The 144,179-nt window shown below is 42.3% G+C and overlaps 1 protein-coding gene across 4 annotated transcripts; it reads right to left on the bottom strand.

The window, feature by feature from the left end:
- Positions 1-42,079: 42,079 nt before the first annotated feature.
- Positions 42,080-135,903, bottom strand: large2 (LARGE xylosyl- and glucuronyltransferase 2). 4 transcript variants are annotated; one of them, XM_047363001.1, is made up of 16 exons: positions 134,874-135,903; positions 96,851-96,955; positions 62,637-62,834; positions 57,177-57,466; positions 55,611-55,693; positions 54,591-54,714; positions 52,620-52,791; positions 50,594-50,698; positions 50,368-50,480; positions 49,948-50,073; positions 49,035-49,190; positions 48,771-48,934; positions 46,819-47,097; positions 45,922-46,068; positions 45,644-45,839; positions 42,080-45,006 (listed from the first exon to the last, which is right to left on the bottom strand). In XM_047363001.1, the coding sequence occupies exons 3-16, from the start codon at positions 62,734-62,736 to the stop codon at positions 44,809-44,811; spliced, it is 2,253 nt and encodes a 750-aa protein (XP_047218957.1). In that variant the 5' UTR covers positions 62,737-62,834; positions 96,851-96,955; positions 134,874-135,903; the 3' UTR covers positions 42,080-44,808. The 4 variants fall into 4 exon arrangements, with proteins under 4 accessions (XP_047218957.1, XP_047218954.1, XP_047218955.1 ...); XM_047362998.1 differs by lacking the exons at positions 42,080-45,006; positions 134,874-135,903 and adding an exon at positions 119,071-119,166 and having other exon boundaries at positions 45,046-45,839; XM_047362999.1 differs by lacking the exons at positions 42,080-45,006; positions 96,851-96,955; positions 134,874-135,903 and adding an exon at positions 74,497-74,637 and having other exon boundaries at positions 45,046-45,839.
- Between the last annotated feature and the right edge of the window lie 8,276 nt (positions 135,904-144,179).

Raw genomic sequence — 144,179 nt, 5'->3', positions numbered from 1 at the left:
ATGTGTTGGTTGTGTCCCTGCTCCAACACAAAGGATTCAAATGTTTGCAGGCAGACAAACATCTAAATCACGCAGAACAACTGTGTCAGTTTTGTGACATTTCCATATCACTGTACACAGCTAATGTTTAGGTGACACATCAAGTATTCGTTATCGGAGGAAGGACTGCTCTACATCACTGAGCAATTTCAACAAATGTTTTGTTTAAGCAGTAAAAGATGTGAAGTCTTGCCTTCAATAGGGTTAGGGGATCTGGACTATGACTAGGCCATTTTAACCCATAAATAGGCTATCCTCTTACACACTGCTGTGTTTTGTAGCTTCTAACAGGTTTTCTTCCAGAATGAGAAAAAACTTTATTGCCAAGTAATGTTTCACAGGTACGAGCAATCTGCTTTGGTGGTGAGGTTCTACACATAGACAAACATACAGCTGACACAAATACATTTGGAAATATGTTAAAACAAAAGCAAGTTGTGTATGAATGTTATGAGAGAAATAGAGCACCGTGGCAAATATTAAAAATATAAAATAACAGCAATATAGAATGAAATGAAATAGTATTTACATGTGCTGAGATATTGGTACTATTTGCAAGGGGAACGTGTCAGTGGGGGACCAGGCCTTGTTAATGAGGCTAGCTGCAGACGGGAAGAAGCTGTTTTTGTGGCGAGAGGTTCTGGTCCTGATGGGCCGCAGCCTCCTGCCAGAGAGGAGAGTCTGAAACTGTTTGTGTCCAGGATGGGAGGGGTCAGCTCTAATCTTTCCTGCTCACCTCTGAGTCCTGGAGGCATTCAGCTCCTGAAGTGAAGGACGATTGCGGCCAATCACCCTCCCTGCAGAGCGAATGATACGCTGCAGCCTGCCTTGGTCCCTGATGGTAGCAGCAGTGTACCAGATGGTGATGGAGGAGGTGACCATGGACTCAATGATGGCGGAGTAGAAGTGCACCATCATTGTCTTTGGCAGGCTAAACCAGCTGCCGCAGGAAGTACATTCTCTGCGGAGCCTTCTTGGTGAAGGAGGAGATGTTCAGCTCCTGTATGTACCTCCCTCCATCTTCCTGAGCATTGTCATGTTTAAATTTAGCTTTGTCACATGATCTAGCCTGGCTGTGTGCCGGGAAGAGTGGGTGCTGCTGAGTCGCTTACAGGAAGCAGAAAATGTTTCTCCTGTATGGCCACAGTTGTCAAAGATGGTGGAGAAGCTTGATGTTTAAGAGCTGATGGCACTGGACGAGAGTTAAAGCTGACAGCGGACGTCATAAATGCCAGACAAAGTTTGAATGAAAAGAAGGGAAATGTTTTTTAATTATATGCTTATTTTCAAATGAAAAAGCTTCAGTTGACTACATTACAGGTTCCTTCCCATGTTGAGGAGTAGTTATATAGGCATCTGTGTCACTCTTTTATAGGCAACTGTTCAAATTCAGTTTTACTTTCATAGAAGTAAAATAATAAATAATTTATTCATTCCAAGATGAACAGTTAACTTGTTGAGTCCCATTGTTAGTGGAAGGTTTAGAAAAGCCTTACAGATGCACAGTGGATTTATTAAAAGGGTGCATACTTTAATACTTACATTCTTCATCACCATCCTGCTGTTGTACTGGGATGCCCATGGATCCAGCTGGTGAATTATCCAGAATAATAGTGGATGCACTGGAATCTCCACTTCTGTCACCTGTTTTAACGCTTTCATGGCTTCTTTAAAGGAGGATTTTTGCCCTTTCTTGACTTCAGACATTTGAGAGTCTCTTCTTTAGGTTTTTAGCAACATGCTGCTGACAGATACAAATGGTGAAAATTAAAAGGTGATAAGACACCCATGCTTACATCATTCATGTTTAACAAAGAAATGTAGTGAGCAAAGGCAATTTACCCACTCACCACATGGTCCTTTAAGCATTGGGTAGCACTGCACCGATCAACCCCATGTTTGCTGAGGCATCTGGAGTCCTCTTGCTATTGAACTCATGTTGCTCATGATGTTTCTTATGAGTCGACAGAACAGTTTCTGTAATAAGGGCTTAGTACACTCTGCCCCCAGCCGCTTCTGCTTGAAGTAGGAGCGTCGTCCAACCCAAAGTACTACAGTCACAAACTTGGAAATATAGGATTCGTCTCTGCAGAAGTCACCACCTCCAGTGGTTGTTAGCGGTTTTTCAGCAGTAGTCTTGGGCTAAAATACTGTGTATTTACACAGGGCTATAAGATAATCTTAGATGGGCCCCCCACCCACAGCATTATGTAACTAGCAGAAAATTAATTAATATTCACCATTTAAAAACATGATTCATCTCCTCCCTTACCCTTCTCTTCCATTATCAACCCTCCCTTCTGCTACCACACTCCTGAAAACAGGTTGTAAATAACCTTCCTGCTCTTGACAGCTAACATATGTGATAATTGAATAACATAGGAAATGTATAAGTTAAGTATAGGTGTGTGTGTGTGTGTGTGTACAGGGGTTAGACAATGAAACTGAAACACCTGGTTTTAGACCACAATAATTTATTAGTATGGTGTAGGGCCTCCTTTTGCGGCCAATACAGCATCAATTCATCTTGGGAATGACATATACAAGTCCTGCACAGTGGTCAGAGGGATTTTAAGCCATTCTTCTTGCAGGATAGTGGCCAGGTCACTACGTGATACTGGTGGAGGAAAACGTTTCCTGACTCGCTCCTCCAAAACACCCCAAAGTGACTCAATAATATTTAGATCTGGTGACTGTGCAGGCCATGGGAGATGTTCAACTTCGCTTTCAAACCAATCTTTCACCAGTCTTGCTGTGTGTATTGGTGCATTGTCATCCTGATACACGACACTGCCTTCAGGATACAATGTTTGAACCATTGCACATGGTCCTCAAGAATGGTTCGGTAGTCCTTGGCAGTGACGCGTCCATCTAGCACAAGTATTGGGCCATGGGAATGCCATGATATGGCAGCCCAAACCATCACTGATCCACCCCCATGCTTCACTCTGGGCATGCAACAGTCTGTGTGGTACGCTTCTTTGGGGCTTCTCCACACCGTAACTCTCCTGGATGTGGGGAAAACAGTAAAGGTGGACTCATCAGAGAACAATACATGTTTCACATTGTCCACAGCCCAAGATTTGCGCTCCTTGCACCATTGAAACCGACGTTTGGCATTGGCATGAGTGACCAAAGGTTTGGCTTTAGCAGCCCGGCCGTGTATATTGACCCTGTGGAGCTCCTGATGGACAGTTCTGGTGGAAACAGGAGAGTTGAGGTGAACATTTAATTCTGCCGTGATTTGGGCAGCCGTGGTTTTATGTTTTGTGGATACAATCCGGGTTAGCACCCGAACATCCCTTTCAGACAGCTTCCTCTTGCGTCCACAGTTAATCCTGTTGGATGTGGTTCGTTCTTCTTGGTGGTATGCTGACATTACCCTGGATACCGTGGCTCTTGATACATCACAAAGACTTGCTGTCTTGGTCACAGATGCGCCAGCAAGACGTGCACCAACAATTTGTCCTCTTTTGAACTCTGGTATGTCACCCATAATGTTGTGTGCATTTCAATATTTTGAGAAAAACTGTGCTCTTACCCTGCTAATTGAACCTTCACACTCTGCTCTTACTGGTGCAATGTGCAATCAATGAAGACTGGCTACCAGGCTGGTCCAATGTAGCCATGAAACCTCCCACACTAAAATGACAGGTGTTTCAGTTTCATTGTCTAACACCTGTATATATATATACAGGCATATATATATATATATATATGGCATATATATATATATATATATATATATATATATATATATATATATATATATATATATATATATATATATATATATATATAATTGCTTCTCTGCCTCTGTAATTGCATCCCACAATCCTGCGCTGCATCACTGTCACATGACCAAACAAAGACCACATGACCAACCCCCTCCCCTCCAGAAACAAACGGCAACAAGATGGACATAAACATCACCTATTAATACCAACCCAGATTTACTCATCAGATTGATACCGATATGTTAAAAAATGACCAGCATCGGCCGATACCGTTGTTATTGCAGATATACCATGCAACTCCAGTTAGGTTTGCATTTAATTGTGGCAGTGGTGATCTTTGGTTAAAACAAATATTTCTGATGATGGGATTTATCCCCAGTGCATAAATTTATTGTGTGAGATTATGCTTCTGCATCAAATGATGCATTTGTTTAAAGGCCATCGGTCCATCCTTACCAGGGGTAGCAATTAAACTGAAGGCTGCTGCAGGCAGCTGGAGGGCACACTGTCCCCCTTTCTCTCATAGTCTTATTTATATAGATAAAACCAAATAAAGTAATTTAAATATAGGTGGACAAAAAATGTAAGTGTTTGTTTCAGTTGAAGAATATTACAAACCTTAATGACTGAAGGGTCAGAAAAATGTGGATATTCAGCATTTCTTATTTAAAAGTCACAGCTCCCATATTTCAGGACTGGGTTCTGGTGACTTATCGCAGGGTTTTCTGGTGATGCTGACTGGACTAAAAAGTGTTTTAATTTTTTTAGAGATTTAAGTTAATAATGTTGTTTCTGTACTGGCTGATGAACGAGGTGCCTTGAGGGCTTTAAATCTATTAAAAACATAATAAATGTGTTTGTGTCCATGTGTTGTCTGCTTCCTGTGTGGGTGTGAAGGTTAATAGGGCTGCATGTGTTCCTATGTGTGTGAATGAGTTTTGGATGAGGCCCATTTGTGGCGCATCATTACTCCTCTGGCTCCCGGCTCTGTCTCCTGACAGGCTGATCTATAAATACGACCGGTCCGGATTCGCTGCACGGCTGATGTGACGCCGCACCGAGTAACGTCCCCAACAAACAGCAAGTGAACGAACAAGCAAATGGCACCGAGAAATAAATCACCAAGAAATAAGGTCTGGGTGGCAGTGTTGTTTCTATTTAACCATAACCAGCAGACAGTCGGGTATGTTGGGGCAACTAAGGGGTGGTTTTAGATGTCTGGCAAACACTGAAGAGATATAATGATATGTTGTTATGGTATTTTCTCCAGAATATGCTCCTGGATCATTTCCCCTCAACATTTTCCTGGGTCAATATGTTCTCCAGAACTGCATTTTAGTATTCTCTACTGCACCTTCTGATCCGAGGTCCGTATTTTCTGTAGAATTTGATCGTAGGTCAGTATTTATTCTTACAAAACCTGATACCAGGTCAGTATTTTCACCTGAACGTATTCCAGGGTTAAGGAGTATTTTCTTCAGAGTTTGAACTTGGGTCAGTATTTTCTTCCTGTGTTTGTATCTTTCTCCAGAATCTGATCCCAAAAGATAAATCATGCCTCAACAAACCAGCAGTGGGGGTTTGTTTCTTTGGAAGGAGACTACGGGGTAATCCTAAGATCATGTATTTGTCAAACATGTAGCAAACAAATGCCACATGAATTTGCAGTTTGTCTATCAAGCTGAGCTTTTAATTTTGGGTTTTTATGTCTTTCATGGTTCAAGTATAATTACTTTTTGCATATCTCATTCAGATGAGAAATTCCACTTAACATCCAGATGGTTAGAAAACCTTTGCTTTTAAACCAGATATAGTTATATTCCAAAAACAGGTATATCTTAAAAATATGAAAATATATCCTTAAAAAGATGCCTAAAACCCTAAAAAATGTCTCCATCTTTTTCCCCCATCATGCCTGGACCTGCTGGTTTAGTTACCTGCCGCCCCAGTCGATTAAACCTCCAGCTGAGTGTGTGACTGAACCAGTTCCAGAACAAATGAGACAGCAAGAGAGAGAGAGAGTGATGAAAGAAAATGGAGCATATCAGTCCAAGCTGTTCTCTTTGATCGGGCCCAACGCCAAACATTTGACATTACCGCTGACTGGTTCCGAGAGGATACCTGACAACGAGCAGCAAGTTCTGGATAATGAGGCCTCCGTCGGGCCTCAAGCCGCTTGTTTACCGTCCACTCGCCACTGTGCTCAGATTGCGGAATCAATAACTATGAAGGTACACGGAAAGTGCTGCATAAAGATGCAGCGAACACAAAAGATGAGAAACTGGGTGCATCCCACCTGTTGCTGCATGACACGACATAACTGAAGCTTTTATTTAGAGAAGGATCCAGAGGGGAAAAGGTTCGATTACAAACTGGAAAATGTTAGGATTGGTTGTTTTGATAGTGTGTTATAAAACTAGATGATGACTGTAAGTGAAGGCATTTTCATTCAACTTTAGTTTATTTTAGCATGATTTAATGCAGTGTACTCTGTTAGAAGAATGAACCTTGCTATGTTCAACTGCTTTTTGAACTCTTTAATGTGCCAGTTTTCACAAAACCCCCTTCTAACCCCAACCCTGCCTGACAGACCTACAGTCCTGTGATAGAGTTATGACACCTCACACCTGGGACTGTGTTTTTCTATCTTATATGGACATCTGGGTATGTAATATAAATGTTAGCAATAGTGAGAAATACAAGTAATACAAATAAACAAAACTGAAGAAAATACTAATTTCTGGTTAGGAATAAATGTGGAAACGTCCAGATTTATTTCAACTTATACTGGAAAAAAGTCACATACAGATGTCTTACTTCCTGTGCTTATGGTGAGAACATCGTTACTCATGTCAGGTTTGTCTGCCCTGTTTAAACTTCCCTTCATTTTATTTGGTGCTCCTGATTGCTGAGGTGAGAATGAACACCATGCTGAGGTCCAAGGACCTGTCCGAGGTCTTCAGAAATAACATTGTAGCAGCTTATGAGTCTGGTAAGGGATTTGAAAGGGTCTCAAACTATCTGAAATCATCCATTTCACACCATGGAAAATATTCTACAAGTGGAGGAGATTCAAAACATCTGCCTACATGCTCAGGTCTGGCTGTCCAAGCAAGTTCCTGAAAGCAGACCGCAAGATGCTACAAAAACTTTCATCACAGGTTCCAGAGCAGTTTCTTGCTAGTGTGGATTTGAAAGTGCATGCCTGTTGATCAAGGAGGAAACCTTTGAAGCTGAATTATTTGGGCATATATTTGATGTGCAAGTCAGGTTTTAAGGAGATCAACTTTTTTTATTTGTTTAATAAATAACAGTGTGCAATTAATGTTTTTGTACAGTTGAAGTTAGATTTAAATAGTTTTAGAAGAAGTTAAATACTTAACTTTACGTTATTATTTACAAAGCACTCAATAAAACAATACAAATAAAAGTTTTTAAAAAAGTCTCAGGCTGCACCAATAGCCAAGGAATAAAAAGGTATATATAGCACCTAAAAAAAGTGTGTCAGACGTGCCTCCTTACTATCCACTTTTAAAGCTCTTCTAAAAGCACATCCTGACTGTCATCAGCATAGCAATGAAAAAAGATCCCATGCTTCCTGAGAATTGAACCCAAAGGGAGCAAATGCAAAGCAGGGGACCTAAGACTGAGCCCTGTGGAACCCCAAGAGATAGAGGAGATGAGGAGGATTCCGAATAACACACATGGTTCTGTTTGCCACGTTAGACCTAAACAAGTTTAATGAGGTACAAGAAACACCCAGTTGGTGTGTAATCGTGATAATAAAATATTCTGATCACTGCATCAAAGCCAGCGGTTAGGTCCATCAGAACAATAGCAAGATGTTCACCAGAATTATTTGTCATGAGGTCATTAAAACTCCTACAAAAGCAGGTTCTGTGCTGAGCTTTAGGGTGTATTCACACTTGCCACTTTTGGTCTGCTTTAAATGGACCAGAGTTCGTTTCCCCCTTTGGTCCGGACCTTTCGTGCAGCTGTGAATACACTCAAGCGAACCCTGGTCCGGATCAAACAACCGGACCGAGACCCACTTTTTGAGGTGGTCTCGGTCCGCTTCCAAACGGACTCTGGTGCGGTTCGCTTATGGTCTGAACACAAACCGGCCCCAATCCGAACCAACTACAAAAAGCGTACGTCTCTTTGGGCATAAAAAGCCACCGTAGCCGGTAGCAAAGGTGTGTGTTGTAAGGTAATCCTACCTGATAAGCTGTCTGTTGCTTAGCAACGCTACTTGCTTGTTGTGGGACAAGGCACGTAGAGAACGTCGTAGTTCAGCACGGATTCTCTGACAGGGTTCCAACATTATAAATGGAACATCTCAAAGTCTGTGTTGAATGAGCTGCTCTTCAGCCTCACAATAATATTGCAGCTGTAATAACGGCATAAATATGCAGAACAGAGGAGCTGAACGCAGCTCGTCTACAGATGTTTTCCTCAATGTCCGGGTCTGGGCTCTGTCCCGCCCCCGTCATTTCTGTCCAATGGGAACAATGATCGTCACCCGCGTGGCTTTGTTTATAAGTAATAGTTCACTTTCAAAAAGCACAAAGTGAAAACAAACCGCACCAAATGAAAAAAATAAAGTTCGCTTTTGGTCCGGACCAAACAAGCGGACCAAAGGACTTTCCTGGTGTGAATACACCCTTAAAGCCAGATTAATAAACCCCCAGGATATCATGGTCATCTAAAAAGATCTCAACCTGAGAAAGGACGACCTATTCTAAGATTTTAGAAATAAGAGGCAGTTTGGAAACAGGCCTGAAATTTGCCACAGCAGTTTGGTTGAGGCCGGGTTTCTTTAGTAGATGATTCACCACAGCATGCTTAAAACTTACAGGGACGATACCTGACAACAGGCTGCTGTTTACAACAAAGATGATCACGTCTCTAGCTGCTGTCTGTGGCAGGTACCTTCAAGCTGCGTTTGTTGAGTCATTTCAGACATACAGTCATAACAAGCTACAGCTGAACATTTTTAAAAAATAGGCAGAGGCAAGTCCATTAGCCTGGCAGCATTTTTTAATTCACAGTCTGAGTCTAAAACTCAGCCAGCACCAAAGGTAGCACCAAGTTCCCTGCTATGGAAGCCACTGTGAGCATCCATCAAGATAAAATGAGAGTTTCTATAGACTATTTGGAGTCACTTGAGTTCCTTACAGCCTGATTTTAAATAACTTGATCTATCTTTTGTTCTATTAAACCGAGTCTCCACCACTCCCTCTTAAACTCCAGCATCTCAGTCACTAAAAACATACATCAGGTCATTAAACTGGTGTGGAGTCCATCAAACTGGCCAAATATTTTAGCAGTATTCAGAACATGGATGCCTGATGATCTACCAAATATTGCGCCCAAGCAGTCCATTGCAATTGTGATACTGCACACACTATTGCTACGATGATTGTGATTCAATACTTGGTGCAGCTCTATGCAAGGAACTTGCATTAAAAGAGAGAGGCCTATTACTTAGTTAAACATGTAGTCGTGCATCACTGCAGTGCATTCAGTATCGATGCTGGTGGAGATGGAGCAGAGTCAGCAACTAGCCATTTAGACCCCCTGAACAATTAGACTGAAAAGAAGAGGGCAGCTCAAATGACAATGACTAAAAGGCAGAGTGAGAGGATCAGAGTATTAGCTACTCCTGAAACCAAGGAGTTGGTTTATATGCAGAAACATTGAAGAGGAGGATTACTGGAATTACCTTGAAATTATAAATGTATAGATGTAAACTTCTTAGAGCTGTGCAGAGAGACAGCTCCACTGGCTGCAGCAACACACTATAGACAAACGTTGGTGTGTGTGTCGTACTGAGGTTGATGAGAGGCAGAAATGCTTACAGGAGCATTTTAAGCTGACTGCTGACAGAGAGGCCTGTTATCATCAGGATCCGGCTGTAACATCTAGGAAATCAAAATATGATAAAGTTAAGACGAACACAATCAGGCATTTACAGACAGCCCATTCCCAACTTCATGCTCATGTCAGCAGGTGACATCCAGGAGAGGGTCGCAGTGGGCTCATCAGCCTGACAGTTTCCAGCAAGTAAGCACTTTCACTCTGAACGATGCACACTCACACATGCACAAACACACACCAGGGAAAACAGGACGTTCATCTTTTTATTTGTCCCTCGAAGACTGCAATTTTACTGATGGTGTAAAATTTTACATACAGCAGTTCATTTAAAAACCCCTAAGAGTGCTTATGTCTTTGTAAATTCAGTTTATTTTCATTCAAGCACTTCTGACGCTTGCTGTTGTCACTGTTTTATAACAGAAATAAGGAACTAAGTTTTATTAAGGTCAGAAATGTAATTAACATCTATCCTGTTGCTATATAAGCTGAGAAGGTTTATTACTTCCTGCTCTGTTCCCACACCTGCTGTGATTTCACATGCATCATTCACCCTCTTTTCTACAGTTTGTAGTTTTCCAGTTCTGTATTCAAAATCTGACAGCTGTTGATTTATTGATTAGTCCCAGACCAATCAATAGCTACAACTCTTTTGAATATTTAATCCTTAGTTTTCCTCATCCAAATTGCAAAGCACTAAAACCACTTCTGTTTCTTGTTTTGTACCGTCCACCAGGTCCTTACTCTCAATTTTTAGAGCTCAGCTGACAAGCGAAGAGGAACACAGCTGAAGGTCCTTTAAAAACAAGGCATCGGAAGGTGATTGGACGATGAATCAGGTGGATGCTTATTGGAAGACCGGGAGACTCATAGGGAAGTCATTGGACGGTGGAGACGGCGAGGGTGAGTCTTTCATTCTGAATTTTTGTCTGAACTCCAATTGACTGAGCTTCTACTGTGACTAACTCTATGTTCTCTCTTTCAGACTCTAACCTTGAAAACTGGATCAGAGTTTATCTGTTCTTTCTTTCTAGATGAAACGACTAAAGGAGCTACATCCATTAACATTTACTTTTCCTTCCCATAGAAAGTACTCCTGGATCAGTGCTTCTTTGTTCTCTTTGTATCTCTGCTCTGTTCTCTCTAACCCCCGGTCGGTCGTGGCAGATGGCCGCTCACACTGAGCCTGGTTCTGGTTCTGCTGGAGGTTTCTTCCTGTTAAAAGGGAGTTGTTCCTCTCCACTGTCGCTACATGCATGCTCAGTATGAGGGATTGCTGCAAAGTCAACACCAGTGACTGTCCACTGTCTCTACATGCTCATCCAGGAGGAGTGAATGCTGCAAGTCACTGACTGGATGCAATCTGCTGGGTTTCCTTAGATAGAAAAACTTTTTATCCAATTTGAATAAATAACTGAATCTGACTGAACTGTTCAATGGTTACGATTAATAGGAATGTATGAACCTGACTGTTGTGAAGAACCTTGAGACGACATGTGTTGTGAACTGGCGCTATATAAATAAACTAAATTGAATTGAACTGAATATATGTTTAGGTATTTAGAATGCATATTAGGCATGATTGGGCATAAGTCAGACCACTAGATGGCAGAATGATTCTTGGTACGTTTAGCGTCTTCTGACATTAGTAGTATACAACAACAATCTTGGGAACACCACCCAACATTAAGGTAAATATGTGACCATAGCCACCACCAACAATGTCCTCATTGATGCCCTCCATTAAAAGAAGAGGACATTAGCATACAGCACAGCAGAATCTGCACCTTCGGGACAAAAGCTATTAAATTTATGATGGTTTTCCTTTTTACTGGGGCCTCTGGCCAGAACTTTCCATAAACCAGCATCTCTGATGGTGGTGATACCTATATGCAAAAAATGCGCTAGACTTTAATCAACTCAAGTCTTGATGCAGCTAAAGACCAACCAGAGAGATGCTTAATGGCTGGGAGTTATGGAGCTGAGGATTTCAGCTCAGTCTTATTGCATTTACTTGATCTTCACTCCCCTTTTTCTGAAGTTGGATGATTTCCTTTCAGTGCTGATACTGGTCTAATTCAAGACTCTTTTGTATTAATCTTCAGGATAAATTCAGTTCATCCTGACTTTTAAGTGAAACTGCTCTAGCTTTGACAGTGATGCTATCCACTGTAAACAAAAGATGATGGTAGTGGGACAATGGAGGACAGAGCTATCCTTGCTCTAAAATCCCAGTTACATCTGCCAGCGGAGGAAATATCTCTAACAAAAGCTTCGTTCTTTATGACTGAGACAAAGCTGGTAATTGAGTAATGCCACCAAGACTCCTTGCATTGAGGAACGGCTCTATCTTTAGTCCCGAGGTTCTTGATTAAAAATAAAGGTCGCTCTCAGTGGTAACTGGAAAATAAAATTAGACTCGACTTGAATAGAGCTGAAGAAGTAAAAGCAAAGACAAAGGCTGGAGAGAATGAGCTGGATCCAGAGTAATTAATGAGGGTAGTCAGTGAACTGTCAGCCATTGTCTTAGCTTTAATGAAATGTGTCACTGACACCAATAGTATTTTAGTATTCTTCTGCTTCTTCATGGCGCTATTAGATTAGGAGATGCAAAGTTGTACTGGTCCCAGTAGAGACAAACAACACTGTGGAAATTTGATCATTTCAATAACAAAACAAGACACATGGTTGAAACCCAGAGACTGTTTTGCATTGTTTGGGGGTGGGATGGTGTTTATGTAAAGGTGCAAAGGCGGGAACACCATTCCAGGAAAAAGCTGTGATGGGATTGTTTACCATGCTTTGCATCACCTTTTTATTTTTGGAACTGGGAACAGATCCAGTTGGTTTGACAGTCAGTCGTTTATCCATTGCTGTGAAACAGGATTTCCCTCCTTCTTATTGTTGAGTTAGAAATCCTCTGGGAAGCTTTGCCTGGACTCAGGAATCCACTCTGATTGTCCAGCCTGTGCTGTGGTGAAGCGTGTCCATTAAAGTTGGACCTTCTTCATCATCAGTGTAACTAAAACAGAAACCTTAACCCTGATACTAGTTTTTTTTGTTTTGTTTGTTTTTAACAGTTCTTCAGTATACCCTGAAAACACATTTGTGGCCAAAAGTTGGTTCATGTTCTTGTTTTTTTGTTGTGGTTAAATACTTCATATCAATAAAACCATCACTTAAATAAACAGTTATCAGAGGTAAGATCTATATAAACTAACCTAACCCAATGCAAAAAAATAATCGCTCCCTTAATAAATCCACAATTAACTGTAAATAATCATTTTAGTTTCAATTTCACTAGCCAGCCGCAGCCCGATACCGGCCTGGCCTGTAAAGTCAAGGAATAACCTACACAGAACCCTGAGACAACATGAAGTAGGCTAGGATATTTAATGAAGCAACACACCGTGCTCTGATCTGCAGACATTCCAGAACAGATGAGCAACAAAGTCATTAGCATCTATCAGTCTGGAAAGGGTTACAAAACATGGAACAGTGGTGAACCCCCCGGGACAGTCCAGCCTACATAAAAAGACTCTCAAAAAATTATAAAATAAATTATATAAATTAATATTTAACCGTTATTTAAATGGTTAAATAAAAAAAAGCAGTTGGTAGCACTGTTGCCTTGCAGCAAGAAGGTCCTTGGTTCAACTCCCTGCAGGGGGTCTTTCTGCATGCGTGGGTTCTCATCGGGTACTCCGGCTTCCTCCCACAGTCCAAAAACATGAATGTTAGGTAACGGGTCTCTCTAAATTGCCCTTAGGTGTGAACTAGTCTGTGCATGGTTGTTTGTCCTGTGTGTCTCTGTGTTGCCCTGTAATGGACTGGCAACCTGTCCAGGGTGAACCCCGCTTCCCGCCCGTAGACTGCTGGAGATAGACAAGTCAAGTTTATTTAAATAGCGCTTTTCAGCAACAAGAAATCAAGATCTACAGTTACAGGAGGGTTTGTTAACCTGTCAACCGTGGCAAATAATGCACCAGCATTGTTAATGTCTTTGCTGATGATCTCAGAAAATAAAGATTCTCTTGCATTTTTCAGTTGTAGGTTATATCTGTAGAGTCTCTCTTTATAGATCATATAGTGAACCTGGAGTCCAGTCTTTCTCCACCTGCGTTCAGCTTTTCAACACTCCTTTTATTCACTTCTGACTGGTGGAGCACTTCTCCATGGAGACATTTTCTTCCCAGAAACGACTTTCACTTTAATTGAAGCAATTGAATCAACGATGTCTGAGATTTTAGAATGAAAGTTATCTACCAGCTCATCTACAGTGTTACAGGGCAAAGTGGAGGTAGAAGAGTAAATCTGGTTAAAGGTTTCAGCAGCACCATCCTTAAAGATGCGTTTTCTTATCATGTCTCTTTGGCAAACTGAGTCATTGCAGATGATGCTTTCAAAAATAACAGAAAACTGGTCAAATAGAGCAACATCAGTTACAGGCACCTTGGAAATGTTTAGACCCTTAGTGATGATCAAGTCCAAAATATGTCCCTGTTTGTGCATTTGCTGTTTAACACGTTGAGTCAAACCAACATTTCTAAGAGTGTCACATAGATCTATTGGACTTCTGTCTTCAGGATTGTCCATGTGAATGTTGAAGTCTCCCACAATAATTAAACAGTCATAATTAACACATATCACAGATAAAAGCTCATTAAAATCACTGATAAAGTTTGTTTTGGACTTAGGAGGCCTGGAAATATTCAAGAACATGGTTCGGATCGGGCTCTTTACCTGGAGAGCCAAATATTCAAAAGAGTCAAATTTGCACAGAAATACTTTTTTACACTCTAATAAATCTTTAAACAAAGTGCCCCCCCCCCCTCCACCTTTTCTTTGCTGTCTGCTCTCACAAAGAAAATTGTAGTTTGGAGGCGTCGCCTCTATCAGAATGGGAGCTTCATTAAATTCATGTAACCATGTTTCTGTTAAAAACAGAACATCAAGATCGTGGTCAGTAATGAAGTCAATGATTAAAAATGATTTTCCTGACAGAGATCTAATGTTCAATAAAGCCAGTTTATATGACTTAGTTGCTGATATTAACTCTGTGTCTGGTTGTACCTGACAGTTTATGGCTTTTTTTGATTGTTTATTACTGTCTCTTATCCTTTTAGCTTTGTTCTTTCTGTCACATATAAGCACAGAGATTTTACAACTATCTCCTATTAGGGGCCCAAGTTTTTCCTGGACATGTTAATTTCTGATAGAGTTACCACTGGGGTCCAGACTGTATCACAAAGAAGTGATTTGAAGGTCCTGATTAGGAGGAGATAGATTAGGAGGTGGTGGAGGTCTGCGGCTTTTGGAAGATGTTGGTTTAGTAGCAGGTCCTCGGCCACGGGGGGTGTTGAATGGAGAAGATGTCAGAACCATTTGGGTCCCGATTTTAAGAGCTCCTTTCATGTTATCAGAATCCAGTAAAGCAAAAAGCGGGCTCAGTGGGGAGATGGGAGAGTCTGGTCTGAGTCGGAGTTTGGGGGGATGGGGTTATAATGGGGGGGGTCCACTTCTCCTGTGGATTTCCACGGGGAGACCTTTTGTGATGACCTCTCTTTCTCAGCCAACTGGCTGATTGTTTCTGCTGGAGCTGTTGGAGGAAGCGTTATCATTGTTGGTGATACTCCATGTTCTCTGATGAAGGTCGAAGCTGCTGGTGGATTATTTACTGATAGGCACCAGCTATGACCCACTATGGAATAAGTGGTATAGACGATGAATTAATTATTTAACCAGGTGAGTTATTAAGAACAGATTCTTATTTACAATAACAACCTGGCAAGAAATGTGTTAATCCAACTGAAAACCCATTGACATTGTTAATAAACTATATGGTATTTTTATGCAGACCTTAAAAACTAATATTACATTAAAAATAAATTAAATATACCAATTACAAATACCATCTGACAAAATATGTTACAACACTGAAGGAATGTGTGGCAACAACCCCACATTAATTGTTAAATCTTCATGAATTTTCCAATAGAGTTACCAAAGTTAAAGTACAAAGAAAGAAAGCTGCTTTTCCAGCGTTGGCAGCCATTATTGTTGCGCGACAACAACACCGTCTGTAACCCAGAGATGCTGGTGTTGTTTCAGTCTGCGCTCTCAGCCAGAAAACATGATCACATCTTTCTTCTCATCCTCACATAACGAGATTTGCTGTGATTACAGGGCTAAATGGATAGTTTTGTGCCAGGCGGCTCAGACGCCGAATCTAATCGCTCTTGAAAACAGAAAATCTCTGAATCTTAAATTTGGTTAATCACTGCTTATCTGTGACACAGAATACCTAAACATAAGAAACTGGTATTTTGAGTTATCAACCTTCAAATGCAACCACCATTAGAGTCTTAGCAGCAAAACAAATCTCTGTATTCAGAGTTTCTCTGAAGCAACAACCTTAAAACCTCTAGAAGAATTTCTAAAACGTTCTACTTAATCTAAGAACAAGAAAACCTTTTTTTTAACTCAGTTCTGAATCAGTTTTATTTTGCAGAGATCTGTAGCTCTTTCTGCATTGTTTATGCTGTTCCATCAGGCTTAATGACTTCTAGTCCCTAAAACATCTTGCAGTTTTCTTAACAAATGACCCTACATGCAGCCGAGGAGCCTTTTTATCTGTTTGTCTTGACTGTTCAGTCGCAGATTTTTAGTGTTAGTAAGAAAATTCTTATTTTGGACACAATGACTCAGTTGTTCAGACTAAAAGTAGGGGAGGGTGTAAAAACACCGCTAGGGAAATCCCCTTTGCACCATCTGTGCTGCTGTAACTGATTAACTCCATGAAACGCCACTGAAAACATCTCTACCTGGCTCGTCAATCCGACATAAAACGCAGAAGACAGGATTAGAGCGTGCGGCTGTGAAAGTAAATTTTGGTCGAGTCCCTCGAGGCATTCAGTATCTGTGAAAGCACTGATATATTACAGGTTTTCCGTTAGTTCCTGTCGTCACGGAGAAAACGGTGGGTGGAAATCTGGAGGGAATTCTAGAAACACAAAGTTTATGATGCGATAATCAAAAAATGGATTCTTAATAAACTAAAGATCAAGTTTCTTTTTTCACAAACTCCATGTCACCATGACCGGCGGTTTGCTTTTCGTGTGAGGAAAGAGACGAGGCTCAGGATGCAGTTTGAGATGGCGTTTATTCCAAACTGCCGATCACATGTTCAACACACCTGTAGTGATTACAGAAACTGGCTTTCTACCTTAAGGTAGTTCCAACTCATACCAGTTGAAGGGGTGACAAAATAAAACAAGAAACAATACACAATAATTCACCCCACCGAACACAAACAATAAATAATATTAATACACATTACATACATGCAAATCATGAGACTAAACTAATCTACAATCAATCTAACTAACTTAATCTAACTCTGCAGAGCATTTCCCTTCCTAGTTGATAATGGTACGCTCCACTCCACCCAGGAGACACACCTGTCGTGAGACTCAACAATTAACGTGACATTTCCCCACATTCCCCCTGTCACAGAAAGATGGCCAGTCCCCCTGCCTGAAAGAATGTATTAACTAAATGTCCCTATAAATGAAATGAACTAAACAAACAGCATTTAGTCTATACACACATAATATCAATAAATAGTATAAATGAATAACATCAATAATCAATTATAGGGATGGAGCCCCTAATCTCCATCACACTCCACCTTTACTTGTAACCTGTGTTGAGTCATTTGATTGAAACAAACTGGACTCGGTTAAAAAACCTTGAGCTGAATAGTAAAAAACCTTCTGGGGGACTCAGTTTTTCACATCTGAAGGCAATGATCAACAGTTTGTCAGAACTAGTTCCTTAAATGTCTAAAAACATCTGTGTGTCATCAGCATAAAATGGAGCGGAAATAGTGTCTCTGAGTGATTTGCAGTTGAAGTAGGAAGCTTAATTTTTAAACGTTAATTTTAATCATTTCTTGCCAGACTGTAATGATTATGCAACATTCAACTGTAGTGATTTTTCCTGCATCAAAAACTGGGTCCGGGCTGGACGGTGGTCCCACTGGTAGCAGGGAGAAGGTCCTGTGATGGATTTTGCATGTTGTGTGTCCCTGTTCATGCGGGGGTTCTCTCCGGGTACTCTGGCCTTCTCCCAGAGTCCCAAAAATAGCTCTTAAGTTAATTGGTGTTTCTAAATATCCCTTAGGTCTGATTGTGTGCCTGCATGGCTGTGACTGCCTTAGATGAAATGACATTGGTCAGGCTGTTCAGGAACAACACAGAAACCAATGAGGCGTAGGCCCTCTAGGAACAGGAAACTCCTGGAACACCAGTGTGAACCCAGGTGACTGCAGCTCCAAAAGAAGCTTCTGCTCCAAAATCAACAACTTCCAAGATCGACTGAAATGTTTTTTTGTGGTCAGATTAGATTAAACGTTTCTATTGGCCATTATAATAGGATGCAGGTTTGGAGAAGTCAAGACGACAGTTTCATACCTAAGAACATTGCAACAACTGCTGTGTTACTGCTGCAATGCACAAATTCAGTGGAATAATGAAGGATTGGTATCTCCAAAACCTTTCTCCTGTCGAATCAACAGCTAGATGGTTGAAACTTGGACACAACTGGCAGAATGAAATAAACACTTCCAAATCCAAGGAGATTGAGAAGACATTCAACCAAATACTGATGGAATATATCAAGTCAAGTCAGATTTATTTATATAGCGCTTTTCAGCAACAAGGCACTCAAAGCGCTGTACACGAGGAAAAACCTTACAATGATACAGAAAATCAAACACAGAAAAACAAATCAAATGACATTAATAATTCTTAGGGGTTTACTGGTAAGAGCTGGTTCTGATCCAATCTTTCTAATAGAGGTAATTAGTTCATTAAGTCCTCTGTGGTAAGAAATTCATCCAGTGCTAGAAGAAAAATGATAATATTAATCCTCGAGGTCGCTGGTATGAGGCATCTGTGGTCCCATCATTCAAATAGTAACAGTCATGGGCGCTCACTGAAGTCTAAGTAGAGAAGCTGGGTCACTGATAGGTCCAAACTTTTTAAATACTTATAATGTTTGGCTTTCACTGGTATGAAATAGTTGAAATACAATCCTTCTAAGCAATCTAAAAATCTATGAAGCCCCGTTAAGATAAAAAGAGGATAAGAAGAAAGACCACATTGGGTAAGAGGAGGAAAAAAAATTATACAGGTCCTTCTCAAGGACACTCTCAAGCAAGAGGGTAAGACACAGAAAGAAATTTCTGAACGAATAGGCTGTTCCCAGAGTGCTGTATCAAGGCACCTCAGTGGGAAGTCTGTGGGAAGGAAAAAGTGTGGCAGAAAACGCTGCACAACGAGAAGAGGTGACCGGACCCTGAGGAAGATTGTGGAGAAGGGCCGATTCCAGACCTTGGGGGATCTGCGGAAGCAGTGGACTGAGTCTGGAGTAGAAACATCCAGAACCACCGTGCACAGGCGTGTGCAGGAAATGGGCTACAGGTGCCGCATTCCCCAGGTCAAGCCACTTTTGAACCAGAAACAGCAGCAGAAGCGCCTGACCTGGGCTACAGAGAAGCAGCACTGGACTGTTGCTCAGTGGTCCAAAGTACTTTTTTCAGATGAAAGCAAATTCTGCATGTCATTCGGAAATCAAGGTGCCAGAGTCTGGAGGAAGACTGGGGAGAAGGAAATGCCAAAATGCCAGAAGTCCAGTGTCAAGTACCCACAGTCAGTGATGGTCTGGGGTGCCGTGTCAGCTGCTGGTGTTGGTCCACTGTGTTTTATCAAGGGCAGGGTCAATGCAGCTAGCTATCAGGAGATTTTGGAGCACTTCATGCTTCCATCTGCTGAAAAGCTTTATGGAGATGAAGATTTCATTTTTCAGCACGACCTGGCACCTGCTCACAGTGCCAAAACCACTGGTAAATGGTTTACTGACCATGGTATCACTGTGCTCAATTGGCCTGCCAACTCTCCTGACCTGAACCCCATAGAGAATCTGTGGGATATTGTGAAGAGAACGTTGAGAGACTCAAGACCCAACACTCTGGATGAGCTAAAGGCCGCTATCGAAGCATCCTGGGTCTCCATAAGACCTCAGCAGTGCCACAGGCTGATTGCCTCCATGCCACGCCGCATTGAAGCAGTCATTTCTGCAAAAGGATTCCTGACCAAGTATTGAGTGCATAACTGTACATGATTATTTGAAGGTTGACGTTTTTTGTATTAAAAACACTTTTCTTTTATTGGTCGGATGAAATATGCTAATTTTGTGAGATAGGAATTTTGGGTTTTCATGAGCTGTATGCCAAAATCATCCGTATTAAGACAATAAAAGACCTGAAATATTTCAGTTAGTGTGCAATGAATCTAAAATATATGAATGTTAAATTTTCATCATGACATTATGGAAAATAATGAACTTTATCACAATATGCTAATATTTTGAGAAGGACCTGTAGGTGAAGAACTAAGTGCACAACACAACGTTCTGTAGGGAAACTTTAAATAGTGACTCCAAAACAGAGGAAATACAGCTTCACTAAATTCTTCAGCAAAGAACAAGCTGAACCAGGAACTAATGTCCATCTAGACGTGGGGGCATTCTGTACTGAGATGTGTTTCTGGCACCAGACAACAACCACCTGACATCATTGTTATGGGAACTGATCTCATCCAGTGAGGATTTCACACAAGCTCCTTTAGGACTTTTTGTAAGTGATGGAACATTCAGTGACTAAGTGAAATGGTGAGTAAAGAAAAGTGATAATATGAAAATGTGTAATGGATACTTTGATGGGGGGATGTAGATGTTCAGTGAGCTCTTAGGGCTTTTGGCTCATTGGTCCTCTGCTGCTCAATTAGTCTGAGGAGAAATGGTGCAATGTCCTGATGCAGACAAAGGCTCCTACTTTACCACGCAGTCAGATTATCCAAAAATTAAGGTGCAATAACAGTATTTTAAATCATCTGACAGCATTACTGATTGGTCACATGAGCCTACGCTGATCTGCTTTTCACTCGGTCCTGCAGAACCACTGCTCCTCGGGTTTGTTGACTAATTTAATCTCATGTGTTTTCACTGATTTATTCCTCTGCTGTCCTGCTGAAGGGCCTTCCTCTTTGTCTTGGCTTGCACAAGCAGCTGGCGTGAATATAAATGAGTTAATCGATTTGAAGTGACACAGTGGGTTGGGTGGTTGCTGTTTGCCCAGAGAACTAAGAGTCCAGAGAAGACCAAGCTGACAAGCGTGCAGTGTTCTCCATCACTGTGGAGTTCCCTCGGAGACCTTGGAGGTACTTCAGGAAGGTTCCCGATGTTCAGCCATCAGGAACAAACAGGAACAGGAATGCTTTCTAACATTTGGGATGTGTTTGTTATGTTTATATTTTCTCACTCTCTGTTAACCTTCCAGTTCGGCCAGTCTACTAAAGGATCCTCTTATTTGCATCATTATCACTTTATTCATGGAGCTCTGAATCTGTCTCCAGCTTTTTTCTCCTTCTAAACTTTTCATGGATTTCTTTGTTTTTATAGACTTTATTTGTTAGTAATTCTTTTTCTGCTGTTGCTGATGAACAACCAGGCATACTTCACTGCATTTTACTCCTGAACAACTAGTTTCTGCCCACATTTTGCAGTTGTTAAAGGCTAAATCTTAGAAGCAGGATGTGGCGATAATACGTCATCAGGTTCATTTGAATATAAACGGTGTGTTACAAAATCTGTTCATGTCAGGAAATGTATATTGCGCCAGCTCAGGTTGCTTCACGTATAAAGACATGGGTTCGTCATGCACTGCAGAAGGCTGCAGCAGCTTCTGATCCAGCTGGTGAATTGAAGTAATTTGTATAGCCTTTTTTCTATCTGAAAGTCCGATGGTGTCTGTTAATTATGTAGATGGGTCCAATATTTTCACTTTGAAATGGATGCAAACCATCTATCTGTATATTTACACCTTGCATCCATGTGGTATTTTAGCTCTCATGCTGACTCCAGGTAGCTGCATCCACCTGTGAGAGACCCACAGTTTACATGTTTGCAGAAGTTTAGCTCTCAGCGAAGCGAGGTATGTCATATTTTATATTTATATTGTTAAGTTTATTGTGAGGAACTTTGCATGTTATCCTGTATAAAAGTGTTTGGTTTTATGACTTGGAATCTGGTTTACTCGCATTTATTTTGTATTTTATAACTATGTAAAGCTACGTTCTGAAGGCAGGACTGTGATGCAGTTTATGACGTCACATTCCTGCCAACAATCACAACAGCGCATCTTTTAAGTAGCTCTAATCACGGAAGTGCACCTTTATTCAAGAGCCTTTGAACGCATCACGACGAGCAGTAAAACACGCCCCCTGCACCCATCTGTTCACTCTCGCTCTGTTTAGTGGGCGTCAGTTGGGGGCAGAAACTCTTCTGATTGGCCGGATTTTCCCCTCATATCCGGTCGCAGCCGGCACAGGACATTGCCTTAAAAAATAATTAATCAGGAATCCATATTCAGTTTGGAATTTCATACCAAACCCTATTTTCTCTAGATTAGGAGGACTTAACTTCCTCTTATTTTGCAACTATAATGTTGACAAAATCCCCACAAAATTATGTGGTTTCCATAAGCAGATGCTTCTTTTTTGGTCACTGATCTACAAGCATAATTTCTCCCCCCATAGATACTATTTATGGAACAATAAAGACATCTTATATAAAAACAAATCCTTATTCTACCCTAATTGGTTTACTCACAATAAACTTTTAGTTCATCAATTGCTCAACTCTAACGGTTCATTAATGACATATCAAGATTTTGTCATGAAATACAGTATCATTATACCGTTTAAAGAATTCAATATTATAATAAATGCAATCCCTACTGGAGTAATTATTTTACTCGAAATTGGTCAAATTTGTTTTTCCTCGTTCCGTAATTGCAACCGTTGTATACGTTCCTTATTTCAGAAAGACGTTGCATCGATTCTTTATGTGATTTCTTACTGGAACGCTTCAATAAATAACCTTAACTGGAAAAGGATTTGGACTTTGGCATCCAAATTTATGATAAGTAACAAAGTAAAAGACGTTTCGTTCAAAATTATTCACAGAATTTACCCATCCAAACTCTTTTTTAAAACGCTTTAACAAAAATATAGATATTGTTTTCTCATTCTGTGAAGAAAACCCAGAAGACCTATATCATTTATTCTGGTCTTGCCCAATCTCTACTCAATTTTGGAAAAACATTTGCATTTTGATTTCTACACATATTGAGCCAAATCTTTCTTTTTGCTTTGAACATCTATTGTTTGGATTCACTGACTTTTCAATAGTAAAAAAAAAACCAAATTCTATATTATCAACCTTATTATATACTTGGCTAAATGGCATATTCATAAATGTCGTTATACCAACCAAAAACGACTTCTTTTCATTTTTGAAAATGAGTTCAAACAATACATTGAAACTATCAGAAATTCCTCCAATGTTAAAGCGATTAAAACTTGCACCTTATGTACCATTTTCAATATATTTGTGTAAAATGCGACTATAAAACATTTTTTCCATCTGTAACCCCCTGGCGGCTGTTAGTATGGATAATGTACTCCTGTACTGTTTTGCATTATATACTTCAATAAAGTTGAAAAAAAAAAAAAAAACATTGCCTTAAAGGAGAAGAAGAAGAGCAGGAAACGTGACGTGGATTCAAAGCGTTAAAGAAAACGAGGAATAAATAAGAAGGTAAGGAAAGGAAAAGTTGGTTGTTGATTTGAATCCGCGTCACTTTCCCTGCTTTTCTTCTTATCCGGCCAATCAGAAGAGGTTCTGCCCCCAAATGACGCCCACTAAACACAGCGAGAGTGAACAGATGGGTGCAGGGGGCGTGTTTTACTGCTCGCCGTGATGCGTTCAAAGGCTCTTGAATAAAGGTGCACTTCCGCGATCAGAGCTACTTAAAAGATGCGCTGTTGTGATTGTTGGCAGGAATGTGACGCCATGCAGTTTTCGAGCTTGCCACTAGGGGCACGGCCGGTTTGTGAGTAATGTTAAAACAGATGTAAACAAAGCAGTGTATGTAGTATCTCTGAGACTGCGTCCATATGACTGGTGTAAACTGTCCTATAAGGATAATTTGTTAATTAGTTTGTTTTTATGAATATTTTCTGTTAGCTCCTTTTACTTAATAGAAGATATGGCTGACAAAGATAAGTTTTTACCTTGAATTGGTGATTTTTATTTCATTAAGTTGTATTTTTCTAACTTGTTTTTCACATTATAAATGATTGAAACACAAGACTAAGGAACCGATTAAACGGTACTTGTACTCGTCTTCCAATTTATCCGGGACCGGGTCTCAGGGGCAGCAGACTCAGCAGAGACGCCCAGATGTCCCTCTCTCCAGACACCTCCTCCAGGGGGAGCCCAAGGCGTTTCCAGGCCAGCCGAGAGACATAGTCCCTCCAGCGTGTCCTGGGCCGTCCCCTGGGCCTCCTCCCGGTGGGCGTGCCTGGAACACCTCCCGAGGAAGGCGTCCAGGAGGCATCCGGTATAGATGCCAGAGCCACCTCAACTGGCTCCTCTCGATGTGGAGGAGCAGCGGCTCTACTCCGAGCTCCTCACCCTATCTCTAAGGAAATAGCCGGCCACCATACGGAGGAAGCTCATTTCAGCTGCTTGTATCTGGGACCTTGTTCTTGGTCGTGATTAAACGGTATATTTCATTTGTTACCAAATATAGTTCAGGCTATAAATAAAGGCCTTTAGGCCAATTAGTTAGGTTACAATACAGCTTGTGGCTGTAATATTTCATGTAATCTACTCATACGGGAACTTGTGATTACAGTGAATTATACACATGTTTTATTTGTGTATTCTGTTTTGTAGAACCACAAACACCCGTACCTGGAACCTGAACCTGCTAATTAAATAAACGTTTAAACATCACCTGGCCTGATCATTGACTTGGAGGTCATACTGGCATTTAACCAGTGCATGCACTGCAATCACCACCAGAGTAAACTGGTCATTAATCTTAGAAATCCCCATTGCAGTTAATGCATGTTGCTCGCTGTAGACTCCAGGGCTCCCATCTGAGCTCCGCCCCCCTCACGCATCAATCCTGATCTCTATTGCTGGTCTCCACAGACTGGGCCAACCATTCTGAGCTTCATTGCTGGTCTGTATGCACTCCAGGCCATCTTTCTGTGCTCTGTTGCTGGGGATGGGGCAGGGTTTGTCATGACGTTACTGTCTTGGTTAGAGTTTTGGCTCTTAGTTTTGGTGTGAGTTGAGGATTTAGCATTTTTGTATTTGTATTGTATTTATTCTTGTGGTCTTGTGTTTTGTTTAATTCCTGTTCATGTTTTGTGATGGTTCAGCTGTTCCCTCCTGCTTCCTCATATCATCATTTAATTTCTCTGGTTCAAACCGTCACCACCCTCCTCAGTATCTAGACAGTACCACCTGGGTTCATACAAACAAGGCATGTTTGGTGTCCAGTTAACTGGATTTATTAAGATAAATACTGAGTATTCATGCCAGTTAAAATGTATTTATTGATATTAAAGAATATTACCAAATTTATATCTAAAGCATTGATCCAAGCACAGAGCCGTGTGATGCTCCATAACTAAGGCTGGAGGATGAGTATTATTTATTATTAACATGAACAAATCTGTCATCTGTCCACCAAAAATGATCAAAACCAGCCGAAATCGGTTTCCTTCATCTCCACAGCCTGTTTGAGCCTCTGTAAGACTTGGACATGTCAACTGTATCAAATGCAGCACTGAGATCTAACAGGACAAGTCGATTATCTGAGGCCAGGAGAATATCATTTATAAGAATATCAAGTAATTTTCAGTAGTTCTGTTTTAGGGCTATGATGAGCTCTGAAACCTGACTGAAACTCTTAAAACAGATCATTACTGTGGAAATGTTTAAAGAGTTGGCTAGTATTCACTCTGAGTGTCCTCAACATGAAATCTGCATGTTTATTGAGGTCAAAATGCAGGATTTGATGAGCCATAAGGTTAATGTTTGCAGCAAGAAGAGTTGATCTACAGTTGCAGGAGCTGTCTCCCTAAATGCCCTAATTTAAAGTCCCAAATGATTAGAAAATCAGGATATCTTCAGCTCAGTTTCTCCATTCTGATCAGGAGCTGAGAATGAATCTCGTGTGGATCTAAATTAGCAGAAAAACCCTCTGCTGTGAGCAGATGTTGCAAGCAGGTGTTTCCAGATGAGAAGTTGGTCAGTAATTGGAGACCTGAGGTTACGTTGTTTGGACACACATGCACATATATTTCAGAACATGGGCATTGCACCGCCTGGGCTTCATTTACCAAATGTTGCAACACGTCTCTCTAATGAATCTGTGGTGTAAATGTGTACTCACCCCTTCACCCTCGTTAAACACAACGCCTGCTGCAGTTTCCTCACTGAGATGGATGTCTAAAATGAAAGGAGGGCTTTATGACCCATGTTTTGTTTCTGCCGGCCTCTGAGAGGCCCCTTGACCAGCCTCTCCCATTGGGCTGCAGAATCAGGGGAGCAGCCTGTTTAATGAACTGTAAAGTGAACATCCATTCACCGTCTATACAAGCTTGTCATGCAGGGTCACAGGGCTGGCGTCTGTCTGCAGCGATCATTGTGTGAGAGGCAAGGTAAATAATCTGAATGTGGATTTTTGAGCTAACTGGTCCACAGCATTCTTCTTCTCATCATGGTTGCATCTTCTATCAGTCTGCTGTTTGGTCTTTGGCAGCAGGTTTCTCATGGGAGGATTTATTAACAGGACAAAAGCGATCCAAACCAACCTGTGTGAAAAAGTAATCATCCCCTAAGCCAAATAAATGGTTGTTCCACCTTGGCTAGAAACAACTGACATCAAGTGTTTGTGATAACTGGAAATGAGTCTTACTGTAGAGAAATTCTGGCCCACTCTGCTTTACAGAACCTTCATTTTGTTTCTGCTTTTTTAAACCATTCAGAGGTGGACTTGCTGGCCTGCATTAGATCCTTGATCTGCTGCTTGACCCAAGTGTCCTTGAGTTTAAGGTCATAAAACCACCATACTAGCACCGCCATGTCTGACTATCAGGATGATGATCTTTTGTCTGAAATGCTGTTAGTTTTACGCCAGGTGTAATGGGATGTACAGTGACCAGACTTTGATTAGGCTGATTTTTGTGACCTCCTGGATAAGTCGTCGATGAGCTCTTGGAATGATTTTGATAGGCCGACCACTCCTAAGAAGGTCCTCCACTGTTCTGTGTGGATAATGGTTCTTACTGTGGCTCTCTGGAGTCCCAAAGTCGCCATTTGAAAGTTTTATGTCTCCTCTGGTTATGTTTTTCTGATATTAAAATGTGTTTAGTGGTCTGAAACATTTCAGTGTGAGGAAAAAAGGTAAAACCTACTAATCAACACACACCGACAGCCTCTGGTGAGCGACTGATGCTCCAACATGTGGTTCCCAGTGGCCAGTAATCAAGGCTGAGGTCCAGTAATCTGTTCTGTCTTGGTTCCCTTCAGCTCAATGCATCTAACGCGTGTTAATGGGACGCACTGCAGTGAACTTTGGAACCATTGCAGCTATTTATCGTTTTGTTTCTGGGTCATTTATAGACTAATGTTTAGGTGGGGTTTTTTTTTTTTGTCAGCTAAAGCTCTGGGTGGTGGGAAGGCAGGTTTTTGTTCCAGTTCCAGTCTGGACCTGGTACTCTTCCTCATCCTCATGTTGTACAGTACCTTGCAAAAGTATTCACCCCCCTTGGCATTTTTCATGTTTTGTTGCCTCACAGTCTAAAATTAAAATTCAGAGTTTGCATCATTTTTTTTAAAGAACATACCTAGCACTTTGCTACACAATAAACAGCTGAAAGTGGCTTTGAATCAGGTTCTAGGAGCTCGCCATCTTGCCTCAGGATTTTTGCCCATTCCTCAAAGCTAAACTGAACCTCGGTCTCAGTCTCAGATCACATGCAGACTGACCCAAGGTTTTGCTCCAGTATATCCTTGTATTCAGCACCATCCATCTTCACCTCGACTTAGGCCAGTTTCCCAGTCCCTGCTGATGAAAAACATTGCCATAGCATAATGCTGCCACCACCATGCTTCACTGTGGGGATGGTGTTCTTGGTGTGATGGGATGTGTTTGGTTTGCTCCTGACATACCGTTTTTCTTGGTGGCTGAAAAGTAAAATTTTAGTCTCATCTGACCAGAGCTCCTTCCTCCATACATTTGGGGAGTCGCCCACAGCCTTTTGACAAAGTCAAAATGTACCTTCTTATTTTTAACTTTAAGTAATGGTCTTTTTCTGGCAACTCTTCCATAAAGCCCAGTTCTACGAAGGCTTGTTGTGTCCTATGGACAGATAGTCTCTCATGTGGAACTCTGCAGCTCCTCCAGGGTGACCTTTTGTTCTTGTGCTGCCTCTCGGATTAATGCCCTCCTTGCCTGGTCTGTGAGTTCTGGTGGGCTCTCTCTCTTGGCAGGGTTGTTGCAGCAGAACCTTTTAGGGGCTTCATTGCAAGGGGGTGGATACTTTTTCCAGGTAATGTAGATCCTCAGATTTGATCTTAAAGAATAAGGGAGGACACAACAGCAAAATGTCACGATACAAGAGAGAATTGCACCATGATATGTAAAATCCTTTTTTAAGCTGCAGAAAATAAATCCCTTTATTAATTTCAAACAGCTCAGAGCTGCAGAAATCTTTTCAAACCAACAAAAGCCGTCTGAAATGATAATCATTATTTCATGTGAATATACAACGAAGCCCCCCGTCTAACACACCAGGGACAGAATCAGATCACTGACCAACATGCCTCTCTTTATTCTGACAGAAAAACACTTCAGGCACAAAACTAATTAGCTCTGAATTTTTAAATGACATGCTCTCAATTAATACCCAAATTGTCCCAACAGATTACACAGCTCTTAATTTGTTCCAAAGCCGAAATCAGATCCACGGATTCTTCATCTAATTACCTAAGAACATCTACGGACCTTCTAACTGGGGTGCACTTTTTATTCAGATTTCCAGAAACATATCCTATTAATCATCTGGATTATGCTGTCCTGAAATATAAATAAACACTCTGCAATAAACACCATGCATTAATTACAGTAGCCTGAACTGCAGAGATCATTCTTAAGTATTTTTTGAATTGGTTCACGCAGGACGTCCTGAATTCTCCCGAGGGCCCAGCAGTCAATAGAGCAGCGACAGGATAATAACCACCCAGAGTTAATACTGTGTATACATCACTGCTGGCCTTCTGAGGGGCTAATCATGGCAGAGAGATGAAGTGTTGGCCTCCTCTTTATTGAGCTTGTGGAGAGCAGAAGAAGGAGAGGGGCAGCAGTTATTGCCATTGATCTAAAGACGATGACTCCTCTGGGCTGCTGCTGGGAGTCGTTTTTTTTGTTGGATACAAATCGATCATGTTGCAACTCTGACATTAATAATTGGCCTTTAGCTGCCCTGCGATGGCTTCATTCAGCTCCTTTTGAATGCAGGCCAGAGATCCGAGCAGGCCGGATCAGGACCGACCAGAGGAACGTCGTCTGACGTCAGACGCATGTAAAGAGCCTTTATACTGCCTGAGGTTGTTTCTCAAATTCATCAAAACACATTTTCACGTTAAACACGTTTCTCAATGGAAATGTTATGATGTAATTCACATTGATTGCTACTGTGCTGAAGTCCGTCAAATGATGATGTAAAAGCCTCCTGCATAATTAAAGACCTTGAAGACCAGGGATAAATAGTTGAGCTAAATGGAGGGACACGTTGGGACATATTTTAAGGCAACACCTCAAACATCTGCTTCCTTGTGTAACACACAAAAATCAAAAGAAACCAGGCAAAATATCTGGAAGAGACGTTTAGGCCTCCAGCAGTTTGGTTCCTCCTTGGGTCCAGTTTCCAGATGCCTGAACTTCCTACATTCATCTATTTAAACAATTACATGCAAGTACTAATAGCTTGGGAATGTTCAGCCGTCACAGAGTTCAGTAAGGAGAAAGGTTCTGTGACGCACAAACGAACAATCCTTGGTGCCAAATGTGTGAATCAGCCCAAGAACAAAGGCAAAAGACCTGAAGATGCTGCTGAAGTTGGTAAGAGAGAGCTTCATTATCCACAGTGAAACAAGCCCTGTACGGACATGGGCTGAAAGGCCACTCAGGGAAGAAGAAGCCATTACTCCAGAAGCAACATAAACAACCTGATTACAGTTTGCAGATGCACTTAATTTATGGAGACATGTCCTGTTGTCTGACTAAAGTAAAACTCAAGAGCTTGGACATTTGGAGGGCTATGGGGGTTGTCCTCCAAATATCCTCCTTACAAGTCAGAGACCACCATCCCAGCTGTGAATTACGGTGGTGGCAGCATCATGCTGTGTTGGTATTAAGCTGCAGGAGGGACTGGTTCACTTCAATGAATAAGGAGCATCACAAGGTAGGAACATTATGTGGAAATATTGAAGCATCTCAAAACATCAGCCAGGAAGTCCAAGCTTTGGCACAAATGGGTCTTCCACATGGACCATGACCCAAAGCACACCCCCAAATTAGTTACAAAGTGGCTGAAGGACAACAAAGTTCATGTTTTGGCCAAAACAAAGTCCTGATCTCAGTCTCATGTGGCAGTGTAAAATGTGTGTGTGAGCAAGGCGGCCCACAAACCTGACCCAGTTACAGTGGTTCTATAAGGAGGAATGGTCCAAATTTCCAGCAAACTATGGTGGAAAGCCTATAAAATATATAACACTAAATACTAATTTGTTCCCACGAAATATTAATTTGTTCCCACTACATAGGAATAACGAGCACATGAAATACTAAAACAGCGCACTTTCTCAAACATACAGAGGAACAGAACAACTGGATGGACAGGGATAGTCTGATCCAGTTTTATTTTAGGCTGGGGAGGAGCTACAAAGAGATTCTGAGAAGCCTGACATCGCAAGGAAGTCTCATTAGTGAGAGGCATTTAAATAGAATATTTAGAGCCAGGTGTTAACCTTTCCTGCTTCCGTTTCCTGACTGTGGTCTGGAAACACAGGGGAGATGGTTCCTCCAGGGCCAAAATGGTTGTTCCCTTGCGTCACAGGGGTTGAGACTTCAATGATGATGAAGGGACCGGATTGCTGAAGCAGCAGAGTTTTCAATAACTGTACTGTACACTGATTGCATGTTAAACCTACGGTGTCCAGCTGAACTTCCTCCCCAGTCGCTGTCGTACATACTGCCAAAACACACAACTGCACGCACACTCTTCTTCTCTCTCTGCACCCTTCTTCGTGATCCCAGTCTGACAGCGCACAGTGCCACCGCAAGTATGCACACATACGCATTTACACACCTACTGTACACGGTGCTCCACCACTTATGAGTCACACATCTCCTGCACACAGGTCACTTCTTCTTTCTAGGAATCTGGCCAAATTTATTAGTTCTCCAAAACTCTGACAACCCAGGGTTCAGACCAGGAAGCAGGGTCGTAGTTTATCTCTTCTCTCTGCAGCTTCTGTACTGCTACCCAGCCATTACCCTATTAAGACAGTGTCTCTCCCACGGTCAAAATTGAATAGGTTAAAAAATAATCTAAAAGGAGGAAATCAGGAAAATCTAATAAAAATAAACACAACTCAGACTAAAAAGAAAAATAAAACAATTAAATGTGGCTTACTGAACATAAGATCTCTCTCTTCAAAGACTTTGCTAGTTAGTGACCTGATTTGTGACAATCAGATTGATTTATTTTGCCTCACAGAAACCTGGCTGCAGCAAGAGGATTATGTTACTATAAATGAGTCAACTCCTACTAATTATTTAAATTTTCACATTCCTCGAAATACTGGGCGAGGAGGAGGAGTAGCAACCATCTTTCAGTCCGATTTATTGATTAGTCCCAGACCAATCAATAGCTACAACTCTTTTGAATATTTAATCCTTAGTTTTCCTCATCCAAATTGCAAAGCACTAAAACCCCTTCTGTTTCTTTTTTTTTACCGACCACCAGGTCCTTACTCTCAATTTTTAGATCAGTTTTCAGACCTTTTATCTGATTTAGTGTTAAATACAGATAAAGGTATTATAGTGGGGGATTTTAACATTCATGTTGACACTGAAAGTGATAGCCTAAATATAGCGTTTAATGCTATCTTAGACTCAATTAGCTTTGCTCAAAACATTAACAAACCTACCCACCTTTGTCTTCATTCTCTGGACCTTGTGCTGACATATGGCATTGAGTGTAAAGACATAACAATATTTTCTCATAACCCTGTCCTGTCTGACCATTTCTTAATAACCTTTGAGTTTAATTTAACCGAGTACTCCACACCTGATAGAAAATTTCATTGTAGTGGATCAAGAATAATCCTAGGTTTCTCTTTAGTACAGTTGCTAAACTTACACAGAGTCATAGCTCTGTTGAGCCATCCATTCCCTTAGCTCTTAGCAGTCATGACTTTATGGGATTCTTCTTAAATAAAATTGATTCTATTAAAAAGAAAATCTTTGACATACTCCTGAAGATGATTACTTCATCCTCAGCAAGTGAGACAACATTGGAAATAACTGTAGAACCTGATCTGTGTTTTGACTGTTCTGATCCTGTGGAGCTTCCTGAGTTATCAGAAATATTAGCTTCATCTAAACCTTCAACTTGTATGTTAGACCCAATCCCAACCAAATTATTTAAGGAAGTGTTCCCTCTGATTACCAGCCCCATTTTAGATATGATTAATCTATCTTTAGTAAATGGATCAGAACCACAGGCTTTTAAGGTAGCTGTAATTAAACCTTTACTTAAGAAACCTTCGCTTGATCAAGATGACTTAATAAATTACAGACCTATATCCAATCTTCCATTCTTATCTAAAATTCTTGAGAAAATAGTTGCTAATCAAATGTGTGAACATTTACACAGCAATGACCTGTTTGAAGAGTTTCAGTCAGGTTTCAGAACTCATCATAGCACTGAAACAGCTCTGCTGAAAGTCACTAATGATATTCTTATGGCCTCAGATAATGGACTTGTATCTGTTCTGGTTCTGTTAGATCTCAGTGCTGCATTTGATCCAGTCGATCATAATATTCTCTTAGAAAGGCTGGGATATGCTGTAGGGATCAGGGGAACAGCGCTAGGCTGGTTTAAATCTTATCTGTCTGACAGATTCCAGTTTGTTCATGTAAATGATAAATCATCTTTAAACTCCAGGGTTTAAAGTTGGAGTACCACAGGGTTCAGTACTTGGGCCAATTCTCTTTACAATATATATGCTTCCAATAGGTCAAATTATCAGGCAGCATAGAATAAATTTTCACTGTTACGCTGATGATACTCAGCTTTACTTATCCATGAATCCTGATGAACCCAACCAGTTAGATAGACTACAAGCATGTCTTGAAGACATAAAAACTTGGATGACTTTAAATTTTCTGCCTCGCAATTCAGACAAGACAGAAGTTGTCGTCTTTGGACCGAAGTCTTTAAAAAAGAAACTGCTCAGATAAGGTAAGGTAAGGTAAGTTTATTTATATAGCGCTTTTCAGTAACGAGACACTCAAAGTGCTGTACATACAATTACAATATAATCACAAAGAACACAGAAAAACAAATCAAATGCTAAGAAATCTAAAACTCTATGAATCCTTCTGAGAAATCTAAAAATCTCTGGTCAATATTACAATGTTTTACTGGTAAGAGCTGGTTCTAAACCAATCTTTCTAAAGAGGTAATTATATCATTAAGTCCTCTATGTAGGGGAAAGCATCTTGTGCTAAGAAGTCTCATCATTCCACTGAATTCTAACTAGTGAAGCTGAGTCACTGATACAAAACAGCTTTAATCCACATTTTCAGGTGCTAATAATATATTGCTTTTACTGGTGCTGAAGTTGAACTAAGTAATCTAATTAAGAAAGCTGGGTCATTGGTGTAAGAGCAGCTAAAGTCCAAGTTACTAATAATGTTTGGTTTTCGCTGGTAAAATCTATGAAAAGTAATGAAATCACACATTTAGGAGGGAAAAAAATCATATTTCAGACTCTATTCTGTTAAGAATAGAGTCTGAAACAGTACAAAAAACCTCAGCAGGGGTAAGCAACACACACATAAGTAAAGATTCAGCAAGGGTACGGTGGAAACTTGAGGGTGCGAATGTAAGAATGAGTGTTTTTGCAAGAATTAGACTGTCAACACTGATAGAAGCGCCATTGTCCTTGAAAAGAGAGGTGGAAGTTTTATCACATATAAAGCCCTTAATGATCTAGCTCCATCATACATCAGAGATCTGATTGGTCCATATGTTCCTAACAGAGCACTTTGTTCTCAGACTGCAGGTTTACTGGTGGTTCCTAGAGTCTCTAGAAGTAGAATGGGAGGCAGATCCTTTAGTTATCAGGCTCCTCTCCTGTGGAACCAGCTCCCAGTTTTAGTCCGTGAGGCAGACACCCCGTCTACTTTTAAGACTAGGCTTAAAACTTTCCTTTTTGATCAAGCTTATAGTTAGTGGCTTAGTTTATCCTGAACTATCTCTGTAGTTATGCTGCTATAGGCTTAGGCTGCTGGAGGACATAATGACCACTTTCACCCTCTTCGCTACATTCTCACACTACTCTCCAATTTTGCATTATTTGCTGTTATTTCAGCTTTTAACTTTATGTTCTCTCTCTTTTCTCTTCCTAGAAGCTACACCTGGCCTGACTCTGTGTCTACCTGTGACACCTTTCTGGAGAGGGGAATCGTCCAAGCTTCTGCTGGCAACAACTTAATGCTCACCTTCTACAGATGATCCACATAGCCCTGTCTTTAATGTTTAACCCTTTCTCTCTCCTAGACATGGCTACTGACTGAGCTTCTACTGTGACTAACTCTATGTGCTCTCTTTCAGACTCTTTCTTTTCTTTGTTTTAAGTTCATATAGTAGATATTTAAATAAAAAGGTTTTTTTTTTTTAAAAAACGTTATTTAACATTATTGGCTGTAATAAAGTTTTATTTAGCTGGTCTGCGGGCAACCATGGCTCTTTGGATTGTAAAAGCTGCAGACATGAAATATAGACTAGCTGTCGTCTGCTCTATTATGACATCTGAAATAGTGAAAATGGTCAGATTTTAACTGGATTCTTTAATATTTATTAAAAAGACTGGAAAACAGTTGATTTTATGCTTTTTTTTTTTACTGTTCGCTACTTTTGATTGGGTCCATCTTGATAACCTTTAATAATTCTTCTACGGTGATAGAATCTATAGAGTTCAGTTTGTTAACCTTTGTTTGAATTTGTAAAAATACAGTTAAGATCATTTAAAGGCATTATTTTGACCTATTTTCCACCTTACAGCTGCCCTGTTAAAAACTACAGGACTGGGTCCAGGTAAAACCTGGGCAGAAACTTTCTACACCGACACATTTAGTAAAATAAAGTGTGATTTATAAACCTGTTGTGGAAACATTCGTATTTCCCAAGGACTGGAGATCGACAGTCAAGTCAGTTTTATTGAACACCATGCCTTGGGAGAGCAGATTACTGGTTTAGGTCATTCAGAGGACCCGGTTATGACGAAGGCACCAAAATGTTCGTCAACAAACCTTGATTCCGTTGGTGAAAATTCCAGAGGCAATTTTAGTTGGTTTCGTTTTCTTCCCCACCTTAGATGAGCTCCTGTTTGAAAACTACCCGGTTAGGTCAAACCTGGATAAATTTACTTCATGACCAGTTAAATAAAAGAAATAGTTTGTGAAAGGAATGTTCTATTTGTAAAAATTCCAATCTCTAGATTTAAACTTCCTGTGAAATCGCCATCTAAGGCTGCATGGAAATGTATTTTATAGGATCTGTGAGTGTTGAGTAATTCTGTCCAGATTTCAGTGGTCTGGTTTTGTAGTTCTCAAGCAGGACTCCGTCTAAAAAAAGCCTTAAAATAACTTTTTAAAGTCGTTTTTTAACAGTTGACACAGGTCACAAACATAATAATAATAATAACCAGTGTGTTTGACCGTCCTACTTGAACTGGTGATATAACCCTTCAGTGAAGCTGTAATTCAGATGTTAACTTCGATCTGTTGGTAAATGTGTTGCAGGGAAGAAATGCTCCTGAGTTATATCTGGAGTCAGTGTGTCTAACACCAACATTTAAGTTTGGTTTCTGGTGTCTTCTTGAACTCACCTAAAGTTTAACATGTAAAACAATATTAAAAAGCTTCTTTAAAATATGGATTTTAAAAGTTAAGATTCTGCTAAAAGACTGAGCTAACTGATATATATTTCCACATTGTCTGACTCTGGTACCATATGGTTCTGGTTGGCCTACATGCAGAGCGGCAGACTAATAATTGAAAAGGCCCTGAAGGCATCAAGTGGATGAACTCAGAGCTTGAAGGTTGTCATGTTTTGCTGTGTAATGTGGGAATGTTGGAGGAGTGGATGAACCTGCTCTTCAGAGCTCTGGAGAGCAGCCATGTGCTGGTCCAGAGTATCTTCTTTATGAGCTCAGTTAACAGAACATAAAAACTGTTAGAAGCTTCTCCTAGTTGAAGAGCATCTAACATGCATGTTAGTAGCCTAAAATGAAAACGTGGAGGTCGGAGGGAAACATTTTGTCATTAGAAACCAGACTGCAGACAGATCTTTGCAGACCTCAGTTTGATAGCAGCTCATCTTCGTGTTTCTGTAGAACCTCTCATTTTATTAAAGTCATGTTTATCACAGGAGGTAGCTGTGGTGGGCAGACAGGGGAGTAATCCGTCCTTTATTGTTTTAGTTTTGAAAATAATTAGGCCTAAGCAGGAAGGCTGCAAGGGCCTATTGTAATTGTAGGATTTTTTATTCTTTTTCTTTTTTCCGTTGTGTCATTGCGGGGCAATTTGGGGACTTTGCCAAGCCCCTATCTCAAACGTGAGATAGGTCGAACCGTAATGGTGCGTTCACACCAAACGCGGATTCTGCAAATTTTTCGCGTCATTTGTGTGCTTTTGCTCGCTTGACATTCCGCGTGAACTCTGCGTTGCCAAATGGCAACAAGCGGCAACGCTTCGCCACATCATCAAATAGGAGGAGCTTCCATCTGCTGCTTGCTGGTTTCAACTGAACATGGCAGACATGGATTTCACGGACCTAATTACGGTGTTTTACCTGTGGAGAGCCGAAAAACGCCGCCGACATCGACCTCCCTGGGTTCACGAGATTCTTCAGGGACGGGAACAGTTCGGAGAGTACCACCACCTACTCCAGGAGCTGCATCTGGATGATGGTTGATTTCAGCGGTACTTCCGTCTATCCAGGACCCAGTTCAAAGATCTGCTGTCCCGTGTTGGGAGACGAATCAACCTCCGGGACACCAACTACCGGCGCTGTATCCCCGCTGCTGAACGCCTGTCCATCTGTCTTCGGTGAGTAAATAAATCTCAGCTCAATAAAAAAACAGCCGATTTTTAATGTCCACATCTCCTAAATATAAGATATTTGTGCCTAAACATATGGACGAGGACCGTCAAAATACACCGGGCAAGAGCTGAAATGACAGCATAATGTAGCTTGGTAGCCATAAGTACTGATGTATTTTAGATAACGGCTGATCGGCGACCTAGAAATCATGTTGCTCCTCAGGGGGAATGCCTCGTCAGCCACGAGGACATGGGGCTGGGGACTTCTTTGTTCAGCTCCAGGCAGGTGCTGGTCAGGGGGCAGATGGAGTGCGCCAGCCCACAGAGCCTGACCGAAAGCAGAGTTGGCCAGAATGCCGCCGTCACTTGTCCGACCATACCCCCCAACATCGATGACACGGAACCAATATCCCGCGTCCACAACTGCCAGGAGGACAATTGAGAAATCCCCCTGGTAGTTAAAGAATCGGGATCCGGAGTTGGGGGTTGCAGTCATCTGGACGTGCTTGCCGTCCACAGCGCCACAGCACAGAGGGAAGTTCAAAGGGAAGTTCCACCGGTGCAGGAAATCCTGCTGAGGATGGACTGGATCAGTGTACAGTGTGTATACTGTATACACAGTGTGTATATATATATATATATATATATATATATATATATATATATATATATATATATATATATACAGTACAGACCAAAGGTTTGGACACACCTTCTCATTTAAAGAGTTTTCTTTATTTTCATGACTATGAATATTGTAGCCTCACACTGAAGGCATCAAAACTATGAATTAACACATGTGGAATTATATACTGAACAAAAAAGTGTGAAACAACTGAAAATATGTCTTATATTCTAGGTTGTTCAAAGTAGCCACCTTTTGCTTTGATTACTGTTCCGCACACTCTTGGTATTCTGTTGATGAGCTTCAAGAGGTAGTCACCTGAAATGGTTTTCACTTCACAGGTGTGCCCTGTCAAGTTTAATAAGTGGGATTTCAAGCCTTATAAATGGGGTTGGGACCATCAGTTGTGTTGTGCAGGAGGTGGATACAGTACACAGCTGATAGTCCTACTGAATAGACTGCTAGAATTTGGATTATGGCAAGAGAAAAGCAGCTAAGTAAAGAAAAACGAGTGGCCGTCATTACTTTAAGAAATGAAGGTCAGTCAGTCCGAACAGAATGTCGTCGTCAGTGGGCGTGGCCAACCACTTAGCCACGCCCCCAAACGGGAGATAGGCCGAACCGTAAGTCGTAGAGATCTGAAATTTGGCACACTGATAGAGCTCCTCACAGCAAGAAAAAAAGTATCTTGGGGGTATCCCCTAAAACACACAGGAAGTCGGCCATTTTGGGTCAAAGGCCAATTTTTGGCCGTTTATCACTTTTACTCACCTCGGACTTTAACGAACTCCTCCTAGGGATTTTGAGCTACCGGCTTCATATTTGGTCAACATGCAGATATGGCATGGGGGATTAAAACTTATCAAAATCCTGAGTTTTCGGCCATGTTTAGGGGGCGTGGCCGGGACACGAACTTGGCGTTCACGCACAAACTAGAAAAATGCAATAATTATCCCGAAGAAAAGCCAAATCATACCAAAGTTGGCATGAAGGAGGACCTTCAGGTTCCCGACGATCCTATAGGGTCATATGCTGACATCATCAAAGCCACGCCCCCTGAGAACAGGAAGTCACCTTTTTCACTTGGAAAGGTGCCTCTCTGACCCTCTTGACCCAATCAACTTGAACGTGTGTCAGAAGACAGATAATTAGTGGGTCTAACTTCGTTTGAAGCACAGTGCCTTTCCATAAAAGGGTGTGGCCGTGGCGGCGCAACGAAGTTGAACGTCACGCCATGGCCATACGTTTGGCTCTAATTTCCACATACATCATCTGATCTGCACCAAATTCAATCTGATTGATCCTAGTCCAGTCCCCAACAGAGATCTGATGACATATTTGGTGGTCGTGGCCTAATTCTTCTACAGCGCCCCCTAGAAAATAAAAATAAAAAATCAGCCCCAAGCCATGCTTTGACCGAGGAATCTGAAATTTCGTACACATGTAAGTTCTCAAGGGCTACAAAAAAGTCTCTTGGAGCGTTGTTCCAAACCCAACAGGAAGTCGGCCATTTTGGATTGAAGTTGCCATTTTGACCCTGTTTTGGGCATTTCTAGCCCACATATCTGTGCGAACTCCTCCTACAACTTTTGACTTAGAGACTTGAAAATCACTCAGTTTACTCTTAAGGGATTGGGGATCAAAAATTATCAAAAGCTTTTTGATACATGAAAGCGTGTGGGCGTGGCTAAGCCTCAAAATATGACTTCTCACCATAAAAGACGAAATTGATATAGCTCCTACAAGGAAAGTCACAGAGATCTGAAACCATCTGGGATTGATCTGCCTCTAGGTCTGAATAATTTTCACTGGTCAGATGCTGACATCATCGAAGCCCCGCCCCCTGAGAACAGGAAGTGTCATGTTTTCCTTTAGAGAGTCAATGTTTGATGTTCTTCCCCTAATCAATGTCAAACTGTCCCAAGTAACAGATAACATGATGTTCTTAGACAGTCGACAGTACTTACTGCTTTAGCTGCAGGGTGTGGCCATGATGGCGTGGTGAATTCAGTTTCACGCCACGGCCATACGTTTAAACATGCATGGCCTGATTTACTCCAAACCCAATATGGTTGATCTTTGTCTGCCCCCAAACAGCTCTATTGGATTACATTGGAATTTGGATCAACAGCGCCCCCTAGGACACTTCAAGGGCTATATCTCCCTCATACATCATCCGATCCACTTGAAATGTAGTATACATGATCATGAGTTAATCATGGACATGTTGACACAGTCAATAGATGACATCACCTCAGCCCCGCCCACTAATAAACAAATGAGTGTAGCTTCCATATGGAAGATCCAATTTACTCCAAATTTGTAATGCTTGTCGCCAGACCAAAACTCTGCATGACTGAAGATCATATGACATGTTGCTCACAGTGTCACGTACTGGCGACGTGTTAAAGTGAAGCGGTGTCATCATCGGTGGCTTGTAGGAGGCGATGCCAGGCTCCCGCGGTCGCTGCACAGGCCGCGTTGTGCTGAGGTGCGAGGGCCTTCAAGGCTGCTTGCAGATTTAATTTCTTATTTTATTTGGAGGAAACACTGATATTGCAGTCGTTCAACCTGGACTCGTTTAGTCTTCATCTACAGAGGACCAACTGGTGGGCAGCCCAGATGGGTCCGTTCTGCTCGTTGCTGGTCCGCTGGCGTATCACATGACTGTAAGGGGCGATGAGCAAAATTAATCTACTAGTTAGAGGAAACAAAATGTAGATGGAATTCAGGTGTAAATCAGGCAGGACCCGTCTGGAGGCGTTGATGGCCAAAGTAGGTCTGAATGGTTATGTTTGCTGATGATGTCAGCGCCTCGCTAACGAAGGAGAGACCGGCGTTACACCTCGGTCTGCCGCAACCTCTTGTGGGAACGTTTGGGTCATTCTATAGATTCACAGAAACCTGCTGAAATGTATTTCCTGATCATAAACAATAATAACATGTAGCGGGTTTTTTATATTAGTGTATTTCAATTGCTACAACTATTTTAATATTTAACTAATCTCTGGATTATATTTTATAATCATCTCTTTATTTGGTAGAAACTGAACCTTCAGTCACCTGTAAAAATGTTGTAGCTCACCTGTTCTAGTCTAAACACCTGTGAACGTCCCTCTGTTGCCATTCTCCTTTATTTAACACTTTTACAATTAAAAACCCAAATAATATAAATAGTGAATTTGTTTTTTAACAAAATATTTATTTTCAACTGGTAAAAAGTAGAAGAACTTTAAATTGGTGTAGAAAGGTGAGAACATCGACACGTTCTGCAGTCAGGCTTGTTGTCTTTGTTGAGGCAAAGTTCGCAGCATCAACATCCAGGAAGAAAGATGAACGAATCATTCATTTCCAGCTCTGCAGTTAGACATTAAAGTTAAATAAAAGTATCCTGTTATGCAGCTGTACATTAATCCATCCATGTTTTCTCCGCAGGATGTTTAAAGTGTGTTTAAAGTTCCTGAAGCCTTTCTTCTAAACTTGGCTAAGATTCAGACAATCAGTAGAGTTCTGGTATTTAGGTAATAAAACCATTTAAGAGCTTTTTAGTAATGTGTGCCATTTTCCTGCATTAGGATGATTCGAATACAGTTAAACCCAAAACTATTCATACCCCCGGCAGATTCATCATTTTCTTTCAACCAAGAAGTTAGTTTCTGTTGGTAAATGAGACGGACATCTCTCAAAAGATAAGAGGTTTTTATGGACATTTAATAAAAAATGCCATGATGAAAATTATTTATACCGCTCTCCACAATCAGTGGAAAAACCTATTGACAATTAAACCCTCAGTCGCTTTTTGCATGTCTTCACTAAGATTTCACTGTTTTAAATTTGATGATGAGCTCCATGTCTTGAAGGTTGGAAGGCCTCCTCGCCATCACCCTAATCTTCAGCTCCCTCCACAGACTCTCACGTCTGACTGGGTTGCACAGATGTTGATACTTCCAGTCGGAGGAAACATGTTTACTTCACACCTCCAGGGGTATGAATATTTTTGGGCTCAGGTGTAAATCTGATATGTTACATATTAATTTCCTGAATGTAAAGCCAAACCCTTCTCTGTTCCTTTCCTTTAACATTTTTCTCTTCTCTCAGTCTTTTCATGCTTGTTGCTAAATGTTGCTTTTGTTAATGAAGAGGAGAGAGCAGGAAAATTTCTGTGTCCAATTATTTCTCAGTGATTTGCATTTAAACAGGATGAGAACAGTCAGGGGACCCATTTCTCCAAAACAATGTCATTTCTATTAAAAGTTTCTTACTGGACCAATTACACACATGGAAGATTCTGTTGGATATCCCCTGACGTTTCAGCCTGCGGAGGTAGGAATATAAATAATTTCACAAGGTCCGCGTAATCCAGAAAATAAAATGAACTCGGCGCTTCCTGAGGATAACTCGCAGCAGACAAAGTCATTAGAAAAGGGCAAATTTATTTAAAGCACTTACATAGAAAAATATGATTGATTTGAGTCAACAATAATAAATAGAGCGCCTGAATGTCCCCAGGCCACGTCGTCCGTACAACTGTACAATCAATAACCAGTTTCACAATACAGCAAAAGGCACTAGCATTTACCACAATCAACAACACAAGGATGGAGGCGGCGTGGACGGAGCAGGGCTATTCATGGTGACGGTCCGGTCCATCCTCAGACATGATCCAGTGTTTGGTACTGGGACGCTTTCTCTAGCAGGGGAATCACGTCTTGTATGCATGTCTTTAACTCACATGTAGGTGAACAGTAAAGTAAAACCAGGATAGCAGATCAAGATGAAGCTCGCATAAAACATCTGGGCTTCAAAACACCAAAATATGTCTGAATTTAAACAGATTAGTTCATCAGGAGGCCAAATGATTAGATTAGATCTATGTCAGAGTGACATAATCATTTGATGGATTTAATGCAACCTTTTCTACATCTAATAAAACTAAAACATGAAGTCCATCTGAAATTAAGATGTTTTCCTGATCTGCATTAAAACCTGTTTATAAATCAGGACAAATTATCTTTCTCTTCTTGATCTCAGGCTCTGAGGGCGAAGTAGGGTCAATGTTTCCAGGGTATCTTCAGGAGATCAGCTAAAGGAACCGTTAGAAACAAGACTGGGCCAAGTGGTACCAGAAGGCGGATCATCGGGTCAGTAACTCCGGACTGTGTGTGCGTATCTGGAATTACGTTGATTCCTTACAGATTTCTTCTTTTCCATGATTAAAAGTGTCAAACATAACCTAGATAGTATCAATTAGCTGGAAACATATCCAACCCAATGTGGCCCCGTGGCCCTAAAAACTGGTTGTTCCACCAGCAGCAGCCATCAGGTGTTTGAGGTAACCGCTAACAAGTCTTTAACATCACTGTGGAGGAGTTCTGACCCACATTGTTTTAAGTCAGCCACACTGGAGCGTATTTAAACATGAAGTGTCATGGTACAGCATATCAGTTAGATCTAGGTACAGACTTTGACTAGGCCACTCCAATTAGAGGTGGAGTTGCTGGTGTGTTTTGGATAATTTTTCTGTGATGAAGTAATTGGTCTGATATTCAGGTGTTCTGCAGAATTCATGGTTCTGTTCATGGTTCTATTAATATCACAGATGGTGCTGGAGTAGTAAACCGTCCCCAGAGCATCACACTGCCACCACCAGGTTTGACTGTAGCTATAATGTTAAGTTTTACAGCTGATGTAGCAAGACCCACATCTTCCAAAAAGGTCTTGCAGATCATCAAGATTATTTTTGAAACAGCCCTTTGTGTTGTTTTGGGTCAGCAGTGGTTCTGGACTTGGAACTCCGCCATGGAGGGCATTTTTGCCCAGTCTGTTTTTTATTGTTGAATCATGACCTCTGACCTTAGCTGAGACAGTGAGACCTGCAGAGCTTTAGATGTTCAGGGCTCTACCGGGTCCTCCTGAATAGATGTGCTGTTGAGAAGGTTCTTAATGGTTCTAACCCTTTCCTGGTTGATGAAGGTCAGAAACTTTAATTTTCCTCTGTTCCTGCATTTCTTTAGATCAGGGCATGATGTGCTACTTCCTGAGGTCTGTTAGCCTACTTCATGTTGTCAGACAGGTTCCATTTAGATGAATTATTGATACTGTGGGTCATACGGTAATCAGAACTGTGATCCCATGATTCATCGCAGATAATGATTTAAAGGACCAGGTTGTAACTGAATCATTTGGGCTAAAAACACTGAATTCCCTTTAATGTGAAGAAATTTGACATGGCAGCAGGACATCAGTTAATTTCAGCTGGACTTGTAAAAATCAGCAGGATGATGGGTAGAAACGGATCAGTAGATGGCACAAATGTCCAGTGACTCAGACAGAACAGCATCAAAACAAATAAATACATTTTCCACTCCCTCTGACGTCATTCATCAGCATTGGTCCCAGTCGGTTCAGTTAAAACATCTTTTTGCTGCGGTGAAACCTGAATAATGAGATGAAAACGGGGTTTTCTGCCTTAAAAAGAACCTGTAGTGCAACTGTTAACATGCAAGACGAAGCAGGCATGACGAGCAGCACGCGTGTCGATGGAGCAGCTGGACCTCACACACACTTAAAAGCACGTCCCTGATGCGCACAGAACATATAACTAAAACTACGGATTTTCTTTTCCTTAAAGAGGTCCAAAAATATAAAAGAAAAATGTATCGTGTAAAGCCATAATCAAAACCTTTTAAATGCAAATGTTTCACTATCATTGGTTCAGATTTATGCAAAACAAATCAAAGTATTAAATATCTTTGTAAATGTCATGAAATCGATAAGGCTTAAATCATTCTCCAGTTTGACTGGCCTCACAGATGTAGTTCTCCCCGCAGTGCCGGGTCCCATTGGGTCCATGCAGACAGACAGACTGGTTCCCAGTATGTCCTCTGAAAAAAGCCCTGATTGTCAGATCAAATTAAAACCATGTTTTTATTTTTATTTTCCTGCCCTAAAGCAACGCCTGTCTGTATCCTTGTCCTTCATCCCTCCCATCACCACCTTCTTGGTGGATTCGACTGGAGAATTAATGCTCAGGGGCCCCATAAAGCTTTACTGTGTCACCAGATCCGCTCTCTGCTGCGAGGTGATTCCCAGCGTCAGTACGTGTCCGAGCCCTGAGGGTTCTGATCCCCGCTCTCTGGAGTTTAGATGTTCCTCTGGGCAGTGAGATACTTGAGAGCGGCGGCGCCGTACTTCCTGGACAGGTCCTGGTGGAACTCGTCCTTCAGGGTGTTCAGGCAGTTGCGGTAGCTGGAGCTGGAGCGGAACTTGGAGATGTCGAAGCTGGGCGCGTGGGGCATGTGGATCATGAAGGCGTTGGGGAGGACCATCAGGTCGTACTCCTGAAACAAGACAAAATGAAACAGGTTGAGGAACAAGAGGTGGTGTTTTGTAGTGCATCACAGGATGAAGAAGCCTGCAGCTGTAACAGTCCAACTCCAGAAAACACGTCTGTATATTCAGCAAAAAAAGGAAAAAGAGCAAACTAAACTGGACAACAAGAAAGAAATGAGTGGAGTCTGAAATGTTCTCTCCAGCTTTGGACCCACAGTCCAAAAACATGACTGTTAGTTTATGTTGTTGCTCTAAATTGTTCTTGTTGGCCTACACCTATGAGTGTGTTTGTCCTGGCGACCCGTCCAGGTTCAGCGAAGCCCGCTGGAGATGGGCACCAGTATGCACATCGAAGACTCAGAAACTTTGAGTAAAAACATTTTTTTTTAAATGTCTCTTTGGACGGTGAAGGAGTGACTCTTATGACTGTCTTTAAACCAGTAGCTGAAGTTGGGCAGAACTTGATGGATGTGCCTACACAGCGTTAGAGGAGAAATATAGATTAAGTCCTAAAACATGGTGATCTGTAGATAAACCATCTCTCTGCTCTGCAATCCTGGAAGGAATGTTGAAGCTAGTTTTCTGGAGGATCTGCACCAGCCTTGGTGTGGCACTGGTGCTTTAACCTTCTCCCTGCAGACGTACCTGAGCGTCCAGCTCCATGATGTGGGACACCTTGTTCCAGCCGAAGCCCACGAAGCGCTGGTCGTACTCGGGACAATCCTGTCTCACTACGACGTACGGCTCAAAATCCGACTCCCACTCCACCTTATAGGGCGTGGTTGCTGTTCGCCATTTAGCATAGTTGGTTGGAGCGTGACCCTTCGGCCACACGTGGTACCTGCAGCAGCAGCAGAAAGGAGAGGATGTTGGTTTATGAGTTCTGTTTGACTGGAATGGGTTCTGGTTCTGTGTCCTGGTACCTGAAGGTGTAGAGCGTCCCCATGTCCAGCATGGAGAGCAGCTCGGCTTTGGATTTGGGGAAGGACAAGCGGTACCGCAAAGTCTCGAAGGCTGGAACCACCAGAGCCTTCTTGGTGTGGGCCATGTCCAACTGGACTATAGACTTTCTGCAGGCAGGAGTGAAAAGATTAGGGATCTTCTACGAGGCGGGTCTTTGTTGGGATCATTTATTTTAGTGATGATGAGACAGAAATGTTTATCAGAATGACCACAGTAGAGAGCAGGAAACACAGGCGGCCATGTTTCAACTGAAGCAGTTATAGAGTCATAAAATGAGTGATTTTATCAGGAGAAATGTTTGGACTGCAAACCACAGCCTGCTGTGAGCCAGAAGGCTGCGTGCTCCAACACCAGGATGTTGATGTGAATATTTCATTCAGTCGATAGTCAGACTGCACAGGGCAGCGCCATCAGGAGGCAGGGTTGTTCAGACTAGGTGAAGTCCATCAGAACTCCCTCCTGCCCCTTTTTGCATTGACCACACCAACCATGAAGAGTTTCAGGTGCTATTCCCTCAACATGTTCTAGTACACGGAGAACCTCTGGAAAACATGATAATGTTTCTAACAACAGGCTTTATGATGCTTACTTTCTTCCAACAAACATCAGGAACACCTGACCAGTCTCCATGTTCCCACTGTGTGATGTCCGCCCCAGATGCCTCAGAGCCCAGAGAAGTGGACAGCAACATGTGGTTGACTGTAGCTGTCCAGCTTAGGCTCCACCCCTGGTCCCCGTACAGTAAACCGCCATTTTCTCACAGCTTTGCTGACAATTTTAAACATACCTCCATCCATCTTTGCTCCTCAGATGATTGACACGTAAACAAAGGCAGAGACATTCTGAACTGGTCTCACCTGAGGTAATCATAGAGACCGTACATCGGCAGGAAGTCCACATCTGTCAGGAACACGTAGGGTGTGTTGGCGTTCCTCAGGGCCACGTTCCTAACCAGGTTGACCGGGTAGAACTGACCTTCCTTGTAGACGATGTGGTAGCCGACGTTCTTGCGGTTCTTGAGGACCTCGGAGGCCTGGGCGTAGCGCAGGAACTGCTGCGCCTCGGCGTCGGACATGTAGAGCGCCAGGCTGATGGGGCCCTCCCAGTGCTTACAGATGGCCTCCAGCATCTGCAGCCTGAGGGGCGACAGGGAGGAGACCATGATGTGTTTAAACCAGTGACTGAAACAGAAAATACCACTTGGTAGACTGGTCTCCAGGGACTGATGCATCTATGCCACCTGAAGCCTTGCACCAGGAATTATCTGCAGATAACAGACTTTATTCATTCATAGTGCTTGTTAAATATAACGTTGACTGAGCCCACATAGCCTGAATTATTAAACCCAATTAACCTGAACCTGCTCATTTTTATGCCTGGCTAAAGACAACAGATGAAGACTTCAGAAACAGTCGATTTTTCTTTAAACTAGAGATGCATGAATGAGTCCCTCAGAGATCAGAATCAGACTATTTTCCCCTATTCATTAAAACTCCTTTCAGTGTTTAATCAGGTCAACAAGTTGAGGACATTTGGTTTGATGGTTCAATCTTCCCGGTTTGGGCCTGATAAGTGGATCTGTGGTTACATGTGCTGCTGTAATATGAGGAAATACCCCTCTGTATTGATCCTTTTCCACTGGCTCGTTTTAGGCGGCTCTGCTCCACTCGGGTCGGTACCTGTTGTGTTTCCACTGACGGCTGGAGTTCTGGCTTGAAGCCGATGCAGGCAGTCTGATTACGGGCAGCTGCTCTCTGCCTGCTCCCTCCTCCTGCAGACGCTGGTTCTATGAAGGAGCTTCAATAAATATCAGAACCAAACCCGCGGTTTCATGGTGATTTGTTTTGTGTGTTTTGGGGGAAATGTTTGTGCGTCTGAACAACTGATTTAAAGTGTGATCAGCTGGTTTAGGCTGTTTAGTAAATAGTTAAATTATATTTGGGTTTGACTCACTCTGGCCATTGTGGTCCTTAATATTATTGTAGTCTCCTCCCCGCGCTACTCCTTTCTCCTCCTCCCACGCTCAACCAGTGAACAGCAGTCTGTTCACGTCACATGTAGACCCGACTCAACCCCAGTTGGACCACTCAGGAGCAGGGACCAAAAAACTAGGTACTGGTATGGAAAAAACCAGTAATGGAAACGCTCGCAAAGCGAGCCGCGTGGAGCGGAGCTGGGCTGAATCGAGCCAGTGGAAAAAGGGAAAATACTGAAATGACATGAAGGCTCTGTCCCACAATACACCCTACGCCCCTCTATGAAGTGTTTACTTTGTATAAGTGCATGTAAGGGTTGAAGTGCGCAGGTTACAAGCTGCAAAATTGGAGAATTGGGACAGTAGAGGTCATCGACTTGCACCTCTGCGACATCAAAAAGGGTGGGAACCAGCGCTGTTTTCAGTCTTGTTGCTAAAAAAACTATTTTAAAACTGCAACAAGTAATTGTTTTGAGGAGAAGAAAGTGCAGGAAGCGAAGGAGGTTTATACACCAGACTCTCACCGCGTCAGGGTTTGTTTGAAAGGTAACTTCAGTGTTATGATCTACTGACTGCCCAGACTCACTCTGAACCCACTGGTTTCTTACAATGTTGAGTCTGGAAAACCAGTAGAAAAAATATATTTGTCGGCTTGCTGTCTAAAGTTAACGCAGTTCTTATTATTCTGATTTGATGGTTGATTACGTTGACGGTTGTGATTGGTTTTTGCTCAGAACGTCGAAATGAAGGCGCAGGATTCACTCTGACAACCTAATGACTCAAATCTCAGTTTCCAGCTGATTATGTCCACATTTAATCATTTCACTGCAGTACCGGTCCATGGAGAGCTGAGCCACCAGTGTGACGTCTGTGTCGTCCTCAGTGGGCGTATACTCGTACTGCAGGAAGTACAGGTGCACGCGGTGCACCGTCAGCCGCTCCCGCCGGAAGTCATAGCACTGATCGTCTTCGTCCAGCTCCTCCAGTGCCGCCTGCAGCTGAGGAGAGGAACCACATGTTCAAATTCCCTTTTTTATGTGAAACAAACAAGCTGATATGTGCTTTATTTCTCTGTGTGTGTGTGTGTGTGTGTGTTACCCGGACGCTCTCCGGACTGGCCTGGCTCGGGCAGCCAAACAGCTCCCTTCGCAGCAGGTTCCCGTCGTACTCCAGGAAGGTCAGGTAGAGGTTCCTGAAGAACTCCACATGTTTGTTCTTCACTCTGAGCTTCTTTGGAGAGTTCCAGTGGATCACCTGGAGGCACAACAAGCAAGCTGGGTTAAACTCAGCATAGAACAAAAATGTTGCACATATTCACCTTAAGTAAGTAACAAGGAGCATCCAAGAATTTCCAACCATAGTTTCTTTTGCAAAATTAAGGTTTATCTGCAGAATACCTCCTCATATCTACTATTGTCATCTGGTCTAATATTGGACTGAATTTAGTCGAAAAGTGAAAGTAATCACACAGATTTAAACATCAACATGTGGCTGTTTACAGTCTAGCTGTGGTCTAGTTCAAGTCTGGCATGAAAAATAAAATATGTAAAGTTTTAATGTCCTATCGGTCTCAGATTTACATCCATCCATTCCTCCATCTGGTTTTTCCAGCTTCAAGTCTGTCCTCCTGAGAAATATATAACTTCTGATGTTTACACTGCAAAAATGGGCCAAATATATGTATTATTTTTTTTATGTGTATCGCATTAATCCCCACATTAAAAGCAAATGGAAAACTGTCTTGATCAGCGACATCATTACATGATTTAGTTTGTTGTTAATCTTATTGATCTGACCTGCTAGTAGTCAGAGCTAAATTAGGGCAACATTTAAACTGTTGGGTCGGAGCAGCAGAGCTGGACCATCTGCCTCAGGACGCTAAAAACAGGATTTCTGACGCTCTCAAACTTAACCAGATGTTTCTACATCAGTCAGGCTTTAAAGATGGAACCTGGGATCAACCCTAACCGGAGGAGGGACGGAAGGAGCGTCTGGCGATCAGCTGCCGTACCTTGAGGTCAGACACCTCGGTGTAGCACTGCTCTGAGCGAGTGTGATCCGACAGCTGGACATTCCAGAAGCAGGGCAGCTGGTGGACCAGGACCGGGTTCTGCTTTATGAAGGCGTTGAAGATGTCCTGCACACAGAAGAGACGCAGAGCTTCAGCCACATGTTCCTGCTGTCAGAGCAGCTGTCTGGCTCAGTGCCATCGTAGCATTAAGGTCTTTAGAGATGAATCACAGGAGCTTGTGGTGTCCTGTCAATCAAATATGCTGGAAGCATCTCAGTTTAGAGACAGTGACAGTCTAATAAAAACATTTCAGAGGAACCGGTCCATCAGATCTTTATAAGATGTGCCAGGAAAGGCAGGTCGTAGCTACCAGTTAGAAGATCAGGTGTGACCAGTAAGATTCTGACAGAGGTGCCTAACCTGGTCAGCAAGCGACGTACTGAGCATGCTCATAAGCTCCCTCTCTGCCGTCAGGCGCCACATCTGCTCCCAGCTGATTCTTCGCAGTCGTTCCAGGTAAAGGAGGATGACACCTGCAGTAGAGAAGAAGATGAAACCTGGAAGACTCCTCACTGGAGTCAATCATCCTGATGTTGCTGAATCAACATCATCCTGCGCAGTTTGCAACCAAACGTCAGCGTCTTACCAGTGTTGAAGCCTCTTCCCAGCGCAGGCCAGGGTTTGTGGTTCTTCCACAGGTTTCCCAGGTACCAGTCGCTCTGGTTCTCCACCAGACCAATCACCTGCTTATCTGAAAACAGCAAAAATACCAGAAAAACTTCAGTTGACACGACGAAATGCCATCTGGTTGAGTTTGTCACATTTCTTGAACTGGAGAGAATGGTTTCAGGATCAGACACACCCTCCATTTCTGCTACCTGTATGACCCCTTCTCTTTTCCAATGGTTATAATCAGTCAGAGAGAGAGAGAGGTATCCCAATCCTTGTGGTTTTTAGTATAACAATGACCATCAGTGGGCTCTAGATGGACAAACTGTCTACTTTTAAGGCTAGGCTTAAAACTTTCCTTTTTGATAAAGCTTATAGTTAGAGTGGCTTAGGTTATCCTGAGCTATCTCTGTAGTTATGCTGCTATAGGCTTACGCTGCTGGAGGACATAACAACCACTTTCACCCTCTCTGCTACATTCTCCTACTACTCTCCAATTTTACATTATTTGCTGTTATTTCATCTTTTAACTTTATGTTCTCTTTCTTTTCTCTTCCTAGAAGCTACACCTGGCCTGGCTCTGTGTCTACCTGTGACACCTTTCTGGAGGGAGGAATCGTCCGAGCTTCTGCTGGCAACAACTTAATGCTCACCTTCTACAGATGATCCACATAGCCCTGTCTTTCAGTGTTTAACACTTTCTCTCTCCTAGACATGGCTACTGACTGAGCTTCTACTGTAACTAACTCTATGTGCTCTCTTTCAGACTCTAACCTTGAAAACTGGATCAGAGTTTATCTGTTCTTTCTTTCTAGATGAAACGACTAAAGGAGCTACATCCATTAACATTTACTTTTCCTTCCCATAGAAAGGACTCCTGGATCAGTGCTTCTCTGGATGCAATCTGCTGGGTTTCCTTAGATAGAAAAACTTTTTATCCAATTTGAATAAATAACTGAATCTGACTGAACTGTTCAATGATTAGGATTAATTAGAATGTATGAACCTGACTGTTGTGAAGAACCTTGAGACGACATGTGTTGTGAATTGGTGCTATATAAATAAACTGAATTGAATTTATACATGTTCTATCTCATTTCAGTTATAATATAAATTGTGATCTGGTTTGTACCGGGTTCTAAAATCATTTGACGCTAAGCTCAAGTGTACAAAAACTAAACAGATGAAAAACTAAGTACACCTTTGATACTTGCAAAAATTTGTGTGCAGCATGGTAAAAAACCACAGCAATGACCTTAGAGACGAACGTGTTGCCCATCGATATGCCTTGCCTAGAGCAGGTTGTGTAGAGAAGCTGAACACATCCTGGATGTTTGCATGAACCAGATCTAAGATGTTATTTTCTGAGGTGGAGCAGTTCTATAGGACGTCAGAGTAACAACTTTGCTGCACAGCCATCTGAGGATTATAGACCATAATTCTGTAAAGAGAAAGTCGACAGAGTTTTCCAGAACGCTGCCAATATTGTCAGGAAGTGACTTCTCCGAGACATGAGGAAAAAACCCTTCAGCTCCATCTTAACAGGCCTCAGTTAGGATATTCAAGGTTAAAGATCTGAAGGGTTTCAGGAGAAAGTCTCTAACTAAGAGACCTAATTGTAGATGTTTGGCCACATAATGCACAGCAGCATGTTTGGAGAAAACCAAACACGGCATGTCTGACAGCCGAAGCTTGGTCCAAACTGGGTCATCAACAGGACAAGGATCCAAACACAGCAGCTGATCTAAAGCAGAATGGCTGAAAATAAACAGCAATGTGTTGCAATGGCCTAGTCAAAGTCCAGACCTTAACCGGATTGAAGTGCTTTGGTGGGACCTTTAGAAAATCTGACCAAAGAGAGGCTGAGAAAAGAAGCAGGAAGCTAGTGCTGCTGAAGGAGGTTCTACAAACAGCTGGGTTATTATTAGCTTGGATAACTTGATGCATGAACTGATTTTCACACCACATTTCACAACAGCAGTTAAAAGGAGACATGTTCTCACCAGTGAACTTTTTGAAGATGCCCCACAGCTCGGCGATGTCGGTGGCGAAGGTGATGTCCGTGTCCAGGACGATGACCTTTGCCAGGTCGGACGGTAATGCTTTGGTTAGCGTCAGCTTCATCAAGCCGTAAATACCTGAGTAATGCTTGTTGGGTATCCAGGACACCTCGGACTGAAACACAGATCATAAAAAGTTTCACTGCTCCGAGTTCTTCACACAAAGACCCTTTCAGCTTTTTTCTGGCAAAGACTAAACATTTTCTTTCCTGGTCTGAATCTGCAAACAGTGTCCTTTAATTAATTCTCAGTTCAGAGTAATTGGATCTGCATAAGTGCATCTTCTGCAAACGTAATCGGCTTACACCGGCGGCTGTTTTTCTCCACTTTAATGCCCGTTAAGGGAAAGTGAGGAGCGGCTGCAGGTCGAAGCGTCCGACGGCACAAAGGGCTGATTGTTTGGCACAAAGACGGCGCAGGAGGAGAACGTGACTGCGTGAAGCAGGTTGGAGAAACAAACACTGATTCATGCCTGATCCGCTTCATTCCACTCAGATTCACATTCAACAACTTGAAGCCAAACTAAATCATTTGCTGTTTGAGGGTTTTTGCTGCTTGAAGTGTCTCTTGACTCAATTAGCTTCTCATTGTGGAGAATTAAAAATTATCCAGACTCAGATGTTTGGTCTCATCTGCTTGGTGCTTTAAACATGATCAGAGACACAAAGAAGCATCAGAAAACGTGAAGCAGCAGAGATTTTTATCTTCTGTACAAACGCTGAACAGAAGCCAGTTAGATAAAGACACACGGTCGTCATCGGGCAAAATTTCACATTTATTTTAATGAGTTATTTTAACCATCTTTAAACAAACTACTGCAATGATTTTTAACAACAGAAACTGGGTGCTCCATCTGGGATTTATGGTGGATTTTTTCACACAGGACAAACATTATTTCACCTTAATATTTGGTCAAATGCTTCCTGTGGCTTCTGGTGTCATTCTGGCTACACATTTAAGTTCTGCTGAAGGCAGGATTGGTAGAGTCCTGGACACCTCCAAACATTCCTCATCATTGTGTCCAAACTGCTCAGTCTGAAGGAGTCCATGTGGGAAGCAGCAGGTTTCCGTCCTGGTTGAAGGTTATGATGTTGGAGCAGGAGGTTTTTTTCTCCTAGTCGCCACCCTTTTGGTCCAGGTTGAATTTAAACTAGTTTCACTGAGGGTGAGAACACCGGTGTTCCAGTAGGTTCCAGTCCAAGGCAGCTTCAGCCTTGGTCCTAATCAGTTTCCTTTTATCTGAGGAGGACAGTTCAGGTCCTCAGAAAATTGGTGACAATTTGAACTTGCTGACACAGTTTAAACTGAAATGGCTTCAGACGACTTTAGCATCTTGTGTGAAACAACCATTCCCCTTCATGGATCTTCACGGAGTCCCTGGTTCTGAGTATTCGTCCATCCAATGAAGCTGCAGAAAAACTACCAGCTGCACTCACATGACCCCTGAAAAGATCTTGAAGAACCTTCGGCTGCACTTTTCCACATTTAGTTGGATGCATGTTTTTGTTTGAACCTGCATGTAGAAATGTTGACCTTGTGTGAATGAGAGAAAATCCACCATAAAACCACACCTGTGCCCCCAGGTCCAACAGCCACTGTTTTAATCTCTGTTTTGTTAGATTACCCGATCACTGAGATGATCCGTGAATAAAGGTGGGAATCTCCATAGCAACCAGGGTTATCCTCCTGTCTTGACAATATTAGTGTTTTCACAAATATGGTCATTTATGATCTAATATCCTATAACTCTGAGCTGTGCCATATTCATATTCAGGCTAAACGTCATGTCTTCTGTAGCAAAAACTTCATCCTGAAGTTGCATCAGACAGAGAGCAGTAAAGGACGCTCCAACACCTGTAAACACAGACGTTTGTTTCGGATTTTCAGAACAGGAGGCGTGAAGCGTCTTCTCACCTTGAGTTCCTCTGCATCGTAGAAGCTGACGTGTACAGATGGGACCATCCAGGACTGGAACAGGGAGCTCAGGATCCGACTGGCCACGGTGTCCGTGATGAAATGAAAGTGGAGAGGGTTCCTCCTGAAACCCGACAGGAGAAAACATGGAGAATCAGATTAACCTGAGATAAAGTTCACTCCCTTGTTAGCATCAGGATGCTAACAAGTGTTTTCCATTGAATTATAGTATGTACGCTGGAACAGTGAAGACGGCCACCAATAAATGGAGAAAATATGAGAAAACAGTGACTTTACAGAAGCTGAATGTTTCTCCAAAATGATTAAAACTGCTCAGAGATTCTGTCTTCAGGACTGAAGGAGCTGAACACATTTCTACCAAGTTGTCTACATGTGATAACAATCTGTTGTCTGTCGATGAGTAGGAGCATTTTAGTCCAAATGAAACTCCCAGGCTGTAATCTTTATAAAGCTTTGCTGTGGTCTAATGAAACCAGACTCTCCACACATCAGTCCAATGAAGCATGGTGGTGGCAGCACTGTGATCTGGGACTACTTTTCTTCCAATTGAACTGTGGAGGAGAAAACAAAGGTTTGGAATGGCCTAGTGCAAGTCCAGAACCAAATCCAAAAGCAAATCTGTTCAATTGCCTTGATGGCTGTGGACAAGAGAAGTCCACTTCATCAGGTAGATGTGGAGAACTTTCAGAAGGTCAACATGTGAGATGCTGATTGACTTGTGGTCCAACTGCCTGTTGGTGGAAGGATCTGCAGACGTCCAACCTGGTTACTGCACCTCATCTTTCAGTCCAGTTGTGCATGGTACCACCTGTTCTAGTACATGTGGTACCAGAACGTCAGTGGTGCAAACTGAACTCAAAAATCTGCTGCCGTTTTCTTTTACTTACTCAGAATTAAAAGAAAACATGTGCAGAACCATTTCTAATGTTCTCATCAGAGTTAGTTCAGGTTCTACAGGAAGAGCTCCAACAGGGTCAGAGCCAAGCGAAACGGACTCACCTGTGAAAGAGGACCGACTTGACCAGAGTGACCACGTCTCTGCTGGCGTTGTGACCGGCACAAACACACGCTACATGGATCAGCTGCAGAAACACAAGACCAGGGTTTCAGGTTTCACCAAAATGCTTCCAGACGTTCCTTCAAATCACCCAGAACTTTACGTCTTTGGAGGTTTAACTTCTATCTTTAGCCTTCTGCAGTCAGTTCATCCAACCAGACTCTGCTTCGTTTCCATATCTCTCCCCTAGATGACAAACATCTGCCTAAGCATGGTCTCAGAGATGGGATCTCATATTGCTGAACCGGAGATGTTGAAGTAGAAACAGAACAAGAGTAATTCTAGAAGCTGAGGAGGATAGGCTGCTTTGGGAAACTTCTGACCACTGTTTCTGATAAATGATCGTTAGCCTCTTCACTACTTGATGAATCCAATGTGACGCGAGGTGTGGAGATCTCTCTACGAAGTCTGACAAGAAAACTAGCATTAAGAAATAAATCCTGGCAGATCTAGGTTTTAATTCATCTTGATTTAATCCAGACTCTCCACTCTGATAGAGAGCTACAGATTAGGGTGATGGTAAGGAGGCCTTCCTGTGTCAAAGAGTTGGGGCTCATCATCAAAAATAAAGCAGGAAACATGGAGAAAGCTGCTGATCACTTAGAAGGGCTTGATTTCTGTGTTTGACCTGGTTTTTATTCTAATCTCAAAAAAAACAGATGAATTATATATTTTTAATTAGATTCTCCTTTTAAAATGCTTTCTTATTTTTGGAGAAATGTCAGTTTTATTTTCTATCAGAAACAAACGTCTTGGTTGAAAGAAAATGATTTTCAGTCTGAATCAGATGATCTAAAGGGTGTAAATATTTTTGGGCTTAGACCCGGGGTCAGCAACCTGTGGCTCCAATACCACAAGTGGCTCTTTGGCCCCTCCACTGCAGGTTTTAGCAGTTTTTCTGTATGAATTAATGAAATATCTGCAACACAAAGGCTTTTAAAACAAATGTTTACTACCTTCTAACTACCTGCTTTATATTTTTAAGTAGGCTACCTATCTGTCTTCATTTTCTAAGGCCCCTTTTTTACTGGTTCTATTTGGTCCGGCTCCAGTCGGCTCGTTTTGCGAGGACTACATGTGACGTGACCAGGAGGAATGAGGCAATGCAGTGAAAAGTTTATAAAACTCTACAGCAACTACAATAATACCAAGTCCGTCTCCTCGTTCTGTTTCCAGTAGATCTACACAAGTTGTTCTTAAATGTCCTGATCAAGGTACCTTTACAGCAGACGAAACCTGCGTAATTTTACCTGTTTACCTTTTATTCAGTGAATTCTAAACATCCAAGACTACACCCTATTTAAGGAATCTGGTTTGGAAATTATCTTTCTGGTAAAAGGTATTCCACAAGGATGTGTTTTAGCATCCATATTATTTTAAGTTGGGACAGGGAATAAATTAATTTATATATACCAACAGAAGGATCTCATTAGATAGTAAAGGTAGAGCCATCATCTACAGCAACACCAGTGAATAATGTGGCCAGATAAAATCAGGTGTTTCCAGACCTCACACTTCTGGACGGTGGGCGAGCGGGGACAGTCCGTGTGGTTGTTCTTCTCCTCTGCCGTGTTGTCGCCATCCTCTGGCACGGTGTCCGCAGACGCGCCCCACTGCTGGTTGCCGTAGTTACCCTCGGCAAGCTGGGAGGCGGTGCCCTGCGACTGGCTGAGCTGCAGCTTGATCTGCCGGTTCTCCTCCTCAACCTCTCGGACCCGCGACTCCAGAACGGCCCGCTCCAGGACCTGTGCGGCAGGGGTGTCGGGCAAACAGGGCGCCAAGAGGAGGGAGCGACCGTCTGAGGAGGGAAACAGGAGGAGGTAAGAGGAGCTTTAACCGTGTCGTAAACGACAGGTTGGGTAGAATAGATTGACAAGGAAATAAAAACAGCTTTCTGTCTTTACTCTGAGGGTGTACATACTTTTGATAGAATCTAAAAAGTGAACCGTTCCATCTTGGAGCTGGGGTGAGTTTTATTTTTCCTAAGGGATGGTCTTCTGAACCATAGTTGACAGAAAACAGTTTTTTTCACCAACATGGTGGAAAATCTGAAACTGGAGCAATGTTGAGGAAAAATCTGTCTGCATTGAATTTTCCTCAGAGATAAAATGCTAAATCTCAACATTGTCACATTTTAAGGCGAAGCATCAGCAGCAAACGTAGTCGGCCTCTTGTTCCTCAGACTTCCTGACAACCGAGGAGAGTCTGTGAAGCTGAACTTTGGGCTTCCAATCATCACGTTCCCTTCAGAGCTGCCATTGCATGCCGCGGTCCTCGATTTCTCATCTATGACACAAACATGCTGGGAATTTATCAGCAAAACATTCTCCTAAGTCTCACACTTCACAATTGGCTCTTCACACTTCCTCCTCCATCTTTCTCTCCCAGGAGGCTTGTTCCTGTGTAAAATGTCTGTGGATCTTTAATAAAGAAACTTCCTCCAAAGCTAAACGAACGTCAAGGTTAGTTATTTTCCATTAAAACAGTTGGAGACTAAAGATCAGCCTTTTAGCTTTGATTCAGATGTTATCTGGAGCTGCATCAAAACCTGGAAACTGATCCGTTTGTAATAAACAACAAAACGAAAGCACCCGCCTTCATAAAAGCAAAGCAGTTTTGCACTTTGATATGAAATTATTAGATCACAATAATAATTGTAGTAATAGTGATAACTTGTGTTAACAAGAATTGTCTTTATAGGCTCAGTGAGATGTTTACATCGGGCAGAACCAAAGAGAACATCTAAAGGTGTTCCACAAAGATGAGTTCTTAGTCCGTCTTCTACCTTTAATGACTTGGAACAGGGACCAATCAGTACCGCCTGTAGCAGTGAATCCCAGTAAAACCAGTATAAATCCACAGCTAATCTGTTCCATCATCACAGTGTCAACGTGTGCAATATCCAAATCACCAAAGACGGTCTTGATGCATATTTTGCTGGGTGGACTTTTATCGTCCTCCATGACCAAACCTGCTGCTTATTTTGGTGGCTGTGATGCTAGAGGGTGGTGAAGACAGAGGAGTCAGGAAAACGTGTGTTCATTTAACCAACGGCTCGTTAGCAGCCCTCTGCAGAGCTGAATTCAGCCTTCTGGTTCCGGTGTTGGAGCAGCGATGCATCTGAAAGCTTCAGGATGGTAGCTCTGAAGGACTGGACTTGGGCACCCTTGGTCTACATGTAGATCTGAATTTACATTTTTGTCTTCATATTGAGCAGAAAGTATTTGCTGTGGAGGAGATTTGATGAAGATGTGTGAAGGAAAATGCTGAGAACATTGAGCTAATCTCAAGGCTTTCTAAAAAGTTTTCAAATTTCATCCCGAGGTTGTTTTCTAGGGTAAAGCCTTTTAATCTCATTGGGTTCTGGTTCCTTCAGCCTAGATTGAAATGGATTTTGTGAAACAGCAAAGCTGAAGACAACAGACTGTTTCTTCAGTCTGTAACCAACTGCAGAAAAAAACCCAGTTTGCCTCCTTGTCTCTAAATTTTAACAGCTGAATGTAGACATGGAGAATAATCAGGTCATTTGTGACCTTTCACCTTTAGACAAAAAAAAAACATAACCAGAATCAGGAAAACTCTGCTGGAGGAGATCTGGGCACAGACTCCATGTCTTTTTGGAACCAGATCTGATTCAATTTGGCTATTTTTCTGCCAAAAAGGCAGAAATGCAAATTGTGCTTCGTAGCCTGAATATTCGTAGCCGACTGAAGCACTCGCTGCACTTCATAAATGCTAATATGTGTGCAGCATCTGCCAATGATTGTGTCCTCTCCTGTTTGTCCAGTTTGCTTATTGCAGCTCAGTGAATCAGATATATTGCTCTGCATGGAGCTGACTCATCTTAACGTTTTCTCTGGCATTTAAAATGTAATTGTGATAACCGACGGCAGCAACCAGGACGATGTTTCAATCATGGTGTTTCAGGTAATAGTCACATCCAGGTAAAACGGAGCAGCAGTCTGTTGGAGCTCTGCTCTCCGTTCAGCTGAAGCATAATGATGAAAATGTTAAAAGCAGAGTGACTGCAGCAGAAAACTAAAAATAAAAAGCTCCTGTTTTCTGGTGATTTTTGTTTTATTTGCCTGCAGCTTGTAATAAATCCCTGACTCCCACAAACACACGGTGTGCTTCCAAAGCTCGTTTTTATTGTTCTGTGCTGCAGAAACACAAACACAGAACCGTCCTTCGGTCCAAAAACACTCAAAAGAACAACAGATAGGAATTCATGAGAAGCTGAAAATATTTCCAGTGAGATTCTCTTTAAACAAGTTTCCCACACATGTCCTAATTCTAACACTTTTCCCAACTGACATTGTAGGGAGTTCCCGCTTTTAACCAAATATCAAAGTAAACATTTAAACATTCATTATGAATTTATGTCAGATTTTACTACAGCACTTGGTTGTGGTGGATGGATGGAAATAAACAAACTTTGTGAACACCAACATTTGTCCAGAACTGGAAAATACTTGAATTGGTTATGTTCCTAACAGGGCACTTTGTTCTCAGACTGCAGGTTTACTGGTGGTTCCTAGAGTCTCTAGAAGTAGAATGGGAGGCAGATCCTTTAGTTATCAGGCTCCTCTCGTGTGGAACCAGCTCCCAGTTTTAGTCCGTGAGGCAGACACCCTGTCTACTTTTAAGGCTAGGCTTAAAACTTTCCTTTTTGATAAAGCTTATAGTTAGAGTGGCTTAGTTTATCCTGAGCTATCTCTGTAGTTATGCTGCTATAGGCTTAGGCTGCTGGAGGACATAATGACCACTTTCACCCTCTCTGCTACATTCTCCTACTACTCTCCAATTTTGCATTATTTGCTGTTATTTCATCTTTTAACTTTGTTCTCTTTCTTTTCTCTTCCTAGAAGCTACACCTGGCCTGGCTCTGTGTCTACCTGTGACACCTTTCTGGAGGGAGGAATCGTCCGAGCTTCTGCTGGCAACAACTTAATGCTCACCTTCTACCGATGATCCACATGGCCCTGTCTTTTAGTGTTTAACCCTTTCTCTCTCCTAGACATGGCTACTGACTGAGCTTCTACAGTAACTAACTCTATGTGCTCTCTTTCAGACTCTAACCTTAAAACCCCCAGTGGGTCGTGGCAGATGGCCGCTCACACTGAGCCTGGTTCTGGTTCTGCTGGAGGTTTCTTCCTGTTAAAAGGGAGTTTTTCCTCTCCACTGTCGCTACATGCATGCTCAGTATGAGGGATTGCTTCAAAGTCAACACCAGTGACTGTCCACTGTCTCTACATGCTCATCCAGGAGGAGTGAATGCTGCAAGTCACTGACTGGATGCAATCTGCTGGGTTTCCTTAGATAGAAAAACTTTTTATCCAATTTGAATAAATAACTGAATCTGACTGAACTGTTCAATGGTTACGATTAATTGGAATGTATGAACCTGACTGGGAATCTGGATGATTAGACTACCGTTTTTTTTGTAAAGTGCCTTTGAGACGTGTTGTGAATCGTCACTATTTGCTGGTATCAGGATCATGTTCTCGTTCCATTCCTCATCATCTTCTTCCTTCACTTCTTCCACATACCAATTTCCTAAACAGGCTGTCCTCTATTTTTCCTCCTCTTTTTTCTGTCTCCTTGACTCGTTCTCTCCTCTCACAGATCTCTGCTTTCTTCCTCTCAGCCTCGTTTCACCTGATTCCTTTCAGCAGCAGCAGCATGATGGGAACGTTCACACCCTGGTGTGAAGGAGGAGGAACACATTCTCATTTCAGTCTATTTTCTACCCAGCACAGAGGAAAGCAGGTGGAATATCTCAAATTTTTAAAGTATTTTACTGGTTTGTTGTACTGCTGTAAACATCAATCCTGTTACTGTAAAACAGTTGAATGTGTTATAAACTCATGGAAGAAAACATCTTTAATTCTATTAAATCTAACCTGATGTTGAGACATCCTTGATGCTACCAGGGGATTTAAGAGGACAGTTAGCAGCCAGGTGCTGTTGAACAGATGCATTAATGAGCTGATCATCATCAGTGTGAGCGTCTCTATAAGAGCTGCTGCTGCCCATCAATCTGGGAAGGATTATAAAGCTGTTGTAGTGGGACGTGTTATTCACAGGTGGAAATCATTTCAGACAACCAGTAAGTGGACGTCCCAGCAAACCCAACCCAAAAACAAACCGTCCAATGCTCAGAGAAACCCAGAAGCTCCATGTGAGACTCTACAGGTCCCTGTTAGCACGGCAGCGAGGCGGAGATGTTTGGCCTTAATGCTCAGCACCAACCAAACCCACTAATACCCACTGTCAAGCATGGTGGTGGAGGGATGATGGCTGGGGCTTGTTCTACAGCCTAGGCACCATATACAGAATGTTCTGGTTACCAGAACATTCTGGAAGCCTGGACCAAACCGGGTCACACAGATGAAGAGATGGGGGGGTGAACCTAAATTCTAGTGAGATCAGTGTGAGATGATGGGGTGTACTTACTTTTTCACACACCTGGTGAAGACCAGAGCATTTGTGTTAAACTCTGTATAAATTTGTTCCATTATATTTGTTAGAAATCAAGTTATTTCCAGAGGAATTTTAAAGTTCTTCATTCAACTGAACATTTCATAAACCAGGCAATAAATCAAGGAGAACATCCTCAGATGAACACCTCAGAACCTCCAGATGGAGAACAAGCTGAAGCTGCTGCATTAACCGTCTGTGGGTTTTTAGGGCTTCCAGTCAACACGCTGGCAGTTGTGTTGTGGACAGAAGTGCTGACTTATTATGGCTCTGCTGGACATCAAGATGAAAAATGGAGCCAAACAGAAAATTCTCCATGTGTTTAAAATCTGAGATTAATTAGAACTGTGCTGAGCTGCATAAAAACAGGATGAGTTCTTCCAAGTATCCGACCCAAAGCCCAGACCCATAATGTAAACACTGGGAATGTTGTGGATTGTTAGATCGTACAGAATAACCAGAACTGTTTCCAGCTGCATCAGACTCACTCTCCAGGTTTCCTGCCAGCAGGTAGAGCCAGGTGAGCAGGACGACGGCGGTCAGAGACGCCACCAGCAGCTTGAGGCGCCCGCGGCACAGCAGGTGCATGATGGGCAGTGACGGCTCTGAGAGTCCGGTACGGGACGGAGGGGAGGGGGCTCAGGTGGGGCTCAGTCCTTCTTCAGCACCCTGCAGCATCCTTTCATCTGAGGAAACAGAGTCAAAATGGTTCAGAACACAGCAAGCTGGCCCAGGTTCTGGGAGTGTACAGATGTGTATAATGTGTACGGTACATCTGGCACCTGCTGGTTTCCTCTCTTTCTAAACTCTGAATTAAAAATGAGACATTTTCAGAACCAGAACGTCTTTAAAGCAGCAAAACAAAGACTTGAAGAAGCATCGTGCAAAACAAACCCACTTCACAACAAGTTTATGGTGATTCTTGCAAACAAATCTACAAAAAAGAAAATGTTATAGATGGAGGATCAGAAGAAGTAAGAGAGTTTATTTAAAACCTCTGAAGTCACACACCAGACTGTGTGGAGGAGGAGATTCTGAGGAGAGTCCAGCACCATAGATACTGAAGGCTCTGGAGGCCACGCCGAGGACAAGTATCCAGGGATCGGACTTCTCAGCCTTCCCAGGAACGTCTGCTCCAGGCTGCAGGGAAGGAGGCTCCTCCAGAAGGAACAGTGTTGCCTTCATCCTGGGGTGGAACAGTATACCAGATCTTGCTGAGCGGGTCGAGTGAGTTTGTCCAGTTCAGACGTGTTTAGTGGACCCAGAGACGATGTCCCAGAGGGGGTTTTATGTGGGCTGGGATTGGGTTAAGGGGCTACCCGGTCCCTCTGTATCCAAAGCCAGAACTGTTTACATCCTCAGCAGATGCTGGTCTCCTCCAGACCTGCTCCTTGTCTCAACCAACGTCTGTCGGGTTGTTTGGTCCAGAAGGTTTCAAATAACCAAACATTAGCACAAGTTCTGTATACTCCAGAACTCGGTTAATCAGAGCATTTGATGGAGGACTCAACTAGTGGGCGTCATGATGGATGACCAGGTGACCTTTAAAGGTCATGTTGCCTCTGTCGCTCATTGTACTGCTTCGCATTGTTAAACATGACAAAGATCAGGCCGTAGCTGACCCAACACACCACCCAGCCCCTGCTGAAGTCTTCATCTCCTGCCTCCACTACTGCAACGTCCTCCTAACTGGTCTCCCAGCCTGTAAACATCTGAGCCAGATGGTCCGGAACGGGGGACCCCTCTGTTCATTGAGCTCCACTGGCTACTGTCAGCGGCCCGCATCAAGTCCAAGTCCCTGATGTTAGCCTACAAAGAGCTTCATGGAACGGCTCGACCTACCAGAACGCTCTCCCAGAGGCTCTGGTCACAACTAGGTTTCTCTGGTCGGCTAGCAGGTTCTACACCACCATCAGGACAATCCAGACTCTTCATGTGTTGTTCCATGAACCTCCTGAAGATCCAGATCTTCAGAGAGCATCTCCTCGATGCCTGTGCTGTATTTCTACACCAGTGGTCGTCTTTCTTCCTTGTTAGTTTTCATATTAACAGTCATTTGACTTTGGACCGAAGCGTCTGTCAGATGCAGAAACATAAGTTTAATATTAAACTACATTAGTTAAATAATAAAAGCTTCAGCCTCACATTAAACTTTATATACAAACATCTCCATCAGGACCAGAACACAGAGTCTGGGGCGCCGCTGTAGATCCGACCCAGAGTTCTAGGTTAATATAGACTGAAGTCAGGTGGCAAAGGTCGCAGAGCACCACACAGTTGGATCAAGCAAAAGGAAGCAGAAACATGGCATCAACAACAGTCGTTATTGTAACATGTAAACACGGAGAACCCTAAAAGCAGAAAATCCAGATAAGCTGCAGTTAAATTCTCCTCCTGTCACTCCGTCACTGTGCCTCATTAATCCCTCTTTAATTAGACAGAGGGCCGCGGGAAAGCCGAGCGGAGACGGGTGGCAGGAAGCTTCCGAGTGGGATTTTACAGCAGAACCGGAGGAAAATTGGAGCCGAGTAAACAAGTCTCATTTGTCTTTCTGATGGATTCTTGGGTCAGTACTGAGCTGGTCCCAAACTCTGACAAAGTCCAGATTATTGTTGGACTAAACTCAGTAGCAGTGAAGTTCCATGACGGTTCTACTTTCCCACATTCACTAGGTTATTTTTGATAAAACATGTTGGAATGAAGGTTTAATAAAATGTTCACGAGTTAAAGTGAAGGAATATTGAGCCCGACTCAGGAAAATATTCAGAACTGGGGGAAAAATGCAGAAAATCATTAAAAAGTGTCAGAACCTGAATAAAGACTAGATTAGATCTACACATCTAAAGCTAAGATAGAAAGTCACGATACGGTGGCCTTTATCCTTACTGGGCCTGCTGATAAAGATGTGTAGAAAACCCTGAAAATAAAATCTGATTCTATTGCAGCAGCGACATAACACTAAAAAACATGAGAAAAATCCAACCTTTCATTTTTAATGTATTCTGGGTGGGGTGAATCGATTGTTTAGAAATAATTTGCAGAATCAAGTACAGCACATATTCTCCTCTCCAACAGTTCCTATAAAATAAATTAAAAGGTGCAACCAGCTGCATTTTATTCCCCCACAAACAGAAATTATCAGGAAGATTTTGTCAAAAACATTTTTAACTGCATTTTGTGATTCTCTGGGCCTGTTTGTATTCCTAAGGCCCAGGGAACCTCGTTGGAGTGCTCTGCCAGTAAACGGATCTTAATCGGGTCTTTCAGAATAAGACTCAGCTTTTCAGAAGTTTGTTCAAAAACAAGGAATTTGACTTCAGTCTCCAGCGCTCAAATCGTACAGCCATTAAATATAAATACATGACCTTTAGAGGAAATAAAAATAAGCATAAAGGAGCAGAATGTACAGCTAATCTTTTATTGTTTTGTATAAAAACAAAAATGAAAGGCAGGTTATGGAAGTCCCAGTTTAGTTTCCCAGCAGAGAAGCTGACTACTCAGACTGTGAGGTGTTCATGGTGTTCATCATAGAGACGCCTGGGGGGAGAAACGGTCTCTGTGGTAGCTGGTCTCTGCAAACAGTGCTCTGTAGCGCCACCGTAAGGTAAAAGCCTAAACAGTTTGTGTGCAGGGTGTGTGGGGTCTGCAGAGATGTTAGCTGTCCTTTTCCTGACCCTTGACCTGTATAAGTCCTGGATGGAGGGAAGGTCAGTCCTGATTATTCTCTCTGCCGACCTGATTGTTGGTTACAGTCTGGACCTGTCCTGTTTGGTGGATGATCCAAACCACACTGAGATGGATGAAGACAGGACAGACTGAATGATGGCAGTGTAGAAGATGACCAGCAGCTCCTGTGGAAGGTTGAACTTCTTGAGTTGCTGCAGGAAGTTCAGTCTGTACTGGACCTTCTTCTGAAAATTGTCTATGTGTGAAGACCATCTCAGGTCCAGAGAAAGGTTGGTTCCTAGGAACCAGATGTGGTCCACAGCAGACACAATGTTGAGCCCTTATTTACAAAGATCCTCAGAGTCTCTCAGAGAGCTCCTACCTTAGCCTAAAAGTTCCTGCCAAGGGTAGACAGCAAAGACTGAAGGCCATCTTTTGAGAGCTATGATTTGTTGTTGCAAATAAACCAAAAAACAAACCAACTGCACTCCCAGTAATCAATGGGGAGAAATGAACCAATGATAGAATTTAGACTGGATTGAGAAACCATGATGATAAAACTTAGCAAAATTAAATTAATTGTCACACAGCATCAACATGTTTGAACGTATCTATTCCATGTTAATTCATTTTATGTTAATATTAAATTCTGCATTTTACTGTGATCTCCTTCTTGTTTAATGAGGTTTAGTTTGGTAAAATGACCAAAACAAAACGGAGAAAAGTTGGAGAAAAGCGAAGTGAACAGAGGAGCAGAGCCTGCTGGTGGAGAAGAGAGGAGTGTTGTGTATATAGTGCTCAGATTATTGGACTGTTTTCTACAGTTTCTGCTTATATATAAAAATTCTGTACTGTATTGTTTGTAGTTTTGTTCACTTTCTATTCATGTTTATTTATTATTGTTTCTATTATTTATTGATCCTTCCTAATATTACCTTAGTAGAGGTTGACCTTTAACCTGTCCTGCTGCTGAAAATACACTGCTCAAAAAAATAAAGGGAACCCTTAAACAACACAATATAACTCCAAGTAAATCAAACTTCTGTCAAATCAAACTGTCCACTTAGGAAGCAACAATGATTAACAATCAATTTCACATGTTGTTGTTCAAATGGAAAAGACAACAGGGGGAAATCTTTGGCGATTAGCAAGACACTCAATAAAGGAGTGGTTCTGCAGGTGGGGACCACAGACCACTTCTCAGTACCGATGCTTTCTGGCCGATGTTTTGGTCACTTTTGAATTTTGGTGGGTCAGTAATGGTGTGGGGTGGCATTTCTTTCCATGTGCTCGCCAGAGGTAGCCTGGCTGCCATTAGGTACCGAGATGAGGTCCTCAGACCCCTTGTGAGACCATATGCTGGTGTGGTTGGTCCTGGGTTCCTCCTAATGCAGGACAATGCTAGACCTCATGTGGCTGGAGTGTGTCAGCAGTTTCTGCAAGATGAAGACATTGAAGCTATGGACTGACCCGCCAGTTCTCCAGACCTGAATCCGATTGAGCACTTCTGGGACATCATGTCTCGCTCCATCCACCAACGTCACGTTGCACCACAGACTGTCCAGGAGTTGGTGGATGCTTTAGTCCAGGTCTGGGAGGAGATCCCTCAGGAGACCATCCACCGTCTCATCAGGAGCATGCCCAGGAGTTGTAGGGAGGTCATACAGACACGTGGAGGTCACACACAATACTGAGCCTCATTTTGACTTGTTTTAAGGACATTACATCAACGTTGGATCAGCCTCTAGTGTGTTTTTCCACTTTAATTTTGTGTGTGACTCCAAATCCAGGCCTCCATTGGTTAATAAATTTGATTTCCATTGATGATTTTTGTGTGATTTTGTTGTCAGCACATTTAACTTTGTACAGAATGAAGCATTCAATGAGAATATTTCATTCATTCAGATCTAAGATGTTATTTGACTGTTCCTTTTATTTTTTTGAGTAGTGTATTTAATGTTATGATGATAAACTTAATCTTATCTCTACAGGTCCTTCTCAAAAAATTAGCATATTGTGATAAAGTTCATTATTTTCCATAATGTCATGATGAAAACGTAACATTCATATATTTTAGATTCATTGCACACTAACTGAAATATTTCAGGTCATTTATTGTCTTAATACGGATGATTTTGGCATACAGCTCATGAAAACCCAAAATTCCTATCTCACAAAAGTAGCATATCATTAAAAGGGTCTCTAAACGAGCTATGAACCTAATCATCTGAATCAACGAGTTAACTCTAAACACCTGCAAAAGATTCCTGAGGCCTTTAAAACTCCCAGCCTGGTTCATCACTCAAAACCCCAATCATGGGTAAGACTGCCGACCTGACTGCTGTCCAGAAGGCCACTATTGACACCCTCAAGCAAGAGGGTAAGACACAGAAAGACATTTCTGAACAAATAGGCTGTTCCCAGAGTGCTGTATCAAGGCACCTCAGTGGGAAGTCTGTGGGAAGGAAAAAGTGTGGCAGAAAACGCTGCACAACGAGAAGAGGTGACCGGACCCTGAGGAAGATTGTGGAGAAGGGCCGATTCCAGACCTTGGGGGACCTGCGGAAGCAGTGGACTGAGTCTGGAGTAGAAACATCCAGAGCCACCGTGCACAGGCGTGTGCAGGAAATGGGCTACAGGTGCCGCATTCCCCAGGTCAAGCCACTTTTGAACCAGAAACAGCGGCAGAAGCGCCTGACCTGGGCTACAGAGAAGCAGCACTGGACTGTTGCTCAGTGGTCCAAAGTACTTTTTTCGGATGAAAGCAAATTCTGCATGTCATTTAGAAATCAAGGTGCCAGAGTCTGGAGGAAGACTGGGGAGAAGGAAATGCCAAAATGCCAGAAGTCCAGTGTCAAGTACCCACAGTCAGTGATGGTCTGGGGTGCCGTGTCAGCTGCTGGTGTTGGTCCACTGTGTTTTATCAAGGGCAGGGTCAATGCAGCTAGCTATCAGGAGATTTTGGAGCACTTCATGCTTCCATCTGCTGAAAAGCTTTATGGAGATGAAGATTTCATTTTTCAGCACGACCTGGCACCTGCTCACAGTGCCAAAACCACTGGTAAATGGTTTACTGACCATGGTATCACTGTGCTCAATTGGCCTGCCAACTCTCCTGACCTGAACCCCATAGAGAATCTGTGGGATATTGTGAAGAGAACGTTGAGAGACTCAAGACCCAACACTTTGGATGAGCTAAAGGCCGCTATCGAAGCATCCTGGGCCTCCATAAGACCTCAGCAGTGCCACAGGCTGATTGCCTCCATGCCACGCCGCATTGAAGCAGTCATTTCTGCAAAAGGATTCCCGACCAAGTATTGAGTGCATAACTGTACATGATTATTTGAAGGTTGACGTTTTTTGTATTAAAAACACTTTTCTTTTATTGGTCGGATGAAATATGCTAATTTTGTAAGATAGGAATTTTGGGTTTTCATGAGCTGTATGCCAAAATCATCCGTATTAAGACAATAAAAGACCTGAAATATTTCAGTTAGTGTGCAATGAATCTAAAATATATGAATGTTAAATTTTCATCATGACATTATGGAAAATAATGAACTTTATCACAATATGCTAATATTTTGAGAAGGACCTGTATATTAATAATTGTATGATTGTTCTAGAAGTTTCTGTTCTCATTGACTCGACTGTTTAGGGGTTGGATCCCTGAACTATGAAGCTGGTAGCGTTTTATTCATTCACTGTTGTTCATTGGAGGAGAATATCTCTCCTTTCTCTGTGTCTTTCCTCCATCTTCTCTGCTTTAGACACTCTTAGGATCACTAAAGGTTCTCCTCACTAACATCTACTCACGTTAGGAACTCTCTGAAGGCCTCAGATGCTTCGTGAATAACTTATCTGACTGAGGAAAAACTCTTTTCTTTTCTCAGAATGACGTCACTAGGAACTACCTTTAGTCTTAGGATTCTTTGGGAATATGGGCCCTGGAGTTTCACAGACGGGTCCACTCAGATGCAGTCATTTATGTGCAGAGAGGAGTGAGGAGAGAACACACCTCTGGGGGGCGCTGGTGCTGATGCTCCCCAGCCTCAGCAGGAGGACAAAAGGTTCAGACATGAGTCAAAGTCTGCAGACAGATTCAGTTTTAATTTGTTCAGTTTTTAACCCAGCTGTAGATAAAAATAAAAAGTTATGTTAAAGGATCAAATTCCTTATTTTTTATCTAAACCACATGAATAATTAACAATAACTATGGAGGACAAAGAGGAACATGACATCCTTCAAATATCAGCTGTTATTGTGGCTCAAAGCGAGAGCAGCAAGCTCTCCAACACTCATTTAAACTTCCCATGTATGATTTATGAGTTCATTAGGGAGGCTGATGTATGCGCTGGATGCCGTCAGGAGCCGTGAAAGGTGCTGAGAAGGAGGAGAAAAAGGAGACAAATGGAGAGCAAAGATTAGGAGAAAGAGGTGAAGAGGTGACAGGAATTACTGGAAGGGGAAAATGGAGAGCAAAGGACAAAGAGTGGAGAAAGGGGAAATAAAAGGAGCGGAGAGATAAATATAGGGAACAGGAAAGGTGAAAGGAGGAGAAGCGATAAAAGTAAAAGTAAAGATTGAACGAGACGAAGGCGAAAAGATTAGAAGACAAAAAGACTAACGAAGACAGGATGAGATAAAGCAGAGGAGATAATAAAACGGAGGAAGATTTGCTCCAGCAGATTAAATGAAAAGAGAAAGTGGAGGTGAGCCTCCATAAACCCAGTCAGGACATAAAAGTGAGGGACCAAACCTCTGAAGAGGCTTTTAACAGCCAGCTTCTGTTGATTCTGCAGCCCAACGACCGGCCTCTAATTACGGCTGTAAAATCCAAACCTCGCCCGGCTTCGTGGGGAGGCAGAACCGACTGTCTGTCGTGTAAGCAGAGCTGAGAACGGCACCGCCGAGCGGCTCGTGAGGGCGGCGCAACAGATAACTCGCTCCAACGGCAGTAAATTAAAACACCCACAAACAGCAGAGAGCTCCACTCCTGCACAGCCAGAGATGGAAACGCTGGGATCGACTCCAGAACCAGAACATCGAGGTCAGTAAGACCCGCAGAAACCCAAGCCACTGACCAGGCCATTCTATAACATAAATAGGCTTTGATCTACACCACCCTGAATGTTCAGGGTGGTGTAGATCAAAGCATGATGCTGCCACCACCGTGAGGATGCTGTGGTCAGGGTGATGCGCAGTGTTGGTTTTCCAGTACAAATAGTCTTTTGCATGTAGGCCAGAATGTTCAGCTTTGGTCTCCTCTGATCAGAGAACCTTCTTCACCTGAACTGTGGATCTCTGCAGCTTCTTTAGAGTTACCATGGGCCCCCTGGTTGCTTCTCTGTCAGTTTAGGTGGACATCCACATGTCTTGGTAGGTCTGCAGTTGGTCCATCCTCTCTCCATGTTAAGATGATGGGTTGAACAGAACACTTTTAGATGTTCCAAGCTTGGGATGTTTTTTTAGAAGCTAATCTTGCTTTGAACATCTCCAGAACGTTCTTCGTAACCTGTCAGCTGTGGTCGTTCCTGAGCGAATCGGTGAGACATGATGGATGATCAACTAAAACGTCATATTTTTCAGGAGCGTGTAGGAACCCTGACGGTTTGATTCCCACTGATACATGAAGGTAAAGTATGAATCTTCTTCTAAAATCTAACTCTCTTCACCTGTGAAGTTTCTCCTCAGATTATCTCGTCGGTCCGAGCTGCAGCAGGAGAAATACAGAATGATAATGAAATTAAGACCCAAACCCGGTGTCCCAGTTCTATCAGAGGGGCTGTTTTCTTTGCACCGAGCTAATCACAGAAAGGATGGCCCTGATTAGAAGAATAATCAGCAGATGCTTCTTTTATTAGAGAAGATAAGAGAGGAGAGCAGTAATCAGCTGCTTTCAAGCTCTGCTTGACCTCCCTGACCTCAATGGAGAGGAGATACGCCTCCTGACATGTGGCTACGTGACATCCAGATTCCCAGTTGTTAACCACTTCCACACTCATCTGATACCGAGACTGAAGACATCTGTAAAAATGGCTTCAAAAGATCAAACTTCAAGCTGTTCTCAGCTCCCTCCTGTCCTCTAATCATTGATTTCATGGCCAGCAGGAGGCGCCGTAAGGATTTTTTCCCCTCTCTCTGACCTTTAATTATCTGCCTTCATCCTTGATCATCTCTGAAGCAGAGATGTCAAACCCGACTTCACAGGGGGGACGAAATTAAAGACCGACCATGATGGAACATGGAGCAGCGCGTCCTCCAGGACGACTGATGAAACTGGACAAGCAGACGGCAGAAGAAACGTCGGACCACTTTAGAAGATTACATGACAGGATGGATCAAGACCTTCACACACACTCCAGAACAAACATCTCCTGAATTTCAGTCTGTGTTGGAAACTTCCTACTAACTGGATAAAAGCTGAATAAAAGCTGAATAAAAGCTCTTATCATCCCGTCTCACTGTCAGCAGACATGTCCCGTCCAGGCTTGCTTGGTTCTGACAGAACCTTGACGATAATTTGACTCTAGGCTTTGCTCTCTTCTTCTGAAGTTGATTTTTATGCCTTCGGGTCTCAGAGGCGTGCTCCATGGAATCTGCAGCATCGTCTCTGGGAGATCATTGAGAGATTAGCATCACTCTGACCGATGGTGACCTTCTCTGCAGCCCCGGTCACGAACCTTGACCTCTCACCTCACACTTAGAAGCCACGCCTGTATTTAATTCAGAAAAGGTCAGAATCAGTTTAAACAGACAGAAACCGTACATCAGGTTCTACAGGTGTTTCTGTAACTGAAAGTCCTTCCAGAGGATCCGTTACATCAGAAGCTGGAGGATTGCGAAATAATTCTCCGGGCTCGGATCGCAGACAGATTAAACATATCCGGATCTTAGTGGGTCATTTGTTCATTATCCTTTAGAACCACACAGATCTCTAGGTTTAATTCAAACAGGCTGTTCGCTCCCAGCCAGTTCTGGACCTCCTGTCAAACTATATGGCGGTACCATTGGTATTTTGAAACATGCATGGTTCTGGGTTCAACTCCAGGCCTGGACCTTTTTATGCTGAAAGGTTCTATCTGTCTGTGGAGGCTCCATCATCATCTTCAAGAAACCAGTCTGAGATGATCGGAGCTTTATGATGTGGTTCTGCTGGATGTAGCCACCAGAAGATGGGCACACTGTGGTCATACTGGGACGTACACGGTCCAATAGGCTGTGGTGTTCCTACTAATGAGTCTAAAGTGGGCAAAGAACATATCTCCCATACTATGGTAGCCAGAACCACTGACACATGGCAGAATGGATCAGTGCTTTCATGTTAAGCAACCTCTGACCCGACCATCTGAATGTTCACGACCCACTGGATCGGACAACGTTTTCCCAGCGGTCCGACACACTGACTGAACATGAGCAGGAATCACATTCAAGACGATTCGATTCTCCACAACGATTCAGTCCGATTCAACGGTTTAACTCGAAGACAAACGTTCCAGCTGGTTGTGATAAATAATATTGCCTCTCAGCAGGAAAATCTCATAAGATTATCTTCCGAGTCGTCGCGATGATCGGGGCGTTTTGGAGGGGAAAGATCGGGCCAAAATCGGCATAAAAATCCTGCCGTGTGAACCAGGGATAAATCCGCGGGACAATGTTTTTTCTTTTTTATGCACAAAAAATAAGTGAAACTTCGAAAAAGAAGAATTTATTACAGCTTCGAAATGAGGAACATCAGAACTTTCTGACATTCACAGGATGGTTCGTTATTAAAATAATAATAGTTGAGCTTTGCTCATATACTTAAAAAACTGACTAAAATAATTAAAAACAATGGCAGGACACCTTGTGGCAGATCAGAGTAGTGCACATGACCAGCTCTGCATTTAACGTACAGTTGATCCAGAAGATCAGTGTCGAACAAACCGAGGAGGTCCTAAAACCTCCACATTTACTGAGGCTGAATCAGAACATCTAGATTCCACCTGAGAGCTGCAGCAGATCCCAACTTCATGTCAGACATCTGGGTGCCAAGGAAGCTCAGATTCTGAGGGCTGGTGTTAAACACCTCCATAAAATGCAAAGACCTCCTACAGGAAAAACGCAGCTCCAGTGGAGCAGGGCCTCATGTTTCTGCTCACCACTGAAGATCAACTGAGATCACATTTACAAGACACCATCTTCTACCAGAAAGTTCCCTGAAATGATACTTTTACAGAAGCATCTCCTTTGTATTGCAGGGCAGAAACGTCCAGAGCAGATACATGGAGCTAAGTAAGCTATAGGGGCTTCATCAGGAAAACCACCAGCTTCTGCAGAACACAGAAGCTCCAGATGTTTCAACTTCTCAGATGCAGACATGTAGATGGAAACATCAGCCTCTGCAGGAACACACAGATCAGCTGAAACCTGGAGAAGCTGGAAGATCAACAGAGGCAGAGTGGATCTGTGCTAAAACACATTTATGTTTTATTCTGTAGCTTGTTGAGTAAAAACAGAGGAGGAGTGGATGGAAAACAAAGTGTTAAACTCTTTGCAGGACCCAATAGCACAGAAATAGCAGCAGTGACCTTTGCCCCATCTTCCCACCTGGATATTTCCTGTCCTACGATCCAAACATGCAGCAACAAGTCCAAGTTCAGCTCCTCTTCCTCATAAGCCTCCAACGTTCAAGAAGCTCACCTTATTCTCCAAGGGTCTCTGTAGACTTTTGTCCCACTTCTTCGACCTCTGCAGCTCCTTCATGTCCTCCTTCTTTCCTTCACTCTGCCTGCTCTCCTCCCACTGCTGCTGCTGCTCCTCCTCCTCCTCTTCCTCGTACACAAACAGGCCATAAATCGTCTCCACCTCCCAGGAAACTGCTCCGATTTCAGCCCCCGCTCTGTTTTTTCTACTTTATGGAGAAAAGAAAAGCTCCTCCATGCCAAAGAGAATGAAGGAGAGAAAGGTGGAGGGAGGAGAAAGCAGCGGTGTCACCTTTCATTGTCGGGAACACAACAGAGGAGCTTTGTGGGGATATTTTCTGAGCCCAGGAATGCACCACTCCCTCAGAGGCCTTGTTCACTCCTTTTCAGCATCACTTTGAGTTTCACTAAACTGTTAAATAGTTTATGTCTCATCCAGGAAACGTGTTTTATTACAGCTGGTTTTTACGCTGCAGCGTTGGGACAAACTGTTGCTCAGTTTTAAATCTGACTACATCCCTGAAAATCGTCTCCAGTGAATGTCGGATCCTCCCTCTGTTCTGCCTTTCTGGAAGGATTTCAGAGCAGGAGGATCATCTCCTTATTCTTGTAGAAAGACACCTTCTTATCACCAGTCTCATTGATAAACAGGTTTAAGCAGCAGTTGGTGTTGGTGAATGCTGACCAGCATTTATAAATCAGCTGCTGATGACTGAAGCTCCAGCAGTTTTATAAACACCACAGAGTTTAGAAATCCAGCTGAAACACACAAACCCAATCTGAATACTTGTTGATGTTAAATCCTGTGTTTTTGTTGCATTTGATTGAGCAGGAATATGGTTCAAAGCCCTGAACAAAATACGTCTTTCCTCAAGTCCAACAAAACGTTCCGAAACCTAACCAGGTCCACTGGGCAGAACCAGAGAGAACTGCTGCTGAGAAAGTTCTGGTCTCAGTTTGTTGAAAAACTTTTAAAGGTCCAGTTTGAAAGCTTCAAAGGCACAGCTGAAGCCCAACAGAGAGGGATGTGGGTGGAGTCAGAGAAGGCCTGGATGATGCAGAAAAATGACAACATGAGGCTTTTTTTAATTAATGAAAACTATTTCACCAAAACTCGGTTTTTAGTTTTGATCTTTTATGGCACATTTTATAACAGTAATATTTAAAATAATCCTTCATAGGAGCTAAGAGGAAATAATGACTGAATTTATGTCAACACTGACACAAATTTATTTCACTGTTTTAAATAAAAGTCGTAACCAGATTAATTACAACTTTTATTTATAATACACTTTATCCATATTGAAAACATGACTTTGATCTGTCCTTATGTTTCTAAAAATATTGCTTTTTATTGCACGTGAAATCCTGAATATAGCAAAATTATTTTATCATTAAGCATTTTAGTCAGATACAAAGCTTTTATTACTTGGAGCCAAAATCGAAGCTGAAATACAAATCTGACCAATCACAGAGCACTAGATTTAGCATCATTTCCAGTTTTATATTGAAAGTATTGCAGGTTTTTTACCTGAAAGCGATATTTTTACATTTCAGGAAAAAGGACAAAGCTTTGTTTAAGGAAAAGTAGTTGTCTTGCAATCACAAGGTTGTGGGTTCGGTTCCAGCTTCTTCCTGCCATATGTCGATGTGCCCCTTCAGAGTTTAGGTTTGCATGTTTTGCATAATGTTACTGTTCCTCTCACTGCTTTCGTTCACCTGTGGAGGTCACAGTCACATATTCATCCTCCCAGCTCTGCCTCGCTCACCTGATTTAACTCTGTAAAACCATCTGTGTTGCATTCAGACATGCTGCAGGTTGAATGTGGAACCACTTCAGGAATCTGCATGTTCCTCCACTCCGACGTTGTTGAACAAACACAACCGGAAAACCTGGTGTCAGTCCGCAACTTCATGTTGGTTTAATTCTGAGCTGATTCACCCAGCCTCATTCTCTGGATTTCCTGAGCCTGGAGGCATGAATGTAAACTCTGCACCATCAAACACACCATAAAGGAGTGACGGCTTCACAACTACTGAGCACACACTCGGGTTTTTGGCAGCAGAGCACACAGAACGAGCCAGAGCACGCTGTCTGCCTGAGTTAACGAAGCTCCACTGATAGATGCTTCATTAGGGACGAGGATCAGTGGAGTGCATCAGCGGGGGGTGGGTGGGCGTGGAAGCCGGGAATAAGGCTGCAGCTCTTATCTCGTCTCCAGACGCAGCTCACGCTCCACCTGAATCTGTGGCTGCAGGCAAACTCTGCACGTACGAGAAGCCCAGGAACGTCTGTAAGCACCTTCTGTTGTGTAAAATGTGAGAAGAGCTCCAAGAAAGCTCTACTTGAATCTCCAGAGTGTTCCAGGGAATATGCACTGATACGAGAGAAACAGATCACAGAGGAAATCTCACATTCCAGATGCAACTCTAATCTGAAAGTTTTTTCAGTCTTTAGAGAACAGACGTCTTTTATTTCCTCCGATTTAATTTTGCTACCAGGTAAATCCAAAGAGGAAAAATACACAAAATAGATTTTACCAACGAGTTCAGAAAATTTATTTTAGCCAGATAATTTCGGTCAGGTTGGAAAACATTCCTTATCACAAAAAAGCAGGTCAGGATGTTTGTCTGTAAGTTAATAGCTGCTGTAATTATTACCTACCGCAACATGATTATCAACAATGAAATAAAAAGTATCAGGTAGTATTTGTATGTTCACTTTTATCACTTCTGAAAGATTAAAAACTGGCTAGATAAAAGGCGCTTAGGATGAAAAGTAAGGAAGATTCTGATTGGTTGATTTTTTTTCCTGCTATGACGATGCTTCTTGGTGATATAGTTTATTTCCAGGGATTTTAAGGTTTTTGTTATTATTTAAAGGAAAACAAACTTCTTAAATCATAAATTTGTAAATAAAACACACATTTCCAAGAGAGATTCTAGGAGGATCCTTCTACTTGATCTTCTGTAATTTCACTGAATGAACCAGGTACCATAGATGTCCACAAGTCATTTTTCCAAGTCCAGGTCACGTCTCAAGTCTTTTGTTCCAATTCAGAGTCAAGTCTCCTACAACTGAAATAAACATTTCCTCATCAGATCTATGACATGTAGGTTCAAGTTAATTTATATTGCACATTTAAAAACAGCACAGTACAAAGGGACAAAACAATTATATTAACGACACAGCGAGTGCTTTTATTTTGATATTTGCAGCAAGAAGTGTCCTTGTAATGTAGCAGCTAGTTTAGCAGCGGGAGAATGTCAGAGGTCAGTTACGTTTATTTTGTGTCCTAAATGATCCTTCAAGTCATTTAATCCAGCGTTCAGTAGGAGAGACATTCATGTGGTCGTTACTATAAAGCTGCAGCTAACATGAACAGGTTAGCCCGTTTTCCACTGAAATCCCCAGGATTTGTTTTACCTGTGTAAAAGGATTCCCAGGGGATCTCTATGCTCTGTTTCCATTGCTCAGAAAGGACACAGACCACTTATTCAAATGAGCACTGCATCAAAACATTTGTCTTACACAACTGTGGCAAAATAGTTAAATTAATGCCAACAGTGACTTAAAATGTCACAAATTTCTGGCGAAATAAATATTCAGTTTTATTTTCTGGTACTTGCGGTTATTTACCACATACCTACTAAACGCTTTATATTGACTTTTCCCCACAAGCAGATAACAGAAAATCTCTGAGCCTGGGCCGAGATCAGGCAGCAGTTAGTGGGGAAGTCCCAGTCCAGCCACCCGGTTAGCTTAGCTTAGTTTAGCTTAGCTTAGTTTAGTAGCCAGACCAGCCTGTAAACGGATCTCCACTGCTCCGAAAACTCCAAAAAAACATTTCAAAGTAGGCTCATCCTGGATGAACTGGCTGCACAACAAGTTTTGAGGTGTACTTTCTCGTTTCAAAACATCTTAACGTGACAAATTAATGGTATAAAAATGATCAATTTGTAAAGTAACCTGTGCCATTAATGAAGCTGCTCCTTCCCTTTAACACATCCCAGGGAAAGCTGAAAAGACCATCTCCAGAGTTGGACCATTTACCCGTTAAAGTAAGTAAGTTCAAAAGAGGACAAATTGTTGGTGCACGTCTTGCTGGCGCATCTGTGACCAAGACAGCAAGTCTTTGTGATGTATCAAGAGCCACGGTATCCAGGGTAATGTCAGCATACCACCAAGAAGGACGAACCACATCCAACAGGATTAACTGTGGACGCAAGAGGAAGCTGTCTGAAAGGGATGTTCGGGTGCTAACCCGGATTGTATCCAAAAAACAAAACCACGGCTGCCCAAATCACGGCAGAATTAAATATGCACCTCAACTCTCCTGTTTCCACCAGAACTGTCCGTCGGGAGCTCCACAGGGTCAATATACACGGCCGGGCTGCTATAGCCAAACCTTTGGTCACTCATGTCAATGCCAAACGTCGGTTTCAATGGTGCAAGGAACGCAAATCTTGGGCTGTGGACAATGTGAAACATGTATTGTTCTCTGATGAGTCCACCTTTACTGTTTTCCCCACATCCGGGAGAGTTACGGTGTGGAGAAGCCCCAAAGAAGCGTACCACCAGACTGTTGCATGCCCAGAGTGAAGCATGGGGGTGGATCAGTGATGGTTTGGGCTGCCATATCATGGCATTCCCTTGGCCCAATACTTGTGCTAGATGGACACGTCACTGCCAAGGACTACCGAACCATTTTTGAGGACCATGTGCATCCAATGGTTCAAACATCATGAAAGTGAAGTTGAACATCTCCCATGGCCTGCACAGTCACCAGATTTAAATATTATTGAGCCACTTTGGGGTGTTTTGGAGGAGCGAGTCAGGAAACGTTTTCCTCCACCAGTATCACGTAGTGACCTGGCCACTATCCTGCAAGAAGAATGGCTTAAAATCCCTCTGACCACTGTGCAGGACTTGTATACAGTGCCTTGTGAAAGTATTCGGCCCCCTTGAACTTTTCAACGTCTTGCCACATTTCAGGCTTCAAACATAAAGATATAAAATTTACATTTTTTGTGAAGAATCAACAACAAGTGGGACACAATCATGAAGTGGAATGAAATTTATCGGATGTGTCAAACGTTTTTAACAAATAAAAAACTGAAAAGTGGGGCGTGCAATTTTATTCGGCCCCTTTATTTTCAGTGCAGCAAACTCACTCCAGAAGTTCAGTGAGGATCTCTGAATGATCCAATGTTGTCCCAAATGACTGATGATGATAAATAGGATCCACCTGTGTGTAATCAAGTCTCCGTATAAATGCACCTGCTCTGTGATAGTCTCAGGGTTCTGTTCAAAGCGCAGAGAGCATCATGAAGACCAAGGATCACACCAGGCAGGTCCGAGATACTGTTGTGGAGATGTTTGAAGCCGGATTTGGATACAAAAAGATTTCCTAAGCTTTAAACATCCCAAGGAGCACTGTGCAAGCAATCATATTGAAATGGAAGGAATATCAGACCACTGCAAATCTATCAAGACTCGGCCGTCTCTCTAAACTTTCATCTGGAACAAGGAGAAGACTGATCAGAGATGCAGCCAAAAGGCCCATGATCACTCTGGATGAACTGCAGAGATCTACAGCTAAGGTGGGAGAGTCTGTCCATAGGACAACAATCAGTCGTACCCTGCACAAATCTGGCCTTTATGGAAGAGTGGCAAGAAGAAAGCCATTTCTCAAAGATATCCATAAAAAGTCTTGTTTAAAGTTTGCCACAAGCCACCCGGGAGACACACCAAACATGTGGAAGAAGGTGCTCTGGTCAGATGAAACCAAAATCAAACTGTTTGGCCACAATGCAAAATGATATGTTTGGCAACACATCTCATCACCCTGAACACACCATCCCCACTGTCAAACATGGTGGTGGCAGCATCATGGTTTGGACCTGCTTTTCATCAGCAGGGACAGGGAAGATGGTCAAAATTGATGGGAAGATGGATGGGGCCAAATACAGGACCATTCTGGAAGAAAACCAGTTGGAGTCTGTAAGAGACCTGAGACTGGGACGGAGATTTATCTTCCAACAAGACAATGATCCAAAACATGAAGCCAAATCTACAATGGAATGGTTCACAAATAAACGTATCCAGGTGTTGGAATGGCCAAGTCAAAGTCCAGACCTGAATCCAATCGAGAATCGGTGGAAAGAGCTGAAGACTACTGTTCACGAACGCTCTCCATCCAACCTCACTGAGCTCCAGCTGTTTTGCAAGGAAGAATGGGCAAGAATTTCAGTCTCTTGATGTGAAAACTGATAGAGACAAACACCAAGACTTGCAGCTGTAATTGCAGCAAAGGGTGGAGCTACAAAGTATTAACGCAAAGGGGCTGAATAATATTGCACGCCCCACTTTTCAGTTTTTTATTTGTTAAAAACGTTTGACACATCCAATAAATTTCATTCCACTTCATGATTGTGTCTCACTTGTCACATTTCAGGCTTCAAACATAAAGATATAAAATTCTAAGTTTTTGTGAAGAATCAACAAGAGGTTGAAAAGTTCAAGGGGGCCGAGTACTTTCGCAAGGCACTGTATGTCATTCCCAAGATGAATTGATGCTGTATTGGCCGCAAAAGGAGGCCCTACACCATACTAATAAATTATTGTGGTGTAAAACCAGGTGTTTCAGTTTCATTGTCCAACCCCTGTAATTCGCTGTGTAGCTTTGAAAAAACAAAAAGGTGAATTCAACCAGACTAGAGATGAAGAAGGTGAATAGACCTGTCAGTGCGGTGCAGAAAGTGGAGGTGACGCAGCACGTACTTGCGACCGCCTGCTTGGACCAGTGTGTCACATATAAAACAGTTCGATGTGGAAACTTTTTCCCTCCAAGGGTTTATTGTGCGACACCGCGTACGTGGTCGTAAAAATTAAGCATTGCATGGACATGTTCTTGGAGTCAAGTATGCCTGAATATGATCTGCCCTTGTAAAAGCATCACCTTTTACTCAGTTTGATACAGGGGTCTGCAACCTGTGGCTCTATGGACCCTTTACAGTGGCTTGTCATTTTTGCCAAAAATACTAAATATAATATTTTTAAATATAAAAGGTAAATAGACATACCATGTTACTTTCTTTTCATGCAACACCTGCTATAATTTCTACAAGGTACACGGAATAATTCTGTTTTTGTTTAATCATTTTCTGGGCATTCGGTTTAAACAAGAAACTTTTCCCCTCCACTTTCCAAGAATCTTGACCATTCTGTTGAAGAAAGTTTGAATATGTTCTCTGCCTTGATGGTTTTTATTTTTGTTCTAAAACCTAGAACAATTGTGGTAAATGTAACCACATAAGTGAAACTATTCAACTTTTCCTAGAAGGTTTTTAAAAACAACCTTTTTGGAAGGTCATGCAGGTTTTTGTGCCTCTAAATGCATTTTATTTAGGAGGAGAAGAAGACACAAAAATGGCTTTTTATTTATTATTTTACTCATTATTATTATTTATTTTTATATTGTAAAAGGATGCTGACCCCTGGGTTAAAATTATACCTTTTAGATTTAAAAAGGAGCAGCATGACCAGAACCTCTTTATGGTTAAAGTTAATTCAGAAAAATCTGCTGGAGTGACTTAGTGAGAACAATCATGGTGATAAATCAATAGTTTTTTGCTTCTATGAAAAAGAAAATTCTATTATTTGTATAATTTATGTATTTTTAACAGTAGTATGGATCCTGACACAACAGCATCTTGTCCAGAGTGGAAATTATTTCTCCTCAGAGAGATAAACCAGTTTCTAACCAGCAGAGGTCAGCAGGTCAACAACACTTTCCTCTGTCTACTCCAAGAGAAACATTGATCCTGCTGCCTTCAGGCATCCGGCTGTGAGCTGGATCAGGTAACAGCCCCCAGATGACAGTCTAGTGCCAACACTTCCCTGCTCGTTATGGAGTCAAAGGTCAGATTTACTGTCCCACAGGGGGGTGTAACTGAACACTGGTAGCATATAAACAAGAAGAGGCTGGGGTTTTCCAGGCAAACATGGAGTCTGGGGGACTGGGGGGATGACTTTGGCTTCCCACCTTTGCACCAGCTGCTTCTATTCCTGACCTCCACAGAAGTCTGAACTCTAGACTCAGTGCTCTAAATTAGCAGGCTGGGCTGTTGCCGTCTATGCCTGTCATTCATAAATTCACTGATTATGATTTCCTACAAGTTGTGGTGCTGAAGCTGTTTCATCTGCCAGGATCTAAACGCTAATCAGAAACATATTTAAATCCATATCAATTACTGAGGAGTCTGATGATGAACATCTGACAGCATTAAACTAAATGAAACATGCACAAACTGCAGGTAAGGATGAAGATGGATGTCCAGACACCAAGGACATGCAGAGCTGCAAATTATTTGTAATGATGTAAACATCATTTAATTACGTGAAATTAAATGTATTTCCCCCCATAAACCTTAAGTAAAAAATGCATTTTCCTTCTGAAGCTGTGATGAAGGTGTCAAAGGTCGTGGAGAAGGTTAAAGCAGGGTTAGGTTCTACAACAATGTCCAAAGCTTTGAACATCTCCCAGAGTTCTGTTCAATCCATCATCTGAAGATGGAGAGAAGACGGACCACCTGCAGACCTACCAAGACATGGAGGTCCACCTAAATGGACAGGTTGGGCAAGAAGAGCATTGATCAGAGAAGCAGCCAAGAGGACCATGGTTACTCTGGAGGAGCTGCAGAGGTCCACAGCTTAGGTGGAATTATCTGTTGACAGGATAACTATTACTCCATGACTCCACACACCTGGCCTTTATGGAAGAGTGGCAAGAAGAAGCCATGAGAAGTCCTTTTCACGGTTTACCAACAATCCTGCAGGAGATTCAGCAAGCATGTGGAAGATGGTGCTCTGCTGAGATCTGAACCAAGCTAAACTTTTGGTCTTTTTTGTGCAAAATGCAAAAACCGTGAACACTCCTGATGCCTATCAGGAACCATGTTGTTGGCAGCACCATGTTGTGGGGAGCCTTTTCTTCAGCAGGGACAGGGAGAGCTACACAGGGATGGTTTAGATCAAAGCATGTTCATGTGTTAGAATGACCTAGTCAAAGCCCAGACCTAAATCATATTGAGAATCTGTGGCTCTCCATCCCATCTGACTGAGTTTGAGCCATTATGTCCTGATGAAACTGCAGCATAAGGCGGTTCCACCAAGTACCAACTCAGGGGGGTTGAATAAAAATGCGCTCCACACTTTTCAGCTCTTACTTGTAAAATGTGTTTAAAGCTACGCAGTATTTTCTTTCTACGTCACCGCTACGCCCTAATTCACATAAAATCCGCTCAGGTTTGTGTTTTTAATGTGAAAAAAGGTGAAAATGTTGAGTGGGAATGAATACATTAGACATGCTGCAGCTTTCCTGCCCGTTGTTCAACTTTATGCTCATCTCTCAGTATTAACATAAAGGAAGTGGAGTTTATCAGAGATTTGAATAAAAATGAGCTGTGAAGAAGAGAAAAATGTTGCAGCAGTTAAAGGACAAAGATCAACGGAGTTATTTTAAATTCAGAGAGCAGATCATCGTTCTTCATCTCACTCAGTGTAAACATGTGCTGCCCTCTGGCTCTGCGCTGCCCACCCACATGGACAGTATAAATAATACGACAAAGGGCCCACACTGTACAGATCCACACATACAAGAGCTCTTCTGTGTGTTTCTGTGAGCTCCAGCTGCCCACACACTCTACATTCTTACCCGCCGAATCCGTTTCAGGACAGCAGAGAGGGTCAGAGGTCCTATTGGGAATCTATTATCAGCCGCTGCGCGTTTAGCTGCTGTTTCTGAGCAGATCCATAACATCCTGAAGATCAAGCCTACCTTTCTATCAGTGGAAGGTTACAGAGCTGTCGATCAATACGATGACTAAAAACTGCTTGGCCAGGAGCTGAGATTCCTGACTTTTAAAACTTTGTGGCACAAACTTTTCCCGCAGAACGCCAGCTTCCTGATAAGTCGTTGTCACCAGTGCTGTGAGCTACCAGGAGCTCTTCGTCGGGGTTTCTGCTCACCAGGCAGCTCAGAGAAACTTTATTTTGGACATTTTCTGGATGTTTCGCTAACAAACTCCCACATAATCAAATGAATATTGGAAACGGTAGATGGCATGGGGGTGATGACAGAGGATTTAAATGAGCTCTTTAATCATGGCGTAAAGTGGGTGCAACATGAAACAACAAACCCCTGAGCAGAAACACGTCCAACACCACCCACAGCTGTCACCGTCTTCCTTTGGATCAAACTGTTTCTTTTAAACTTTCTGTTACTGTTTCACAGCCTGCTGACCCATTAACTAAAGTAACTAAGCTAATATGAAGCCAGCGCGGCTGAAATGTTCTTCAGTCATTTAATTGTTAGAAAATGTAGCAAAAAAAAGATGAAACTTAAGGATTTTATTTTTGATTTGTAGTTTTCTTTCGGTGGCGCAGTTGGTAGCACTGTTGCCTTGCAGCAAGAAGGTCCTGGGTTCGATTCCCTGCCGGGGGTCTTTCTGCATGGAGTTTGCATGTTCTCCCCGTGCATGCGTGGGTTCTCACCGGGTACTCCGGCTTCCTCCCACAGTCCAAAGTCATGCCTGTTAGGTTAATAGGTCTCTCTAAATTGCCCTTAGGTGTATGAATGAGTGTGTGCATGGTTGTTTGTGTGTTGCCCTGCGATGGACTGGCGACCTGTCCAGGGTGTACCCCGCCTCTCATCCATAGACTGCTGGAGATAGACACCAGCTCCCCCGTGACCCACTATGGAATAAGCGGTAGAAAATGACTGACTGACTGAGTTTTCTTTCTATCATCATATTTTATATCTTAAACATGGGTCCAAACGTTCCTTCACATTCAGGAATCACACTCTCTGGCTGTTAATGGGTTGGAGCTCCATTTTCCAACAGAACCTCCTTAATTCTTCCTGGCATGGACTCAACAAGGTGTCAGAACCATTTGTTGGAGACATTTGTTGCCTGGATGAGGTTCTCTGTTGGACTCAGATCTGGTCAGCGGACCACAGAGAACAACAGCTCGTTATGTTCTGGGCAACCTGAGAAATTAGTTCACCGGAAATCAAACTGACTTTTAAAGACTTTAATCCGAGTAGAAGAATTCAGTCCAACTGTCATGGAAATTAAAGGAGCAGTAGGTGAGAGGTACTGCCATCTAGTGGCCATGTCAGCTGTTTTCCTAAACACGGCATTAAACTGATGCTAATCTAGAGCTGTTGTAGAATGGACTTGAATGGTTCTGTGAGGGTTTATGAACACATCCTCACTCAGCAGATTGGACCTGCAATGTTTCATAACTGGGATCCAACTGGATTCTATGTAATTGACTTTGACTGTGTCTATATGATTGGACTGATTATATTTTTCTGTATTAAAATCGATCTGTTTGCTTCATAACGTCGTTGAACTGGGGCTTTATAAATAAAATAAACTGAACTGTGGGGATTTAGAAAAGTCTGTATGACCCAATCTTTTACAACGTTCACCTTTGACCCAGCTGTTCAGTTTAGAGTAATGTTCAGAAACCGTGTTGTAACCAGAAGTATTTTCTTTCCACAAACTATGTAACAATAAATGTAGGAATCCTGTAGCTAGAAATATAGATATAAAAGATATGAAAAAGGCTCCTGTGGTCCAAAACCACTGCGATCGGCCAGTTAATTATCTGTGCAGGGTGGGTGGGCACCAGAGCTTCTGCAGCTGAGCATCAGCGGAGGCAGAACCAGAGCCGGAAGAAACAAAAGTACCAACAACTCTTCTTCACTGACCTCAGTCTCCTGCCCACACAGGGTCTTCCAGCTTCCACAGAAATCATTCGTTTCTCAGAGGACCCAAACTTTTCTACGGTTCTGACTAATTCAGAACAACTTAATGACTCAAAGTCCAAATTCTTTGTCAGGTTCAGATGCCTGCGCTTGCAGCTCAGTGTTGAATGGGAACATATGCTTGTGGGTTTGGGCTCATTGTGGTATTTCTCTGTGACCGAATGAAGCAGATGAGCCCAACAGGAGGACATGAGAAGAACAACAAACTACTTTCTTGTGCAGATTTATCCTGAATCCAATCAATAAGCTCAATTGATTATGGCCAGGTGCCATAACTGATGGTACCCACAGACCCACTGCAGTGCCATCATCGGTCTGGACAGAAATCGATGCGTCGGAGGATTTTAAATTGGTTGGAAAACAAAAGGAGTCCAATGACCCAACATGAATGGAGCCGTAAACATTTGACTGTTTCTGCTGGTCTTCCTGAGATCCCAGCATGATGAAATGGGCTGAAATTCATTTAGATGTAATTGGATCAAACTAAGTACACCCCCATGATTCAACAGCTTGTAGAAGGCCCTTCAGCAACTCTAACTCTTAGCCATGGTTCTTCTGTCTGACTTCATGGGCTGTTGTGGAGGAACTTTTCTTTCCTTCACCTCACTCAGGTTTGCAGACATTTGTTTCTGCACGGGTCTCCGACGGTCCCACCGCAGCATTTCAATCAGGCTGAGGTCTGGACTTTGACTAGGCCATTCTTGTCAGCCATTCTGTTGTAGATTTGATGCTGTGTTATGGAGCATTGTCCTCTTGACCCAGTTTGGTCCAAGCTTCAGCTGTCAGACAGATGGACTCATATAGAATACTTTGGTCTACACAGGAGATCGTGGTCCATTCAGTGATTGCAAGGTGCCCAGGTGCTGTCGCTGCAAAACAAGCCCACATCATCACCCCTCCACCGTACTGCTTAATGGCTGCCATGGCCATTACTACACATTACAGCCCAACATCTTCAGAGGCCTTGTGGTTCATTCAGATGTATCTTTGGAAACATGAGCAGTGCCACTTTATTGTTTTTAGAAATAGGCTTGGTCCGTTATCTCTTCGAACCCGGGTACTTGTGGCTTCTCCAGGACCAAGGGCCCTGCTCTCTAACCACCAGGCCATCACTCCCCTCCTGATGATCAGAGCATATATGATATTTATTTTCAGTTAGAATCTCTAGTCTTTGGTTATTACGGCTCATGGGTCGGGTCGGAACAGGGTTTTTAATTGAAATCTAGCTAAATATCACAGTGAGTCCAACATGGGAATTTATCCCAAAGCCAGCCCGACGGGATAAATGCCAAAACATCAGTCAGGATATGGATCTTGCTTGTGGTCCCAGGACCAGACCCAATGTTTCTTTAAAAGGATGTGTCCATTCTGATTAAAAAGCCAATCAAGAGGATGTAAGGAGAGACAGAAAACCTGCAGACATGCTTTAGATGAGATGGGAAACTGAAATAAATGATGCTGCTGTGGTGTTGAGCAGACATGGAGTGAGACAGTGGCTTGATGTGTGGAGATCGGATGTTGGAGTTTTTAATTGGTGAGCCATGATGTGAGAAATCTCAGATGGTAGAGGGGAACGTTCTGACGTTCTTTTTCCATCAAACCAGGATTGTTAAACATTAGACCAAATGAATAACTAAGCCTGTTCTCCAGCAGGACCAAGATTCAACACAGCAACATGTTAAGGTTGCCTCGTTAACCCTCTTCCTCATTTTAAGGAGCTTCTCTGCTGCCACTCGTCAGTTATAACCCGACACGACGGCAGCGTGATGGCCACCGCAGACGGGACACAAGCAGCTGCGGCAGCCTCAACCAGCGGCGCCACCACACCGCAGTGGGCCGAAACCATGTAAGGAGAGAGCCACATGGATCTCAGATACATTTCATGCCTCAGTGTTTACAGGCTTAGTGACGGAGAGTCACGAATGATTTCATCAACCACACGGTTTCAGATCGTTTCCACACTCGGCTCCATTTAATACAAAAATATGCCGGCAAAGCACATTTTGAGACAGCAGCAGAATAAATGAAGTAAATGAGGTGTCAGACACACATTATCTGAAATATTTGAGCTGAAATTTATATTAAACCAGCATCTGATCTGTTAACTTCAGGATGGAAAAAGATCCTCATGCACGCAGCTGGAAGTGCTGTGAGATACCAAGAAATGACAACACCAGGGCGGAAAGACATCAGCAGTGACTCCTGCTGCCCGTCAGTGTAGCGACGGTAATAAGGCCAGGTTTCGTTTTTTAACAGATGAGCAGAGATGTTTGGGAATAACAGATCACACCAGCAGCCAAGCACGGTGGTGGTGGGTTGATGATCAGGGCTTATGTTGCAGCTACAGACTGCAAACTGGGTCATCAGCAGGACGATGATCCCAAACCAGCAGAGAAAATAAAAGGTTTCATTTCTGTTTAGGTTTAAACGGATTAGATTTGATTCCCTCCTTATAATTAAAGTAATAAATGCATTTAAACCTGTAAAGCTGGGGCGTTAACTGGTAGCTTGAAGTTTCTGCATCTAGCAGACAAGAATATTCAGTTAATATGAAAGCTAACGACAAGCTACTGGTCTGGTTCTGACGAGGTAGAACTAGAGTAAAGGCACAGACGGTAGGGTGTTGTAGGGTGGTGTAGGGTTTGTGCAAAACATTAAAAGCAGCCTAAAATCTAAATGACAGCCACTAACCTGCAGGACGGAAGGTGCCCCAGGCTCCTTAGCAACCTGCGACCTTTCTCAGTTGTTTGTTTATTGTTCTGAGCTCCAGGTTAGGACTGTCTGCTGATAATAAACACGGTCCACTCGCTGCTCCCCGACCTTTGGTCAGTCTGTTGACTTCTGCTAACGCTCTGAGTCAAATGCAGGACACACGAACGCTTTCAGGCTGATCTGGGCTCTGCTGAGGACGCTGCTGTCAGAAATCCATGATTATATCGGAGCGCTCCTTCACATCCTTCCATCAATGCGCCAAACATTTTAAACAATGCTCTACTTCAACCGGCAGTCTTTCCATACCGGCTTCACTGTTTGAAATTCATTTTAATCTGGGGCAAAAACTGTCTCCATATATGAGCTCCATATATTCTAGATTTGAGTTAACATTAAATTCATCCAACCTGGTCCAGCATCAAGCTCTGAGGTTTCTGTTTTGTCATTTTTCTAAGTGCTTTTAGAGTTGATATTAGAGTTTAAATCGACTTCCTTCACATTTAAATTGAATCAATCAGAAAACGGTTCAACATTTCAAAACAGCCTAAAAGTAAAAATGTCATTTTTCAGCGCTTCATTTTGTTTGCATAATGCAGAATTATTTATGACACGCGTGTAAATATAGATGATGTCTGAGGCACATGTGGATTCAGATTTTAATAATGCAGGAGCGTAGTTCTCCCAGTGTGGAGCTGCTGAGTTTGGATATTTATTCCTGGAGCTGCAGAGTTCCAGCAGAACTAAGAATTCATTGTACTGGTATCACTGAGGTTGGTTATGAAAAATATTAAGATCAACTATTTAAATATTCACATGTGGTTTTCAATCCGTTCTTCTGGAGGCCGTCAACTTTTACCCATAAATCCTTTAAGGACTGAGATTATCAATAATCGAGACAATCATCCCGATCTCAGATCTGTCATCATTGCTTTTAATCTCTATGGAAACAAAGGTCATGCCTGAACGTTGACTGTTATGGACAGAGTGGGAACATTTCTGATGCTGGCAGAAGAAAACCCAGAATTTACTGGACCTTTATGCATTCCTTCTGGCCTGGAAACACCTTGGGATCCCCCCAGAAGACCCAGAGTCACTCAGGAGAGGGAAGTCTGGGCTTTTCCTTCTGGACTTCTTACCTCGGTGACCTCAGGGACAAAAGATTAATGACAGACGGACGGACGGATGGACGGACGGATGAAGGGATGGATGGATGAAGGGATGGATGGATGGATGGATGGATGGATGGATGAACCTGAACACCGAAGGATAATGGTCTTCTGAAAGGTAACTAAATCAGCCGTTAAAGGAAACTACAGGAAATGTTCCCCCTTTTTTTACCATGTGACATGTTGATGTGAACTTTGTGGCATTTAGGTTAACTGTCCCAACATGCATTCATATGTACGCTGTTATAAATCTATATTTGCTTATTCCACCATTTAAGCAACAGGAGGGAGTGGAGTCAGTTTTCCTCCTCTTCTTCAGCTGCTGATGCGCAGGAATTCAGCTCAGCTCGATCTGAGTCACAAACTGCTGAGAGGAGTTGGTTTCAGGGAGCTTCGGGATTTCGTTTAGAGGGCGTAGCAATTCCTCACCTCTGCTGTCAGCTACCAGAGGACAACAGAGAGGAGGGAAAAGAGCGGAGACGGGTAAAGAGAAAGACGACAGCAAGAAGGAATGGAGGTAAATGATTAAGTATAGCTGTGACTTAATTTCCCAGGCAGAGCTCCATTTCTTTCCAGTCGCCAGCAGGAGATCCATCTCTCTGACAGCAAAGGAAGGAGGTCTGTGTTGTTGTTTGTGAGGTCGGAGAGAGCAGATATGGAGAGGAAAACGAGAGGAAGACATCCATTAATGAGAGCTTTTCACTGTACGAATCACATGTCTCTTTCAATCTCCGTCCGTCACTTTTTCCCTCCTTCAATCTTCTCCCATCATTTCTCCGGCAGTCATAACAAATGTAGTAGATGGCTCCTCTGGTGGGCCTCATCATTTACTCTCTATGAAGAAGAGGGCAGCAAGGGGAAGATGGAGGAGCCGGTGCAGCTCGGAGCTAAATATGCTGCTGGCAAAACCGAAAGATTGTTCTCTACAAATTTAGTCGTAATTTCTGAGTTCAGACCAAGTTTGAGAAGCAACATGTCGTTTGCACTGGAAAAGCCCTCACCTACGGTCATTAGAAAAGGATCGAGACTGAAACACCTGAGACCTGAGAGACAACCACCTTGAAATGAGCTTCCTCTTTAGGGGAGCCTGGATTCATTTAAACTGTTACAGACAAACCTTTCCATAAGGTTTAAGTTATTAAATGTAATCCCAGTAAAAGAAGCATCAATGGTTCCATTGCTGAAAATCCAAGCTTTTATTTTTGAGACAGGGACATGTTTCCTCTTCCTCGTCCACGCTCAGGAGTCTGGATCAGCACAGTTCAGGTAAAATCAATCAAGTTTCACAGACTTTAGGCTGACAGTATTAGACCATAAGCATGGTGAAACCAGCTGATGTTAATGCTTCGTTGGTCTGATTTCTCCATTTAGTTGCATTCTGGAGGCTGTTGCATGGGGTGGAGATCTGTGGTCCCAGATCTTTGATGCAGAAGCAGCAGATCTACAGCAGGAAGCCCCCTCAGCGCCATAATTTATGTAAAACACAAGTGACAGAAGGGGTCGAATAAAAGGTCCACAAAAATGTTCCAGGTCGCACAGTTGAAGCATGCCTTGTGTTTCCCTTCTGGACCTGTTAGCCAGTGACCCGGTATTTCAGAATCTCTACAGAAAATATCTTTTCCTCCATGAAGTTTAAACCGGATCAGAAAACTCTTTTGTCTGACTAGCAAGCAGCGTATTCATGTTTCACCGTGAGCCGACAGTTCATCAATAACCAGATCCGCTGCTGATTTGTTTACTGTTGATTGACCGATCGATAGATTGTCGGGTCGCTCTCGGTACCGGGAGCTGTGAGAAAACTGCTGTACTAAAAACAATCTGCTGGTGATTCATGATGGACTGACATTTATACCAGAAATTATATTTAAATTCAACTGCATTGTTTGAGAAATCTTTAGTTTTTGTCAAACCAAAACGAAGCAATGCAAACCAGCACATTATTTAGCTGATCATTATTATTGACATAAAAATCTGATTTTATTTTTCCATTTATTAGATGCGGAGAGAGAAGGGGAAGCTTGCAGCCTGAGGCCTGGCATCAAACCCAGGACTACTTACTTATTTTAGTGACATAATTCAAATAGTAAGACTTGTATAATAAATGTATCCAAGCTTACCTTTAATTAAACACTAATTCAACAGAAAATGTAGAATATTACATTGAAGCAGAGACATATAACACTGAAAAATGTTTCCATGTTCTGCCCAGGCTCTGAACTCGGTGCTTGTTTGAGGCTCATTATGGATGAATTACTGCTCTTACTTTCTCTAAAACTGGATTTTGGGCTTTTATTTGCTGTGTGCCAAAATTGTTCAAATACCAGAAATAATTGTTGAATCCATCGTGCTGTTGGATGAATGCATATGAGATTTATGTTCCATTTTGAACTGAATTCCTGACATGTTTCCTGAGGAGATCTAATGTATTCATAGTGATGCTTTATTCCAGTATATCTAAGATTATGTTTGTGGTGATTTGTTGACCTGTGTTTTTACACTCAGAGCCATATGTTTTACTCAAAGCTGGATTTCACATCAAACAGATAATCTGATCAGGAGTTTTTGTTCTGCTGATTGCTTACTTGGACCTGCAGAAGCAGCAGCTTCGTGTTCTGATTGGACTGATGTTGTCTCCTTTACGTTTTTCTCTTAAATGACCCCAATCTGCTGCGTTTCACAAAGAATGTAGAGATATTTAATGCGCTGATGCCTATTTGGGTTTTGATTTGGATCTTACTTTAGAATTGGAAATGTTCTGACCCATTTAACACTGAGTAAGTCCGAAATACTGGCACTGCCTCCCAGAAAACGGTGCTTTCATGGGTTCTGTCCTGCAGTTAAAACCTTTTTATGTTGGAGCGTTTCTAAAAGCTGCATCGCTGCAGGGATGATCTCATTATAGCGGTTCTGAGGTACAAACTGGGTCTTTAGTTCTCACTTTTAATCAGCCGAGGACAGAATCAGAAAACTTTAAAAAGATTTTTATCAAAAAAAAACAAAACAAAAATGCAACTTTGATCTTTAAACTAATAAATTATTTCCTTCTGCTGTTCAACATCAAATGTGAAAATATCCAGCAACAGATTGATTAGTGCCCTCGAAACCTTTCAAACGGGTGGTTAAATATTTATGGACCTGCCGTCCGTCGGTAATTCGGGGTTTTATTTCAGCTAAAAACAGTGACAGGACCCCCGGGGTCCTCTCCAGGGATTCTGACCCAATTAAATCCGATTCCTCCAGCAACCCGGACAACCGCATCAGCAAATTTTGTGACCTCAGGTGTTTTTCAACTGTCCAATGAGAGGCAGGGTGCAGAGCAGAGGTCAGAGGTGGAGGGACTGGGCGCCGGAGGTGGGGTGGGTCTCCTCTGAACAGGAGTAGAGTAGGTGGGAGAAAGCCTTTCAGGCGGCTCGGTATGAGAGTAAAAGCTCATTACTATTGGTGCAGGTCAGCCGGAGTCACAAGCAGAGCCCATAAATCAGTCAGAGCGTCGCATTTCTGCACGCAGCAGGAGGCGCTCTAATGTGATTTAAACAGAGGACACACAGGGCCCACCGTTTCACAGAAACAATCCATGCAGAGGGTAAAATAATACCTTAACACATTCAGAACCGTCTCTGCAGCCTAATGCAGGGTTTAACATGATGAGCACACTTGTTCTGGTTCTGGAAAATGTATTCTGGTCGCTGTAGACGTCCTGGCCCGAAGGCCACATAAACAATGTGATTAGGCAACAATTTAGAGTTTTCCAACCAAAGCAGCTGTCTCAGCTACATCGGTGCTGGTTCTGCATCATTCTCTTAATAAATAAAATGCCTCTTCCAGCAAACGTCTGAGGATGTTCCGAACAGAACCACAGTGCAGAGAGATCCAAACAGATGCCTGAATATCACCAGCGGGACTGCCAGGCCAGACAGACATCTGACCTCTGATCAGTCAGTCTCCAGATCATCCAGAGTCCTGGGTTCTCCCTGATGTTCTCTCAGATTAAAGGAACTTTAACATCTACACCGGGGGGTTCCAGTAATCGTAGTTTGCTGTTCAGTCACACAGTGAACACGTCCTTCTGGACTGTGACACAAACTGTGAATACAGACTCCATCTCTGCATGTCTGCAGTTTATTTTCCAGCATCAGTCTTCATTCTAAATATCTTCCTAAAACACCAAGCCCTACTTTATGCTGCGGTGTTATCATTGCTATCTGTGACTGAAGCAGACGAGCTGCGGGTCAGAAACGTACCCGATACCATTTGTTTAATCCGGTGGGGAATTACAGCCGCTTTGTTAACTTGGCACTGAAACATCTCCTGAAGCTGCTGAAAGAGACCAGAACACATGCACCAGTTATGTTTCGTGTGTTGTGATGAAGCCGAGTGCAAACAGGTTGATCCTCTCGCTCCCATGCAGCCAAGTCTTCAGATGGGCGACTCCACTGCAGCAAATTGTTCCCGTTTGCACCTAAAATAAGGCGCTGTTGGTGCTGTCGACAACTGTGCTGATTATGCTGCTAAAAAAGGGATCGGAGTGGATGGGATAATCGAAAACAAAGTTGTTCTGGAAAGGTGTGAAAGTGTGTGGGGAAGGTGAGGGAAGAGGAGATAACAGGAGAAGCAGCACTCAATAAACTCCCCCATAAGCAGTTTGAGTCTCCAGCTTCTGGCCAGCTGTCAACTCTGCTGCACAGAAAACAGTCCTGAGTAAGAAGAACTTCCTAACTACCAGAACACCAGTCAGCTTTCTGTCACTGGGCTTTCAGGACAAGAAAAACTGAGGAAAATAGATGTGCAATAAAGCATAAAAGCTACTGCGGGAATGTTTGAAACCGGACTCCAAATATTGTAAATAATTCATAAAATAACTGAAAGACTGACGTGTTGTATTGTTCTGAGCTGATAAAGATGAACACTGGTTCCTGGTTATTTTAGCGGGGGGAATTTTCATGATTGAATAATTCATTAGTCCTGAAAGCAGTAATGAAAAGGGTCCAAGCCTTCCTTGAAAGGGTGAGAAAGGTTCGGTCCTGCCCACATCCTTTCTGACACCAACTTGGGTCTGGTTCATTTCCCTAAAAAACACCAAAGTCTGGATTTTAAAAGTGTCGTCTGGTTTTCAAACCTGAGAGACGAGATCCCACGTGTGACAATAAAAAATCGTAGATATGACTGCGTGGCGTCCAGCCACACAGCGACAGATTTTCCTCACAAACATTAAGGTGTCAGACAGGAAATCTCACAAACTCTCGAGATCACACATGAGTTCAGAGTAATTCCCCTCCATGTCACCTCGCTTTCTGATTGGCTATACGTCACATTCAACAAGCTGCCTGCTCGTTTGACCTCAGGGAACTCCCCCAAGACGATGCAACATGCAGATCGCTCTTAACAAACCCCACACAGCAGCACTATCTCCTAAGTTATCCTAAGAACCTTCGCGATGATAGGGGCGTGTCGGAAGGGGAGGATCAAGGCTAAAATCTGCATAAAAATTCTGCCGCGTGAACTGGGCATAAGACGGGACAAATATGGTTGTCTGAATCATACAGCTGTTTTTTTTCTGTTCAAGTAGACATTAGCTACTTCATTTTAGCGCCCCCTATTGTTACAATTGCGCTGATCTTTATAAATGGCTTTTAATAAAGTAGCATGTACAATCTCCAGTTGATACCGTGCTAAATTAAATGCTTAAATTAGGAGCTTTTTAAAACAGAAGTAGAGATGTGAACTTCCAGTGAAGATGTCTGAGATATATTCGACTTAGAGATGAGCTTTCATCATATCGTGATACATTTATCGTCATAATCAGAATCAGCTTAGTGGTAAAAATCCCACTTCTTTATGTGACTGGTGTCCTGAAGTGAGGCTGTGTTAAAACATGCATGTTTGCTCAGTATATGTGTTCATAGGGCTTTGGCTGCAGTCACAGACATACAGTTGGCTCAAAAAAGACTTTTTATCACCACTTTTGTTGTCATTAAATAAAAACTATTAATTATGGTGTAACATTTTAAGTCCAAATCACCCATCCTTGCCTGGTTTTAATAAAAAAGTTGCATCTGTCTACATTTTCTGCTGCAACAAACAAACAAACAAACATTCCCAAATAAATCCCTGGCATAGAGCCTGAAAACACAATAATTATGTAATAAACTAACATTTATACAAATATTTAAAGATATATTCATGCTGAACACAGAGATATTGTGCAGTGCTAATCATAACTGCTCTGGTGCATAATCTGTCTAAGGTTATATTCAAACTGCACAGCTGTAGAAAACATTTTAATATTCACAGAAATGATCTCCATCTTAATCCAAGCTACAAAGATTTGTGCAACGGGTCTCCTCCATTTAACAAATACAGTCCCTCTTATAGAGACCTCAGGAAAGAAGGAGAAGCTCTGCAGTATTGATCTGCCTGTGGTGCTTCTTTCAGAGCTGACTCCTCTGAATGAGACTCCACGTCGCCGCTGTGCTAAACCCCAACCAAAAACGCCTCGAGCACATAGAAATAATTTCCTCTGCAACTTCTCTAATTCCTGACGCAGAAAAAAGAAGCAAAGCAGCAAAAACAAATAACACAACATGGTAAGAGCACACCTTAACAAGCAGAGAGCCAATTTAAAGAGAGTCCTTACTAGAGTCACTAATGTAAATCCCAGCGTGAGAAAACTGATGAGCGGTGACAAAATGGCTCCTCGTCTCCGATGGCTTCAATGGAAACCTTCAGGAGAAAATCCAGCCTGAAAAACACAAAGAAGGAAAGGTATACAAATATGAGATGACAGCTGAAACACGACCATATACAGATTATAATAACAAATCTATCCTAAAAACAGCAAAACAAGAGAAGATGCAGATTGGTGTTGAGCTGCTGAATGTCAAACAGTGAAGGCCTCAGAGGATCAAACTGAAACAGCAGCAGACTGAGCTCCTCCTTCCTCTCATTATCTCAGCTGACATCCATCAGATGTTTCTACTTTGTTTCTGCTGCTGTCACCAGAACCCGTCACTGTGCTCCTGCACCGGGCTTCTCCTGCTCATCATGCAGCTCTGACATGCAGTCATGGAGGCATCGCTGCTGCTAACATCGTGTCACCTGGAGCACCAGATTAAAATGAACACAATGATCTCAGGGTCTCACCTAAAAGGAACCATTTTAAAGACAAACACGGCGATCTAAGCAGGGATCAACTAAAACAGTCAGAACTGGACCAGCATCCAGTCACTGTCGGTAGGTCCTCTGGGGTGAGTCTCAACAACCAGTACAGACAAACCTACAGGAAGTTTATCAGGTCAGCTTCCTGAGGCACTCCTCAGCCACAGTCAGACATGTTGAGGTTCCTAAACTTTGTGTCTCTGTAAAACAAAAACTGAGCTGTGCCCATTTTTGCAACCCCAGGTGCAGCAACCCCTCTGCTTGGAAGAGAAGCTAGAAACATGCAACATCTTCCTTTTAGTTATGTAGCTACAAGCCATGAGTGGAGAGGCACCAATCAGGCTCTTCCAGGCAGATCCAGAGTTCCTGTTTTCTTTGAGACCTGATCTATGAGGCCTGTAGAAGATGTTCTTCAGGTTCCTCCATAGAGGAACTAGTTTGAGTCTAACCAGATCTAATCAAATCACAAGATCATTTCCTATTTATGCATTAACAGATGTTCCTAACTTCTAACTAAAACTGCGTCAAAGAGCATGCTGTTGGTTGATGCGTTTACTGACAGAAAAACAGTGGGACGTTATAGTTTTGAGGCAGAACTGGGAAAAATGAACTGATCACCAATCAGCTGATTAACGGACAATCGGCTTAAAACCTTCACCTCTCCTTCATCCTTTCTTGTCGGCCAGCTTTGGGCTTCTTCTTCCTCTCTTCAGGACGGCGAACTGATGCAATCCACAGAAAACATTTAAATAACTGGATTTTAACTGGATCCGACTGCTTAGAGTAGCTTTAGAACTGTTTCAAACTGGACTTTGATATTCGACTGAATTCTGTGACTGAAACGGACTTAATGGACTGAAGTAATTAGGTTTGAGTTGGACTAACTGTCTTCATGAAATTGAACACTGCTCTTACAGTAGTGGGCTAATTTTCATACCGATCATATCAGTTTCATACCGCCTAGCCAATCCTCTGACTTGCCTCCTTTCTCCACTCCATTTTCTACACGTGTGATGCGAACTGACAGGGATGTACTGAACATTTTCGGTACCAATAAGTGTGCTTTTACACCACTAAACTCTCCATTGTTACAGCTTTAAATACAGGGGTGGTTTTTTTAAAAATGAGCAGAGAATAAAGCTTAGAAATACGAAAAACTTTCCACATTATGCCGTACTTATCCAGATCGTTTTCCAGACAGTGTGAACCCACTGCATCAATGGAGAACTTAGCTGCAGGTGCCCTATTGTGTTGTTCAACCATAATGAAACAGATGCACCACAATAAAAACTTCAGTGGTCATTACAGTAATGACTGTTGAGTCAAATGTCATTTCAGTCTGCAGGCTGGGCTCATTACAGGCGACTTCTGGCAGGGAAACCATCTCTGGTGAGCCTTTGATGGGACGGAGGGGCAGATGGAAGGAGTGAAAGAAGCAGCGAAAAGCTTAAAATAAAAGAAGATTCTTGTCCTGATTTTGTCCTCCCTGGCACTGCCTCAGCTCTGGGTCCAGATGGCAGCTTCTCTCTGCTGCAGAGGGAGGCCGGGCCACGCCGCAGCGGTCAGAATCTGAGAAATTCTGCCCCAGAGCCCGATATGATCTGCAGCCTGTGATAAACAAACACCTCACATGCCGACAGTCCTAATCTGCATTAACCACGGAAGATGCGGGGGTTCTGGAATGATCCTGAACAGCGGGGGGGTTCCGGGTTGCTTTTACTGCTGCCGATAGCTGGTACTGTTGTGTACTAACAGCTTTCTGATGGCTGCAGGAACCGCGCCAGATTGGCTTGTAGCGTGAAACAACAGCAGCCATTAAAGCTGCTTCGTATGGCCTGAGGCAATGAAGCGAGGGAGGGAGCGGGATCCAAACCGAATGGAGCCCAACCCAGTGTGAGACGGGTAATTTCTGGGCCTTTATGTTTTAGTTGGCAGTAAACAGAATCAGGGGAGGTACAGCTTTGTTAACGTACGCTTGTGTGTTCTGGTTGTTGTTCTGAAGTTTTACCAGAATGATTCTGCAGTTCTGCTGATGGGTGCAGAGCTCAGAGTTAACCGTACAAGTCTTAAATCTCTGCCGCCCTAGAAGGTCCCAACATCATTTTCCCATAATGCATTTAACAACACAATTACAAGCTGAACATCAGGAACAACCAATCATGAAGGTTCGGTTCTTTCTAGGATTTTAAAAATGATCTGGTCAATAGCAGGGTCTGAGTTAGATAAAAACTAAGTGCACCCCTTGTAGCTGCAATAACTATCTGTGGAGGTTTCCTGCGTGACGTTGTCAGTCTCTCATATTGTTGTGGAGGAATTTCACTACATCCTTCTTTTCAACATCGATTCGCCTGATTGAGGTCCATCCATCCATCCACAGCATTTCACAATCAATGAGGTGGAAGTCTGGACCCTGACTGGGCCGTTGCTACACCTCAATTCTTTTGTTTTTCAGCCATTTGGTTGTAGATATAGATGTTCTGCTGTGTTTGGGATCACTGTCCTGGTGATGCACAGGTTTGGGTCAAGCTGCAGCTGTCAGAAAGATGGCTTCACATTTCATTTGACTCTAAAATGCTTTTGTAAGCAGAATGGTCAATCCTAAACCATCATACCTCCACCACCGTGCAAACATCTCTATTTTGGTCTCCTTGGTCCAAAGGACATTGTTCCCAAAGACTTGTGTTTCATTCAGGTGCAGCTTTGCAAATCTAAGTGATGCTGCCATTTATTTAAGAGTCTCTCCTTCAACTCCTCCAAACAGGTCGTTTTGTCTTTTCCTAATTTTCCCGTCATGAATTTAACAAATTTAACTGCTAACTGAAGCCTGGAAACTCTTCGATTGAGCTCTTGTATTTTTGGTCAAAGAAAGTCCTCGAATCCGTGTGAATGTGTTTTAAATAATCCATTTAAGTTCTGATGTAAACAAATGAAAATCAGATGTTAAAACTATAAACGTGGAAACCAACAAAACCGAAGAGAGATTTGGAACTAAAAGACTTCATCAAACTGAAGCCAATTAGCAGGTTTTGTTTAAGCTGCAGAGAGACAGTCTGAAAGTTAACTCTTTGATGTTTGACTTTTCAAAGCCTCACGATGCAAATCATACAAGTCAAACGAGGATAAATCGTCTGTGATCACACGCTGGAGCTTTTATTTCAAAAAACACAAAATTATTGATTTAACTAAATGGATTTCAGGGTGAATTTGGGAGTTAATGAAAACAGACCCACTGCATCAAGCCAACATCTTCTATTCATGAAGTTATTTAATTTTAAATCTATTTATTTGGTCTCCTAATGAACATCAGCCATCAGGCAAACAAACTGGCAAGAAAATCAGCTTATTCCAAACACATTACAGATGACAGGGACCAGAGGTCAGGTACAGAGAGGCTCATCTCAAGAGCCTGATGTTACAAAGTAAGGTTTGACAAATTAAAGACAGTCATTTTGGCTACAAACCAAATCTCTTCCCGTAAACCTAGATTCAAAACTTCAAGTCATGGTGGAGTTAAAATATGTTTCTAAGAAATAAGGCTATAATAACCCTATAAATAAAGCTGCAGGAGAGTCGGGTCTAGAGCTGGACGCCCTCTGCCATTAAAGGATATCCAATCACATTCTGTCTCAGCAACAAGCCCCGCCTTAATGAGTGTCAATCAAACATTTATTTTACTGCAGGTTCATATATGTTCTAGACAAGTTCTCTCCAAAGTGCTGTGACTACGGGTCTGTTATCGTCTGAAAATATGCTCAAATAAAACTTCAGCACTCAGTTGTCATTTTAGTTTATTCTTATAATCAAAAACAGCAACAAAAAATCATTGAGAATTCAGAAAAGATGAGTGAGCTACAGTTCACCTGAGACAAAGAATCTGGCCAGAGACCAACCACACAAAAACGCTATTAAGAAATACCTGAAGGGAAAGCACTGAAGGCTGATGTAGAAGAACGAGTTGAAATCCCAGCAGACAGAGAGAGACAGAATGTAAGACAGTGAGGTTTTTATCGATTACCTGACCTACATCTTTTTCCTGGAGTTCTATCACCACAGAAAGACCAGATGAAGTGGAGGAGTAGAAGGAGGAGACCAAGGGACGTAATATGATCATTTTTGTGAATATCAGCAGGAATTTGCATTTGTATTCAGCTCCCTTTACTCTGATACACCTCCAGTGGAACCAGTTGCCTTCAGATGTCACCTAATTGGTAAATAGAGAGCACCATTGTGTAACGTTTGCAGTATAAAAGCAGCTGTTTTGTTTCTGGCCTCAGAGGTTCTTCAGAGAACATTAGAGAACAACCAGCATCATGAAGACCAAGGAACACAGCAGACAAGTCCGGGAGAAGGTTCTGGTTCAGTTTAAAGCTGGGTTAGGTTCTACAACAACACCTCAAGCTTGGAACATCTCCCAGAGCTCTGTTCCATCCATCACCTGAACATGGAGAGAGGATGGACCCACAGCAGACCTACCAAGACATGGACGTCTACCTAGACTGATAACATTAATCAGAGAAACACCCAGGAGGGCCATGGGTACTCTGGAGGAACTGCAGAGATGTACAGCTCAGGTGGGAACAACTATTAGGCTGGGGACACAACAAGACTGGGTGTTCCCACTAACCGACTGGAAGCCTGGAGATCACAGACTGAGCAACTGGACCTGCTTCTGGATCACCAGCTACAGGATTCATCAGACCAACTGAAACCAACTGAACTCAAACTCCTCCGAGAGCGGTAGTTTGAAGGAACAAGCGTACCACCATTAATTTCAGGTTGTTTGTAAGTTTTGGAAAGACTGTCAATGTTGGCTTTGATCTGAAAAGTATTATTATTTCTATCTTAACAGACAATGACATGTTTGGGCTGGACATCACAAATAAACTGAAGGATTTATGAAGTTGAAAAATATTTCCTCAGAAATGTCAGTTTGTTATATTAGGTTTCATTACCAGCCGCCACAGAGATAGTTTCTCCCTCCAGGATGTTTCTCTGATGAACTCTCGACAGTCAGAGCTCCAGAACTACACCTCGCATACTGATCTCATGTTATATTCTATTGGAAAGTCAATTGTGTATAAATGTTAATTTAAAAAGATATTTTTTACTATCGAGAGCAAAGTGTACCAGAGTCAAATTCCTTGTTTGTCTGAACAAACTGATTCTGATTCGGTTTGACCTTCATTATTTTCTGTATTTCAGTATCTCTCTCTTATTGTATCTTTTTAGACACTCGATTGTAATTATTTAGTTAAAAGTTTGTGTTGTTGCTCGGTTCTGCTGTCAGTTACTTTCATAATGTTACAAATAAAGCAGCTGATATTGTGCCCCCGGCCCAGCCTCTTTCTTCACTTCCTGTCGGCAACAAGTGTTTGCAGTTGAGTCGGCGATCAGTTCACATCCACCCGACACCATCTAGATTCACTTTTAAAAAATTCAAACGAATTTGTTCTACATGCAAATTACTTTGTGGAGGAAAACTAACAGTGCACATCACCCTGAACACATCATCATAGTCATGTGTTAGAATGGCCCAGTCAAAGTCCAGACCCAAATCCAACTATAAGTCAATGGCAAGACAGATTCCTTCCATCCAATCTGACTGAGCCTAACTATTAAATGAGAAAACATTTAAGCCTCCAGATGTGCAGAGCTGGTAGAGACAGACCTTCAAACATTTGTAGTTCTACCAAATATTAACTCAGGGGGGCTAAATACAAATGCACGCCACACTTTTCAGATTTCTATCATTTTCCTTCCACTTTACAATATGAAGAATTTCTGATGATCTGCCAAAAATTACACTGTGGTTTTGCAAAATAAAAGACAGGTTTCCATCCACTCAGCATACTATGAACTTAATTCATTCATCCAATTAAAGAACGGTGGCGCAGTTGGTAGCACTGTTGCCTTGCAGCAAGAAGGTCCTGGGTTCAATTCCTGACCGGGGGTCTTTCTGCATGGAGTTTGCATGTTCTCCCCGTGCATGCGTGGGTTTTCACCAGGTACTCTGGCTTCCTCCCACAGTCCAAAGACATGCCTGTTAGGTTAATTGGTCTCTTTAAATTGCCCTTAGGTGTATAAATGAGTGTGTGCTTGGTTGGTTGTGTGTTGCCCTGCGATGGACTGGCGACCTGTCCAGGGTGTACCCTGCCTCTCGTCCATAGACTGCTGGAGATAGGCACCAGCTCCCCCGTGACCCACTATGGAATAAGCGGTAGAAAATGACTGACTGACTGACAATTAAAGAACAGTCTATAGTAGCGGTTTGAAATGATTGTGGACTTTTAGCAGCAGGAATGCTTCCAGGAGAAACTCCAGCTTTGAATAGGAGCAGGTCTTTGAATCATGGTTCAAGAGGTTGATGTGTTTTTATACCAGCAGCAGTGGCATTTTCAGTCACAGATTGGGAACCTTCAGCAGCCCTGGTGTTAATTTTCTGCTCTGCTTGCTTGTAATATCTTCAGCTGAATGTACTCTGATCATTAAACTCAATGATTCAAAGAATACTGAACACTCCTCCTGTTGGAGTTTGATCTGCTGGCAGCTAAAACCCTGCAGGATTATCTAAAGCAGACATTAGAGGAGCAATCTAATTATAAAGTCATCATTAAAAACATCATTATTCCTTCGTTTTGATTCCTGACAGATTTGATTAAATAACGATAGTCGGTCTTATTAGCTCACAAGCTTACATCATAAAAACTTTCAAAAGAAACTTTCTGGTTACCTGTGGATGGACGGACGGATCACATAAAGTCTTGAAGAAATAAATAAAATCTGTATTTTTCCATATTTTTCTGGACAATACAGGAACGTCAGGATCTTTGAAAGTGATTCCTTAATGTGCCTCAGGGCAAACTCTGAAGAGGCCCTCAACCATCTTCTGAAGACCTGATTTATTTCTAGTTTCCTTTCCTCAGCTCCAAACTGTAAATATAAGGACAGCAGAGGAAGATGACTAAAACCAATAGGATGAGATGAAAACGGTCGGATAAAAGTTGTTTCCTTTATTTGCTCCTGTCTGGGATGCTGGCGTATTCCTCACAGAGCTGCAGCACATTGATTTTTCTCCGCTCTCATGTTCCTGCAGTATTCACAGCATGCTTGGTGAAAAACTCAGCTCACAATGAATTTGAGTTTATTTTTCAATCTCTGAATTCTCAAAGCAGCTCAAACAGCTGAAGATTCTGGTGCTGAGTTAAAAAATAAAAACGGAGGAACTGAGATAAGACGGATTTTCGGATGAGTTTGGGGACTTTGGGAGAGACTGTGGCTTTCGTTGGAGGCAGGAAAGGGAGGAGGGTGAAAAGTTTCAACTCCCCGTTCTGCTCGCCATTCAGTGTTGAAAGAAGATGGAGGTTCATGTTTTCTCCCAGGTTAAAACAGAGACGTTTTTAACCGATTCTGATTAATTGAACCTGATTTGCAAAAATCCTCAGAGGGATCAGTAACAGCTTCCTATGGTGAAAAGGCTCCTCTGGGGACGGATCAGAGAAGAGAGAAGCTGTACAGAAAAATGCTGAATGTGTTTTATAATCTCCATGATAAAGATCAGGGAGCTCTGAAAACGTCTCAGTAAACCCGTTTTCATGCAGACCACACAGAGTACCAGCATGATTAACCCGGCGACTCGCTCACTCTCTGCCAGCTCCAGCGCCGGAGCAGTTTGGAGCGGCCTCTGAGGAATAATGAGACGCTTCCCACCCCAGTCCAACGGTAAACAGCCGATCAACACCACTGTTGAAGTCCAGTTGGTTTAATGTTTGGGTTCGACATCCTCGTTGTTTCAGCCTCTGTCCCACTCCTCTCTGTGTTTTATTGGATTTTTACGCATCTTGGTCACAGATGTGCCAGCAAGACGTGCACCAACAATTTGTCCTCTTTTGAACTCTGGTATGTCACCCATAAGGTTGTGTGCATTTCAATATTTTGAGCAAAACTGTGCAAAACTATTACGCCAAAACAAATTCCTTGTATGTCCAAAAACGTACTTGGCAATAAAGCTTTTCTGATTCTGATTCTGATTACCCTGCTAATTGAACCTTCACACTCTGCTCTTACTGGTGCAATGTTCAATCAATGAAGACTGGCTACCAGGCTGGTCCAATTTAGCCATGAAACCTCCCACACTAAAATGACAGGTGTTACAGTTTCATTGTCCAACCCCTGTAATACAGTGCTTAGTTGGAGGCTGATAATGGGATTTCTTACACACAACTGTACATCAGAAATGACTGGTACCGGTACCAGATACAGACCCACAAACACGGTAAAATAATACTGACCTACTGGGGTGATATTCCCTGAAAGTCTGTGTTTGGCTGTGAAGATGGAAAAAGTTTGGTGAAGTATTCTACCTCAGATTTTATACAGAGGAAAATCAAAGTTTTCTCTTGTCTACCTCACCAGTTGTCAGCCTGGTTCATCCAGTTCAGCACCTAATGGGTCTTGAATAATTTATCAATAAGATCAACAATACACCTTTTACTTTTTTCAAAGGTCTAAACCATGATCTCTCTTTCCATCTTCCGTTCATTCCTCTTTGTTTCCAACTAAGCCACGTGATCGGACTCGGCGTCATCTCGTCTCCTCCAGATCATTAGCTGCACACGTCTTTCCGTACGACGAGTCGACACATTTTATCGACTTGAGGGAAATTATGAGGGGGCTTCAATGGCTGCACGATGAGATAAACAGGTACAAATCCTATCTGCTGCTTTCTCGACACGTCTCATCATGAACCTGAGCTGCTGAGTGAGTGGGAGCAGAGGTGGGAGCGGCGTGCTCATGCACTGAAGCTCTGACATCCCACAAAGAGAGCGGGAAAAACACACAAAGGACCATATTCCCAGATACAGCTCAACATTGGAGAGGAAAGACTTCAAGGAATAACAGTTTATTATGCAGGAATCAGTCATGAGACAGTGAGCAACTCATCAGACAACATTGTGGCAGATTTCTGCTCATTTTATTTTTAACAATCCAAGTAAACTTGGCTGTCTTTACGCTGGACAAAGACAACCCAGCGTCATGTGGACAGGGCCACATTACCATCTTATTGACTCATAGAAAGTGTTTGATACATCTACCATGATGTCCTCATTGCCAAATTACCAACATTAAATGTTCAGGTAATGCAATGACACCTAAAATTATATCTGTTTAAAGAAAACATACAGTACCCACCAAAGGTTTGGACACATCTTCTCATTCAAAGACTTGTCTTTATTTTCATGACTATGAATATTGTAGCTTCACACTGAAGGCATCAAAACTATGAATGAACACATGTGGAATTATATACTGAACAAAAAAGTGTGAAACAACTGAAAATATGTCTTATATTCCAGGTTCTTCAAAGTAGCCACCTTTTGCTTTGATTACTGCTACGTACACTCTTGGTATTCTGTTGATGAGCTTCAAGAGGTAGTCACCTGAAATGGTTTTCCAACAGTCTTGAAGGAGTTCCCAGAGATGCTTAGCACTTGTTGGCCCTTTTGCCTTCACTCTGCGGTCCAGCTCACCCCAAACCATCTCGATTGGGTTCAGGTCCGGTGACTGTGGAGGCCAGGTCATCTGGCGCAGCACCCCATCACTCTCCTTCTTGGTCAAATAGCCCATACACAGCCTGGAGGTGTGTTTGGGGTCATTGTCCTGTTGAAAAATAAATTATGGTCCAACTAAACAAACCGGATGGAATAGCATGCTGCTGCAAGATGATGTGGTAGCCATGCTGGTTCAGTATGACTTCAATTTTGAATAAATCCCCAACAGTGTCACCAGCAAAGATCCCTCACACCATCACACCTCCTCCTCCATGCTTCACGGTGGGAACCAGGCATGTAGAGTCCATCCATTCACCTCTTCTGCGCCGCACAAAGACACGGTGGTTGGAACCAAAGATCTCAAACTTGGACTCATCAGACCAAATCACAGATTTCCACTGGTCTAATGTCAATTCCTTGTGTTCTTTAGCCCAAACAAGTCTCTTCTGCTTGTTGCCTGTCCTCAGCAGTGGTTTCCTAGCAGCTATTTTACCATGAAGGCCTGATTCACACAGTCTCCTCTTAACAGTTGTTCTAGAGATGTGTCTGCTGCTAGAACTCTGTGTGGCATTGACCTGTTCTCTAATCTGAGCTGCTGTTAACCTGCGATTTCTGAGGCTGGTGACTCGGATGAACTTATCGTCCGCAGCAGAGGTGACTCTTGGTCTTCCTTTCCTGGAGCGGTCCTCATGTGAGCCAGTTTTTTTGTAACGCTTGATGGTTTTTGCGACTGCACTTGGGGACACTTTCAAAGTTTTCCTAATTGTTCGGACTGACTGACCTTCATTTCTTAAAGTAATGATGGCCAGTCTATTCAGTAGGACTATCAGCTGTGTACTGTATCCACCTCCTGCACAACACAACTGATGGTCCCAACCCCATTTATAAGGCTTGAAATCCCACTTCTTAAACCAGACAGGGCACACCTGTGAAGTGAAAACCATTTCAGGTGACTACCTCTTGAAGCTCATCAACAGAATGCCAAGAGTGTGCGGAGCAGTAATCAAAGCAAAAGGTGGCTACTTTGAAGAACCTACAATATAAGACATATTTTCAGTTATTTCACACTTTTTTGTCCAGTATATAATTCCACATGTGTTAATTCATAGTTTTGATGCCTTCAGTGTGAAGCTACAATATTCATAGTCATGAAAATAAAGACAACTCTTTGAATGAGGTGTGTCCAAACTTTTGGTCTGTACTGTACAGGTCCTTCTCAAAATATTAGCATATTGTGATAAAGTTCATTATTTTCCATAATGTAATGATGAAAATTTAATATTCATATATTTTAGATTCATTGCACACTAACGGAAATATTTCAGGTCTTTTATTGTCTTAATACGGATGATTTTGGCATACAGCTCATGAAAACCCAAAATTTCTATCTCACAAAATTAGCACATTTCATCCAACCAATAAAAGAAAAGTGTTTTTAATCCAAAAACGGCAACCTTCAAATAATCATGTACAGTTATGCACTCAATACTTGGTCGGGAATCCTTTTGCAGAAATGACTGCTTCAATGCGGCGTGGCATGGAGGCAATCAGCCTGTGGCACTGCTGAGGTCTTATGGAGGCCCAGGATGCTTCGATAGCAGCCTTTAGCTCATCCAGAGTGTTGGGTCTTGAGTCTCTCAACGTTCTCTTCACAATATCCCACAGATTCTCTATGGGGTTCAGGTCAGGAGAGTTGGCAGGCCAATTGAGCACAGTGATACCATGGTCAGTAAACCATTTACCAGTGGTTTTGGCACTGTGAGCAGGTGCCAGGTCATGCTGAAAAATGAAATCTTCATCTCCATATAGCTTTTCAGCAGATGGAAGCATGAAGTGCTCCAAAATCTCCTTGATAGCTAGCTGCATTGACCCTGCCCTTGATAAAACACAGTGGACCAACATCAGCAGCTGACACGGCACCCCAGACCATCACTGACTGTGGGTACTTGACACTGGACTTCTGGCATTTTGGCATTTCCTTCTCCCCAGTCTTCCTCCAGACTCTGGCACCTTGATTTCCGAATGACATGCAGAATTTGCTTTCATCCAAAAAAAGTACTTTGGACCACTGAGCAACAGTCCAGTGCTGCTTCTCTGTAGCCCAGGTCAGGCACTTCTGCCGCTGTTTCTGGTTCAAAAGTGGCTTGACCTGAGGAATGCGGCACCTGTAGCCCATTTCCTGCACACGCCTGTGCACGGTGGCTCTGGACGTTTCTACTTCAGACTCAGTCCACTGCTTCCGCAGGTCCCCCAAGGTCTGGAATCGGCCCTTCTCCACAATCTTCCTCAGGGTCCGGTCACCTCTTCTCGTTGTGCAGCGTTTTCTGCCACACTTTTTCCTTCCCACAGACTTCCCACTGAGGTGCCTTGATACAGCACTCTGGGAACAGCCTATTCGTTCAGAAATGTCTTTCTGTGTCTTACCCTCTTGCTTGAGGGTGTCAATAGTGGCCTTCTGGACAGCAGTCAGGTCGGCAGTCTTACCCATGATTGGGGTTTTGAGTGATGAACCAGGCTGGGAGTTTTAAAGGCCTCGGGAATCTTTTGCAGGTGTTTAGAGTTAACTCGTTGATTCAGATGATTAGGTTCATAGCTCGTTCAGAGACCCTTTTAATGATATGCTAATTTTGTGAGATAGGAATTTTGGGTTTTCATGAGCTGTATGCCAAAATCATCCATATTAAGACAATAAAAGACCTGAAATATTTCAGTTAGTGTGCAATGAATCTAAAATATATGAATGTTAAATTTTCATCATTACATTATGGAAAATAATTAACTTTATCACAAGACATCCTCAGCCTAAAATGAATATTTAGGCCCTTCAGCAATTTCTGGGTCTGCCCAAGGGTCTTGTCCCAGTGACACATTCCTAGAAAACCTCCAAAGAATGGGTCACAGGAGCCTAACCTGCCCCAGCTGAGACAGCCTTCTTCACTCAGCCTTGAGCTCCTTTAAATTGCTTGTATCCAGGATGTTGTACATTCAGTTTGATCCAATTCCCAGGAGTGAATCCATGGAGTTGTGTGTGTTGAGCAGCGGTTTGTGTAAACCTGTGATCACATGGGCTATGTTGTCCAAAACATCAGCTCCTGGTAAGGTCTCCCAAGGCAACTTGGGGAGAGATAGGACCAAGGGTGATTCAGTGATTTAACGATGGTAGACCACAGGGATTGGTGAACCACACCCATATCAAGGAGACCAGAGCACCTCCTGGATGCAGGGCTGGAAAAGGAGCTCGCCGGAGAGCGCCTCGTGCCGAGCTGGGCTCTATGGGCTCGGCCAGACTCATTGGCCCAGAAACATTGAGATCAGGTGCAATCTTACCTGGGTTTCAGGGAGGCGGAGTAACGCGTTAATCAGCTAGAGAAATTTCAAAGATAATCAAAAGCCAAAGTTGCAAACTGACCATGTTTTGTTATTTGATAATGTGTAATTCTGTTTCCTTCCTTAAAACCCTTCATACCATTAACCTCCAGGTAGGGATGGGTACCTTTCACATTTGAACTGATATGGTAGCGAAACCCATTACCTTGAAATGGATAGCTGTACTCAATGGTACCAGTACTTTTTGCGTTTATGTTGTAATAAATGCTAATTCGTTTAATAATAAAATCTCAAAATTTTTCAATTTAATATATTTATTTATCAATATATAAACTTTAATGAAGTTATCAACCAACATCCGGCTGTTTGTCTTGTAACGTCTCAGTTGTTTTAAACATTTCTTCTTCATGTTGCTGCAGCCAACGAGTCGCTAACGGATGCAGGTGTGCTAACGGTACTGAATGCAGGAGTTGTAGCCGTAGATCTGAGGCTGATGAAAACTGTGCACTCTTCAGCCTGGAGAAAAATCTGGCGCCTAACCAGGTGCTTCCTCAGATTAGAAGTATTCCCGCTTTGCGTCAAAAATATTTCAGCGATCGAAGTCTGCATCACATTATGAGAAGTGGAGCCATACTTTCTAGAGCTTTCTATCAGCCAGGCTTTGTTGACAGTACCAGCGGCTACTGACGTCATTACGCTCTTGTGCGTACAATGTTGTGTTCATGTCCAGCATGGAAAATCGCCCAATCTTCCTCAGTGTCACAATGATCTATCTAGGTACCAAAACATGGTACTGTTTGATTTTACGTAAAGTGGTACTCTGCAGTACCGACGGAATTTTGTCGGTACCTTTAAAATGTACCAAATTTGGTTCCCATCCCTACCTGCAGGGGTCTGCAGATAAAGGAGAGTCCTTGCATGCATGGCTAAATCCGGCCCATTTACATGACTGAAGTGTTTTTTCATGTGCTGTCCACCCCCTTTAAATAGATGAGATAAAAATCACCAAGACAATTTGAAATATGTGAGTTTAGTTTGGGACTTTGGCCATCAGCTGTCAGAACTTCTGAAGTTCTCAGACTGAAATCCTTCAGTTTGATCTGAAGTCCTCATCACCTTCAATGACGTCAGGAGGGAAGGAGCTGAACTGACAGGAAGTTGAAACACTTGTGATGAGTCGGAGCATCATAAAATAGTGATTCTGCATTTATCACTCATTTCAAACTATCCAGCGCTGCAGTATCCCTACATGTATCTGTGGGTAATTAAATGAACACAACAGTTTCATGAATATTAGATTAATACTTTGTTTCTGCATCATTGTAATGAAGCTGCCTCATGATTTATCTAAATTTGTATTTGTTCTGTGTCGCTGCTCACAAAGTCTGATCCCAAACATTCAGCAAGCAGCAAGCTGCACGCTCTGAGCCATCAGATCGTCAGCTGTGTGCATGTTCATGTTTGAATCCTCAGTTATTAGATCAGGAGGGAGCATGCAAATGAGCCGATTCTCTCTGTGACCTGGTTTCTCTGAAGCTGGAGTCTTGATGCCATTTTTGGTTCAAATTTAGAAAATAAAAAAATGTAAAAAAAAAAAACAAATACTGTTTTTGCTATGACGAGTAGGAGAAGCACAGCTGTACTAATAAGTACTGCATCCACAGTAGAGGAAGTGAAATGCAGTCCTCGTTGATGCCCATCCTCGTGTTTCTGCAGTAAAATAAACAGAATCAGGTTTAGAGGCTCTGGTTTAAAGAGGACTTGGACATTTGATTGTTTAAATCCTATCTGACTTGATGAAGCTGAAAATGATTGACCAGCTGTTTCCGCTCCACAGGAAAAACTTGCATGAGCGACCGTCATCTTCCAGGATATGATAGAAAATCCCTTCTATCCACAGAGATTAGGATAATCCTCAGTGAATGTGCATATTGTGGAATCTCACAGCACTTCTTCCTCTTCAAGCTTCGTTTCCTGCAGGGACGACTCCTTATTAGTTGCCACCTACTGGCAACGCACTGAACAAAAAGCGAATCAATTCTGTTGTAGTCGTTTTGTTTCTTTTCTGGAGACAAGAGTAAATAATTTGTGATGGCCGGAGGATGCAGGAGACAGATGAGCACACTGTGGATATGTCTGAGGGCATTTCTCCAGTCTGTTGTGGTTGAGATGGAGCTGACCCAAAGGGTGAAGCTCTTAATTAACTGATCCAGATACTTTCCAACCCACACCTTTGGTCTGGAAATATGGATCACGACTGAAAGAATAAGATTCCAGAGCTCTAAGAAGTTCCTCTGAGAGCCCCAAAGCTCTGCATTAAGAGATGAGGGTCAGGATATCTGAGAGGTCTTACAGTAGAGCTGCTGTTCCTCCACAATGAAAGGAACCAACTGAGGTGGTTCTCCAGGTGTCCTACTGAGAAAACATGAGGGACCCAGGATCCACCAGAGGGTCGCTATTAGATCTTCTAGCCTGGGAACACCTTGGGATTCCCTGAGCAAATATGGATGGATAGACAGTAGGACTGGGAAACATAGACTTAAAAGCTTATCATGTTAATTTGTGATATTCGATAACGATAAAAATCTTAAACATTTATTGCATTATCTTTTTGTCAGTTTACTGCACGGCTGTGACCTTTACCACTAAACAGCACAACATTCTGCATTCAATTAGTTTCCTAAATATGTTGATTTAGTGCTGCTCTCATGAAACCAACAATGGTTTGCAAATATACTGTACAGTTTATCATTGTGATGACAAATCAAACAACGGGAACCGGTACGATGACTGCCTAGCCCTAACAGACAGACCTGACGGAACGATGGGTGGAGATGAATGGACAGATCACACTGTGAGACCTTGTTTCAGTAAAGTCTTCTCCAACCCTCCACCTCCCTGCTGCAGCTGAAGATCACCCACCCTCCTCAGTTTTCCCGTTCCATCTTCAGTTTGACTCGGCATCCTGAGACCATCAGCTGACCAGCAGCATTTCACCATTCACAGACACACCCACAGCTTCTGGGAGAAACGGTGTTAAAATGCTGCACACATGATGGCAGTTCAGCTCTGAACCAACAGCGTTTGGTTTTATTTGACCTCTGCTCCTTTAAAGGCCTGATGTGAGCCCACATTCACATCACTTCCGCCCACAGGGAACCCACCATTTTATTCTTCTGGTCAACATGCAGATTATCGTCTTTCCAACTATTACATTTAGTCAATCTTCTTTAACAAGCATAAAAAATACTGTTGAAAGCCCAGAGAAAAATACGTGTCCATTTACTTAGAAGGAATCTGTGACGACTGATGACGAATCAATATGGTTCGAAGTCTTATTTAGTGGAGGAATAATTTTAGCATCAATCATTGTAACGTCTATGTAGGAGCAAGAGGAGACTCATAACCCATAAGAAATAGAATTCAGCCTTCATTTCCTTCACTTCCTGCCCTTTAATACAAAACTAGAATAAAAACAGCAACACGTGGCTCCGAATTATAATTTATCCACCCGGTTGGAAACCTTAGAGTCGACTCACAGGGAGTAAAGGAGGACACAGCCAACAGAAGAATGCTGCACATGTTCTGGGAAATCCATGAACATTAGAGGCTAATTACAGTACATAAAGACTGTATTAGGTAGGATCTGATGAACATGGCCCTTTAAATGGTTCTTATGCGTCAATAAGCCAAAACTTTCATTAGGAAACATGTTAAATAGATAATTTAGATAGATTCATGACCTAAAAAGGCAGATTTCTATTTTCCTAAACAGGGAAATGCTATTCTCAAGTTTTCAGCACAGTTTTGCTTCACTGCTCCTCTCACAGCATCGGTAAAACCTTCAGAAGATCTAGAAACAGATTTCCTACTCATCCTTTACGTAAAAATTTCATATTTTTCCAGACTCAGCTTTGCAGAGTTCGCAGTCCTGGGAAAACAAAAAACATAGGGAAAGGAATCAATGAATGAAGGGAAAGAAAGGAAGGAAGGACACAAGGAAGAAAATGAAGGGCACAAGGAATCAAAGGAAGCGAGAACATAAGACGGGAAGGACACAAGGAAGTTTATGAGAAGGGAAGCTTACAAGGAAGGAAAGAAGGAGGATTCAGGACAGTGGATCAGGAGGACTGAATTTAAACCTGCTGCCATGGACAACAATGGGCTTGGAGTGAAAGAGTGGGCAAAGCCGTCCCCCGTCTGGAGCAGCGTAGCTCAGCCTCACCTTCAAGAACAAACAGCCTTTAAAGTAAACCGCTAATAGAACGTTGGACCTGGCTGCACAGGCATTGTGGTGTTTAGGTTTGACGATGTTTGATGTTTTACTACAGGATGTTCATCATAGAAGATGATGATGTCACAGAACCCAGATGGTGAAAAACTGATCAACTTTTAATATTTAGTCCCCACATTTTCAACTCCAAATGTTCAACTTATACAGTACAGACCAAAAGTTTGGACACCTTCTCATTCAAAGAGTTTTCTTTATTTTTATGACTATGAATAGTGTAGCTTCACACTGAAGGCATCAAAACTATGAATTAACACATGTTGAATTATATAATGAACAAAAAAGTATAAACAACTGAAAATATGTCTTATATTCTAGGTTCTTCAAAGTAACCACCTTTTGCTTTGATTACTGCTCCACACACTCTTGGCATTCTGTTGATGAGCTTCAAGAGGTAGTCACCTGAAATGGTTTTCCAACAGTCTTGAAGGAGTTCCCAGAGATGCTTAGCACTTGTTGGCCCTTTTGCCTTCACTCTGCGGTCCAGCTCACCCCAAACCATCTCGATTGGGTTCAGGTCCGGTGACTGTGGAGGCCAGGTCATCTGGCGCAGCACCCCATCACTCTCCTTCTTGGTCAAATAGCCCTTACACAGCCTGGAGGTGTGTTTGGGGTCATTGTCCTGTTGAAAAATAAATGATGGTCCAACTAAACACAAACCGGATGGAATAGCATGCTGCTGCAAGATGCTGTGGTAGCCATGCTGGTTCAGTATGACTTCAATTTTGAATAAATCCCCAACCGTGATACCAGCAAAGATCCCTCACACCATCACACCTCCTCCTCCATGCTTCACGATGGGAACCAGGCATGTAGAGTCCATCCGTTCACCTCTTCTGCGCCCCACAAAGACACGGTGGTTGGAACCAAAGATCTCAAACTTGGACTCATCAGACCAAAGCACAGATTTCCACTGGTCTAATGTCAATTCCTTGTGTTCTTTAGCCCGAACAAGTCTCTTCTGCTTGTTGCCTGTCCTCGGCAGTGGTTTCCTAGCAGCTATTTTACCATGAAGGCCTGATTCACACAGTCTCCTCTTAACAGTTGTTCTAGAGATGTGTCTGCTGCTAGAACTCTGTGTGGCGTTGACCTGTTCTCTAATCTGAGCTGCTGTTAACCTGCGATTTCTGAGGCTGGTGACTCGGATGAACTTATCGTCCGCAGCAGAGGTGACTCTTGGTCTTCCTTTCCTGGGGCGGTCCTCATGTGAGCCAGTTTCTTTGTAACGCTTGATGGTTTTTGCGACTGCACTTGGGGAAACTTTCAAAGTTTTCCCAATTGTTCGGACTGACCGACCTTCATTTCTTAAAGTAATGATGGTCACTCGTTTTTCTTTACTTAGCTGCTTTTTTCTTGCCATAATACAAATTCTAACAGTCTATTCAGTAGGACTATCAGCTGTGTAATGTATCCACCTCCTGCACAACACAGCTGATGGTCCCAACCCCATTTATAAGGCTTGAAATCCCACTTCTTAAACCTGACAGGGCACACCTGTGAAGTGAAAACCATTTCAGGTGACTACCTCTTGAAGCTCATCAACAGAATACCAAGAGTGTGGGGAGCAGTAATCAAAGCAAAAGGTGAGGAGATAAAACAGAATAAAATTTACATGAGTGGCCATCAGAAGGTTCTGAGCCTCTGTTTAACCATACCAACTGTTTTTATTAAGGCATAAAGTGGTTGTCTGATGAAAGCAGGTGCTGTGGGGGGCTGCTTCCAACAACATTTAACCATTGGTCCTAAAGGAAACCCCTCTTCTGTGCTTCTACATAGCATCTACATATTTTTCATGCACTTTAAACAAGCATGTGATCTTATTTTGTCAACATCTTCAGTGTGTGCAGGTTCTAGTTTCTCCTGTGACTAAAACACAGAAGAACCAGCTCCTGCTGCTAAAACCCTGAACAGAAGATCATATCAGCAAGTTGTCACACGTCGACCTCATCCATCAAAACAAGCAGCGCATTTCTCACAAACGCAACGTTTCAAGCTGGTCCGTCAACAGCCGTTAGTCTGGACTCGGCAGCACCATCCGGGACAGCGAAGCCACGCTGGGAGCAAAGTTCACATCCAGCAGGACTGACGAGAACAGAGGAGATGAAAACAGACAGGGAGAATGACACACGAGCTCCTCCTGGGATTTAAACCCATCTGAAGCACGACTGAACCATTGTGTTCATATTTTAGACTGCATGGGAATGACAACCATCTTCAATTAATTTTAGTTATGTTAGAGATGCACTGGGTGAAATGTTGAACAATAAAAAGGTCCCTATAAACACATTTCCAACATAAATATCAGTATTTTCCAATAAGGAGTGAAACAACAAAATGTGAGACACCACTTTTATCCTCCAGCATGCAAAAATGATAAAGCAACACATCCAGATTCTTATCTGATCTTTGACCTGAATGTCAAGCCAGCAACCCAACCATCACACCAGCAAGAGGAGAAGACAACCCCACACACCTCTGAACCCACTGAGGCCCAACAGGAGCAGAACTGCAGTGAAGGAAGTACTAACTGTGATCTAACAGGAAACACTGGAGAACGAAAAAATAGAAATAGAAACAAAAATAGGTATGAAAAAACAAATAACTATACAGACGATAGAAATTAATACAATTCTTCACAGATCAGTATAAAGAAATGCTCAAATCTACACATTTTAAATGTAACTGCTCATTAATGCTTACTGTCCTTATTTTAATCAACTAAAACTCAATAAATAAAATTAAAAAACAGTATAACATAATATCATCAACATAAAACAGAACAAACCTTAGAATCTATAACTCAACAAATAAAAAAGCTTAAAGACTAGAAATATTTGACCTTATGAACTCAGATAAAGACCAAATAAATGGCTCTGGTCTACTTTAAACTCTGCTGTTATAAACCTTTAACCCAATGATGGGTTCCTGCTGTTGGGACAGACGTAGGTCCGTTGTAACGCAACACTGGGTCAAATCTTGTGACATGTTTTGTTGGATCAGAGAAGAAACTGGAAGAAGCCATTCTTCACAGGTCGCCATTCTGAACTATACAACCACCTGATCTGACTTCACTGAACCTTTTTCCACAGGAGAAAATAAGAACCAGAAATATGGTGCATTTCTACAGCATAATAATGGTGTCAGTGGATTGTGTTAATGACTTTAGTGCACACCCAACATTAAGATGTTAACACACCGTTTCTCATCTTGACATGTATGATGGCGTACTAAAAAACAAGTGGTGAAGAGGTCCAAGTGTGAGGAAATGATGGGGATTTTGAACAACATTAAGTTCTGAGACATCTTTGAAGCATCTGTCTTGCTTTTGATCCTTTTGTTCTGAATAGTGTGAGTGTACTGGGATCAGCGGTGTGAAATTCCCAGTGTTCTGCTGTGTCTGGACACATTTTCTGGGACGCCACCATCTCATCATACTTTTTCTATATTTCAAGATCAACCGACTGTGGGGATGAAATTTCATAAATGACGAATAACATCTGTTCACAAATTCAGGTTGTGAGTTATTTTTAAACCCACTCTTTGGAAGTCGCAACATTAGACATTATTCACTTTAGCCCAGTTTTGGGTTAACCAAACCTAACCCAGTGTGTGTTGGTCAAACACATGATCCAACCTGTTGAGACAAATGAAACACGGGTTGGATCGGTCCATATTTGACCCAGAACTTTGTTCTGAAATAACCCATCTAGTTGTTTTTATTTACCCAGCAGTTTTTATATTGTAGTGAGACCTCTCCAGAACAACCAACATTTATAAACCAGACATATTTAAGGTTGATAAATGAAAAATCATTTAAAAAACCATTAGACTGTTCCTTGAATAACCAAGTAGGGAGCAGGTGTAGAAACTTTACCATCTGTTTAGTTCTGATTCCTCTGAGTTCAGCTGATTCTAAAAGCAATTTTAAGTCATGCTGACCCAGTCTTAATGAGAACACAGAGACCAGAACAGAAAGTTCAGACAGCTGAACAACCACTGGCAGCAGGTTAAAATCTTAACCCTGCAACATCTCCCCCTCAGATCTGGGACATTCCCAGTAACTTTCCGAAACCACTAACAGACTCTGACAACCCTCTGAGTCCAGATCGGCCTGCTGCATGGAGCAGCTTCACCTCTGCTTATTCTTTGTTGCAGTAATGCAGTTATTAGAGTTACATTAAGCAAACATTACCTCATAGATGTCTTTCTAAAATATGTACCTTTATTGGCTCTCTGCTCTTTAAAGCTGGCCCTACAGATCTGACCTAAACGTTTCTGGAGAACCATGCCTGGTCTGCTGGACCATCTGCTGAGCCAAAGTGCAGCTCTTATAGGAACAACAGAGGAATCACAACACAGCTGAGGGCGCCCACAGCCCATCATTTTAATCTGACTGAATCATGCGATCTTTCTGTCAGTCGGGGTTTGCTTCATGATTTTTAGCTTTTCTCTTTCTGCTGCTTCATTTCTCACCAAAAATTAACAGAAAGCTGAGCAGATTCAATCATTTTAGAGGAGGTTAAAAACTCTTACCAACAGAAGATCAGGATAACATGGTCCGTCCTGCAGAACTACAGAAACCTCACAGAGAGACCAGAGTTAAAGCTTCTCCTCTCACGCCGACACCCAGCAACAGCTGATCTGAATACGAAGAGGCTGAAAACACTGACAAAAGACCTTCCCAGTGCAGAGCCCACCTCCTGAGGCTAAAACACCTCACTGCCCCCTCCATCCTCTCCATGATCCTGCATTCACACTGCCCTGCAGGGGTCCACTCAGGAAGCCACCCTGCAGGGCCGAACACCCCCACTCTTAAAGAAAACATGGAGCCACATGTTGGGTGGAAACGTGATGCAGACAGAACTGCAAACAGTAGGAACAAACATACAGCTGAATGAGCACATCACATATGAATGCACCTTACTGTCAGCGACTCAATATTCAACTCAGATAACCTCAGTGGAAACGGAAACAAAACCAGAATAAAGCCCAAACTAGTTTAAACAAGCACACATGGAAGGCCTGTTGATTTCCCCTGAAACAGTGCCACGTTTCTGGGGTAAATACATCTGTGAGCAGCAGAGCTACGTTTGGGGCTTGTGTCCATGAAAAACTTGACAAATCTACTCTGCCAATGCCCAACAGCTTTTGGTGGAGGGAGTGTGATGGTGTGGGGCGGTTCATCATCTCTGGAGGCAACCTCAGCGCAGAGGGTGATGATATTCTGCATCCTGTGGCAATCCTATCCTCACAGAGCGAGGTCCACTGCAGATCTAACCTCAACACCACTGAAGGCCTGTGGGATCCACTTGGGCGTGCAGTTCATCTCAGAGTGACCACCACAACCAGCCTTGTGACACACGGTGGTGAACGAACAGTATGCCATCCCACAGCAGTGTCTGACCAAGCTGGTGACCAGTATGGGGAGGAGGCCCCAGGCTGTTGTGGTTTTCCCTCGCACCGCTGAAGTTGCTACTTATATAAACGATTCAATACTTCATCCAATCCAACAAACACCAATCAAGCGTCAACAACAGAATAAGCTTTTTGGATGGAAGATTCAGAGTTTTTCATGGGCACAACCCACAGATTTCTGCATGAAGAGACCCTCTCCAGCTCACTCCGGGATCATAGACGTCTCCCTTCAAATTTAAACAGGAAAACTTAGATCAAATGTTCCATTATAAATGCAAACACTCATCATACAGCCCTTAATTACATTCCTAAATAATTAAATGCCGACAGTTTCTGTAAAATCTGTTGATCAGATGGAAAATCGATGTTTCCAGCCTTAGAAGCCATAGAACTGAGAGGATTTTGTATATTCTGTAATGCAAAAACAGAACAAAAGAGCAAAGTGTACCGGAGGCAAATTCCTTGTTTGTATGTACGAACTTGGCAATAAAGCTGATTCTGATTCTGATTTTACCTCCAGAAACAAAAATATGCAACTGAGGAAGGAAAAGGAATAAATGATATAAAATAGGAAGTATTCCTGCTTGTTTCACTGAGATATTTCTGTCACTATCAACAATATCCAATATAAAAGTCTGTGGAGAACATTGAACTATTTGACTAGAGTACAGATTTTCATACATTCTCTAGTCTCAACATGACCAAAACATTTCAGTAAAGGTCATAATGGGGGCGTGGGAAAAATCCACTACATGTGCCAATCATGTCTGAATGTGTTTGCATAAATTAAGATTAACATTGACATCTGGAGCTAATTTACCAGGACATTTTCACCTCAAACGCTTGGAAACAGCAGTAATACGTTCTATTGAAAGAGGATTAACCCAACATCAAACTAGCGTAAAACATCTACTGTACATGTTAAAGAAGCCTCCAGACACTGAGGTTTTGAAGGCTATTAAGGTCATTTATTCTCCAAACACGCCTGAGGTCATTTTAACCGCATTAAAACATAAATATCCATCTCTTTAGAGGCAGATTTTCATCTTTCAACCATATTTTTCATGTGAGGACAGAAAGCAAAGCCGTCTTTTCAATCAATTTTGACTCAGGGGGTCTGGACACATCTGGCTGCTGGTGTGATTGGATGAGTGAAAACAGCAACATCTGGTGTGGTCACAGGGATTTTTCTCTATAATAAACACCATTCATATTAAAACAGAACCTTTCACACCAACAAACTGACAAAATAACGTCATTGGAACTCATTCATTTGCTTTACTGAACCCAGAGAACCGTCTGCTACTATTCACCAGGTGTGACTCAGACGTTTTTATCCGGATTCTTAATACATTCAAATGAACCAACACAAGCTGCAGCAGCAGGGAACTGGTTCTACAATGTGTTACAACACCACCGGACCTTTGCTGGGTCTGCTCTCAGCCCGGCTAACGGTAACTCCAACCAGGGCTGTACAGGGACAGAAAACGCTGCACAACGAGAAGAGGTGACCGGACCCTGAGGAAGATTGTGGAGAAGGGCCGATTCCAGACCTTGGGGGACCTGCGGAAGCAGTGGACTGAGTCTGGAGTAGAAACATCCAGAGTCACCGTGCACAGGCGTGTGCAGGAAATGGGCTACAGGTGCCGCATTCCCCAGGTCAAGCCACTTTTGAACCAGAAACAGCGGCAGAGGCGCCTGACCTGGGCTACAGAGAAGCAGCACTGGACTGTTGCTCAGTGGTCCAAAGTACTTTTTTCGGATGAAAGCAAATTCTGCATGTCATTCAGAAATCAAGGTGCCAGAGTCTGGAGGAAGACTGGGGAGAAGGAAATGCCAAAATGCCAGAAGTCCAGTGTCAAGTACCCACAGTCAGTGATGGTCTGGGGTGCCGTGTCAGCTGCTGGTGTTGGTCCACTGTGTTTTATCAAGGGCAGGGTCAATGCAGCTAGCTATCAGGAGATTTTGGAGCACTTCATGCTTCCATCTGCTGAAAAGCTTTATGGAGATGAAGATTTCATTTTTCAGCACGACCTGGCACCTGCTCACAGTGCCAAAACCACTGGTAAATGGTTTACTGACCATGGTATCACTGTGCTCAACTGGCCTGCCAACTCTCCTGACCTGAACCCCATAGAGAATCTGTGGGATATTGTGAAGAGAACATTGAGAGACTCAAGACCCAACACTCTGGATGAGCTAAAGGCCGCTATCGAAGCATCCTGGGCCTCCATAAGACCTCAGCAGTGCCACAGGCTGATTGCCTCCATGCCACGCCGCATTGAAGCAGTCATTTCTGCAAAAGGATTCCCGACCAAGTATTGAGTGCATAACTGTACATGATTATTTGAAGGTTGACGTTTTTTGTATTAAAAACACTTTTCTTTTATTGGTCGGATGAAATATGCTAATTTTGTGAGATAGGAATTTTGGGTTTTCATGAGCTGTATGCCAAAATCATCCGTATTAAGACAATAAAAGACCTGAAATATTTCAGTTAGTGTGCAATGAATCTAAAATATATGAATGTTACATTTTCATCATGACATTATGGAAAATAATGAACTTTATCACAATATGCTAATATTTTGAGAAGGACCTGTATTCACAAGCAGCCGACTGCAGTTAGACACCAACCTGTGGTCTGGATTTTTCCTTTCTGAGCCTTGTTAGGCAACACAAAGTCCACACTTCTACCTAGCAACTATGTTTCTGCCTTTTGCTGATTCAGAAATGTTGTGAAATGCTTAGAGGTGATGACCGTGGTTACCATGGTTACATATTTGAAACCAAACACCTCTAACCCAGATGGAGTTCTGGATGCCAAGACGGAAAGACATCAGCAATGATCTTACAGAAGCAACTGTTGTCCATCAATCTGGGAAGAGTTATAGTGGCAAATTATTTCAGTTAATCATTTTACAAATATTAGGGATGCACAAATATTTGCGTTGATATCAATATCTGGTTTTAATATTGCTGTTATGGTTGAGAGCCGACATATTTACTAAAATTATATACATTTTATAGATTACTAAAAAACAACCACACCTCTGACACTGCTTGTGTGCTCCAGTTAAACACCCACAATGCTGCACTGCATCACCATCACATGACCATTCAGATACCACATGACCAGCTCCCCTAACAAAGGTTATTCACAATTTAAAGAAAGGCCAAAGCGTGCAATGCTCGAAAACATATAACCCCAAGTTAGTTAGTTAGCAGGTGAAAGGTCAGAGTTTATGACAATAGCTTAGCTCGGGTGTAACGTTTATTAGACGTCATTGCGCCATATTTTATTGTATATTTTGCCATTATTGTGCAGCTCAGTTACATTTATTGTATGTGGTTAAAATAACTGTACCACCAGTGGGGGTGTAACGGTGCACACAAATCACCGTTTGGTACATTTTTGGCTCACTTCAATCAAGAGGAAAAAAAAAGGATTTTATTTTTTTTACTTTATTTAGCAGGAAACAAACAATTTATAACATTTCTGAAGGTAAATTTATTATGAACTAGAATGTTAAGCAGCCAGCATAGAACTGACCTGAGATCTGATTTGACTTGGCCAGTTAATAAACAATAAATGGGTCAGCAATAAAACCTTGAAAATGGTCAGTCTGGTTTAGGAACAGCACTGTTCCAACTTAGGAGAAGAAAAACTGTTGAATCTCTTTGGAGGAGTTTTGAAGGATTATTAGAAAAACAGGCTACGGGCTGAAAGGCAAAGAGACCATCCTCTCTGAAAATAATATGGCAGCATGACTTGGATCTGCAAACTGCATCTGAATGAAGCGCAGGACCTCTGGAACAACGACTCTGCTGAAACAAAAGCAGTGGATGAAGGTTGTAGGCGCAGTCCCGTCCTCTCACATCAGAGCCCATACTGATTTTATTTTTAAATATCCCGTTGCACAACACGGCAGAGGCAAGACTGTTAAAAACTGAGCTCAACATTGAGTAGATGTTCGGCTGCAGAGAACATAGCGTTCAGGACGTGACAGTTACACCTTCTGGCAACAGTTTCCATTAAAGAGAAAAGTCAGGGTGGGTCACTGAGTGCAGCGTGCCGAGCTAAATCTGAGAGGCCCGGCTGCCTAATGACTCCTTCTGCTTGGTCAAACACGTTATTTATTTCTCATTGTGTGTGTCCACAGGCCGTAAATATGTTTGTAATTACCCACACCGCCATCAGGTGGGGTTAATGGAGAAGCCATTAGCACAGATAGAAAGTGGATGGATGAAGGCGCAGAAGGGAAACTGCATTAGAGAGGCTGTGGACGGAGAGGCGGGCATAATCAGCAAATATAAGTCATTAATTCTGCTATTTATACATCCACCTGCATGCCCGCTTCCTGCTGGACCGGGTCAGCAATTAGAACTGGATCACACTGAATTAGGATCATTAAAAGTGTTAAAAGAGGCAGACGTCATTCTATAAATATTTACATGTGTGTCTGTTTTAACTCCAGAACCAGAACCAGCTTTAGTGGCCAGGATTGTTGCACAAACAGGGACTGTAGAAACTTTACATGAAATAAAATAAAATGCACAGTATATATATGTATGTGTACAGTGCCTTGCAAAAGTATTCACCCCCCTGGCTTTTACATTCCAGCCTGTAATTTTAATGTTTTTATGAGATGAATCTGCACAAAATTGTCTAAGTTGGTGCAGTGAAACAAAAATATCGATAAAAAAGAATAAGTTGGCATGTGTATATATTCACCCCTCTGCTATGAAGCCCCTAAACAAGTTCTGCTTTACACTAAAGACATGTTATATTATTGCATTTAAGCAACTGAATTATTCATTTAATCCCATTTTCTCTATCATATATTTCTATTACTCATTAAATAAGATCAAGTTATTAAATGGAAAATCAGCTGAATCTTTTATCCGATTACTCGTCAGAATAATGGATAAAATACTTGGTTACTAAAATAACGGCGTGGTGCAGCCGTGCTGAAGTCGGGGAGGAACGTCACGCTGCATTTAAGTGGTGCCGGACCTTCTTTTGACCCGTCTTGCCTCAATTTTATGCTGCATTACTGCTGCTGCTTACTGGGCTGAAGTGTGCAGACTGATAATATCTACTGCAAGGAAAATGTAGCTCCTGTCACTCTGGTACCAGGTTCTGTAATATCAGAACACTGAAAATAAATACGAGTACAAGCACATTGTATGGGACAGTGACCCGGTGTTGGTATCTGTATTGGTGCAATCCTCTAGTGAACCAAGAGCTGAGGTGTTTTTCCAAAGCAACGGATTTCTCCACACTTTTGTTTCAGACGTTTCTGTGGTCTTTATTTGCATTATTCAGACAGGAAACAAGCAGAGAGGGAAGGAAGGAAGACATGCAGCCAAGGTCCCAGGGTCGGGAATGGAACCCCAGGCAGCTGCACGGAGGATTCAGGCAGACGCATGAATGGGACACATTTACAAATACAAATCTGAAAAGTGTGGCATGCATTTCTATTCAGGCCCCTCGTCAACACTTTATGGCATCACCTTTTGCTTCAGCTACAGCTGCTAGTCTTCTTGGAGTAGATATCTACCAGCGTTGCACAGCCACACACAGACTTTAGATTGTGCTTCTCATTCGTTTTGGAAAAATAGCTGAAACGCACTAATGAAGACAGATTCACGGATGGATTAGGATCTGCACTTCAGCCTTCCAGAGTTTCACCATGAAGGCCAGAAAGTTCATTTTTCCAGGGGTTTTTGGTAAACTCAAAGGACATCCTAAGTCTTTCTTTCTTCTTTTCATGCCAGCAGAATCTCCCACCTAAGCTGTGGATCTCTGTAACTCCTCCAGAGTTACCATGGTCCTCTTTGCTGCTTCCCTGATCAATGCTCTCCTGCCAGTCTAGGTGGACATCCATGTCTTGGTAGGTCTGCAGGTGGTCCATGCTCTCTCCATGTTCAGATGATGGATTGAACAGAGCTCTGGGAGATGTTCCAAGCTTGGCATATTGTTGTAGAACCTAACCCTGCTTTAAAACTTCTACAGAACGTTCTCCATGCCCTGTCTGCTGTGTTCCTTGGTCTCCATGATGCTGGTTGTTCTCTAACCTTCTCTAACAAACCTCTGAGGCCAGAAACAGAACATCTGCTGTTCTACTCAGATGAAATCACACACAGATACTCTGGTTACCAGCAAATGTGACTTCTGAAGGAAGTTGACTTCAGTGCATTTTAATTAGGGGTATCAGAGGAAAGGGGCTGAAAACAAATGCATGTCAGAATTTTATTTGAAGAAACTCGTGTATTGAAGTCATTTGTGACTGGTTTTAGGACCATTTTCATTTGTTTTAGACAGAAAATAGACATTAACTTATAAACTTTCATCGAGTTAAGATTTGTGTTTTCTATTGGATCCAACTGTTGGTTGACTTATTAATAAATCTTCTCTAGATGTTGCAGGCAGAATAACTTATAAATGTTTTAGAAAAAATGATCCAATGCAAAAACGTTTACAGTTAAGAGGCAGAATAAAACGTATTATGACTCCATCAGCTGCATTAGCCAGAGATTACATTAGGGCCCATTAAACAGAAGGCCACTGCATTACTGTATTGGGTATACTTTTGGAATATTGATTGGACTGTTTTTAATGGTTCGTTTTCAGTTTAGCACACAATAGAGCAGGAAGAAGTCATTACAGGGATTTACAGGCGAGTCAAAGGAGTAAAAAAGACTGCAAGAGAACGTGCCTGATGGAAAAGGCAAATGAAGAGGACTGGAATAAGAAGATAAAGAAGCACTTCAATGGGATGAAAGGTTAGAGGTGAAAACCAAGGCAGATCTTTGTGGGAAAGAGAGAGAACGCTTCAAGGACATATCTGGATCCTGGCAAATTCGTCAGAGAGACGTCAGCTTTTATGAGGTTGTGTTAAAACAAACGTCAGGTCTTAAAATTTTTATTTCTTAGGAGTCTTAATAGACTGAATGGAAATTCTACAGTAAAACACTGAATCTACACCTGCAAAGGTCAGACAGACGTTAAAGGCAGAGACCTTAAACCCTTAAAAGCCTTTAAAGACTCTAATTGTGATTCAGACTATTATCTCCCCTGATCAATGAAGTGATACTGCAGTTATATAATCTCTCCTCTGGTTGTAAAAGCAGACTCTCCTACTCAATCTGGGAACGCTAATAGCATGCCGACGATGCGTGGCAGGATATAACACACACACACACACACAAAGAAACAGCTTGTTTTTATGGTGAAATGGATCCATAGCTCTGAGGCTTATTGTATTATCCTAACATTAAGACAACATCTCCTGGCCTTTTATGCATAAAACAAACGTCTGCCGATGTTCCTGTTGCCCCGGCCAATCCTTCCTTTGCTCCAACACAGAAAGCTCCCTCCACATTTCCTGGTACTCCTGGTAAAAGTTTGTAGGCTTTATGATTTCCTCTACAAAACATGGAATCTCACAGAATTCGCCCCAATCAGTGAGCAGCAAAATATAGTACTTTCTGAAGTATTTTGGTTGCTGCAGGCCTCTGTACCCGTCTCCATAGCAACAAGCTACTGGTTGTTTAGGAGGCAGTCCTGGAAAAGGGTTTTCAGTCCTTCCACCTCAAACAAAAACATGCAGTTTGCCAAACCCTGCTGGGACTTTAACTAGACCTGTGTGCTTTGGTAAAATGACATTAAAATTGAGTTTTTTTGGGAACCAAAATAATAGAACCCACTCTAGATGGGTCTGCTGATAATTACAGGATGAATATGTGGAGAAGCTCACTCCCACTATTAACTACAGTGGAGGATTGTGATGCTGTGGGCTTGTTTCCTTCCCTACGCTCTTTGAAATATTAGAACATTGTAAATAAAATATAGTATAGCTTCTAGCAACAGAAAACTCAGAGGAGCATCTTCACAAGACGTTTAGTAGACAGAGGCTTCTCCAGATCTGCTGCAACAGAGACCTCTACAGGAAATCCTTCCTGCTCTTTACAGCAACATCCAATTTCCTTTTAGGATTAATGAATTATTTTTTTGCTGAACTTGAACTGAAGAGACAAAACATCAACTTCCTTCCTTGACCTTCAAATGATCATCAGGTTCTACAGGAACTCATGATCCATTCTTTTTACGGTCGTGGCAGATGGCCGCTCACACTGATCCTGGTTCTGGTTCTGCTGGAGGTTTCTTCCTGTTAAAAGGGAGTTTTTCCTCTCCACTGTCGCTACATGCATGCTCAGTATGAGGGATTGCTGCAAAGTCAACACCAGTGACTGTCCACTGTCTCTACATGCTCATCCAGGAGGAGTGAATGCTGCAAGTCACTGACTGGATGCAATCTGCTGGGTTTCCTTAGATAGAAAAACTTTTTATCCAATTTGAATAAATAACTGAATCTGACTGAACTGTTCGATGGTTACGATTAATTGGAATGTATGAACCTGACTGTTGTGAAGAACCTTGAGACGACATGTGTTGTGAATTGGCGATATATAAATAAACTGAATTGAATTGAATTATACCACCTGTGTGGCGACAGGGAAACCTCTACAGTCTGCAGGACAGTGCGTCCTGAGGCTCAGGGTTAGGGACCTATGATCTACAGAGACTGTACCAAAGGGAAAGGTCAAAGGTCTTACCGTGCATGCTCTAAGCTTGTAAAATGACAGAGTGCTGTCTGATTAGGTGACAGGGGCAATACAAACTCTCACCAGTAGGGGCACCAATAAATGTGGCACCAGAGTTTTGCAAGAAATATTTCATAACACTTGATTTTCTGCCAAATAAATCAATATTTTTAAAATTAAAGTTGGATATTTCAATTATTTCCACCTCTGTGATTAAAAATGAATTTATTTTAAAGATTTGAAACATTCTAACCATAGATGCCAATAAGTGTGGAGGGTCCTGTATACGCAAGGAGTAAAAAGGTTCAGCGGGATGATGGAAATCTGCATCAGATGAGTATGATAAACAACATGGCTGCACCCAAACATCTGGGGGTATTTTATGTGATACCAATGTTATGTTGGCACCCCTGATTGACTGTGTTGTGCCCCGGCCATGGAAAAAACAAGCCGTGATGTCATGGAGCCATTTCCCCAGCTCCGCCTCGCTCTCTCTACCCAGGAAACTCTCCTAGAGATGCAGACAGCGAAGGAAGCACGCGTTAATGTCCAACTTGCTGGCGAGACGGATTAATTCTTCAAACTTGGATTACCTTAATTGGAATGTATGAACCTGACTTTTGTGAAGCGCCTTGAGACGACATGTGTTGTGAATTGGCGCTACATAAATAAACTGAATTGAAACTTGGATCCAGAGTTGACTAAGATCTGTTGTTTGTGTGGCCGCCGACTGAAGAACAACCAAAAGTTAAGTATAATCTGCTGGTTGAGTAATCCAGAGTTCATGGGGAAGGGGTAATTAACAAAATATGTCTCCAACCTTTCTTTCTGAGCTTCTGCAGAAAGGTAACCTGAACCAGAAATGCCCCAGAGAAGACGGTGTTTCTAACCATGTCGACTGAAGCGTATTCCTTCCTCCCTGCCTGAGGGGAGTTGGCATAGGAACCCCAGCTCTGCCCGCCTTATGTGTGCCGATCCAGCTTAACCCAGCTGCTACTGAGAGCGGCCGCCACGGCGTCTTTGTTCGCTGCCCACCACGTGGCCAAACCGGACCACCTTTGCTACACTTTCCTCACTCCTATTCTTCAGAACGGTTCACGTAAGAGGTGGTGTCTGGCCAGAGAAACAGTTGAAACATGGTTCATGTTGTGTGTGGTCCTAAAGGCTGAACTATTTCACTGCTAGCTGGCTATCTGCTCAGCTAAGGTGAACAGACCTCCCAGCCTTGAGTCTACTTATTTGTTCTGAGTTGTGTTTTAAAGTTAAGACAAACATTATTTTAATGAGTGGTTTAAATATAGATTGGCCATAATGAGCTGCTGGTGCTCATATGCTTCTGAGTATTAAGTTTTATTGGTGTTTTAGGCACATGTCAAATTAAAAGGGTTGATAAATATGTTATTTTTCTTTGTTAACCAAAACTGCTACACCAGCAAAGTCAGATATTCACATACGACTGGTCGCCATCTTGTGAGAGTTCCTCTCCGCCATTTTAGTAGGTCATTACTCCATGTGATGGCTGGTTTAAATAACACTGAACATCAATTGTCCAAAAAACATATTTCCTTAAATATTATTTTTACTAAAATAATATTGGCTGATTAAACAACATTAAGAATCAATTATCCAAAAAGATTATCGACTTCTACTTTTAAATGATACTTTAAAACACTATTTTATTAAAAATAATGTCTAATAAATTATTATGTTTTGGAGAGAAGATGTGAATTTATTTCGGTGAGTGCTCGAATCACTCTTTCGTCTGTTGTCCTAATACCACCACCATACTGGGCTGGGATCACCAGGACAATATTTGACTGTCCAAATGTTTTTTAATTAAATATTAAACAACTTACGCATATTATTGCACAACAACTGCCACCAGAGATTTTTAGGATTTTGAAAACCTGTTAAAATAATAAAGGATCTCCTTTTTGCTGCACAAATGAGAACCTTTCTGAACATCCCAGCTGCCGTTCCTCTTTGTCACAAAATCATTTCTCCTTCTTTATGATTAATTACCATCGCAGTCGTGTGTCGCCACAGTAACAGGTCACACCGCATCGCTGCTGATCACACAGAACATGGTCACATGTTCCAGAATGAGTCATCCCAACATCAGGACCACAATCATCTTGGTTTGAGTCCGACTTTACATCAACACCCCTGTGAGATGCATGAGTATGTGGAGACGTGTATGAACACTTAAACATGTGCTGGAACACACGAACAGCCGGCTCTTCTCCTGTTTCTGAATCCTAGCTGAGAACACGCCTCACAGCAGGGATTTACTCCTGCTGCTGTTAGTGTTCCCGTTAATCCCAAACGTGCTAAATGGAGCCAAGGCAGATTATATCACATCCGACATGGGGGTGGGTGGCTGTTTACACCTGAATACAGCAAGAATTGTAATAGAAAACGTGGAAAACTAAGAAGAAAATGAGACAAAATTCAAAAGTGGAACAGGGGCTAAACGTCCAAAATGACTTGATTCCCATTAATAAGACCAAGTGAAAACATCTGAAGAGCAAACTGATGCTTTTCAGTCACAATAACAGCAACAGTCTGATTAGAACAAACCCAGTCAGACCCGTCATCACAAGCTCCAGGCTGGATATTCCAGATCCAGGGATACATCCGCCTGGCGCTCCAGTTTCCTGCCTGTCCAAGTGATGAGCTGATCTGAGACTCGATGCCCGGCTCTGCGACCCGTCACATCAGGGAAACATTAAAATGATATGAGAATGTTCTGCAGTGCCGTGAAAAGAAGTAATTGCTGGTGGTGCCCAAACCTTCTGTGTCATCAAGACTGGGAACTTTTAGTTTTTCTTTCTGTCCTCACATCACCTGGTGCCCACAACTTATACAACCACATACGCGGTGCCACATAATAAACCGCTTGGCAGGAAAAAGTTTTAGATGTGACACATTGATCCAAGCAGGCGGTCAAGACTTCTCGCAGCTTCACGGCCTCTCAGCCACTGAGAGGTGTATTCCTCTTCTTTGTCCCTAGTCTGGTTTAATGGCCTTTAACAGCACCTTTTCTTTTTGTTTTTCCAAAGCTACACGGCGAATTAGTTCTGCCTCCCCGTCCGATGAAGCCGTGGCAGAAAGTCTGGGAAATGTAGGAATTTCTCACCAGAAATAATTGGTACGCTCGACTATGGAACCGCAGACAGCGCACACAGAGTCCGCGTTAATCACAGTACGCCCGAATATCTTCTGCTCTTTAGGCATTAATAATACTTTTATGATGTTTATTATGAAATAGCCAAAGGTTGGGTGCTGATAGGTTTAATAGTTTTATATTTTACTGCTTTCATTGCAATAGTGACCAAATAATCAACACTGACATCTTTCTGTGCATCTCCTTCTAGTTCTACAAAATATTCTGAATTTTTCAACAAGCTGCAAGGAGAATATGTGGTGGCCATGCATCCCCTCTGATCAGTTTATCAATCAGCAGCGTAGGATGATATGACTGGATAACAACATAGGATTTGAAATATATCAGGACACTGGCTGGCGACTAAAACCAGGTGATTTTCAGCTTGATTGGCCTGACAGGTGACAGGTGAGCAAGAGAGAGGCAGACAAAATCAGTTAACAGGAAGGCTGCACTGACTACAGGCCGACGGGATGTAAGCATGTATGTATGTATACATACGATGTGTTTTAGGTCCGACCCATATCACCTTCTATAAGAACATGCTCAGAATCTCCAGTTTGTAACTCAGAGATGAATGAACTGCAGCCATCCAGCTGAGCTTTAGACTCTCTGATGACTCCAACAGAGCCTCCCCCCACATATATACCTCACTCATTTTATATAAAACCTCTTTAAGATGAAGAGCTCGGCACACAGCAAATAAAGTCACACTAATATGCAAACTCATGCTTAGACATCCGGGAGAGCGTCGAAAAGCCCGGAGTCGGCCAGGGTCCACGCACTCTGACATGCATCGCCGGTTCCCTCCGCTCACCTCACTAACCGCAGCAATCGACATGAAGTGCTGGAGGTGAAGTGTGAAATGGTTCTGCAGCAGCTGGCGGCCAAACTCTGGGGAAAATTCTGCCTCACACTTGGAAGGATTTGAGCAAATGTAAAGGACGTTTTTCATTCCCCGACTCAGATTTTTTACGCTTCTTGGACGGGATAAGTAAGGAGTTGGCTGAGGCAGCAGCAGCAAAACGTTCCTGCACAGCACTTTGGCACACCTCAGAACAAGTGATAAATATTTAAACTGCACTCTGGCGGCGCAGAGGTGAACATTTCAGCAGTGGTATCACAAGGAGCAAAGCGAGAAGAGAAAAGGGACAAAAACAGCTGATTTAATTAGTTGCAAGTTTGTCCTGGAAACTCCCCTCTGAGGAAGAGGAACCGGCGACGGATCTCAGCCACCAAATGGAAAACCGAGCAGCAGACCAGTGTTAAAGGTGAAACAGCTGTTAAATCAGGGCCCCAGAGGTCAACGTGGAGATGTTCAGGCTGTTTATGGGTTCAGCTCGCAGGTTCCGACACGATCCAGTTCTCTGAGCATGCAGAACTATATATGGTCCAGGTTTTCTGGCTGAAGAAGGTAGACTGATGATTCACGGCTGGACATTACAAGGGGACCCAAATGTAGAAGCTCCGTTTTAGAGTCTATGGAGCTCAGATTTTGATCAGAAAATGTCATCCCAGTTGATTTATTCCCTGTTATGGAACTGAACAGTAGGATGTGACCAAAATACGTCTAAGAACATTTTCTGAACCCTCAGCTCATTAAAGCTAAAATATCTTGTTGGTAAATGGATACAAATCTACTGAAAATATCTTGGACAATGTTTGAATGTAGGGAAATCTGAAGTATTGTGCTTTCTGTGCTGCTACGACCTGAATCGAAATGTGAGTAAAAACCAGGAACATGGGTGTGCTTGTCCACACGTCTGATTAAGAGTTCATCTTTAGTCGGTTTCAGTCTCTTCAGCCACTAGCTTCAATATACAACAAACACTGACCCCCAAAAAATGACCACAAGGCTGAAACTCCCATTCAACAGGTGGCGCTAAAGACAAGGACAGAGACAGCATTCAGTTCATCATTTGCTCCAAGAATACACAGGTCGCTGAAATCTAGGAGGAGAAATCTAATTTCTCTATTTTTAACAGTTGACAAACCAGCACATGGATATATATATATATATATATATATATATATATATATCCAGGGGTGGCCAGAGTGTGGCTTGGGGGCCATTTCTGGCCCCTTGACCAAGATTAAACAATGTCATAAATTTATTCCCAAGTCCAGGCTGTTGATGATGATACACCTGAAACAAATTTGAGTGAAATCTTAAATGAGCAAAAAAATGATGCAGACAAAATGAAATGGTCTTAAAATAGAAAATGTAGGCTAAGACAGACTATTTAATTCAATGTGACTGCAAACATCCAGTGACGTTTAATCAAAAGCAGACATGGGTGCACCCACTTATCCTCATTATTTGAACGGTTTTATTAAAAAACGGTAAATATGTTTGGATCTAAAATGATTTGCAGATTCTTTCCGCCCAGAAATCCGGCTACAACGTTTCGTTCAAATCTTGTGTACATAGTTATTGTTTTTAGGCCCGTGACTACTTTCAGCTCGACAGTTGCGGCCCCTGTGGCAAAAAGTTTGGACACCCCCGAACTAGACCCTAGAATGACTCAGAATGCCACAATCTATTTATACGGGTCTGCATTTTGTTTTGTTTCTTATAAATTGAAAAAAATGACAGTAAATTATGATAACATTTGATCTAAAAAGAGCAGGTCAGAGTGAGCACAGATTGTACAAATAGATTTGACATAAAGATATAAAAAAAAATCTGTGGTGCTGGATTATCATAAACTGCAGATTAATTCATGGGTAGATTTTTTAATATATGAACTAAACAGTGGAGATCGGAGGATAAAGTAGAAATCAGTACAAGATAGTTTTAGGAGCACATCTGCAGCATGATTATTCCCGGGATTTCTTGTCTGATGACCCAGTTCTAAGACTTAAGACGGAAAGCTCAATAAAATGACACGTAAAGGCTTGAAGAGATGCAGGACGCTTCTGCGCACAGCTCACTGAGCAGGGTTCATTGGACAAGAATGCAGCTCAATTAGACCTTAATAAACACACAGGTCACATGGACCTGACACACACACACACACACACACACACACACCCAATCCATCACCAGCAGAGTTACCAGCTCGCATCACCTGAATGATAAGCGGGGAAAACTGCTCTCCGTCCGCTCAGACTGGAGGCTGAACAACAGGAAAACACCCCTCACCTGGAAATCTCAAGGTTGTTCCTTCCACTTGTGTCCTCAGCGCAGAATATCCATATACTATTCCAAGGAATTCGGTAAAACGTTCAAAAATCCATCTGGAATCAAAGGAAATGCCTCGGGAAACAAAAAAAGATAAAGATAGACCGTTTCCGATCCGGAAGGTTCGTCTCTGCTCCAGCAGGTTCCCCAAAGCCGCCCTCATGCGGTCATGCTAGCTCATCCCGCGGAAGCAAAGAGCGAGCAGAGCCGGCCGATGGAGAACAAACCCCCGAGAAGTGCTGCGGAGCTCCGGGGGAAGAGGCCGACTCCGTCCGGAGTTCAGTCCAGGACAATCGGCTCCTTGCCGGTGTGGCAGAGCACGAACACAGCAGCTGTCAGATCCGGTTTCCGCCGGTTCCTGAAGGCAGTCGGCGTCAGCTCGCCCCGCTTTGGCCGCGGTCTGTGCCGTTCTGAGGTTCCGTTATGAGTCGGTCACTGTCACCTCGCTCCAAACCGTCATCGCTGCTCCTTCTGGAGAAATGAGGCAGACCGCAGAAGCACCGCCCTTCTGTCAGGAAAACCCCGCCCCATACCAACTCAACCAATAGTAGCGGCTCTCTGGTCTGATGCCCCGCCCCTTCTCCCTCTCTTTCTCCCAGCTCTGCTGCAGTTTGGCAGCGTTGAGCTTCCCAACAGGAGCCAATAACACGTTCAACCTCTAAAAACGAACGGACCCTCCGCCAAGCTTATCCAGCCACAGAGACACTTCTGTCCACAGCTGACTGAACCACATTAAAGACATTTCACAGCGTTTTATAACTGAGTCACCACCTAAAGCTCAGCTCAGCGCAAAACATGTTCTTCTGAAGAACTTGAATCACCTACTTCAGTCAAAAAGAACAGAGTTCTACAGGGATTAAACCTTCTGGGTCTCATGGTTCCGGTGTGAGCAACATGGCTCCATACCCAGGGCGGCAAGGTCTGGGGGCCAACACTAACATGTTTTCCGTGGCTTATTTGGCTGAACATTGAAAGCTATGAATGTACAGTCAAGAACAAAACTATAGGCAGATTTAGATCAGATTTTTTTATTCAACCTAATTTGTTAATATAGGGAGATAAAAGATAAAACTATGTAAGATAAGCCGTAGTTTTGAATAAATAATACATATGATGTTGTTGAAATTTTATTTAAAAATTACATGATGAAAATTATTTATACCGTTCTCAATAATCAATGGAAAAACCTGTAAGTGCATCCCAGCAATCAAACCCTTTCAGCTTTAAACCTTGTGAGGTTGGAAGACCTCCTCGCCGTCACATATTTTGTTCTCTCCACAGATTTTCTATCAAATTCAGGTTGGGAATCCAGCCACTGAAACGTTATTACTTTCAGTCAGAAGAAACATGTTGGTAAAACTGAAGACCACTTTAGGCCTTCATTAGCCAGGGGTATGAATATTTTGGGCTTGTCCTCATGAGAGCAGAGGTTTAGTCAATGCAAACTTGTCCACACTTTAGAAACCAATACAAAATCTTCCCAGAAAAACTATTCTCATGTGGACAAGGCCTACTAGTCCTGAAGCTAACGCGTATCTAACCATCAATGTATAGTTTTGTACTAGCATGGGTAAAAGGAAGTGTGTGGGTAGGGACCAAATACTTACTCAAAGGTCCGAATCCTCCCAAATCTAGCCCTGCGTATGTCCCTGTGCATTTATTGGGGAATGGGTATATGGCAAGCCATTTCTATATTTGATATCAGCCAATGATTGTTATCTACTAGTTTTAATTACAGTCTACTTGTTAGACATTTGATCCGATTAGTTAAGAAACACCCTTACTAGAAGCAGTTCTTGAAGACTAGTGGCACTTCTGTCCAGCTAGAAGGAGCAGAAGTCCTACTAAGAAGACCCAAGTAGCAGTGCTTTTGACGTACTAGTCAATGACTAGGTTGAACTAGTCTAATTAATGAAAAAACCACCACTTCAGAAGTCCAAGGCCCGAATTAATCGGGGCCACTGGGCTCCATCATCAACAATAATAATAAATTACAATGAATAAAAAGTGAACAAAATTAAGAGCAAATAGTACTCAGTCATTTTCTACCACATCTTCCATAGTAGGTAAGTAAGCTGGTGCCTATCTCCAGCAGTCTATGGGCGAGAGGCGGGGTTCACCCTGGACAGGTCGCCAATCTATTGCAGGGCACAAAATAGTACAAATTTATTTCATTATTTACAGACTGTAAAATGCTTTAAAAAATTGATTTGGAAAAAAATTGAAAAACTCGAATATACAGGGATATAGTAGGATATCAGAATCAGCTTTATTGCCAAGTTTGTACAAACAAACAAGGAAATTGACTCCAGTGCACTTTGCTCGTAGCGCCACCTGAAGGTAAAAGTCTAAACACAACAATATGGATCAAAACCAAAACTTCTGGAATGTTTCTGACATATTGCTGAATTTCTGCCATTAAGATTTAAGGAAGTTCTGGAGTCAAAAGGGGGTTCAAACCGGTACTAGCAAGGTGTACCTAATAAAGTGGCCAGTATCTTTGAAGTCCCAGGATGCACCCAAACAAGCTGGGAAGTGCTTCTCAGGAGGACTAATATCTGGGTTTTCTCAGCAAATAAGGATGGATGAATAGTTGCTAGCATTTCTGTTATCATATATTAACAAGTCTGCATCATTTATGATCACCTGCTCTGATTGGCTGGAGGTAAGCCCTGAGGTGACAGGGCTTACCTCCTATAAAATCAAACAGAGCACACTTCCAGCAGTAATGGCTCCTGCAGGAGGCGTTAGACCTTCGTCTGCTTTTAATTAGCCAACCTGACTCTGAACAAAAGAAAATATGATGGGAATTAGCTCAAATATATTCAGCAAAGTAAGATGATACATTAATTTCAATGTTTAATTCCTCCAATAAATTGACTTTATTTAGTCACTGAGACCTTGATAACTTTTTATGTTCCAATGTTTCTCATAGTTATACTGAGCCATATTCATGAGGTGTGAGAGGAGTCGTGAAAACCACCATATGAAGTCAATGAAAGCAGCAGAGTTGAAGTCTTTAACAGCCACATTTTATCATATTTTGGTGTCAGAGAACCGACAAATCAATCACAATTAACCTGTTCACTGCTTTTAAAGACCGACGATTTTCAAAACAAACTTTTCTGTTGTAAAAAGAAATCTGTTGGGGTCACACATGAAACGATGACCTGCTGTGTACCCCTGATGGCTACACAACAGTTTGTTTTCTATTGGGATTAAGGAGAACACAGAAAAGGATGGAGTGACTTTCCTCACTGATCCAGCGGTGCTGGAAAAAGTGGGTGAGGTTTGAAAAAGTAAATTAGTGAAGCGGGCAGATTCCTCATCTGTTTCACTCTTGGAAGCAGTGTTTGCCTCCAGGTTATGAAAAATGTCTTGAATCTTTGCTTCAAGTGGAGAAACAACGCAAGGCCGAAGAACCAGAACACAAACGATAGCTCTAACGAACTGAGCCACTCGACCTCTGAAGCAACCACAGGTGACAATTCAACAGAAGCATCAGGTTTCTCAGGTAAGAATAAATGTTGATTGACTGTATCGTTTACTTGTTATCATTCAGGAGAAAATATCTGCCAATTGCTGTGGATAACATTATTGGTTCACTCTATCCCTGCTCTCACCAAAGCATAGTTTTACCTACAATAATTAGATGCAGGAGTGATTCTTTTTTTTCCTCAGTGTTTGAGCCAAATGAAGAGGAGAGTGTCTGTCCTGTCTGAACTGTGTCTGACCAGGCCTAGGAGCTAAGGACTAACTAAATAAGACTGAATATTGCATTTAATCTGTTGATTTCCTCCTCATATTTTCTCAGTAAATTGGAAATAAAAATGTGTTGAAATCTTTACAAATGTGCAAATGTGCACATGTCTAGAGACTTCCTGAACCTTAACCTTTGGGGTTCTGCTGTCCATGGTACAGGATAATATCTTTAAGAGTCACTGCTGCTGTGAAATGGTCGCACACTTAAATCCAATGGGTTTAATTGGCAATTAAATAAAACTATTTCGAGGATTTACTGATAAAAATTTGTTTTTAATGTTACAGCAAAATGTCCGGAACAGACTGGAGTTCTGGTCAGATTTTATTATTCAATAAAACAATATCCAACAATAAAAAGGATGGACGTTCTGAATAACTCTGGTTTCATGAAAAAATCGTATATCATGCTAGATGAATTTCAGCAAAGATAGCCTAATATATTGGTGCAGTTTAACGCACCGTGAGGTTCTGATCTGTGGCCATAATACTCTGTGTAGAAGCGCAGTGACCCGATAAAACCGGGGCAGAACTGGTGGAAACACCTGCTGGTGGTGGACACCCACCCACAGTCATGGTATTTTACAGCTCACTCACAATTAACACTGAAATAATTAAATTAATCAATTAAAGAAGGCTTCAAACTCATATTCTGCCAAAGGACCACAGTCACCATCCGAGCCTGCGTCAGAACCTCAAACTGTTTGTTTGTGGACAGTACCATTAAGAAAGAACCGCCTGTCAGTTGAATCACAACATCCAATCACAGAACATCTGGGACAGTAAAGGAGCAGCAGATATGGAGAAAAGACTCAGATGTCAGTCAGCTGGAGGTTCGGCGGTCCACTTTGACACCTTTCACTGGAACCGTCCCCAAATAAAACAAATGTTTTCCTCGTTTTGTCCAAAAGCGAATTAGCAAACAAAGCTGCAAACCAGAACCGTTAGCAGGACGAGAAAGACACGCATTGATTGACCTTTGACTCATGTCACGTGACTCTATCAGCCAATCAAATTCTTAAATGGCTTGTTGATTTTAATAGGCTATGGGGGAACATTGTCGCATTTAGAGGCTGAATGTGGACTTTTTAATACTTTATCTTGTGTATTATTCTCTCTCTATTATTTCTTTTTTTAACATAAAACGTTCACAAACACGGGCTTGGGCTCCAGTGGTTCCGTGGTCCTTAGCTGTAAGTCCATTCATTTTTTACAAGAAAGCAAAGACACGATCCAACCTTCAGTCCTCTTCAACGGATGGACTGATCAGATTTTTTTATTGCATCTTTTTGCAACTACTGACTCCTTTATGGGTTAACCAACTATGTCTGACACATCCATACTTAGAACTGAGGAAAATAATTAAACATTTCTCTGTTCATGAGCCTTGATATTTTAGAGACAGTTTATCAGCCAGCTTTTCAGAAGGAAACCTTTGCATTTGTGCAAGTGGCCTTGGTAGTGATTATACAGCCATTATAGCCTAATTAGTTTCTACATTTTAATCAGGATTATAACATAGAATTTGAAATAATTGGGTAGATTATTCACACCTGCAGCAATTTCAAATGTATTATTTTATTCCTGCCTGAAATGGTAAATATTCAGTTCAGTCAAATCAGCCAAAGCAGTAATCATACATTTTACGATGAATTTCTCTCATTTGAGAAGATAATTAGGCACTTTGTACGTTTCTGTTACTTTAATTAATGACGACTGCCAATGAGTTTTACCTTTGAGTAAAGCTTTGAACTGAAGTTAACATCCACTCTACTGGTGCAAAAGAGTGAATTTGCTGTGAATGTCCTCGTATTCACAGAGTTGCATCCAATGTTCAACCATATACGTCCATCCACTTTAAAGCAGCCCCACTGATCTAAAGGCTGGTTATTATTAATGGAAAGTTGAAGACATCTGACTGGCCAGTCTGTCGGTTAGTGAGGGAGCAGATCAGATTTTAATGCAGAGAGAGGCAGATTCTCAGCTACAGAGTATCCCAGTTCACTGCTGAAAGCGACTCTGAGAGAGGAGACAGAGATTCCTATCTTAGTGACGAGGTGTGGTTGACGCTGTTCTTTGGTGTAACGCTGTCTTCAAAGAGTTGTGATTGGTTGTTGCAACAAACAAAAAAAAAGCGCTCCAAGTAATGGAGAGAAATTAACCAATGATAGAATTTAACTGAATTCAGAAATGCTTAAATCATGATGATGAAATTTAGCACAATTAATTTAATTTAGCAAAATTAATTGTGCTAAATATATACAGGGGTTGGACAATGAAACTGAAACACCTGGTTTTAGACCACAATAATTTATTAGTATGGTGTAGGGCCTCCTTTTGCGGCCAATACAGCATCAATTCATCTTGGGAATGACATATACAAGTCCTGCACAGTGGTCAGAGGGATTTTAAGCCATTCTTCTTGCAGGATAGTGGCCAGGTCACTACGTGATACTGGTGGAGGAAAACGTTTCCTGACTCGCTCCTCCAAAACACCCCAAAGTGGCTCAATAATATTTAGATCTGGTGACTGTGCAGGCCATGGGAGATGTTCAACTTCACTTTCATGTTCATCAAACCAATCTTTCACCAGTCTTGCTGTGTGTATTGGTGCATTGTCATCCTGATACACGGCACCGCCTTCAGGATACAATGTTTGAACCATTGGATGCACATGGTCCTCAAGAATGGTTCGGTAGTCCTTGGCAGTGATGCGCCCATCTAGCACAAGTATTGGGCCAAGGGAATGCCATGATTTGGCAGCCCAAACCATCACTGATCCACCCCCATGCTTCACTCTGGGCATGCAACAGTCTGGGTGGTACGCTTCTTTGGGGCTTCTCCACACCGTAACTCTCCTGGATGTGGGGAAAACAGTAAAGGTGGACTCATCAGAGAACAATACATGTTTCACATTGTCCACAGCCTAAGATTTGCGCTCCTTGCACCATTGAAACCGATGTTTGGCATTGGCGTGAGTGACCAAAGGTTTGGCTATAGCAGCCCGGCCGTGTATATTGACCCTGTGGAGCTCCTGACGGAGCACAACAATTTGTCCTCTTTTGAACTCTGGTATGTCACCCATAATGTTGTGTGCATTTCAATATTTTGAGCAAAACTGTGCTCTTACCCTGCTAATTGAACCTTCACACTCTGCTCTTACTGGTGCAATGTGCAATCAATGAAGACTGGCTACCAAGCTGGTAAGCATTTTACAGTAATTTTGTTTACTTTCTATTCGTGGTTATTTATTATTGTTTCTAGTATTTATTGATCCTTCCTAATATCACCTTACTAGAGGTTGACCTTTAAACTTTCCTGCTGCTGAAACCATTTAATTTCCCCCTAGAGGGATGATAAAGTGAATCTTATCTCTATATTAATAATTATATGATTGTTCTAGAAGTTTCTGTTCTCATTGACTCGACTGTTTAGGAGGTGGATCTCTGCACCATGGAGCTGGTAGCGTTTTATTCATTCACTGTTGTTCATTGGAGGAGAAGATCTCTCCTTTCTCTCTGTCTTTCCTCCATCTTCTCTGCTTCAGACACTCTTAGGATCACTAAAAGTCCTCCTCACTGCTCTGAACATCTCCTCACGTTAGGAGCTCTCTGGAGGCTTCAGATGCTTCGTGAATAACTTTTATCTGACTGAGTGAAAACTCTAAGAAAAATCAGAGCATTAGAGAAATTCTCCGATTTTCCTTAGAAACGTCACTAGGAGCAACCTTTAGTCTTAGGATTCTTTGTGAATATGAGGCCAGGTCTTTCCCACATCATGATGCCTCCACCACCATGCTTCACAATTGATGGACTGTTGCAAGGTTTAGAAGCCTCACCTTGACATCTCTAAACATATTTGATGTCATTGTGGCATATTTTGCCTCTTAAAGCTTCTTTCCAGAAGTCACTTAGTGTGTCCATGTGGGCAGCTGCTGATTTCAGTGCAGCTTGTAGGAAGTTTTTAGAGCTGGAGCTTCTTTCCTGCTCAGGGCCTTCTGGGTCCATGTTGACATAAAACTGGCTTCACTGTGGACAGAGACCCTAGTGTTCCAGTAGCTTCAAGTTTTATGATCTTTCCAATCAATTTTCTTACCTCTAAGGGGGATGGTTTGGTTCAGCTTAAATGATGGATGTAAACTTTAAATGCTCCAGTTTATATACTTTTACTTAGGTGTCTTACTGTGCAAAAAGACAGGTGGTCGGGTTCCCTCAAATCCGAACAGAACACTTAACAGACCAGACCACAGATCCACTCACACACTGACATTTTTGCACAATAAATGTTTGAATTAGTTATGGCAGACATCTTTGAAGACTCTGCACATTTCTGAGAAATCATTCTCCAAGGCCAACATGAACTGAAGGGTTTGATGCTGAAAGCAACCCATCACAATGCATTCGCAGAACCAAGGAAATGTACTTTCAGTCACCACAGCCTTTATAAAACAAATTAAAACTTGTTGAATCATGTTTGACATGGTGCCTGGCAGAACCCTGATCAATAAAATCCTATTAAATAAATACACAATCTGGCTTTGAGAGAAACGTAATATGTCAATCTGCTGTTTCTTTGTTTTTGGTCATGTATCAGTGTTTTCTCAGTTTTATTTCATTGCTGGATCCTAAATGTGTTCATCCGATTTCTTAGTTGGATTAAACCAAATTATGGCTGTAAGTTTCAGTTCATCTATCAAGGCTGAAGTCTTAGTCTCTGACTGCAGTCTGCAAAGCCTCAGTTCTCCTGAAGAAGCATTTAGGGAGACATTATTAGTACTTTATGCTTTCATTTATTCAAAAATAATTAATTTCTTGCATCATTTGTTTCTGCATTGACATTTCTGTCTTTGTGCAAACAACACCTGGCTATAACCCAGGTCTAATTAAAAACGGAGTTTTTTCAATCGAGCCCAATAGATTTTGCAAACTGGGTTCCTTTCTATTAATAAGGCAAAAACGCTTTTTATTCCAAAACCCAGAAACATGAAATAAATGTTCCTTGTTCCCAGTCAACATGATCCAAATCATTTTTACTTGTTGGTTAAACTTAACATATTTAAAATTTGATTTCATTTTATGGGGGGTGGAACAGAAGATGACCCGTCCCAATCCTGAGAATATCTTCTATTAGCGCCGCCTACTGGTTTTAGTTAAGATAAATCCTGTAGATCCAGCAGCAGGTCCAGTTGTTCTATTTGTGATTCTCAGTCTTTCAGTCTGTTAGTAGGAACATTGAGTCGTGCAGAAATCACAAAGACTCGTCATGTTGAGTCTTTCCAGCTTAAGACTCGGTTGTTCTTTCAGACTAACCCCTAAGTCAGTTTGGGTTGTTCTAGATCCTACATTTTCCTTCTTAAACTCATCCTGGTCTCACCTGCTTTCAAATTCTCTCCACCATAATATTTTTTCCCTCATTCTCCCAGTTGAGATCACTCTGATTGCCCTCTACTGCTTGTATGACGCTCACTGCTAAGAAATGCTCCCCATGACCCCACTTTCATAAAACCCC

The sequence above is a fragment of the Girardinichthys multiradiatus genome, chromosome 4, assembly GCF_021462225.1.
Source record: "Girardinichthys multiradiatus isolate DD_20200921_A chromosome 4, DD_fGirMul_XY1, whole genome shotgun sequence".
Classification (NCBI taxonomy): domain Eukaryota; kingdom Metazoa; phylum Chordata; class Actinopteri; order Cyprinodontiformes; family Goodeidae; genus Girardinichthys; species Girardinichthys multiradiatus.
Note: the sequence above shows the minus strand (reverse complement) of the source record. Positions and strands in the feature narration are given on the sequence as shown.

Bases quoted from the DNA above. Each gene is read 5' to 3' on its own strand.
- large2 (XM_047363001.1), bottom strand. From the start codon at position 62,736: ATGCACCTGCTGTGCCGCGGGCGCCTCAAGCTGCTGGTGGCGTCTCTG. The intron at 46,069-46,818 runs GTGAGACCAGTT...TCCTGCCTGCAG, and splicing joins GGTCTCTATGATTACCTCAG to AAAGTCTATAGTCCAGTTGG. The intron at 45,007-45,643 runs GTACGTCTGCAG...GTCTTGTTTCAG, and splicing joins TCATGGAGCTGGACGCTCAG to GAGTACGACCTGATGGTCCT.